This window comes from the organism of the source record quoted next, unplaced genomic scaffold (assembly GCF_019419815.1).
Source record: "Pyrus x bretschneideri cultivar Hongxiangsu unplaced genomic scaffold, Pyrus_bretschneideri_v1 Contig1, whole genome shotgun sequence".
NCBI classification, from domain to species: Eukaryota; Viridiplantae; Streptophyta; class Magnoliopsida; order Rosales; family Rosaceae; genus Pyrus; species Pyrus x bretschneideri.
In genome coordinates this window covers 4,867,527-4,973,546 of record NW_025999390.1, presented here as the reverse complement: position 1 = coordinate 4,973,546, position 106,020 = coordinate 4,867,527, and the positions used below count along the sequence as shown (strand labels likewise).

At 36.5% G+C, this 106,020-nt stretch overlaps 12 protein-coding genes, 1 long non-coding RNA gene and 2 pseudogenes across 28 annotated transcripts; 10 read left to right on the top strand and 5 right to left on the bottom strand.

Moving 5' to 3' along the window:
* Positions 1-6,878: 6,878 nt before the first annotated feature.
* Positions 6,879-9,174, bottom strand: LOC125475773 (patatin-like protein 2). Its single transcript, XM_048581114.1, has 7 exons — positions 8,945-9,174; positions 8,540-8,721; positions 8,249-8,435; positions 7,833-7,994; positions 7,430-7,738; positions 7,095-7,270; positions 6,879-6,975 (listed from the first exon to the last, which is right to left on the bottom strand). The coding sequence occupies exons 1-7, from the start codon at positions 9,068-9,070 to the stop codon at positions 6,879-6,881; spliced, it is 1,239 nt and encodes a 412-aa protein (XP_048437071.1). The 5' UTR covers positions 9,071-9,174.
* Positions 9,175-12,249: 3,075 nt separating this feature from the next.
* LOC103957038 (26S proteasome non-ATPase regulatory subunit 14 homolog) lies at positions 12,250-15,486 on the top strand. Its single transcript, XM_009369101.3, has 6 exons — positions 12,250-12,446; positions 12,721-12,898; positions 13,402-13,483; positions 14,031-14,207; positions 14,285-14,452; positions 15,114-15,486. The coding sequence occupies exons 1-6, from the start codon at positions 12,305-12,307 to the stop codon at positions 15,303-15,305; spliced, it is 939 nt and encodes a 312-aa protein (XP_009367376.1). The 5' UTR covers positions 12,250-12,304; the 3' UTR covers positions 15,306-15,486.
* Positions 15,487-17,603: 2,117 nt separating this feature from the next.
* Positions 17,604-19,186, bottom strand: LOC103957037 (probable carboxylesterase 2). Its single transcript, XM_009369100.3, has one exon. The coding sequence runs from the start codon at positions 18,997-18,999 to the stop codon at positions 18,043-18,045; it is 957 nt and encodes a 318-aa protein (XP_009367375.2). The 5' UTR covers positions 19,000-19,186; the 3' UTR covers positions 17,604-18,042.
* A 2,719-nt stretch (positions 19,187-21,905) lies between these two features.
* On the top strand, positions 21,906-23,649 carry LOC103957030 (succinate dehydrogenase subunit 5, mitochondrial). Its single transcript, XM_009369094.3, has 4 exons — positions 21,906-22,100; positions 22,312-22,625; positions 22,712-22,897; positions 23,363-23,649. Exons 1-4 carry the CDS (start codon positions 21,926-21,928, stop codon positions 23,417-23,419), a joined length of 732 nt encoding a protein of 243 aa, XP_009367369.1. The 5' UTR covers positions 21,906-21,925; the 3' UTR covers positions 23,420-23,649.
* A 3,306-nt stretch (positions 23,650-26,955) lies between these two features.
* LOC103957032 lies at positions 26,956-27,913 on the bottom strand. The gene is made up of 2 exons (XM_009369095.3): positions 27,743-27,913; positions 26,956-27,626 (listed from the first exon to the last, which is right to left on the bottom strand). The coding sequence occupies exons 1-2, from the start codon at positions 27,911-27,913 to the stop codon at positions 27,183-27,185; spliced, it is 615 nt and encodes a 204-aa protein (XP_009367370.1). The 3' UTR covers positions 26,956-27,182.
* Positions 27,914-30,473: 2,560 nt separating this feature from the next.
* LOC103957034 lies at positions 30,474-32,198 on the bottom strand (annotated as a pseudogene).
* Positions 32,199-33,011: 813 nt separating this feature from the next.
* LOC103957035 lies at positions 33,012-37,078 on the bottom strand. Its single transcript, XM_009369099.3, has 7 exons — positions 36,520-37,078; positions 36,207-36,295; positions 35,952-36,087; positions 34,443-34,541; positions 34,181-34,306; positions 33,727-33,989; positions 33,012-33,628 (listed from the first exon to the last, which is right to left on the bottom strand). Exons 1-7 carry the CDS (start codon positions 36,686-36,688, stop codon positions 33,515-33,517), a joined length of 996 nt encoding a protein of 331 aa, XP_009367374.2. The 5' UTR covers positions 36,689-37,078; the 3' UTR covers positions 33,012-33,514.
* Positions 37,079-39,846: 2,768 nt separating this feature from the next.
* LOC103957111 lies at positions 39,847-42,220 on the top strand (annotated as a pseudogene).
* Positions 42,221-43,542: 1,322 nt separating this feature from the next.
* LOC103957036 lies at positions 43,543-48,169 on the top strand. 5 transcript variants are annotated; one of them, XR_007257186.1, is made up of 6 exons: positions 43,544-43,832; positions 46,225-46,502; positions 46,738-47,138; positions 47,252-47,350; positions 47,441-47,517; positions 47,619-48,169. It is a non-coding gene; the product is annotated as an uncharacterized LOC103957036 (long non-coding RNA). The 5 variants fall into 5 exon arrangements; XR_668641.3 differs by having other exon boundaries at positions 46,734-47,138; XR_007257183.1 differs by having other exon boundaries at positions 46,225-46,505.
* A 1,818-nt stretch (positions 48,170-49,987) lies between these two features.
* Positions 49,988-53,410, top strand: LOC103957029. Its single transcript, XM_009369093.3, has 7 exons — positions 49,988-50,483; positions 50,997-51,054; positions 51,177-51,257; positions 51,393-51,428; positions 51,707-51,946; positions 52,032-52,173; positions 52,633-53,410. Exons 1-7 carry the CDS (start codon positions 50,302-50,304, stop codon positions 53,142-53,144), a joined length of 1,251 nt encoding a protein of 416 aa, XP_009367368.2. The 5' UTR covers positions 49,988-50,301; the 3' UTR covers positions 53,145-53,410.
* Positions 53,411-54,206: 796 nt separating this feature from the next.
* LOC103957027 (B3 domain-containing protein At3g19184-like) lies at positions 54,207-56,960 on the top strand. 4 transcript variants are annotated; one of them, XM_048581066.1, is made up of 6 exons: positions 54,244-54,469; positions 54,552-54,650; positions 54,751-54,951; positions 55,489-55,695; positions 55,964-56,052; positions 56,735-56,960. In XM_048581066.1, exons 1-5 carry the CDS (start codon positions 54,332-54,334, stop codon positions 55,994-55,996), a joined length of 678 nt encoding a protein of 225 aa, XP_048437023.1. In that variant the 5' UTR covers positions 54,244-54,331; the 3' UTR covers positions 55,997-56,052; positions 56,735-56,960. The 4 variants fall into 4 exon arrangements, with proteins under 4 accessions (XP_048437017.1, XP_048437023.1, XP_048437016.1 ...); XM_009369090.3 differs by having other exon boundaries at positions 54,266-54,469; positions 54,748-54,951; XM_048581060.1 differs by lacking the exon at positions 55,964-56,052 and having other exon boundaries at positions 54,207-54,469.
* Positions 56,961-57,114: 154 nt separating this feature from the next.
* LOC103957028 (B3 domain-containing protein At5g42700) lies at positions 57,115-60,263 on the top strand. 2 transcript variants are annotated; one of them, XM_009369092.3, is made up of 6 exons: positions 57,115-57,609; positions 57,760-57,858; positions 57,995-58,198; positions 58,614-58,820; positions 58,946-59,002; positions 59,296-60,025. In XM_009369092.3, exons 1-5 carry the CDS (start codon positions 57,466-57,468, stop codon positions 59,000-59,002), a joined length of 711 nt encoding a protein of 236 aa, XP_009367367.1. In that variant the 5' UTR covers positions 57,115-57,465; the 3' UTR covers positions 59,296-60,025. The 2 variants fall into 2 exon arrangements, with proteins under 2 accessions (XP_009367367.1, XP_009367366.1); XM_009369091.3 differs by lacking the exon at positions 59,296-60,025 and adding an exon at positions 60,061-60,263 and having other exon boundaries at positions 57,116-57,609.
* A 2,183-nt stretch (positions 60,264-62,446) lies between these two features.
* LOC103957026 (probable protein phosphatase 2C 12) lies at positions 62,447-67,217 on the top strand. Its single transcript, XM_048581052.1, is given in 11 exon segments — positions 62,447-62,623; positions 62,919-63,214; positions 63,726-63,897; positions 64,597-64,750; positions 64,832-64,895; positions 65,107-65,214; positions 65,483-65,608; positions 65,786-65,996; positions 65,999-66,023; positions 66,237-66,439; positions 66,555-67,217. Coding segments are annotated over 10 exon segments (1,290 nt in total). The 5' UTR covers positions 62,447-62,623; positions 62,919-63,013; the 3' UTR covers positions 66,581-67,217.
* Positions 67,218-72,415: 5,198 nt separating this feature from the next.
* Positions 72,416-73,797, top strand: LOC103949692 (BRI1 kinase inhibitor 1-like). The gene has a single exon (XM_009360801.3). It carries the CDS (start codon positions 72,620-72,622, stop codon positions 73,598-73,600), a length of 981 nt encoding a protein of 326 aa, XP_009359076.2. The 5' UTR covers positions 72,416-72,619; the 3' UTR covers positions 73,601-73,797.
* Positions 73,798-78,161: 4,364 nt separating this feature from the next.
* LOC103949973 (phosphatidate phosphatase PAH2-like) lies at positions 78,162-84,645 on the top strand. 8 transcript variants are annotated; one of them, XR_007257170.1, is made up of 13 exons: positions 78,162-78,330; positions 78,438-80,006; positions 80,194-81,106; positions 81,685-81,992; positions 82,092-82,165; positions 82,387-82,471; positions 82,868-82,954; positions 83,055-83,127; positions 83,467-83,510; positions 83,665-83,793; positions 83,892-83,990; positions 84,135-84,284; positions 84,429-84,645. XR_007257170.1 is itself a non-coding variant. In XM_009361133.3 (12 exons), the coding sequence occupies exons 2-12, from the start codon at positions 78,960-78,962 to the stop codon at positions 84,189-84,191; spliced, it is 2,916 nt and encodes a 971-aa protein (XP_009359408.2). In that variant the 5' UTR covers positions 78,162-78,330; positions 78,799-78,959; the 3' UTR covers positions 84,192-84,645. The 8 variants fall into 8 exon arrangements, 5 of the variants coding, with proteins under 5 accessions (XP_009359408.2, XP_009359391.2, XP_009359384.2 ...); XR_667617.3 differs by having other exon boundaries at positions 84,386-84,645; XR_667618.3 differs by having other exon boundaries at positions 84,381-84,645.
* The last annotated feature ends 21,375 nt before the right edge of the window (positions 84,646-106,020 follow it).

Genomic DNA, 106,020 nt, shown 5'->3' with positions numbered 1-106,020 from the left:
TGATTTGCCATTGCACCAATCCCATAATGTAGGCATTGACTTTACATATGACAGGTCTAGGTAGATTACAAGAATTCGGAATCCTTGCTCTTGTTCATTTCCTTAAGGTGATCTTAGAATTCTAAATTCGAGTGGATGTGAATTACCCACAATAGATATTGTGAATATAAATTGGAATTACCATGTTTATTACTCCTAATCCAAGTGGGGAATTGTATAGAGTTCCTTGGTTAATTCGTGAGATGTTTTGTTATCGCACTGCTTGATTAACGTAATTAAATGCTAAGATTGTGCATCTTGATTCACATATTGATTAATTGACGGGATTGTGGAATGACGTTGGATATGAGTGTTGTTATTATGATTATGTTAGTTGATTAATATTTCTAGAGAATAATAAGGTGCTATGTCAATTCTTTAATATGTTACACGCTATGAATTGTGATTTCATGTGGGAACGTGATGATTTATGTGATGGATGAAGTGGAAATGTTATTCGTCTTATAGGATTATTATGTTGGATATCATTGTTATGGTTATGACTAGACTTGTTGATAAATATGGCGAGAGAATATGATTGTGCTTCGTCGTTTGTTCTTTGAAGGATTGCATGCTATACATTGTGATATTTTGTTGGGACATAACGACTTATGTGATAAATGTTCGAGTATAGTGAAATGGTGAACTACGAAGGGCTTGATCCCTGTTGAGGATACGTAAGCAGTCTAACGAGGAGGTTAGATGCAGCCATAAAATATTTGGAAATTACTATGCAATTTGGACCTTGAATGGTGATTTATTCATATCTCGGAGGCGGGGTATGTTAGATATACGAGTATTTGGTGGCGTCACGTGTTGATCCTGGACGTATGTCGAGATCGGGGCGTGACATAAATATATTTTAATGAATAGTGGCATATAAGAAAATATGCAAAAACATAGGTGTACCGAAAAGTATGTACCTAAATATATTACACTAAATTAGTGTATCGAAATGTCCGTACCTAAATATATTATACCAATCTAGTGTACCGAAATATCCGTACCTAAACATATTATACTAAAACTAATGTACCAAAATGTCCGTACCTAAATATATTGTAATGAATTAATGGCACATAAGAAAATATGCAAAAACATAAGTGTATCGAAAAGTTTGTACCAAAATTATTTCTTTATTATATAAGATACTTACAATAAATTGGTGATGGAAAATGTCAACAAATAAGGCTAATTCATTTTAATTTCAAATGAAATTAAAATTTACAATATTTTACATAAAATGTAATTCATGGACACCATAAAATTATAAATATAAAAAGAAATTGAATGCATATGATGACATTAAATAGAATCTAAGGGACTAAAATCAATATTTAATCTTGTATAAGACATTTTTCTAAACTTCATCTTATTTAAGAATGAAAATTTAGTTTTCTATTTAAATTATAGGCTTATTTATTGTTACGCTCCTGAAATTCAATTTCAATTTCATTTTGCCCCCTGAAACTCAGAAGCTACTACTTTATTCCATGAAACTCGATCTTGATCTCATTTTACTTCTTGAAACTCAAAAAGTGCTACTTTATACCCTGAAATTGATTTTGATCCCATTTTACGCGCTGAAATTCAAAAGTTGTTATTTTACTTATTGAAACTTAATATGCACTCCACTTTTGGTTTTTTTTTAATTACCCCCCCCCCAAAAAAAAAAACACCTTCTTCGTATGTTTTTAATGGCGGTGGCTGGTGAAAGAGATACAATGGTTTTTTTTTTTTTTTTTTGTTCTTTTTTACTATGCATTTATTTCAAGGTGAAATTTGGCATCTTACTAATTATAAATTGTGAAGGGATGAACTTATTTAAAAAAATAAAAACAAGGCAATGTAAAATGAATTTTGAATTTCAGGGAATAAGGTGACGATCTTTGAGTTTCAGAAAGCAAAGTAAGATCAAAATCTAGTTTCAGAGAGTAAATTGACGACTTTTAATTTTCAATGGACAAAGTGGGATCAAAATTAAGTTCCAAAGAGTAAAGTGGTAACTTTTGAGTTTCAAATGGTAAAGTGGGATCGAAATTGAATTACAGGGAGTGTGATAAAAAAATAAGCCTAAATTATACAAGTAAGATAATTACACATACAATGAACAGATCACTAAGCGCGTGAACGTGTTTTGGTGAATGAAGTTGGTGATTTTCAGCATTGTTGATTACATATTATGTTCTCGCATGTATGAATGGGGAAGAAAATTCATTCAAACGAGTAATAATCTTATTAGTGATGATATTTAAACATACAAAATTGAAACTATTGATGATTAACTCTATAAAGTACTTGAGTTCCACATACAATCATGAAAGGTTAACGTTTTTATAGAGTGTTAATAATGATGTCGATCTTGTTTGTCAAAGCGTTATTGTAATAGGCCATGGCATGGGCACATACTTATAAACTTACCCTTTATTATTCTTCATTTAAAAGTTTAAAATACAACCTATGCTATTATGCACGTCAATGTTTCAGAGAGCCCGATTAACGCTCATTCATAACTATATCAACTATTATGCATGTCAATGTTTCAGAGAGCCCGATTAACGCTCATTCATAACTATATCAATAGTATCTCCAACTTGTATCTTAATTATCGGCTGGACAACACAACATGTGTGAACGTTTTAACACAAGAAGTCTTGATAGTAATAAAAGTGCAATCATTATTCATTATATATTATAATTTATTGGCCTTACGTGCAGCCAATTTCACAAGTAGCAAGATATTAAACTTGGTAATTCGGAAAGGGCAAGCTAAAGACACTATTAGGGCCTACATTAAACTCGATGGTGCAAGGTAAGGGCTCAGTCACAAAACTCAGTTTGATATCATGTCAAAATTTGAAGGAGACGGACAACTGTTCAATTCTAATCATATCGATATTGTTTTCGAACTTAGATTTTACTATGTGTATAACACATCAAATGTAAAATTTTATCATGAAAACCCTGCACTAGAACGGAAACCATTTATCATATCTTGTAGTTTATTTCGCTAATTTTTCGATGTTTGATTCTTTTAAATCTTCAACATGACAAACTTTCTTGATTTTAATTATCCTTTAACTGTTCTGAATTGTTGTTCAGCCAAACAAATAGACATACAATCGGGAGCCAAGTCAACTACAAGTCTACGAGAATTGGTCAGACTTTATGTGGCGTCTTAAAAAGTCATTACCTAGACGACTAACTATAATTTTCAAAACACACTACTGGACTTTTATTTCTGAATGATTCAGTTCGAATTCAACACGACAATTCCAATAGAGCACTTGCATCTTAAAATAATTAACTATTAAATACCATGAAAACTTCAAAACTGTGTCGAAACTTTTGACCCATATTCCTCATCCATAGTAGCACGAAAGTGTACAGTAAATAAATAATTCCCTAATTCAATCACCTTGGGTGAGTCTAACCTAACCCTAAGCCTCTCTAGCCGAACCCTTGTTGGTTACGTAAATACATAAGGGCTGCAAAGTGCCGTCTTGACATTAGAATGGTCTACCAAATCCAAATATGCATGTTGTCTCTTTGACGTTACTCTGAATTTATTTTTTTGCATGAACATTTTTTACTAGAAAGAATCTAGTCTGAACAATTTATTAGAGAAGAGGCATTAATCCAAGTCATAAAAAAATCAACAAATACAGAACGCGTTGTCAAATCATGGTGTACCGCGTACTGGTGTTTGGTTTTTCTTTGTGAGATTTCCCAGTTGATTATAATTCATCCTTTTGGCTCATAGAGACTAGTTGGGCATGCTCAAGTACCGTTTCTTGTAGCTCTTTTGACTGGTTCTTGTTTTCTTTTCGACAAATTCTTGTTGCTTGACTACCCTGGCTTGGTGTATGGTTTTTCTAATCTAATTCTTCATTACCTTAGCTGCTGTCGCCAAAAAAAAAAAAAAAAAAGAACAGAAGAAATGTTATCTGTGGTTATAAATTTTCAACTAGCTAGAAGGTAATGAACTATTACATCCGAAAATATCTGCGACTATTAGAGCATGTCTAGCGGTGATCCAAAGGCCATGGCAATTGAATTAAATTGCCCTTGCTTCAAAAATTGTTGGTCTACCGGTGAAAATTTTGCCTGGCGATTGGTGGGCTCCAGCAATCCTGTTAGACTGCCCTTGCAATTCTTGCAAGGGATTTGGATCCTCGGATCCTCTTCCTGAGGATCCTAAGGATCAACGAACATAGACTGTTTATCAAAAATTGTACGGTCACAATTTTTTCCTTTTATATATTTTTTACGCAAAACGATGGTGTTTTACTTTTAAAAATATAAAAAGCATTTAATTAGAACCACACAATTTTTTATTAACAGTCAGTGTCCGGCGAGGATCCAAATCCAATTACAAGGCCTTGCTCCCACTGGCAATGGTGACATCATCCTTGCAACAGGGTGGGGTCCACCCACGTGTTGTACCTGGAGCCAAACGGGTCCAATTTTTGCGCACCACAACTGTTGAATTTTTAACAGTCTGTTGATCAAGATTGTTGAATTTCCAACGGTAAAGAAAAATTGAAAAATATGTTGATGTGCCACATCATGTGACATCATTTGGCTTATTTGATTTATAAAAAAAAAAACATATGAAAATCAACGGCTAGGGTTAGCCTACAGTTAAAAATTCGAAAAAAATACAAAAATATAAAAAACTTACAAAGTTTTTGTACTTAAAACAATCTTACAAAGTTCACAATTAAAGAAACGTTCAATACACTTAAAAAAATTTGAACAAACGATATTATCTACACTAAATGGGTGGAGGAGTAGACTAAGACAACCTAAGATCTCTCACTTACAAATGAAGAGGAAAACCATTAGATAGTAGTACTAAGTGACAATACTTACAAATTAAACATACTATCTAAAGTGAATAGTAATTGCCCTTACCTTTTCTCTTCCTAAACAGGTGGACTTACACAAAGGCAGTTATTGTTTAAAGTGAATAGTAAGGACAATTTCATTGCCCTTGCCCTTGCCTTCTCTTTGTCCTCCTAAAATGAGTGGACTTGCTCTTAACATCAACAATTCAAGCATAAAAGTCTTAAGATGGGGATCGCTCAACAAAAAGAAAAGTCTAAGCCAAAGAAAGTTGAGGTTTAGACTTATAAGCACATGGGACAACTTGATCTAATATCATGAAGAAAGTTAAGGTTCCACCATAAACCAATTGGTAATATAGAGAATAACTCAATTATTTATAAGCACATACAATTTTTTTTTTTTTTCACAATGTGAAATTAATACTCTCAACGTAAGACAGGGATGATTTGAGAAGTATATGTAGATGCTTCTTTTTTTACAAGTTAGTAGTATCTTAAGAAAGTTTTCCTAAAGAAATACAAATGTGAACCACAAATTAGTCAAGGGTGAAATCTGTGGTCATTATTCAGTTTAATTAGTATTTGTATCTAGAAAGAATTTTTACAAACGTATAAGAAAATTTTGCAGCTTGTCTTGCAGGTTTTTACCTCTTAGGTTTATGGAGGCGTTTGGGGCCTATGTCTACCCAATCTTTTTTTTTTTTTTTGTATTTTCTTTTTCAAGAGGGCTAAGGTCTATGCCCCCCCCCCCCCTCTTTTTCTTGTCTTGCAAGTTCTTACCTTTTAGGTTTATGGAGGGGTTTGGGGCCTATGTCTACCCAATCTTTTTTTTGTATTTTCCTTTTCAAGGGTAAGGTCTATGTCCCCCTTCTTTTTCTTGTATTCTTTTTCAAAATGGGTAAGGTGTATGTTCTCCGCCCCCCCCCCCTCTTTTCTTGTATTTTTCATTTTTCTTACTCTATGAGGGGTAAGGTTTATGTCCCCACTAACTAGGTGTAACTTCTTTTTTTATATCAATAAATTTCTCTCTACTGTCAAGGTTTTCCTAAAAGAAAAAATATAAAAAAAAGAAAAAAAAAAGTCACAATGACAAGGTCTTCCATGGATACACGAGGCAGATTTTATTGGATCTCACCTAATCATGAGATGACATTCTATACGGAGGAAAGATTTTTTTGTTTCGGAAGTGATCTTTTACCACAATGGTAGAGATGAGTATTGCTCTAAAACCATAGTGTGGATTCGAACCTCATGAGGTCGTGTATGACAAAAAAAAAAATAGAAGACTTTTTCGTTTCACACAAAAAAATTCAAATGTCCGGAATTCTTTTTCTTGGCTCAAACCGTCAAAGTCCAGAATACTAAATTGGCTACCGATGTGTGAGTATTCTCCGCAAAGTAGAAGTTTCGTTTTCTTTATGAATAACATTTTTGTTTCTTTTTTACGATTAGTTCCTTAATAATTCATGCATGGCTCGGTTACACCATATAGTACCAAAATCCAGTTTTTGCCGTACTGTTCTTTATTTGGCTCAACTCCGATCGAGCTGGTCTGTTTCAATTAATTATTTGGGATATCCATGTTACGTTTCTAATTCATGGGATTACCTTAGAAGGAAAAGGAAAACTTATGCTAAAATAAAATACTTGGGTAGTATATATAACCTTTCAAATAAAGAACAAAGAAACTTAACTTGGGTTAGCTAGAGCTAGCAGTATGCTCTACCTCGATTATCACATGAATAAAAAATGAAGGGCACAATGCTAATATCAGAACCAACATGTATTTATTGAGAGAAAATAAGTTCAGTACTGAATTACAAGACAAATAATTGTTTAGCTATCATTTCATCATGGCTTTATGATAGCTTTTTTGTTTTTCATAGACAAATAACTGAATGAAGGGGATAAATTCAATAGTATATAATCGTATACATGTAGAAGTGTATATACGGTCAGTATTGTATTTTGCCCTGGAATATATAAAGATCAGTTGGATGCTGCGTCCTTTCCATTTGGTGATGATGATTTCAGTTCATGAACTTTGCTCCTTTCAGCCCTCTCCCTTGAGAGAACTCCGGCCACCCTGCACATGGAATCAATTTTTGAAAGAAGAAATAGTCAGTGAAATTTGATATACACATATAGTTCTACAACTTAAAATTAATTTTGGATTTGGTGATGTGCTTATGCAGTATTCAATACCTTATGAGAGCCTCTTGATTTGTAATTTCAGGATGAACAGGCTTTGCTTTTCCAGTATCGAAGTCAACTCTTGAAACTGGTTTGTTTAACAATTTCTCCCCAACTTTTACGAGATCATTTAAGTTTCCCGAAGTAGCAATATCCACAGAAGCCAGAGTTCCACTCAGTGTGTCATCCTGCAGTAATTTTTCACTTTCACGCATTAATTTTTATACATATCTTACTAGCTAGGTTAATTCGCTATGTTAAAATTAATCATTTAGTCTAATAATATTTTCTTCACTTTACTGAATCAAAATGTTATTGGATCGTAAAATGATTGTGTTCACACGTACCTGAATTCGAAGATAATTGTCTGGAGACTCAAGAGCTTGAAAAACGGTAGCAAGGTGGAAATCAACCATGTCACTACTCGCTTGACTGAATATGTCTACCAGAGGAGCTGAAAAATTAGATCCAATCAACCATCCCAAAGCACCCCACTCAGATGCTTCCTTGGCATCGTACTTCTCCTCAGATGTTGTACCGGTACCCAGAGATATAACTAGGAACCGCTCATACAAATTTTCATTTACACCCAAAGGAACGAAATCAGGGTTACCCTTGTGGATTTGTTTTGTAACTTCGCTCATAGCAACCAAAGCCTAAAACAAAAGAACAAAAAATAATTAATACTCAAAATTAATGAACAGACACGTGTGTTCATAGTGAAAATTAATTAAGTTTTCGGATCAATACCGGGTTATTAGCAGCCACGCCACCATCAGTGAGATTGAATTCTCTTGTTTCACCAGTTGGATTAGTCGATTTAAATTGATATGCTGGAAGGTAGTATGGAGCTGCTGAAGTTCCGATACATATATCCGATAGCAAAACATCTAGGCTATTGTTCTTTTTCAACTAAAATCACGACAGAAATGCATATACAAAATCAAGAACCATTGCAAGGAGCAGAATATAAGAACATAAACAAGAAAGTTTTGGCAGTATATGAGATACTCATATTGTCAGAATTTGAACATGAACTTTTGATCAGATTGATTTTTGAGGGTACGAGAGATTCACAGTTTAGCAATACAATAGCAGACTCTCAGTAAGAAAATATTGACCCATATATATGTATATATAATGTTCGAATTAAGAGAGAAACAAACCTGATAGCTGGAGAAGATAACTGGTTGGAGCCGCTTTATATCAAAAGTTGGGATTACAACGTTAGTTAAGGTGCGGCGCAAGTGTTTGTCTCCTAACTTTTCCTTTACTACGGAATGTAAATACTTCCCATCATATTTTGGTCCTCCTAAAACTTTCAAGTTCTTAGCGAGGTTATCAACAATAGAACTGTTGTTAAAAGGAAAATAGCTAGGTTATTTTTCAGTTAATATATAGTCACCGTATAACATAAATTAACAAATTTAAGAGCTAATATATCTGACAATATATACCTGTCTTGGGGAAAAATTTTAGGGCAGTGTTCAAGATAAAAAGCGTTAATATCTTTAGCAGCATACAAGGGACGATTGTTTTCATCTGGGGTGGTAAGCATGGCAGTTACAAGGCCACCTGTGCTAGTCCCTGTAATCACATCAAAATAATCTGCAAGCCTTGCATCCTTGCCATCCAGTTTCTGCATATAGCCAACATAACTTGGTGTTATTATATCAATCTACCAGAATTAAAACACATGTATATACATTTCTTGATACTACAACTCCGAAGTTTTAAATTCGCCGCCCATCACGTGTTACGATATGGTTGAATCGTATTAGTAACAATATAACATGATGTTAGGATAATGAGCCTAAGTAATAGGCATATATATATGAGTTCTCATGCATTAGTCAATTTACCTGAAGCTCAGACTCCAGAAAACTGAGTATAGTTCCAGGAATAATCCCTCTTATTCCACCTCCATCAATGCTAAGAACAGTGATGAGGCTTCCATTAGTGGGAGAGTGAAGACATGATTTTGCCATGAATGGTATTGGAAGAGATCAAGGTGATGCACAGGACTTAATATTTTGAAAGTAAATCTGAGAGAATAAGTAGAGGTTTTAAGAATCTAAAAGGAAGGCGGTTGATCAAGAGGAATGCAGGTATGTCATGAACCTGAAGTTGTAGGCTTTATATAGTGAAAATTTTCAGTCCAATTTTAAAAATTTCCGACAGATATTTTGTTTAGGATTGTATTAAGGAAATTAAAAGTAGACAAATTCTTGTTCTACAAGGATTAGGAAAAAAATTAAGTTTCTTTGTACAAATTAAGAATCCTATAAGCCTAATTGGAAAAGGAAAGAAAGTGTACTTTCTTATTAGAATAGAAAAGTACACTTTCTTTCCTACGATAGAAATTCACAGTGCGAGATATTAAGACCTAGGGTTTGTCGAAGCAAAGGAGGTTTTTCTTGTAAATCAAAGGGGTTTCATACTAGTGAAATATCTCGGTAATCCACGGAGTGGACGTAGGAGTTTTGACAAAACCATTCTTTGTGTTCAATGCGCGTGCGTTTTCTTTTGTGTGGTGTTTTTGTTGTTTGTTTATTCTTTGTGCTTGGTTAATTGTGCGATGATAGTTTGTCAAAAACAAGATCATGGAAAAAGCATGTTTGTACTTCAATACCAACATGTATATATACTAATTCCACGTAAATCTCACGTACTTAGAAATATTATATACTGTTTATCCATAACATGTAAAAAATACCATGTTGGTATATATTTCACATATAGCAACGTACTGATCTCACAAGTAGTCACGTAAAATTTTCGCATGCAAATAATTTTCAAAATAGCAATGTACTTCGAAAAATTCATATGCATTGTTGCCGTGGAAAATTCATGAATCATATCCACAACTAGGAAACATTTTTTTGCTTATCCGAATACATGCGACATGGCATGTGGTTCAGTATCCTAGTGGACAAAGTGATGAGTTTGTACACATGTGTTCCGGGGGTTCGAAACTCTCCCCTCCCTAAATTTTAAAAGAATGGAATTTAAAATAATATGGTTAGAGACTACATATAACTCGTCAAACTTTTTTTTTTTTCAACAAACGATATTATCTACACTATGAGGAGAAGGTGAGCGTAGTCTTACAATGGGATATCAATAATATGGTTCAAAATCGTTTTTTACGAGAATCGAACCTAAAACCTCTTACAAATGAAGATAAATATCACTAGACCGTATACAAAGTGACATAATTTGCCACCTTGAGACTTCTATTGTAGACTGATTCAGAACGTCCACTAATATTCCTAAACGCGTACGTTTTTCAACATGTATTAATATTGGTATCGGAAAATTCCAGTATTTAACGTCTGGAAATTCATTAATTTGTGGCCACTGCTGTCCTTATCATCACCAACTTACAACTTGTTCAGTCTTTCGCCTCCATTAGCATTAGGCATTTTGATTTTGATCGTTTCATTGTACGTTGTGTGCTCATGATAGCTGTAAGTCTGCAACTACAAGCCACACGCTGTTACATTCTTCTAGTATACAAAGAAATTTCAGATATCAAGGAACTTGAACGTCGTGTTTTCTTAGTGGCATTTGGTTCATATGAAACATTTAAGGTGCATTAAATTGTATTGACATTTCGTTGTTACAACTGAAAGACTAATTGGCAATATGAAGAGTAGCCTAATTACTTAAACATGCAATTTTCCTACTTATTGGATGTTGGATTCATACTCTCAACAAAACAATCCTCTTTTCAAAGTAAATTTGAATGAAGTTTCATACCCATTATTCGGATTAATGATTAATTCCAGTCCAACCCTTTGAATTAATAATTGCCAAAAGTGAGAGAAGAATGGTTGGTAATCAACCACTAATCAACCAAGAGATATATTGTGAGTGTTTTAATGATTTTTTTTAAAGCAATAATAATATTATTTAGACACATAGAAATCATTAATAATATTCTCTAATATATGTGAGAGTATTTAGTCGTGTGGTTAATTGTGTAAATCACCATAGCTAAACAATAATTTTAGTTAAAATATATTGTGGGACTCAATTGTGTATAGGAAACTAACATGGTATATATAAGTTTTTTTTTTTATTTTTAAAAATGGGAACAACTGGTGGCAAGCCACGTTTATCCACTCATTTCTAGGGCCGATAAGACTCACAAAGGCATTTCAATCTCCTCCTGGCCACAGTCAAGCAAAGTCACCAACTTGGAGTTTCGAACCCAGAATCTTCTTGTTTTTTTGTATTTTAAGAGCCAGAATATGCGCCCTTAGCACTGGGCCACTTACTATGATTATGGTATATATAAGATATGAATGTCGCTACTATTGTCATATGTTTTGCCACATTTTCAATTGCCACAAGTATTATCCTTAAATTTTTACCTTTAATATGACTTACATCCTTTTTTACTTTACCTTTTAATCCTGTCAAATTTTTATTATACCAGTAGTGTTTGTTTATACTCCACGGTTTTGTAATGAAGCAGCGCACTTAGTTGCATCTTAATTTTTGTAGAAATGGTGGTTGCCATGAATAGGAATGGTTTTATATGCTCTTGCTAAGTTTATAAACGTTTCCATTCGTATCTAATAAAATTATTTTACCTCTTAAGAAAAATGTTTATAATATAAGTAGATGACAGACTTACATTTCAAATTATGGCACTAATTGATAAAATCGTGTTACAAACTGCACTATTAAAACCACAGTGTAGTTTAATAGTTACATTGAAAAACTTCTCATGTGAAAAATGAAATAGCATTGCAAGTGCCCCTCTACCATAGTGGTGGAGAGGAGTATTACCCTTGCACTACGGCGTGTGTTCGAACCCCGTCGGCTCCCTAATCTAACATCTAAATTTAACAAATCCATCATTTGACAAAAAAAAAAAGATGAAATAGCAGTGCCCTCATATTTGTCTCTAGTTTGGGCAGAATCCATCATTTGACCAAAAAAAAAAAAAAAGATGAAATAGCAGTGCCCTCATATTTGTCTCTAGTTTGGGCAGAAAATGTTTGTATTTCATCGTAGGCTCAGCCCACTAGTCATAAGCAGCCCAAACTATTAACTGGACCAATCAAATAACGGCCTATCAGATAAAATTAAACAAATTTTAATATAAAGAGGATTTTTCCGAATATTTATTTATAAACGAGAGCAGAGCTGTCTTGCTAGAAAAGAAAAGCAGAGAGCTCCCCAAACCCAACACACTGAAAGCGAAGAGAATGTCTGGCATGGAGAGGCTTCAGAGGATGTTCGCCGGCGCCGGAGGAGCTTTGGGCCACCCTCCTCCAGATTCCCCCACCCTAGATTCCTCCGAGCAGGTTTACATCTCCTCCCTTGCCCTCCTCAAGATGCTCAAGCACGGTGAAGCTCTCTCCTTCCTCTTTCTATCTTCCAGTAATTTACGTCTTCTCGAATCAGCTTGAATTTCGAATCTCGAAATTGGGGTTTAGGGATTTGATGCTTTCTGGACATTGGATTTGGGATTTGTTTTTTGGATTTCAAAACCCAAAATAGGCTAGTATGTTAGTAAATCATGTCTAAATTATTCATTTGGGATCGTAATTAGGGTTTCTGGAGTTCTTATATGTAGTTAAATTTTTTTCTTACTCGTGCTTTGGGACTTGATAATTAATAGGAAGGGCGGGAGTCCCCATGGAAGTGATGGGATTGATGCTCGGTGAGTTTGTGGATGAGTACACTGTTCGAGTTGTCGATGTCTTTGCGATGCCGCAGAGTGGTACTGGTGTTAGTGTCGAAGCTGTTGACCATGTTTTCCAGACTAACATGCTTGATATGCTGAAGCAGACTGGAAGGTATCCACTTTTCCACTTTGATTAATGAAATTTTGGGTAGTTGTTGAAAATGCTTTCCACAAGTTCCGTTTTCCGAGTTTTAAGTGATAAACATGTCATTGCTTCTTCTGGCTTGCACATATATTACATTCAATCGTTTTTTTTTCTTTTCGGAAAACCACTAAGTTAATAAGAACTGTATGATTCAGTTGGAGAATTTTATTGTAGAAGGCGTTCGTGCATGGATTTCCAATGTAGCTCTGAGTTTTAAATTTTTCATTTCCGTTTGTGAGAAGCTTGATAATCGTGGATTTTCGTGAAGATGAGTGCAACGTGAAGTTTGTGTTAGATGATTAGTTAGAATAGCTTATTAGAACCTGCATTGTTAACTTGTATAATACTTATACAATTGTGTCATGGTTTCACTCTGTGTTCTGCTGCTTCTGCACTTTTCTTGTTATGAATGACTGTCTAGTTATGCTGATTCCCTATCATAATATATGTTCTACTGATTGGCAATGCAGACCGGAGATGGTGGTAGGGTGGTACCACTCGCATCCTGGATTTGGCTGTTGGCTATCTGGTGTGGACATTAATACACAGCAGGTTGGTTTGATTCATACGTAATATTTCATTGAGTTCAATTCATTTTTTTGTTGAGATAACACAAACTTCTAACCATGCGTAGAAATTTTTTTTTCTGTTATATTAGTTTCTCTTAATATTAGATATTATATTTATTTGTGGACATCAATGCATGTTGATGTCTTTGTTATGAAGAAAATAGCTGGTTTTTAGGCTCATTGGCATTGCTCTGTATTGGCTATTAACTTCTGTCTATTTTGTTGTTACAGTCTTCCTCTTTGGACCCCAAATATGAGGATTTCCTCTAGGCTTAAATTTCTCTAGGTTTAATTCTACATATTTATTTTTAGTTGCCACTGACGTTGAATCTTTGATGTGTTTAAATTCCTAATAGTTTACCAAGATCATATGTGTGTTCATGTACAACATGCTTTGCTCCTTTTTTTTCATCAACTAAGATTGAGTAATGGTATACCATTACCGGCAGTGATGCCCTTGATTAGAAACTTGATTGTTGGTTGGTGTAGGAGGGCTGTGGTAAGTAATTGTTATGCTTTTATTCTTGCAGAGCTTTGAAGCTTTGAATCAACGTGCTGTGGCTGTGGTGGTTGATCCCATCCAGAGCGTGAAGGGAAAGGTCGTCATAGATGCCTTCCGCCTCATTAACCCACAAACAATGATGCTCGGCCAAGAACCACGGCAGACAACTTCAAATCTTGGGCATCTGAATAAGCCATCCATTCAAGTAAGTCCTAAACAAGTAATTTTAATCTCCATTCTTTGTGATCACCACTTTTTGACTTAATGCAATTTCCTCTTCAGGCATTGATCCATGGGTTGAACCGGCATTATTACTCTATAGCTATTAATTACAGAAAGAATGAGCTTGAGGAGAAAATGCTGCTTAACCTCCACAAGAAGAAATGGACAGATGGGCTGACACTTAGGCGATTTGATAATCATTCAAAGACAAATGAGCAAACTGTTGAGGTAAGCAAGGTTTTTTGAACCTTAAGTGTGATGGTTTGGGCTATTGAATTTTTATGTTGAATTGGGTGTTTATCGCTCAAGTACATGTTAGTGATATTTACCCATGGAACCAAGTTAGTCTATTAGCATCGTGTGCACTTTGCTTTCTTTATCAGTATGAGGTCATCCGTTGGTTATGGTTTCTATTGAAGGTGAGTAGTAGGTGGTGGATGATAAGGAAAGCAATTTAGGGCCACCGTATGCCTGATAATCTGCCGTAACAACTTTCATGTGGTAGAATGTTCATAGGAGTAGTTTATGTAAGTTTTAAACCATTAAATCTGGTTGTCTGCTAGGCAGGTCAAGATATTTCTTTGACTGTCCAAAAATCTAGGATTGTAGTTTAAGAAAAAACCAATGGAGACCTGTCTCAGTGTTGTGTGCCTGGTTAGGGGTCCTTGTCCTCACAGAATAAAAACTATAAGGACCTGCCAGAATTAATTTTCGAAAAGGTTTGAGGTTACCCTTTGTACTATAGGTCTATCCTCTCTTGCTAGAGGGACTGTTGGAATGTTTTGTTCAGGAAATTCAAAGTGTGAGCTGGTTTGGATTGATTATAGGTCCTCTAAAATTTAATCGCCCAAAGTCACGATGAACTTCTTTTTTCTTTTGGCTTCTGCAGGAGATGAAGAACTTGGCTGTCAAATACAACAAAGCAGTTCAAGAGGAGGATGAGTTACCACCCGAGAAGCTTGCAATTGCCAATGTAGGAAGGCAGGATGCGAAGAAGCATCTCGAAGAACATGTCTCCAACCTGATGTCCTCCAACATCGTTCAGACCCTGGGAACAATGCTCGACACTGTCGTGTTCTAGAGAGTTGTGAGTGTGAAACGAGTCTTCACTGTTTCAGAAGGCATTGAATGGTTTCCATTGCTTTGAACAATGGGCGTATGTAAGACTAGTTTCATAAAACTTGCTGCATCTAGATGCGTCTGTTATATTTGGAGAATTTTCTACTTTCAATTAAAACCGTTACCATGTTGGTTTAAATTTACTGATGGATTGTGTTCATAGTACATGAAAAGGGTGTTCCATCAGTCTCCTTTGCTTCTTACCTTCCTATTTAATTTTGTGAAACACATCGCCTTTTACATACTACATCGAAAAGCGCCACTCCTATCGTGGTGTCCCGTTTCAATGAAGTAATAATATGTTTGAATTTCAATCCTCATGGTGTTACGTTATTGGATCGGAATATCCGGTGACATTGAACTTATTTCATATAGGCCACTCTCCGTGAACAATGCCATCCCAAAGAAACGTCTTTTAAACTGTCCACGTTACGCACATCTTTTTGTCGGGAACAGGTTGTCCTCTATATAAACAAAGCCAAGGTTTAATTTGATATATTTACTTTTTGGCTGAGCATATCCAATAAAGATTAAGTGAGTAGTCAAATCTTATTTGCACAAGTCACGCAGGCAAATATAAAAGTAAAGGTTAAAGATGAAAGAAAATAATAATTTGTTTAGAAAATTGAACATACAGCATGACACCTTAGTTTTTATAGTACAGTTTTACTTATTTTGTTTGCCTACCCCATTAGAGACGCCTAAAGCTAAGGTTTGATTTAGACTTAATTCTAGGATTATTCAATAACACAAGAAAATTTATAACTCAGTTGATAATTCACCTTTATACTTAAAAGGGTTATTATACAAAATGGTCTTTGAGATTTGCATGATCAATAGAAATGGTTTTTGAGATTGAAAATCAATAGAAATGGTCCCTGAGATTGTCCACCGTCCATGATTTTGGTCCTTCTGTTATAAACGATTTTGGGCAATTTTCAAAGCTTTGTAACTTAATCATTTCTTTACCAAATTCGACCCATAATATATCAAAATGAAGATAGGAAAGTGTAGAATAAGATTATATCTATTTGGAAGCACAATGGTTGCCGAAGATGGCCGAAAAATAGCTTGAAAGGTGACTGGTCCGCAGAAAAATTGGAAAACTTGCTAGAAATTGGATAAAATTTAAACGTTCATAACTTTTTCAATACTCAACCAAATCAAGTGATTCAAAAACGAAAATAATACTTCTTGACGAGACGAAGAGAATGGTACCTTTTTCGAAGGCTAACTCACCGTAGTTTGGTCAGACAACGGCTCGAAAGTGCCTAACCATTTTCGAGTTAGCCACTTTCGAGCAGTTTTTCGGGCAAACCACGGCGATTTAGCAGTAAAGAAAGATATCATTCTCTTCGTCTTATTGAGAAGTATGATTTTTGTTTTTGAATTACTCGATTTGATTGAGTGTTGAAGAAGTTATGAAGATTTAAAATTTACCCAGTTTCCGAAGAGTTTTCCAGTTTTCCAATGGACTAGTCACATTTCAGGCTATTTTCCGGCTATCTCCGGCAATCATTGGGCTTCTAAATAGGTATAATATTGTTCTACACTTTCTTATCTACATTTTGATATATTATGAGTCGAATTTGGTTAAAAATCGATTGATTTACGAAGTTTTGAAAATTGCTCAAAGAGTTTTTAACGGAATGACAAAAATCATGAATAGTGGACAATCTCATGGACCATTTCTATAGATTTTCAATCTCATTAACCATTTCTATTGATCATGCAAATCTGATGGACTATTTTGTATAATAACCCTACTTAAAAATTCTTTGTTTGATCTCCTATTTCTCTTTCGATGAGATTCCGAGTTCTTTTCTCCTCATTCTATGAGATTCCGCGTTCGTTTCTCCCTTTCCAATTATTATGTTGCTCCCAACCCCGTTAATAGATCACACTAGTACAATCCTTTTTTTCTTTTTTCTTTTTTTTTTTTTGAACGAGAAGTACAATCCTGTTGCAAGTAGCTTTTATTTATTTCATTGCATCTATCCGAAAGGGATCTTTTTCATCAAATCCATCAAATTCATCAATTCGGACCTTTAAAATTTAATCCAACGACTAAAGTTATTATAATTTTTAAAATGAACCCTTATTTTTAACCGTTGAATCAAATTTAAAGACCCATATTGGTTAATTAAGTGGATTTGATTAAAGGGATCCAGAGATGACCCCTTTCGGCATTTATCAACAAGGCGAATCACCTTACAAATGAAACAAAGACAACTGCAACAACAACAATGAATGACAAACATTGACAAAAGTACAATCCTATTGAAAGTAGCTTTTATTTATTTCATTGCAAATGGATCTACTTCGGATTCCTTTCATCAAATTCATTAAATTCATCAATTTGAACCCTTAAATTTTGATCCAACGGTTAAAGTTATTATAATTTTTAAAGTGAATTCCTGTTTTTAACCATTTGATCAAATTTTAAAGATCTGAATTGATTAGATGAATTTAATGAAAGGATCCAGAGACGATCCCACTATTGAAAATGGCCTTCACATCTGTCAACAAGGCAAATCACCTTACAAAAAAAACAAAGACAACTGCAGCAACAATAACAATGAATGACAAACATTGACAAAGGAATCCCACTATTGAAAATGGCCTTCACTTTGTCATTTTCCCACGTAACAAGACTTCCCACAAACTAAAACAAATGCTTCCAATCCATTCAACCTCCACTAATCTTGATTAACGAACTTACCCAAATCCCTAATCAAGATCTTAGCCTTGTCGCAATTGGGATTAAAGATATGAAAATCATGATCCTCCCCTTGTGTTTCAATCAACTCCTTCCTCCCTCCCCATTTGCTCTTCACCAATTCCTCATAGTAAAGCCTCCCTCTATCCCTCAATATATCTTTTTCTGCCACCATAACAAGCACTTTCCCACAAGCCAACCCCTCCAACCCCGGCGCTCCGTCCAGAAACGGGTTGATAAGCGGGTCATCGCTGCCTTTCTCCGACGGACAAACGAAATTCCACCACGTGTCCACCATTGACTTCCTCACCAAATCCCCCACTTCCCCGCCAATTGGCTTCTTCCCCCAAAAGTAAGGATTAACCATACCAATCCCGGCAATTTTCAACTTTGGATCCGGGTCGGAGTCCTTGATCCGTAAGGCCAAGTGGTGTGCAATGTTGGCTCCTGCGCTGTCTCCGACCAAAAACACGCGCCCGAAATCGACGTGGTCCTTGACCCACGAATCACGATCTTCGCCGCCGTTAAAAACCCAGTTGAGGGTGGCCCAGCAGTCTTCATAGGCGGTGGGGAGCGGGTACTCAGGGGCTAATCTGTAATTTACTGAAACTGCGATGGCGTTGGCTTCTGCAACAAGGTTGTTGAGGCTGGTGTGGTAACACGGGTCGGCGGCTGAGGATATGCAGAAGGCGCCACCGTGGAGGTATACGACCAGGGGGAGTTTTGTGCCAGGTTTGGCGGTGTTGGGTCGGTAGAGTCGGGCTGAGACGCCGGTTTGGGGTAAGATGACGATGTCTTTGGATAAAACTCCAGTTTCGGGGTCTAAGCCTGGAGGAGCGACTTGGGTTCCGGCGACTCTGTCGATTGTGCCGTCTTTGAGGACTCGGAGGTATGGAAAGACTTCGAGTAACACTTCTGGTGAGGTGATTGCAGCCATTTGTACGAAAGAGAAATAAGGAGAGAAGGAGGGTGAGGAGGAGGAGGAGGAGGACGAGGAGGAGGAGAGAGAGAGGCTTTGGACTTTGGAGTATGACTTGAATAATAGTGACAGGAGATTGTGAAGGATTTTATGTGATGACACGCATTTTATCTTATGGAGGGGGATGCGATGAGGTGAGGGAATGGAATTGTACATAAATATAGCATTTTAAAGGAAGAAGCTAGATTAGGTTAGATGAATAAGACAGTATTATGTGCGGTTTAGTTTAATTTTTTTGTTTTTTAAACGGGTGCGAGTTACGGTTATCTATCCTTTTTAGGAGTTAAAAAGACTCATATAGTCATTTCAGCCTTATTTAACCACAAATTTAACTTTCACACAAGCAGCGGGTAGAAAATAAAAGCGTTTATAACTACCTTGGTAGAAAATCTTCAATGCTTCTCCTTCTTGCCTTCTTGGTAGTAGAAATGATTTTGGGGAATCACTGCATCAAATGTCTGTCATGTGTTTCTTGATAAGGACAAGGATTGTCTGCCCTCTCACTTTCGGTGCATTTTCATGCTCTCCTGTTTTGTATGGTCACGATTAAGGCATGTCAACATTTTATAATTTTTTTTTTATACAGATAATAAGACAAAATGAATAATAATATAAAATGTTAACGTGGCTTAATCATGACCACACAAACAGGAGGACACGGGAAGACACTGGAAATGAGAAGGCAGACAATCTTTGTCCTCTTCATAAATGCATTTTGACATGTTGTTTAAAAAGCAAGCACTTTAATTTTTGAATAAAATTTAAGTGCAATTCAAATTAAAGCACTTCTTTTTTAATCGAGCGGGATAACGTTAGTAAAATAGATATTAAATTAGTCATTGATAGAGTTTAAATTCATATCATATGCAATGGTACAACATTTTTTTATCACTGTGTTAAAATGCTACTTGCAAATTAAAACATTTCTAGCATAACTGCATAAGTGTTTATAAGCATAAATGATTTTGAGACAAGCTACTCTTATTATAAAATATAAAACATTACTGCAATAATCAAATTTTTAAACTTCTTTTATTAAAAAATTATTAGGGAACCACACTTTTTAAGCCCCACAAAGTTTTTTTTTTTTTTTTTTTTTAACAAACAAATATTATCTATATTAAAGGGGTAGAAAGTAAACTAAACTTTACATTGAACTACCCATAATAATGTAGTTTGAATTCACTTTTGACGAGAATTAAACCTAAGATCTCTTACTTACAAATGAAGGTGAATATCATTAGACCATAATACAAAATGACCACGACGTTCTATTTTAAAAGGTGAGAGAATTGGATTAAGCCCTACCATGTGCTAACTATGTCACAATGTCACACGTTTAAGTTTTGCATTAAAAACGTTATCTACTCTTTAAGCTAAAGTGTATATGTAATATGTATATAGACGTTTTTGTGGGTAGTAACTTACCAGCAATTTGTAAAAATCAGACAAAAAGAAATACGTTTCTGTGTGTAAAAGAATTATAAAATTAAAACAAAATATTAAGAAAAAAAGAATTACAAACAAAACTCCAGCCAATTCCATATGCGAAGCAGCCAGCTTAACCAAAAATATAAGAAGCAACCACCAACAACATTCTTGATTGGACATCAATTAGTTTTCTAAAAGTGGTCAAATTTCGAAATTAAATAAACAAAAGAAAAAGCTAAATAACGAAAGACGTGTTTCTTTCCGGAACATGAAAATGGGACAAAGCAAGGTCTAATAATTTGATCTACAGGCTTCAAGATTTCAGCTATCTTTTTTTATAAAGAGTGCATTTTTATTTAACATCATTTAGTGTGATGTATGTTCATCACCTTATTTATTACAGTTAGATAAGTTTGAATTTTGAGATTTGTGCTTATCTATTACGCGAATCTCGAAATTCAAACTCATTTAACGGTGATAAATAAGATGATGAGCATACACCACACTAAATAGTAATGAGCAAAAATGCTCTCTTTTATAAAATCTTTTATTATTAAGGAAAGTGTAAAATATTATAAACTATTATAATAATGTTAAAAAGTGGAAATTACGAATTCGAGACGTGGATAGAAATACAAACACAAGATTTCAGCTACCTGCGTTGAAAAAAAGCGTGAAAATGTGTGTTTGCGTGGGCAATGAGGACATTAAATGTCCGACAATTTTGACTTCACAGTTTGAAATTTGAAGATTGTTGCATTCACATTATTTTTCTCCTCACTTTGCCATCATACACTTAAAATCAGCATGTCAACATTTCTTTAATTAATCTTATATCAATGTTGGGAAGTGATTCTAGAAGGGATAAAGCATTTTATAACAAATCAATAACGTTAAAAATGTTTGTGGATCGTAAAACCAACCCTAATACTATAAATAGTTGAACAACAAATTTACATCGTATTTTATTTTGTGTTTCTTATGTTGGATTTTTACATGCTTCAACAAACTAAACTCGGAGTTGGACCACGGGAGGTTGCACGAACGAGCTGAACCCTAAAGGAGCCATCTAGCAAAATAAATATGGATGGACTAAAGCAGTCTTGCTCGACCCACTGCTCACCCCAAAGTCGTTAATATTTTGGCTCACCATGCGCAAGTGGTGGTGAGCATCACCACTGAACAAATTTCGTTTTAATGAGTTTAAATTTCGAGAAATATTATTTAACTGCGATCAATGCGATCGTAAGAAAAAATATGCGCTCTCACAAATTCAGGTATCCAGCCCAACACTATAGGCCGAAACCCAACATAAAAGCCCAAAAGTAATTTCCACCTGGGACGCTAACTGTTGTTGTCCAAACGTGTCAACAAATCCACTTGCCGTTCTGCGACCCGTCTCTCCTTTCCCAGTTTTCCCTGCCCATTGATTTTCTGGTAAACGTCCGTAATAATGGCGAAGATGATAGCTTTGAGATCGCTCTACCGCTCAGTCTCTTCCAGATCTTATCGAGTAGCCGCCGCTAACCAGCAACTACTACGCCACTCTCAGCTTCTCCACTCTTCCGCCGCTGCTGCGCGAACCCTCTTCAATGCCTCATCCCCCGTCGCCAAGGACCTCTCTTCCGGTACCTTCCCCTTCTTTATTCGACTTCAATTTCTTGTTTCAATGAAATTTTTTTAAAGATATGAAGCAAATTTGAATTGGGTTATTGTTGCAATCTGATTTTCTGCATAAAAACTGCGTATTTGAGATTCGTGTGATGCAAAATGATCTGGGTTTTGTAAATTTTTTTATTTTCTGCTGAAATTCCATGTGGGTATGTTGCAAATTCGCAGATGATTACAAGTCCCCGTTTTCGAGGGGGTTGGGAAGTAGGAAATTTTATAGTGATGATGTGAGTCACTTGCCTGCCATTAAAGACCCTGCGCTGCTCAATGTTTTCAAGGATTTGCTGGCTGCAAGTTGGGATGAATTGCCCAATAGTGTCGTCCATGAAGCGAAGGCGGCGTTGTCTCAGAATACTGATGACCAGACTGGCAAAGAGGTTGTCACAAATGTTTTCCGGGCAGCGGAGGCTGTTGAGGAGTTTGGCGGGATGATTACTAATTTGAAGATGGAACTTGATGACAGTGTTGGTATGAGCGGAGAGGTATTATAATCATTAGGGACTTTGTGGTTTCACTGTCGTCTGTCTATGCAATTCTTTTGATTTTTGTGTTTTCGTATTGTCTGTAGAATGTCAAGCCATTGTCAGATGAGTATGTGAATGCACTGAAGACCATTTTCAGTCGCTACATTACCTATTTGGATGCATTCGGGCCTGAGGAGACCTATTTGAGGAAGAAGGTTGAGACAGAGTTGGGAACTAAGCTGATATACTTGAAGATGAGATGCAGTGGCTTCGGTTCTGAGTGGGGAAAGGTATTAATATAAAGATGATTAAAGTTATAGCTAGATAAGATTTTCGGTCAATAACTTTTATAATTCATGATTATTACCTTTTGAGAAAGCCATATCAAATCATAGGTGCAGTTATTTGGTACTTTTCTTATCCATATGAGCAGCATTGAAGCAAAATTATCGTACTCATTTAGCTCACTTAGGAGAATAGAAGATCAAAATTGACATGTTTGAGGATATATATTTTAGGTCTGGTAATGATACTCGGCCCCTTATTTTCTATCGCTCTTCCCGTGGGAACTGGAAAGGGGTCTTTCAATATAAACAATGCTTAGGCATCAAGCTTTTCATTTCGGCATTTGTGGTACATGGTTTGTTATTATCCCGCAGTGCAGGGACTCCGGTTTGGCACATCCACTTGTAGTGTACAAATCAATGCGAATCTATTTGTAGACTTGCTCATATGATTTTGTATTCTGTTTGCAGATCTCTGTTCTGGGAACTTCTGGACTTTCCGGATCATATATTGAGCAAAGAGCTTAATCCCAGAATTTCAGAGAATGTTACCGTAGTTGGAAGCTTTCCGGTTTTTGGAATCGCGTTTGTTGGATATTTGGAAACAGGCCAGATGTTCAGCTTCTGATGACAGTTAATAAAGAGAATATCTTTCTTGATCTATTAATGGAATACTGTTGCATCCTGTTCTTTCATTTGCGATGGTGTATAACGTTGTAAGTTTGTTTCGTCAAGTAATTTCCGTTTGATTTGTTTCATTTGCTTCTGTTGAGTTGATAATATTGTTGATGGAACAATTGCCAACAATATGCAACGATAACACGTCATTACGTTTTATCGGAAATCATGGTGTCACATTATTAATGACATATTGACGGTCCATTTTTTACGCATTCGTTTCATAGACACGGACCACACAAAAGAACGTTCAATTTATTTGGTTAAATATGGAACTGCAATAGTACTCTAAGGGGGCGTTTGTTTGCCCTCACTAAGTTGGACTGGATTGGACTGGATTAGCTATTAGTCCAATACTGTGTTTGTTCCATGCTGGGACTAACATTAATGAGACTAAAGGGGACTAGCATGGACAAAACCCTTCACTAAGAGGTCTTAGCGAGACCCCCCAATAACCATGGGACTAGCTAAGGCTATCCTCTCTTTCTCGTCCTCGTCATGCTCAACGACCACTCCCGACAGACTCCTCGTCATCTCCGGTCACCTAGATCAATCATTAACTTTCCGACTCTCTTTCAGATCTATTTCACAATCAACTTTCATATAAAATATACCAAATTGAAGCTGGGAGTGACAAGATTACGATTTTACCTGAATCGAGGCTAAAATGTGGTCGAATGTGGCCGGAAAATGGCCTGGAAGTCTTGGCCTGTTTGGGCTTCTTCAAATCCATGACAGATTCGAGCATTCAAAGCTAGGATCTCGGTCTAGGGATGGTGATGAATTTTTTGGCAGTGCTAACTTCATCCAATTTAATGAGGGTTGGCCGGAAAACACATCGGGAAACCTGCAACTCGTCGGGAAAATTGAAGCCGTGAGGTTCTGTTCGAACAACGCATAGCTAGAGAGGGAGGGAGGACAGAGAAATAGAGACTTGAATCAATAAGGAGTTTGACAAGGAATGAGAAAGAGACATGAATTGAGAGGTCTAAGAGGAAAAAAAGAGGGAGAGGGTGGGACGATGAGAGAACAGGAAAAGAGTGGGAAGGAAATGGTAGGAAAAGATGGAGAAAAAGATAAGATCATAATAAAATATTAATAATTTATATATTAAATAATATAATATTAGAATTTGTTATTATCCAGCTTCTTAGTCCAATACTGCACCAAACGCTTCACTAAGTTAGTCCAGTTTAGTCTAGTCTAAGCCAGTCTAGCTTAGTCCTTGAAGCTAATCCAGTCCGAGATAGTCCGGCGCAACAAACGTCCCCTAAAATGTTATCGTGTACTCAACAGACATCGTTATGTTTCGGACTGGACACATGTGAAAGCAAGTAAATATAGGGTCTAGTCACGAATTAGTTCGAGCTGGTTTTGGATATGGGAATCCACGTTGGCCGAAATAAACTACCCAAATTCGAGTTACATCTCCGATCAAATGTATTGAATTAGTCGTCCTAGATTTTCTTCCACTGCAAGACTATATACACATTTGAATGGTGAACGATGCACGAGTTGAAAATAAAGGGTTTAAGATAAATTTAGAATTATCTACAATCTCATAGTCATTCATAACAACTTCAATTTAGAATTCATCTCCGATCAAATGTATTAAATTAGTCGTCCTCGATTTTATCACTTCACTTGGTACTGTGATAATCTCAGACGACGTTAATCTCTGTATGTGTGTTACAAGTGTAACACAAACCGCCTCCAGTCTAATTGTTGCCTTTCTCCGCATACTTCCGTGGCAAGTTAAGTTCTACCATATGTTTTTCAAGCAATCATAACCTCGTGATTGTTGTCCCTCGATCCTTCTCTCTTTTCACCGGAACTATTTTGTTTGTCCGATGGCCAACTCTTCTACCTCTGCTTCTGTCGCCCGGTCTGTTCTTCCCAACGTCTCTCACGTCATCACCGTCAAGCTCGATTCCAGTAATTACCCTATTTGGTTGTCCCAAATTGTTCCTTTGCTTAAGAGTCATAACCTCATGTGTTTTGTGGATGGTTCTTCTCCCTGCCCTCCTTAGTTTCTCTCCGACGATGCTGGAAACAAAACCGACAGTGTCAACCTTGATTTTAAAGATTTGGCTGAAAAGGACCAGCTTGTTCTCTCCTGTATCAATGCCTCCATAAGCCATTATGCGCTTGGTGACACCGCTCACCGGTAACATACCGCTCGCGAAACTTGGCAAGCTTTGGAGAAACGATTTGCCTCTTCGCATCAGAAATATATCTCAGAGCTCCGTAGTCGTCTTCATCGCACTACTCGCGGTTTCTCATCGATTACTAAATTTCTTCAACGCGTCGACACTATTACGCATAAGCTAACGTTAGCTGGTTCTCCAGTTCCTGAGACCGAGGTCATTGAAGTCGTCATCAACAATGTCGGCTCTCGTTTTGACAATGTCACTTCTAAGGTTCGCGGAAAACCAATTACTTACGACGAATTAAAGGCTCTCCTCCTCAAATCTGAACATGGTAAGGATGACGTTGACGCATGCTTTTACAAGGGGGTTCTCGCGGTGACATTGCTAATGCTGTTTTCCATGTTGTTTGCCGTGACTTGAGCGATAACAAGAAGCACAAAGGTCGAAGCTAAAAGGTTTCGTCTACTCGATCGTCGTCTCCAAGCTTTCTGTGCTCGTCGCTTGAACGCCCTGCTCGAATCTGAAAGACTCGCCGTCTAGTTCTAGTTTCTTGTGTAGGGGTGTTCGTCTCGTGCTCCGGGTTTAGCTTCTGGGGTTCTTTCGATTTCTGTGTGGCTTGTACTTTTTAATTGTTTTTGTTTTTTCTCTCTTCTGTTTAAGGTTGTTTTGTTTCTCACAAATAAACTTTATTCTAGCTGTCCATTTTATTCAATATATTCAATCATCTAGACTCAATCTCATTAAAGCTGCAAACTGCGGAACAAAATGATCTATATCTTAATTTATCATAGATTACGTTTACAAGAAATTAGACAAATTTAAAACCGTCAAAACGTCTGATTGTAGAGAAGAAATAGAAATGGTAAATAACTGGTATAAGAAACATTAAAATGACCAAACGCACTCTGTTAAAGGTATGTATTCAATGGCAGTTTTTTGTATTTTTTTTGTCTTTTTTTTTTTTAATTGTAATTTCATGGGTATTAACAATTTATTGTAAGTAACTTGTATCAATAATTTACGTATTTTCATTTAAGTGTCCAATAATTTTCATTTATTTGTTTACATTTTGTATCAACAATTTATTGTAAGTCACTTGTATAAGAAATTTTTAGATATGAAATTTTTTGTACACTTATGTATTTTGCATAATTTCTTATGTGTTACCAATATATTTAAGTATAGACGTTTCGTTACACTAAATCATTATAATATGTCAAGGTAAGAACATTTAAGTATACTAATTCGTTATAACACATTTAAATAGAGACATTTCGGTCCAGTTATGCATTTGCATATACGATAGCTTTACTTATCATAAAGTATAACATTACCATTTCAACTAAAACTTTATTCTAATTGAATTATATTCCATCCATTTAATCATCTAGACACGAAATAACTTTGAATAACTTGAACTTTGAACCTCCTTTGTTGGTGGTGGGGGTGGAGGAGCTCCGACTTTAAACCATCTTAACAAACTTAGTGCCTTTTTTCCACAACCACGACTCAGAGGGCGACTTTGGCAGCGGTGGAAGCAACACAGCCTTCCGGCAAAGCCCAAACGGCCAGCCATCACAATGACGGAACTGCTGAATTATGGACTGCCTTGGAAAATCTCTAAACTCGATCCCATTAAGGCTCGAACAGCGCGACAAGCTTGTCTTGACAGAAAGAAACACGTCTCTACTTGCAGCGTCGCTTGAGCAGCAAGAAAGGCAGCTTGCAACCGATAAAAAATCTGCTTTCTCATCGTCTTCATGATCCTCCTGCTTTTCCACTCCTTTCTGTGTTATGAATAAATCACCCGATTTTGAAGAGTAGACGAAAGAAAAGCTATCTGAGAAGCTGCGCGGCTTGCGCCTCAGCTTTTCCATAGCACGGCTTCGAATCGCAGACACAATAACCTGATAGAGAAAAAAACAAGTAACAAAAAATGATAAAACAACCTGTAAAACACTCATAGATTAATAAAAACATGAAAACTTTGTATGGAAAATCTTTGTTCGGGTACATAGCTTACTTCCTGTTCCTCATCAAAGTCGCTTGTCAAGCACTCCTCCGCACGGCTCGAAACCGAAAGCTTTCTGCCGGTATGGCAATTCGCAAACGCATCGGTGAGACAAGCAGCAAGAAATTTGCATCTTTTGGAAGGATTTGGTGATTGTTCATCTTCGTGATAAAAGATGCTCATGTTGGAGTGAAAAAAAAAAAAAAAGTGCTTTGGGTTTGTAAGCTGTAAGCCAGAGGTGCTTTGAGATACCTACAAAACTAGTGCTTTGGGTGTGTGTCATTCTTACTCGACATGATGTTCGGATTAGACCTTCACCTGCTTTTTTTGACAGCGGCTTCTCAGCTTATTGGAAAATGGAGAAGATTGGTTTCTATTCTTTGGGTTAAAGACAAAGCTAAAAAAGCATATTAGACGTTTTAACAAAAGCTAAAACTCCTCCCTTTGAGGTTGAAAATGCTTTTGCTTATCTCACGGCCATTAATATTATTCCCATTGAAGAAGACCTGTAACTTCAATCCGTTTCTTCGGTTTTTTTTTTCCTTTATTTAGTGCTGCTCCTGTAGTCTTCATGTTCATGCTTTAAGTTGAAGTCATGGGAATTAGGACATGATACCAAACCTAATCTTGACATATTTGTTTTTTTTTTACAAGACTGTATTCTAAATTACTTTAAATTATAAGAAGAGCAACTCGAACTTGAGTGCTAAAAGCAGACACACTGGGCCTAACTGGCCTAACCCACGCTTACGAAGCTATTTGTTGAATTTTCTAAAGTGAGAGTGCCCTCAAAATGTTGTCTCAACTAAAGAAAATCTTGACACAAGTTAACACATAAATTTGGCATCTTTCCCCAATTTCATTTTCATTGAAGACAATGGAAACTAGTTGAAATTAATGTGGTGTGCCAACAGAAAGGTAAACTAATTAGAAATTTCTTGGCCGTTAAATTCTAGTAAACATCATAACAAAGAAAGATCATGAGTCTGAGATCTCTTGAGCAATATCTTTGATTTTATTTTCTCTAGTCTCCCTTGACACTGCGTTCATATAAAACCCTAGATGTGAAAATGGATTGAGACTTAACTACACCACGTATGCCTGTGCGACGGGTCCCAACCCAATAACGAGTTGCTAAGTAGGAAAAATAAACACATAACAATGTGTGTCACTTGTTTTGGTATACTGTTAGGTTGAAAGTATTAGACAAGTCTTTCTCGACGACTAAATATACAGTTGTATACAATCGGTAATAAGTCAGATTTGCCGACACCAATCATATCTAAATTAATAGAAAAAACAAACCAAAATTTAGAAAAGAAGAGAGGAAATTATGTACTAATGATTAACCATGGTTAAATACATCATTCATATCTCAACTGATCAAACAATCAACCAAGTGTTTAGACCTTTAGGCAAGAACAAAGGAAAATCCTCTACCTATACAACTATACAAGTACTCAAACCTTATCTTTATCTGTAAGGCTTTAAAGCATCATCTCCATCACCAACCACCCTCGTGAAATCTGCTCCGGACACTAACGTCTACATCTCCCCTGTTCCCCAATTGATTGATCATTAAATAGCTCCAAATTATTGTTGACGACCTCCAAATCCGCATGAACAGAGCATGGAAAGTTGGAATCAAAGATCCCAAATTTTGACGTCATAATAAACTCCGCTGCACTCGAGATCCTGAGTTCGATTCCTCCTTCCCCACCATCGCTTGCATTAATTATAAAGGGCAAGATAAACTCAGCTGGTGGACTTATGGAGCTGCCGAGATGTGAGAGAGATCAAAGAGTGGAGCTTGGTCACGGCAGAGGTCTGATCAGGCGGGCACATAGAGAGAGAAGTGTTCAGAGAGAGAAGGGCCTCGTCGAGTTTCCCAGCTGCCAAGGCTGCGCAGCCTGCCTTGTAGGCTTGGTCCTGCCATTCGTGCACTGTATTCCGGTTGATCAGGGATCTCCGTTTTCCCCGTCGAAGACGAAGAAGACGGAGAGTCGACAAGAGCGGTGGCGCGTGCGTACTCGAGATTGCAGATTGCTGTGTTGATCTCCGCCATTAGAGCTTCCGGCATTGCTTTGATGGTCTTCAGCTTCACGCCGTCGAACACGCTCCGCCACTGGGAGCTTTTTTCTGCAGAACCCATCTCCTGTTTCCGATTTATGAGAAACCCAATTGGGAATTTTAGTTTAAAATACCCAAAAACACAATCTTTGATGAAAATCAAATTTCTTTCATTTCACAGGAAGAACAGTGCCCTAATTTATCTAATTTTTTGTAAAATTACCAAAAAGGAGGAAAATATCGTACCTGCGAATAGAGAATTAGGATTTCAACCTTATTGGATCGATTGGAAAATCAGCAACTGATCGGATCGCTGAGAATCGTAGACCCAATTTTGATTTTGTTTCTTCAAGACGTGATTTTTATTTTTATTTTTTTGTTATTGAGAAAAATAAAATAAAATAACAGAGCAATGGGTTCCTGATGCAACCAAACTCATACAACGGCCCATACAAGGGTTGGCCCGCTATTCCGTTCCAAAAATTCCACTTCGATTTTCAAGTTTCAATTGTCGCGATTTAAGTTATGTAATTTGTTAATCGTACCCATTTAAAGAATAAGAACTCATTTCGTCAAAATTTTCGGATTAAAAATATATATAAACAGCGCAAATGCTTATCCATTGAAAATTCCGTGTATCAAAAACAAAAAATTACAAATTCTATAAAAAAAATCACGAAATTAGGACGTCCTTATATTGAACCAACTAGTAAACTACAAAACAAAAATCGCGACAACCGAAACTACAGGACCGAAGTACAGCTTGTCCCATTTTCTACCGTCCAACTTGTCCCATTTTCTATGAAATTTCAACATGAAACGCACAAGGCTCCCGTCATTTTAAGCTGTTGAAACTAAAATCTTGAAACGAAAGCCTTCGTCTCCCATTCAATGGTTATCAACAATCGTAATAAAATCATCTGAATTGATCAATATCCGAACTTTCAAAGAACAAGACCCGCAGGGGATGACAAGCGATGCTGGCAATGCGTTTTGTGCCTCGAAAGATATTTTCCTTCCATCTCTTAACAAACCATATCCCATCTTCTCCAACTCCAAAGAATCAACGAAGAAATAGTCACCACACCGGCACTGGTAAAAGAGCTGAATGGCCTCTCCCGCATCTTCAGCCATCACATCTTTTAAGCTGATATCTTCTGCAACCATAGCATCATGACTAGAAGCTCGCAGTGCACTATCATAAAGTGTGCGAGACCTTGAATCGCCAAGGATTTCCCAAGCCTTTTGCACCTTCAGGAATCTATCTCCCGATCCAGAGGTACTTTGTGATTTATCAGGATGACTATCAAGTATGGCAGATCGGTAGCTTGCTCGGATATCTCATAGCTTGCATCTTGTTTCACGGAAAGTATTTCATAGTGAGTTTCCTGAATGGAGTTGTTGCAAAGAACCATACTCGTAGCTACTTGCTATCGATTAGCTTCACTGCATATGAAATGAAAAAAATTCTGTAATTTCTTTATAGGCAAATCTAAAGAACCATCAAATGCGATTCGTGATTTCAAATTGCAAACACCCCTACGCGCCACAAAGTTAAGGTTTTCGATATGTTCTAAAAAAATAATCGGACCAAACACAGTAAGACATCTAGATCGAGCATTCAAGCTTCTATCGCTAATAAGATTGCTAGTGCAAACAAGGAAATTAACATCAAGCACGAAAATACAACGGCATTCAAGTATTGTACTAATTATCTCTGCAGCTCAATAAACCCTAACCCTTGTCCATCGTTCTCGATGTCCACCTGAATGCAGTCCCTCTTTTGGGTTCCTCTGGTCAAGCACATAAACCAAAACATAAAAGAAAAAGGTTTAAGCTTGATTCATTAATTTTCTAATAAAATCTGTGACAGGAGACAGCAAGAGCTTGAACACATCTGGGAATCGAAAACCCAAATTGAAATTCAACTAAACCAGATAGGTATATAATCTGCAGATCAAGTATAGAACACAAACTAAATTTTCAATTTCAAAGAAGCACAGCTTGAAATCAGAGGTAAAACTGGAGCTACAGACTGACAGGAATTTCAGAATTCTTAACAAGAACAATGATTTCAAAGTGCAAAAGAAAAAATTAGAGAATTAAATCCAACTGGATTGTTGGTTTTTCTGAACCAAGTAAAGATCGGATCATGCACAAATTCAACCAGAATACGAAGAACAAAGAGAAACGTAGAGATTAAGTTACCTTCGCGGGCCGAGCCAGCTCCAATCTCTCGCGCGATGACATCAATAATGGCGGGCGGCGAAGAGCGGGGCTTGGAATCGCTTAAACTCTCACAGTTTGTAGCGGCGATGAGAGGCAGCGGCTCTTAAAGGCTGGTATAGCTGGTAGAGCACGGACAAAACACAAAATACATTTTATATGACTCCATCCCATTATTAGGGACGCAAAGATGAAAATCTTAACGTTACATCTACTATCACGTGCTTTTATGATTGCATTTAATAATAAAAAAATTACGGCTAGTTTAAATGCTTTCAAAATGATTTGAAAGCACTTTTAGTTCACAAAAGCACGTATTTTCAAATAAGTATTAATTATATGCTTCTTACAAAAAATACTTCGAATATTTTTTTCAAGATTCATTTATATTTTACTAAAAATTAGTTCAAAAACCACCTTTATGAAAAATGCTTTTACTTATTTTAAAAACACTTTCTAAAAGTACTTATAGATACATAAAAGTACTTTCTAAAAAAAGCACATGTCAACTTATTCTTTGACGAAACACTATTAAATACTTTACCGTTTTATGATAAAACCCCTGCTAACATAAACCCTTTTTTTTTCTTATGAACATAACATAAACCCTTATTAGCAAAAGCGTTTGTTTAGTAGGGTGGTCCCAATTTACTCAAACTATCCTCACTAATCATCCACCCACCTTCACTATAAACACCCAATTCCCCACCCTAAAGTCACTTTGTTGGTAGAAGTAAGTTTTGTTCTCTAATTAATAAAATTGTTCAGCCTCCTTCGTATCGTCGAGGTTTTCTCAAAAGATAATCCGTACCTCCCCCGTACCGTCAAGGTTCTCTCAAAAGATAATTCATACCGTTGCGGTTCTCTCAATTCGGAACAGTACTTTATCCTTTATACAGCCGATGAGCATTAGAAAAACATAAATGTTGAATGCTTACAAATCACTTCTTAAAGGTACAAGCTAAACGATACTTGTGCAACAAGAAACTGAAAATTTCGTACTCTGTCTCCTTTTAAAGATAGAGAGCATTATGTAGTTATCCAAAGAATTAGAGAGTAATACACAATGTTCAGAGACAGAAATTCATATTCCCCATTCGTTACCGATGCACGGGGAGAGTTTCAACGTCTAACAACAAAGCTCCCTATGCCTCCGACCAGGACTTCTTTATCTTGAATCATCGGCGCCAAACACCATGACAGACCGTAATACAAAAAATGACTCGTGAACAAACAAGCAGCATGGAGCGCACCCTGAACCTTACAGTCACTCCATCTCCCTCTCTTCGAAAACTCTTCCTATTTTCCTCTATTTTTCACAGAACAATTTAACGGAACAAAAGTATATAAACCCAGGGAGACCATGATTACATATTCCAGTGAAAGGTACCTTCGTGTGTTTTGTGATGTTTCCAGAATATGGTAAGCCTTTGCAGGTCAAGTTACAATGACAAGGGTTTGTCCTTTTCTGCTGGGAGTGGCGAAATCCTATCGTGCGCCAACAATGCCAGAGGCCCAAGGAACAACGAATGGTGCAGACGGATGGCGGTTTCTATATGATTCAGGATACTTGTCCTTGAAATTAAGTTTAGGCGTTTCTGCCTGCATTTTGATGATTGAAGACAAGAAATATTAGGCTCAACTGGATCAACATAATCACGAATATATAAATTATAACGAAACGGTTATTTAGTTCTTACGTATTTAAGCCAGCACTCTCCAAGTTTATGCTCATAGATATCTGGAGAATGGCAACCAGTTTCCGACGGGCAATAAACCCATATATTACATCTCTTTTCATTAGGCTTAGCACGTTTAGCTTGATCCAAGCAAGCCTGACAACAGTCAGCTGCACTATCTTTGTGGTGGTTAAGCCCCCATCTTACAGCAGCACCATCATAATCTGTATGAACTTCTGCATGGCATTCAGGAGGAAGCGGCCTGCCAGGCAAAATTTGATCGTCTACAGAAAAACAAAGGAATACGTACATCAACACATGGAAAAAGTTTCTAGTATCTAAATGAGTAAACTTCTCAAAACTACCAGACAAGGATCGTGACGTTTTCTTTTTATTTTGTAAAGGAAAATAAAAGATGATTTTTTTTTAATGATAGAAAGAAGAGAAGGGCATGGAGCCGAAATTGATGAAGTACCTAACTCCTCTTCTTCACCCTCAGGTTTATCATGATGTTCCGTGTTACGAATTTCAGGAGGAATCCAAAGGCCCAAATCTTCCAACAGCCAAGTGGAATCAGATTCCAAAGCTTTTACTAGCATTTCTATAGAAAACAAAATCAGAACAGTAAACACCAGAGTTTGTCAAAACAATTATACTACCATTCATAGACTGCTGCATCATATAAGCTATTGAATCCTAAAAAGAAACCACACATAGTTCACAAATAATGACCATACCTGCTTCCTCATGAAGGACTGTTGAATTTGAAGTCTCGGTCTCAATTGCCAACTGCTTAGCTTCTTTTAGTTTTTCCTTGCACCATCTTTCAACTACTTCTGTTTATTTAAGCAACCACCATCGACATGATAACTTAATTACTACAAGTAATGAGAAATAATAAACTGAATTATATAACACATATTTTGTATCCTTTAGCTCATCACACTAATCATAGTTGGTCAGTTTAATTATTAGCAGCTGATAAGTGTTTGTAAAGAACTTAGTGTAGCCATGGGAATTTAAACAAATTCAAATTTATATATCCAAATGGGTCAAATTGATTAATGGGAACAACACTTTACAAAGGTTGGTGGTTTACATGCAATTGAATTCTGGTATATGCTGGGGTAACCTTTTGGCGAATATGTTGTAAACTTGTAATGTACGAGTGAAAGAAGCACTCAAAACTTGAACAAGGTGAAAGCACTTTACACTTAACTGGAACATATCTAGGTACTAAAACACACAAGGTACTCACATATCTAAACTATGGCCACTCTTACTAAAAAGACAATCAGTATTGACCCCACTTAAGTCACATGATAAATTGAGAATTCCATAGTTAACTGAAACAGCAATTATCCAGGAAAAAAAAAACAACAATTATCCAGGTCATCATGCACCACCTACCCAAAGAGACAAAAACAGCACGGAAAACAGAAAAAGCTACGTTAGACTATAAGTTTTTGAGTGGTTACAGAAATACAGAGAAATGCCTAAAGCAATCCCTTCCTTACAAAGATCTGGTTTGTCATAAAATCAAGAGAAAATTTACATGCTACCAGAATATCAGGAAGCAATTTGTTCCTCAAGACAAAACAGCCAATCTTCTATATCCTTTCACGTGAAACCTACCTAAACTTCCCTTTAACGTGTGTTCTCGCCTTCACTCCTAAATATGCTATTTCTGAATATGTAACGGATAATTTCCTTCAGAAAGCTGAACAAGTAGTTGGAATATTGAAAGCAGAAAATCTACCATACGATGATACAATATCATAAAGAAATAGATAACGGGAAAGCATGCACAAACAGAAAATAAACTTATAGAAAAACATAAAAAGCCTAATGATTAGGGACTCAAACTAAAGCTACGAAATCTTTGGATTGTCTCCCTTACCAAAACTTGTACAGTTGCTCAAGAAAACGACACTTCATTCAACCTTAATGTGACAGTATCAAAGAACCACTCAATGGTTATTAGAATTTGTTATCAATGTCGATAATTTTAATTTCAGATACAAAAACTGAAATCAACAAAGATAAAGCATAAATTCGTAATCATATCTATTTCAAGATAGAGTTGAAAATCACGGAATGATGAATTATGTTTTAAACCATTTATACAAGATTTGAGATTTGATATTGCATGGCTATTAATTATTCTAGTCCAACATAAAGATTTGCTTGAAATGCAGATAACAAAAAGAGATAAGCTAAAGAAAATAAAATTGAGCTGCACTGACCTCTCTGCTCAGTAATATTTGCTTTGGGCCTCAAGGTTTTCAACCTATCAATTATCTCATTAGTCATCTTCAGTTTCAAAGGCTGCGGCAATTCAACCGCTACCTCTCTGTAAAGCTCCTTCTTCAGTGCCTTTACCTTTTGCGCACAACAGAATAGTCCTCCATTAAATTAAAAGGACTCGCAGCATATCGCTCTACCGATTCAATCAAACGGATCTACCTACCACCACAGAAAACTCAAAATGCATATCTTACCAATCTAATTAGCTCAACCGGTTCAGCTGCTTTTCGAATCCGAACTGATTCCTCCATCTTCCTAATCTGATCCGGAGTGTACTCAAACGCTGAACCAATTCACAAACAAAACATTTCCTCACAATTCCCAACTGGGTTCTCTGAAAAATACCTCAAACAGCTAGTGGATAATCCAAAGCAACAAAATTTAAAGAAAACTCATCACACAAGAAGCTAAATTCCCAACTGGGTTTTACCAGAAACACCTCAAACAGCTAGTGGATCATTCAAATAACCAAGATTTACAGAAGCTAGGAGAGAGAGAGAAACGTACTGGGGCGTGTATCTCTATCGGAGTAGATGTAGAGAGAACCGTACAGAGAGCGAAGAACATAGAGAGCAACAACGATGTTAATGGAGCAAACGAGGAGAGTGGTCTTCTTGTATGAAAAACCCCAAATCCCTCTACCTTTAAATCCCCATTCTCCTCCTACCCGAGCCATGCCTTCGTCTCTTCTCCTTCATCCCACCATATCTGCCGACCTCACAGATCGATCAGACCCAGACCCAGATCAAAAACCCAAAAGCCCACAACTTTCGAAGCCTCACCTCTTACGACGACAGACCCAGCTTGTCCTTTGCTCCAGCGCAGCAGTGGAATGAGTGCTTTTGCTTTGGCTTCTGGCTTCTGGGTATTTTCTGTCTTGCCTTATTCGCTACGATTTTGTGAGATACACGCAAAGCCGTCGTCGTAATTACGATAGAGAAAGGGATTAAAAGATAATGATTAAGATTAATGAAGAATGAGTAGCCTGGTCTGCGCAGGGGGGATTAATGAAGAATGATTATGGTGTTTTCTCGGATGATTCCGTGATTGTTGGTGTTTGCTCGGTAGTGGTGAAACAGCTTAATCAACCTATTTGCCTTGTCTCCTCTGCCTTGCGCTAACATACGCCGTGCGTGGATCACGTCCTAATCCTATGTTTTATTTTGGGAGAACTAATTTTTATTTTGTTTTATTTTTGCAATACTAATTTGCCTCCATTTCTTCCTTTAGATTTGTTTGTTCCAATATCTATAATCATACAAAAATTAGTTTGAGAACATTTAAAAAAAAAATTAGTACTGGCACCAAACGCATTTTGACAAGTACAATCATATTTGAATATGACATTAACAAAATTTTAATGTTTTTAGATGCTACTGACGTAACTTGAAATAGTATACATCGATTGTGAGTAAGTAAATGTCACTCAACTAAATTTAATTTGAGGCTAGGAACCTCAAAATTTTGACACCATAGCAAAATAATCATTTTTGTTGTTTGAACCAAACCTAATTTTACCTAGTTGATTTGACAATTTTTTAACTAATTGATTTAGACTTTAATCATGTAAAATTTCAAGTTAAACTTTTCACCATCCAACACAAATTTGGTAGAAAATGCCTTAAGTTTGAATGTTACATCCCACATCGACCAATGAAGAGGGGTGATGTGTCTTATATGTACATGCCTACTTCCATATAACACGAGGCCATTTGGGAGTTCACTGGCTTCGAGTTCCATAGGAACTCCGAAGTTAAGCGAGTTCAGACGAGAGCATTCCCATGATGGGTGATCTATTGGGAAGTTCTCGTGTGAGTTCCCATGAAGAAAACCGTGAGAGCATGGTCGGGCCCCAAAGCGGACAATATCGTGCTATGGTGGAGTCGAGCCGAGATGTGGTTGGGGCTCGGATCAAGATGTGACAATTTGGTATCAGAGCCAATCACTGGTGCGGAAGTGTGCCGATGAGAATGTCAGGGCCCTAAGGAGGGTGGATGGTTATATCCCACATCGACCAACGGAAAGAGGGTGATGTGCCTTATATGTACATACCTACCTCCATATAGCACGAAGCATTTTGAGAGCTTACTGGTTTCAAGTTCCATAGGAACTTCGAAGTTAAGTGAGTTCGGGCGAGAGCATTTCCATGATGGGTGACCCATTGGGAAGTTCTCGTGTGAGTTCCGAGAAACAAAACAGTGAGGACGTGATCGGAGCCCAAAGCGGACAATATCTGCTGTTAATAACAAATATTTAACGATTAAACTCACTTATCAAGGTATATCAAAAATTTAGTGAACAAATATATATTACTTAAATTGTGATCAGTATCCAATTAAATAATAATAATTTTTTTTTTTTAATTTGTGATATATACCTATCAAGCTACTAATACGTGCATATATTTCATTTTATACAACAATGGAATGATGTGATGTGCCATAGTTTTATTTTTATAATTTATTAGGAGGATTTGACACGTATAATTGTCGGCACACTAAACATAATTTATTTCTTCTCCTAGTTGCCACGTGTCGAGAATTGAGGACAATTTATTTAATTCGATTATCTTAATTAACTTTGGATTAATTATAGTATTGCTCGTATGAAAGGGATATCTCCAGATCCCTTCCATCAATCTGAACTTTTGAAATTTGATCCAATGACTAAAAATAGGGGGGACTCTTTAAAAATTATAATAACTTTAGCGGTTTGATCAAATTTCAAGGATCCGAATTTGTTGATTGACAAGATTTGGTGGAAGTAATTCGGAGATGATCCATTTCCTTACTTGTAAACTCTCGGTTCACTTGGAAATTATAGCATATACTATTTGTTGGGACGGTTGTGTGTCACTATGATTTTACACAATTTTCAACACGCATTTTTATGAGATCCATTTCATAATGTATTTCAACGATCTAAGCTGTCTATTATTCAGATCTTCTCTAAAAGATCATCTCTACCCAAAATCACTCAAATATGAACTATTAAGGGTTTAAGGTTTCTTTGTAGAATCGCATGTGTTCATTTTCTTCACTACATATATTTTAAAATGTAGACGGTTCATATCGTTAAAATACATTACAAATTGGTATTTACAGGAACATTGTTAAAAGTTGTGTAAAACAATTGAACCACACCTCTGCCCCCAATATTAAATAATGTGAAACTATGAAATTGGTAAGACCACAACAAACGAATTTGTTTTTTTTTTTTTTTTATTTGGTTTTTTTTTGGAGAACACGAATTTGTTTCACTTAAGGTAAACTTTCCTTTGTAAGAAGTCAACTATCACAACTACATAAAAGAAGAAGTCAACTATCACATTCTAATTAAGGATTTGATTTAATTACGTGTTATCTAAATTTATTTTTTGTTCATAAGATATTTCTGGTTACCGTGTTTTGCTCAATTTTAATGTGGTTATTTTGCTTAATTTGTTAGCAATAGTACGGATTGTTTGAGATAACTTTTGAATTACAAAGTAACGTTGCCTAACTACGTGTTGCACCAAAATTGTAAAATGTTTACGAGGCATACAAATACTTTCCAATAAAAACTTGAAGTTTTAATTAAAAAATTACCGTGCTTATAGTAAAATCACTTATTGCAAAAACGCCATAAATGCTTTTTAAAAAGTAGTTTTAAACAAGCCGTTAGACAAGTGACTGAAAAAGAATAGGGCTTACAAGAGGAAACAGTAAAAGTGGGCCAATAGTCCAGACTCGGCCCATGTCCAGTTACTCAAAGAAAAAGAGAAAAATCGCGGGAAAATAAAAAACTGCAGAAAGCAGCTTTACTAGGGCACACGTCCTCTGAGACTTGGAGTGATTTGGGGGCTGCAATCAAGTCGAAATCAAAGCCAAGGAGATGAACGACGGCGAGAACGAAGGGTTTGGGTTCTCCAGAAACTACTTTCTGGCAAAGGAGCTCCGCGGTTCCGGCAAGAAATCGCAGCCGAAGATCTCAGATATCGATATCGTCGACGAACAGGTAATGCTGGGTCGCCTTCAATTCCTTCAAAATTTCCAAATTTTTTTGTTAATTTTGTTAAAGCTTGAAACTTTGGCCGGAACTGGTTGCGGCGGCGGCTCAAATCGAACCCAAACACGAGAAAGAGGGGAAGGATGTGATGAACAGTTATAAGAGTTCGTACCCAGAATGGGCTTTTGAGCTGTGGTATTCCTCTAGCTTGTAGATTGATTAGAAATGTTTGAAATGCTGTTATTGCAATTGGGTTTTTAGATTTCTTTGTTTCTATTTCGGCATTCAGGTTTCGTTTGTGTCTAGGATTGGATAACTCGTATGGTTAGGTGTACAACGAAATGAGAAATGAAAATAGAGGTGAAGGAATTTTCATTTTCTAGGGATTAGAAGGGATAAGTTACGAGGCCTCGATATCCCACTAGTTTATTGCGATTGCAAGTGATAAGTTTTCATCATGACTTGTCCATGAACATGCCTTGAACATAGTGAGTTATTCAATTCATGCCAATCCTGGGCACCAAACGAGCCCGTAATGTTCTCATCCAGATGGACTTGCAAATTGTTTGCCAAAAGAGAACGTATTGATCATTCTGGCTGCATATGCCACAAATTATAGTGCTTTTTTGTACTTGAGTATATAATTGACCACAACTGCTTTGATGCATTCATTCTATTGGCAATATCTACTAATATTTTCTTACAACAAGGAGTTGCGTTATATTCTTTTAACAAATGATTTAGTTGTGGACTTGATGCCTTCTATTTCGAATCAGTTTTTCCGTAGATTATAGTTGAAAGGTTCTGCTAATGTTTGTTCTTATTTACCCTTTTTTAATGTGTAGATGTGGTCTTGGCCTTCTTATGTATGGATTTGGATCTAAGAAGGCCTTGCTTGAAGATTTTGCTTCAACATTGTTAACCGAGTATTCTGTGGTTGTTGTCAATGGATATCTGCAGGGAACAAATATAAAACAGGTAATATATTTTGGATACGGTTCCAAAGCATTTTGTTATCGTTCTACATTTGCCAATTGTATGGCTTTACCGGGCTACCAAATGTTTGCAATGTAGGTTGTGGTAGCCTTAGCTGAACTTCTGTGGGATCAATTGAAAACCAAAAGGAGTCCTTCCAGGAGCTCGTCCAAAGCGCAACAGCCATTTAATTCCAGATCCATGGATGATCTTCTTGCATTTTTGGATGGATCGGAAGATACCACAAACGAATGTGTAGTATGTGTCGTCATTCACAACATTGATGGACCTGGATTAAGGGACTTGGAAAACCAACAGTGTCTTGCACAAGTTGCTTCTTGTTCTCATATTCGCATTGTGGCCTCTATTGATCATGTGAATGCACCTCTTTGTAAGTCTATTCTTGTTATAACTTGTTAAATAGGTTTACTTAGGACCTCTGAATTCTGAGTCTCTGACTCATGTTGGTTCCTGAAACTTTGCGTCTCTGTCTTCATAAACATAGAACTAAAGAAACCGTTTTTTGTTACTCTGCAAAACAACAATATCATATGCCATCAACTTAATCACACCTTCTTTTCATTTAATAGTGTGGGACAAGAAGATGGTTCACACACAGTTCAACTGGTGCTGGCATCACGTTCCTACCTTTGCACCATACAAGGTCGAAGGAATGCTCATTCCGCTGATCCTTGCACATGGAAATACCACCCAAAGTGCCAAAGGTGCTACAATAGTTTTGCAGAGTTTCACATCCAATGCTCAGAGCGTGTTCAAAGTTCTTTCAGAATATCAACTATCCCGCTCGAACGAAGAAGGTAAGTAGCTATAAAGCCTATATTAACTCTTGGAGCTTTAACCTCTATAATCCATTCCATCCATTATCTGATAACTTCCGTATTGTTCAGGGATGCCGATTGATAATCTGTACGCAAACCTGTCGAGAGCGGTTCCTTGTGAGCAGCCAGCTTGCCCTTAACTCCCATATGACAGAATTCAAAGATCATGAGTTGGTGAAGACCGAAGGAATTCTGACGGCCAGGATTGCTTGCACATCCCTCTCACGAATGAGGCACTTGAAAAACTGCTAGCGGATCTGAGTCAATGACTTGTAATTAAACTACTCAGTCCTTCAAAATTATGTAGATTTTATGTCCTGATACAAGTGGCAATAATCCAAAATTTTCACTCCCGGCTTAAAAACTGACGATGTATTGAAATGTGCACTAATCTCCTTATGCTTCAATCATGTAGAAAAATTGACAAATTTGAATGTAGGGGGTTAAATTTGGACGTTTAAAAAAATAAATGGCTCAACTTCAAATTAAGAATTGAGAAAGCAAAAAAAAAAAAATTGACTAGTATTTAAACGGTTTATTTATGCAAATGCAGTCAGGGCAATGGTTTATCTCAGACGCCGGTGCGTTGAACACGTAGTTGAAATGAAAAGGACAAATTAGATGGGTTAGGATTTAAGTCAATAAAATAGCAGCCAAACCGAATGGAGGTGGAAACAGTGCAAGAAAACGACAAAGTTATCAAACAACGTTACAACACGACTAATCTTCCCCCAAAAAATCAAACATAAAAAAGGGCGATAAAAAAATAACTCACAAAATTAGCAACTCTTTGGCGTACGGGTCAATCCAGCGTGCTTACACCTCCATTCAATAAAACACCACCACGTGTGAAGTAAGCGTACTTTCCATGATTGAAGGCTCAAACTTACAGGACTTGCTGTGGCACGCTTTTGGTGGCGAACTGTGGAGAGAATTTTTGGTGTGCTGCAACGGTTTAGTATAATAAATATCATGAGAAGTTTTGAATACTTTCAATGCACCGAAAAATATGTCAGTTTGGACAAATCAGAGCAAAGTTATCTGTCCCACCCCAACTCCCTCCCTCCCACCCTCTCAAAATCTTTATACATATGTCGTGCAAGGTTTTTTTTTTATATATACTTTACTAACATTTGAAGTTTATTTATACTTTCAGTAAGTATAACATAAGATTTTATGATATCCACTTGTGTAAATATTTTAAATTGACGATCGAATTAGTTCTTGTATTCATATAGGATCCGAGAGTGTAGCTATAAAAAATCATTAAAATCGGAGTTAAAACTACTGTTAAATGGAGATTTTTCATTTATAACCGTTGAAAAGATTTGTCTCATTACTTGCGTATGTGATCTCGAAGCATATACAAACAAGTTTGACGGTTGGATCTTTGAAACTAATTTCGTACAATGTGTTTCCCATCAAGTTCAATGGTATATATATTTACTAAGTAGATTTTAATTTATTTATTTTGTACTTATAACACTTAAGAAATTGAATGATATATATGTAAAAAAAATTATTGTGGGTTTTTGTTCGAAAAATATATTATTGTAGGGTTTATGTAAACAAAAAAAAAATGAATTGGAAAGGAGGAAAGTCATTTTCAGTAGTTTTTATAATTTTTTTTTTAAAATAATACCTTGCGAGACGCCTTAATGTGATCATCACACAAAACCACTTTGCGTGGCGTCAAGTTGTATACTTAAGTCACGCCACTTGTGATAATTTTGGTGGTGCAATACTGAAAAATAGGCGCTTTTTTTTTCAAGTTTCCAAGGACCCCAACTCTTTCTTTCCCGTAGACCTCACTCTTCCCTCTCGCCCATTTCTCCCCCTCTCTCTTTCCCGTAGACCTCTCTCTCCTCTTCTTCGCAAGCTTCAACCCAAATCTTGAACCCATACATGTCTTTCCTCTTCACAATCTCAAATCCAACCACCACCACTACTTTGTCGGTTGTCTCTCTCCCTCTCGTTCTAAACAACGGCCCCACCACGCAATCAAGTCCCAAAATCAAGGTAAGGGTTTATGATTTTTTATGGGTTTTTGTTATTTAGGGCTTAGGCTCAAATTGCATGTTGATTTCTGAGTACTTTGTCGAAATCTCCAAATAAAATTGGATGTTGGTTCTGGTTTAGGGTCAGATTGCTTTTTTCGTGATGTGATTCGAGTTGATTGTCTGAAGTTTTTGCAATTTTGTTGATTCTATATGTGTGTTTTATGTATGAATATGGAGGTGTTCTTGGTGGAATAGGGAGGAAGGAAGGTTTAGGTGATTGAGGAAATTGGATATGATTAAAGTGAATCTTGTCTACAGGTTATTTGCTTAAATCGTATATTTTTTTTGTTTGAGGAAATTGGATATTTGGATGTGAATTGAGCATTGGATAGTGATTTGATATTGGTAGGGACGATAAGAGTAATGAAGTCCAACATGTGTTTTTGTACATTTGGTTTTCCTGTGTCTTTACTTCATGGCGCAAGAATATATTCACTTTTATCGTTTCAAAACCCTAGCTAATGTGATTATAGATCCGGACCCATTTGCCCTCTTGGCATTTTTTCATCTCACCTAGTTTAAGTGATACGTTAGAAATGTAAATGCTTGCAGATGGAAGGATAGTATGGTAAGAGTGATTGGCCGGCTGTCGAATATTAGGTTGTATGTTGATAATTTGTTCATGGTTAATGTCGTTGTCTGTTGGCAATTCATGTTAGGAAAAAGAAAAACACAGAGGTCTATCATTTCAATATCTCTTCCAGGAGTGCATAAGCTTATTCCATCATTAATTCCGTGAGCGTGAGATGAAGGATTTAGCTTGCAAATAGCAAATTTAACTTTTTTTCCTTAAGGGTAAACGATCAAATTTAGCAAAAGCTATTACTTCATAATGCTGCAATTATTTCTTTGTAATGGCTCATAGATATGCAAAAGTAACTTTAATTTCCTCATGTCAGTTTTATTTTATTATTATTTTTATATTTATGATTTTTTTTTTTTTAAGTATTGTATTGAAAGGGTTTACCTTTCCTACTTAACCCCCTTAGGGGCCCGACGTCCTCGTCGGCACACACGCAGCCAGGGTTAGGCTCTGATACCAAATTGTCACATCCCGGCCCGGGGGGAATCACTTCCTGGGCCCGCTCCACCACCGTAGCACGATATTGTTCGCTTTGGGCTTACCATTCCCTCACGGTTTTGTTTTTGGGAACTCACGAGCAACTTCCCAATGGGTCACCCATCATGGGATTGCTCTCGCACGCTACTCGCTTGGATTGTGACATCCCACATCGCCCAGGGGTGAACCTTATATGTATATTCTCATCCCTACCTAGCACGAGGCCTTTTGGGAGCTCACTGGCTTCGGAGTTCATCAGAACTCCGAAGTTAAGCGAGAAGGGGGCTAGAGCAATCCCATGATAGGTGACCCACTGGGAAGTTGCTCGTGAGTTCCCAAAAACAAAACCGTGAGGGAATGGTAAGCCCAAAGCGGACAATATCGTGCTATGGTGGTGGAGCGGGCCCGGGAAGTGATCCGCCTACACTCTCCAATTATAATGGGAAATGGGAAAATTCATTTCTACTTATATGTCAATCACAATTGTGGTATTTTTTCACGGCAGTTTGATTAGATGCTAACAATTTAATCTCACCATAGACCAGAAGGAAAATGCTTTCCTTTCATCCCCAAAGGTCAACTGCTGCATGTTACTGCATGCAGTGTGTACTTTTTGTTTTTCCCAAAATTCCAAAGTTGGTTTATTTGTTCAGTTTTCTTTACTTTTTTTTATCTAGTTTCAAACACAAGGAAGGATTAGTTTTCTTTGTTTAAATTGTATATATTTTTTTTGTTTGAGGAAATTGGATATTTGGATGTGAATTGAGCATTGGATAGTGATCTGATATTGTCTTAAGTCGATCTTCGTGTGTGCATAGAATTGAGTTCTTGATAAGTAGAGGTACTAACTTTGACTAGCTCTGTTTGCAAAGGATTATGGATTTGGTAATTTGTTTTCTTTAGTCGTTTTCATTAGTAATTTTTGTGATTAAACACACTAAGCTTGGGAGATCAAATTATACGTAGTAAAAAAAAAAAAACAGTCCATCGTGCTGCCTTCGATTAGTAATTGTTATGATTAAACACACTAAGCCTAGGAGATCAAATTATAGAAAGTTGGGTTGGGGGTTTGACAGATTAGGATAGGTCTCTTGGTTTAGGTTTGACTTTTTTTAATCAATCGTGCTGCCTTGGATTCATTACACTTTTTAATCTTCGGTTAATGTTTTGTTCAGTTTTCTTTGCTTTCTTCACACATGGTTTATTTGTTCAGTTTTCTTTGCTTTTTTCTTCTAATTTCAAATGCAAGAAATGATTAGTTTCTAATGTTATATTTTTATGGTTCAAAAAGTGTATAGATGTCGCAGTTGATCACTCGTCGTCAGAGTGTGACCAATGTGCCTCCCGCATTATTAGCACTGCTCCAGGCGTGAGTGCTCCATTGATTGGGGAGCCTACACCCCCTTAATGAGGCTACTCCTACGATGTCTCAGGTGCCCGTCTCATCGACGTCATTAGTGTTGGTTTAGCTACTCAGTGCACGGCGGCCTCACCGGCGCCGCTGCGAGCAGGAGCCTTCTAATCACACTTCCTCAACCTCCAGAGTCGAGGGTGAAGCTTCCCAGCTAGGTAGTTTTTTCTAATTCTCACTACGTTGTATTTTTTTTTTTTCATTTTAAAACTATTATTTTTATGATGGTGAAAATTTGTTGGATTGTGAAAATGTGTTGTGGGTTGTGAATTACTGTTATTTTAATGTTTTAAGGTTTTGGGAAATGCTATACTATTAGGAGAAGTTGTGTCGAATTTTTTGTACAAATTTAAGCTTAGGGTTTTCACCATTTAAGTATTTTTGGTCAGCTAGAAAAAAAAACCAGGGGGCCTAGTCGAATGCTGAAGCAGGCACAGAGCGTACGTCAGGCCACCTCTAAGATCAAGATTGCAGTATAACCCGCAACATCGTGAAGCGGCTACCTCACAGCAACATAGTAGCGTCGTTAGTAGATGTGGTGTTGTTATTCGACAAAATTGTCCTTTTCATATTCGTAGGTCATTTATGATCTTCAGGACATATGCCCTGAGGCCATGGCCTACTTAGAGGAGTCTTTAGCAACCCAGTACAAACAGTGTAAGAACAGTTTTCACACGTATTTTAAGTGATGGAATGATCCGAAGATTGCTCGCCTACATGTTCCAATTGAGTTACAAGACTGACTGGAGGATTGGGAATGGCTCTGCAAACATTTTACGGACCCAAAATTTGTGGTATGTACATAATATTTTAATAATAATTTATTATTATTTTAGTTATTTTTTAAGCCTTTTTTATTATTTTATTTCAAATAGTTGCACTAACATGTATATTGTGTGTTTAACAGAAGAAATCTATTGCTAGCAAGAAAGCTCGGGAATCAAAGACACTTCTCCACCATTTCGATTCGAAGCCCTTTTCGTATAGGCTTGAGGCACGACATCAGGTAAAAGTATATTAACTTTGAAATTTTATACAATTTATTTATTATTATTGATTAATAAAATTTTCTTAATGTTTTTTTTTCTTCAAGAAGGTTATAAGTTTCTAGAGATCGACCTGTTCAAGGAGGTTTACGTTCGACCTGGTGATAAGACCACGGATCATCATCATGTAAGTATATGTAATTCTTATTCTTCTTATATGTATGAATCGTTCAAATATTATTTATATTTTGTTATTAAACATTATATGTTTTTTCTTTATCATTACAGGCTGCTGTGGTGGAAAAGAGCACTGCTGTTCTCCAAGAAACAACATCGCAGCTTCCCCGAGAGACCCCGATCGAGGATGTCACGGTTCTCAAGGATGCAGGTTTTCAGATCCTGACTGGTGTCTTAGATCAAAGCTTCAATCGTCATCATGGCAAGGTTGTTCGGTGTATGGGTAAAACGCGGGTTCGCGAGACATGTGCCTCTTCTTCTATATTGAACGCAGCAGAGATCAATGCATTGAAGGAGGAAGTGACAACCCTAAAAGGTTAGCTTGCGGTCCAGGGTGAGGAGATGAGGGCCCAGGGCGGGGAGATGAGGACCTATGCCTGGACGGTGAGAGACCTTGTACGAGCCATACAGATGTCTGGCCTCTAAATCTCACTACCAGCACTTGATCTTACTCCACCTTTGACCTCAGAGCCACCTCACCTGCTGATACCCAATAGCTTGATGTATCAAACCTAGAAGACTAATTATAGTTTTTCTTTTGTTCGGACATCTTGTATGTACAATTTCATATATTTTATAACTAAATACTTTTGCTTGGTTAATTAATTATTGTTTAGAATGTAATTACAATATTTATTAAAAAAATTTTAAAAAAATATTTTTGACATAAACAAAAAAAAGGGTTTTGCGCGATGCATGCCTACGTCGCTCAAAGCCACTAAGCCACTTTACGCGACATATGTCCTACGTCGCGCAAAGCCACCTAAATCACTTTGTGCGACGCACTCCCTGTGTCGCGCAAAGTGTCATTGAGTGACGAGTGTTTCCTCATCGTTGCGCAAACCCTACTATCACTGCCTTTACACGACGAAGGTTTTGTTGTGCCTATTTTTCAGGCAACGATTTTTGACTTTGCACGACGAAGGTACCTACGTCGCTCAAAGTGATTTTTCTACTAGTGGATTAAGGCTCAAACTTACAGAATTTGGCACGCTTTTGGTGGCGAAGTGTGGAGAGAATTTTTAGTGTGCTACGACACGGTTTAATATAATAAATGTTATGAGAAAGTGGTTCAATATTTGAAAAAAAAATTATAATTATTTATATTATGATTCTTGATGTACTCAATTGTGTTCCATGTATTACAAGTATAACTTTGTACAAATCAGACCAAATGTCCTAATACGTCGAGCATAAAAAAGAATTTTTTTTCAATGTGCTCACACGACAAGTACATCAAATATAATAATACAATTAAAAACTTAAAAAATAACAATTATATTATGACCCTTCATATATCTATATAGGGATAAGATTCAGGGACAAATATTTTTACAAATGCTTTTACACTCTTTTTAAGCCTTTTGATTACATGACATCTAAGAGTTCTTATTTATTCATTAAATGACATGGATGCTTATGTGGATTTTAATTACTATTAAAGATAAAAAAAAAACATAAAATCTGGAAAATTAAAAATATAATTAAAAAAGAAAAATAATTTAAGTGAAATTGGTTCTCTCATTCCTATTTCGATCAAGACTTGGATTCAGACTTTGAACCCTAATAAAAATATCATGAAACTTCTTCTTTAAATTCATATGCTTGTGCAATCAAACACATGCCTGATTTCACCCATGTATTGAAAGGTTCTCGCAAACAGACCTGATATTATCAGAGAAGATTATATGAACGAACTCTGCATTCTTCAAGATGACGTTCCTCCCTTCCCCAATAAGGTAGAATCTCAATTTACCAAAAAGTTATTGGTTCCAGTTGCTTGCATTTGTGATGAGACACTTCTACTTTGTGGGGTTTGCTTAATTTATTATAGCATATGGCATGCATTGATTCAGGCTGCCTTCGAGATAACACAAGAAGAAATGGGGCGACCCCTCGAAGCTGTTTTCAGTAAAGTTTCATGATTTTTTAGGAAAATGTTATTGGTACTTTAAAAATCTCATTCTACACTCTTTATAAGTGTTTTTTTTTTCTAAATATAGAGAGTTTGAAGTGTAGAATGAGATTTTTGGAGTGCTAATAGCAATTCCTTTTTTTTATTAGAGTTCAAAGTCTGAATCCAAGTTTTGATCGAAATAGGAACGAGAGAACCAATTTTAGTTAAATTACCTTCCTTTTTTAATTATATTTTTAATTTATCAGATTTTATGCTTTTTTCAGTTTTATTTTATGTTTAATACTAGTTAAAATCAACATAAGCATCTATGTCATTTAATAAATTAATAAGAATCATTGGATGTCATATAATCAAAAGGCTTAAAAAAAATGTAAAAGTATTTGTAAAAATATTTATTCTTGATCCTATTTCATATATATATATATATAGTATATATATATATTCAGTGCACGATAAATATGACAGTTGCCGAACAAATCAGAGCAAAGTTATCTGTTCGCCCCCCTCCCATCCCACCCTCTCCTCTCTCTCTCTCTCTCTCTCTCTCTCTCTCTCTTAAAATTAGCAGTGAGTCCAAAAAGTCCAAAGCTGGCAAAACGCCCATTCCCCTGCCCGAAAGATGCAAGCTTTTTACTTGGGATGGAAACCAGATAATCACACCCTCCATTTCTTCATCCGTTCGATCGAATTGAACTCCAACCCAATAATTATCTGCAGTTCCTAGAGAAACCCAATTCGAAAAGTCAGCGTTTTGCAGCTCGAGTTCTGAGAATTCTGCAGAAAGAAAGAGTTGGGTTGCTGGGAGCGGCTGAGGAGATGTGGGGGTTCGGGGGTCGGTGTTATTGGGGAAGGAAGGAGCGGCGGAGCGATGGGGTTGAAGGGATAGTGGTGTTGTTTGCGTGGATGTCGAGCCAGGAGAGGCAGCTGAAGAGCTTCGTGGAGCTCTACTCGTCTTTGGGTTGGAACTCTTTGGTCTGCCACTCTCAATTTCTCAATATGTAAGTTGTTGTTCGGATATTTTCGCTGAATTGGTGATGTTTTCCTATCAAGTTTCTGCTTTTACTTTCGTTCCCAATCGGGTTTGACTTGTTTTGATGAATACGTAAATTTGTGGAGGAGAAATATTATTTCGATGGCTTGCAACTTATTTATACTAGTTGGCGGCATTTAGGGAAACATTCCTGGCAGTAGGCACGTTACAGAGAAAGGAAGGACTGCCTTTAATTGACGGAATTATTCTTTTGTACATGAATGTTTCAAGAAGATTACTAAGTACATCGTTGTTTATATTCTTCCTCCCAGTGATGATATAATTCGCCTTAAAATTCAATCTTTAAATGTTTCAAAGCTCAAAATAACTTGCAGAACTTGAGCTACTATGTTTGGATCTGTCTGTTTTTGTGGCTGCAATCAATCATTTATGTATAATTGCTACTTGTAGAATGACATGGGGCGGTTTGCACGGATCATTTTGATTTTGGACTATCGTTTGATATGCATGATTTCTGCAGGTTCTTCCCTGAGAAGGCTACAACTATAGCAACGGATATTCTAAATGAACTTGTTGAGGTCAGTTATAACTTATACCACAGTGATATATTAATAGGTTCAGAGATACTAAAGAACCTGTTTAATTGATTTTCCTGAGTAAAGTTGACCAATTACCGCTTTCCTTTTTATATGAAATACAGGAGTTGAAGATTAAGCCTTGCCCAGTGGTCTTCGCTTCTTTTTCTGGTGGTCCAAAAGCCTGTATGCTCAAAGTTCTTCAGGTAAACTCCTTGCAGTTCTGAATGCTCCATATTTTTTCGTACTTTCAATGTCAAAAGGATTTCACTGGTCATGTAAAGTAGCAAGCATCCAATTGATTGAGGATAAGTATTGACTGCATCTTTCATTTTGTGCAGATAATTGAGGGAACTTGTGAAGAAAAACTGAATCTGGTATACTCTTTTATTCCTTTGAATTTCATTAGTGACTGACTTGACTTATAAAAAATAATGTAATTTTTGTATTTAAAAGACGTTGAGGCGTCACATAAGGGGACCAATGAAGAAAACGACTGCCAATCTCATTTATCACTGAAATATTTTAGGTGATCATTGGTATTTTTTATGTTAGGGGCAGTATGGGGTGGAACGTTCCATTTGGACTGATTCTTACAGTTTTGAGAGTTCTATTATCCGTAATCTTATTAATCTTCATCTTTTTGACCGTGAAGGATGATTGCCGACTGGTTAAAGACTGTATTTCTGGCCACATCTTTGATTCCTGTCCAGTGGACTTTACTAGTGATCTGGGTGCTAAATTCGTTCTTCACCCAAGTGTCCTGAAAATATCTAAGCCACCAAGATTTGCATCCTGGATGGCGCAGAGCATTGCATCTGGGCTCGATGCGCTCTTTCTTAACAGGTTTGAGTCACAACGTGCTGAGTATTGGCAGACTCTCTACTCCACAATTGTGAGTAACTAAGTATACTCCAGGCTGTCCTTTATCTAAAATGTCATTTTGTTCTCTTCATTTATTCTTTATGATTCTTATGCAGGGCATGCAGGCGCCGTATCTCATCTTATGCTCGGAGAATGACGATCTTGCCCCCTATCAAGTTATCTATAATTTTTCGCAACGCTTACGAGAACTTGGGGCTGATGTTAAACTAGTAAAATGGAATGGCTCTCCTCACGTAGGTATGCTTCGAAACTTAAACTCAAAGGCTATTTATTGAGAAAGTTGAGGTTCTCCCATAAAACTAATTGACAATATGGGGAGTAGCCCAACTTATAAGCCGATGCAAGGTTCCTCCTTCCATCAATATGAGATTTATTCTCAACACACCCCCTCACGTGTGATGGTGGAGCATGTGTGGCTGTTGGGCATCATATGTCGGACAACTGCTCTAATAATAGGAAGAAGTTGGGGTTTCACCATATTGCCATTGATTTTATAGTAGAACCTCAACTTTCTTCATGGTATAAGAGCAGGTTAGCCTGCATGTGAAGTCCAATGACCACATGTGCTCCACGTCAGCCAGTTCTTATTTGTTTCCTTTCTTTCCAAATTCTTATTTATTTACTTTCTTCTCTCTTATCGATAGCATATGTGAATATACTAAAATCCTACAACTTGATTCATTGTTTCACTCACAGGTCATTACAAGCATTATCCAGTTGACTACAAGGCTGCCATAACCGAACTCCTTGGTAAAGCAACCAGAGTTTATTCCCAAAGAATTAGACGGCTGGAAGGGGAAACAATTGGCATGCAGGCAACACAAGATGAGATCGTTGACAATGAACCAATGAATAGCCTTAGAAAAGCTGCAGGAGGCTCAAATGGGTTTCGAGGAGTCACTCTAGCCTCAAGTGATCACTTCTTCATGCCCGGCTCAATGGAGTACGAGGGAGGTAGAGATGTTGGGTCCATGCAGGACGAGCGCAAGGAAGGGATAATTCACCTGCCTAACCCGCCAACTCCAAGCATGAATGCCCATGGGGTTCTTGGTCAGATCCTTTTCGACGTCTGTGTTCCAAAGACTGTTGAGGATTGGGACATAAAGTCGTCATCAGGTTCTTTGAACGGGAAAGGCAGCTCAATCGCTTCAAGAAGACGACATGCCCCCTTTAATCCAATCAAGTGCATACGTCGCTCAAGATTATAATTTGGCACAAGACAAGAGAGATGAAGTTTGTTATCTTTACTTTTTCATTTCTTGCTTTGTTTCCGGAATAAGGAGGATAAGGTTCATTCGGAGGCGGTAAGCCGACGATGATCTCATTCTCCGGCATAAAACATGTACTGGCACTGAAGAAACTTTAGATGGGTGATGAGAATCGTTGTAATGAATATTAGAGGAAGCTGTAAATGTAGAAAAGAAATGAATCGTATGAGTTTGGCAAAATATTAATGTTATTTTATTTTTTTAAATTTTATTTATTTATTTAACAAACGATATTATCTATATATAGGTAAAGTCTCACGATAGGTTAGTCTTAAAGTTTCTTATACCAAAATAAATCTTAAGAAAATATGAGTTTGGTCATACTTTGTCCAACGAAAGTCAATTTATGTCATTTTGAACTTGAAACTCAATTTCGTCTTACTTTGTTTCTTTTTGTGAAAAATCAATCAAATCATTCATGTGTACAAAATAACACCAAAAATATTTAATATTTTCAAAATAGTAATGAATATACAATCATGTATCTCATTTAGAGTTTAAACAATGAAATCTTGATAAACATTAATCAAATGATAAATTTAATTTTTTTCATTTCTAATGTTAGGTAGATTGAATTTATAATTAAATGATGTGACACTAACAAAAAATAAGTACGGTAATCAACATTAAATTAATAATCCAATAATAATGCTAGGAAGACTAAAGTTGTAGATAAAATTTACAAACTAAATGATATGTCACCAATACATATGAGCATGTTTATCAATACTTAAATCATAATCCAATTACAAATTTTCACGTTATTTAATATACAAAATTTAATTTACCCACTTGGTCTCTATTACCATTACCCTTATTCCGTTTATCTCAAGTAAACACGCCCTTAAGAACCATTGGGTAACTACTAACTAGGATTGCAAGTGGTAAATTTAGAAAATTCGAATCTCAACCGTTGGATCGATTTGACGCTAATTGGTTGAGAAAGGAATAGACTATTCAGCTTAAATTCAAAGCTGAGTGCTGACCAATCAGCTTTACCTGTGACGCATCAATTACTCAACGTAGTGGGGAACTTAGCAGTCCACTACCACTGGGTTTTCAAATTTACAATTTCCCACGAGGGAGAGAGCCCAAGAAAATTTTCTGTTTGTTTCTCGGGAAAAAAAATGGCGGCGCCTAAGTTATCGTACGAGGAGTCTCGCCGGCAGCGAATGGAGGAAAACAAGAAGAGAATGGAAGCTCTGAATCTGCCTATGCTTGCTCAATCTCTTAAAAAAAACTCAAATTCTCCAAAACCCTCCCCTGTAATCCCTAAAACCCTCGACCCCTCCTTCTCTCACACAAAAAAAAAAAGGCTCTCATTCTTAATTTCTCTTTTATTCGCAGATGAAGCGCGCGAAGGCCCGCACGGTGGAGAAGCAGTTGGTGGAGGTGAGGAGGTCCTCCCGGGTGGCAAATCTTCCGACCCCAGTCTACAAAGAAGTGGTGGGTATTTTGATTTTTCCTCTGATTGATCATATGCTTCTTTCTTTTTGTTTTCGAATTGGAAAGTTGAAATCTTTAATGATTTTATGGTTTGTAGAAGGTTGTGGTGGATCGGGAGATGAGGCCCAGAAGGTATTCTACTAATAGACATAGGGATTTGTCGAACCGGGTTTATGCTTCGGATGAGGCCAGAGATGACGCCACTGCGAGAGCTGAGGCATTAGAGTCCGGTTTGGGATCCAGTTACCCGACCATGGTGAAACCGATGCTGCAATCCCATGTCACCGGTGGATTCTGGCTGGTAAATTAGTCTGCTTCATATGATATATATTTCACATTTTCATTGTATGTTTCTTCTGTATTCTATATACTGTTGGTTGGTTGTTAAAAAGCTTGCGAACTTTGTACATTATCTCAACTGATTCAAGAACTGAGACATTGTTCGATTGACGTTCTGTTTGATGTGAAATTTGGCTCTAGGATTGGATTGAAATGGATAACCCACTATATTCAAGGTATATTGAAGGCAAGGCAGTCGATTTTTTATTTTGAGGGAATTAGACATGAAAAGAACTTATCCCTTCTAATCCTACCATTTTAGGGTATCCGCGGATAAGTTTCCTTAATGAGTAATCTATCTTCCACCTGCAAGTTGGACACAATTTTGCATTCCTTCTTTCAGTATACCTTGAATATAGTGGGTTATCCATTTCAGTCTAATCCTAGACACTAAACGAGGCCTATGTGTGTTATCAATTATCTTCAGTATCCTACTTCATAATGTGTAAGTATAGGCGTACTTGCACTCATTCTGTTTAATGTCTGCAAACTGCAACAGGGTCTTCCAAAATATTTCTGCAGCAAGAACCTCCCGAAACGTGATGATATTGTGACTTTGATAGATGAGGATGAGGATGAGTGCGAGGTTATATACTTGGCTGAGAAAAGAGGACTCAGTGGTGGATGGAGAGGGTTCGCAATTGATCATGGTTTGGTGGATGGGGATGCATTGGTCTTTCAACGAATTCGGCCTAAAACACTCAAGGTTTGGTTACAGGTTTCTTGACAAAGTTGAACTGAAATTACAACAGTTTAGTTCACAAGCTGCATAAAAGTTTTAGTATTTTACACTTGGTTTGGTTAAATGAGGCTGATTCTTTGTTAAGCTCCAGAATAAGTATATTACCTTTAATAGATACCATTAATTAAACTAGATAAGTTCCCTACATATGTCCATTTGCTGTATGAGACCACCCTATCATCCTGGTTTCAGTGTGTGTTTTTTGTTTCATGTACTCGTATTGTCATTTCAGGTGTACATTATAAGGGTGGAAAGAGCTGAATAAGGCTACAAGCTTTAACTATTGTCAATGTTGGGTTTTTTGTGGTCATTGTTGCTGAGGTAAAGTTTTAAGTATTTTTCTCTTGCCCTTTCAGCTATGCATTGACAAATGGTTGAACAATATGTCATCTGATTTCTACCGCTTCCTCGTCATCTAAGACTGCTAGTGATGTTTTCTACGATTTGTAAATGCACATTTCATATGTAGCCTCTTGACCAAGTCAGACATTTACTCATTTGCTTATGGTTTCCCAAGTTCTTCAACATATCAAGCCCAATGTTTGTTCTGCTGCGAGAAAACCTACACAGCTGTGATTTAATGAACTTTAAGCTAGTTTCAGAGTTGATTCTTCATATGCAAACACTACGCAAGGCAGTTGTTTGCATTTATTTAGTTAGAATAAAGACTTCTCGAAAGTTCAAGACTCGTAAAATTTATCACATTATTGAAGTTACATAAGCTTGCATGATGCATCTGTTTGTGTTATACGTAGAAACGATGTATCTTCTAAATTCTAATGCCTCAAGTTGCTTGGATGGCATACTAGGATGCATGTACCCGAAGTTGCCTTCAGTTTTCCCGTAACTGAACGAATGGCGTTCTTCCTTGTTTGCCTCTTGGACTTGGTTGCTTTCTGAATAATGCTGTTGGCAGTTTTTACCTCATTAGCGTTCAAGCGATTTTGTTCGTCTTAATTCTCCTGTCTTCTCCCTCACGCAGCTCTTTTACTTATTATTGCAGATAAAAAGGATTTTGGACAGACTCTGTTCAGCGACGAGCTTTATTTGTTTCGAGAAAATTACATGTTTTTTTGTGTGTAATAGAAACTACCAAGGGAGCCTTGTAGGGTTAGCGATGAAGCAATCGTCTGCAATCATATTTTTGAATGTTCTCCGGTGTCCCTTTAAGACCTGTATGAAGAACTCATGAAACGAACAAATATGAATGAACATCCGAGTTACTCTTATCTTTCACGTTTCTCTGCTTCTATATTTCACTCAAGATTTTTTTTAACATGGACATGCGACAAGCGATGACTAAACTAAAACCTCCAGTTGTTTGATTGTTGCATCGGGATAAACTTAGTTAGATTTAAATATCATTGTGTTAGTATCTCAATCTAATCGTATGTGACCCAACATGTGACAAAAATGCTGCTGCATTTCATCAGATTTACAGTCACTAGACCGATGGTAAATTTGAAAGTTTGAATTCACCACTTTAATATTAATTTTAATGGAGGTAAAAACAAAATATTTACGAACTCGAAAAAAAGAAAAAAAAGAATAAATATTTACTGCTGGGTGCAGACCATTTCTCAAGGCAGTGCGAACCCAACGGTCGACTAGCAACGACTCTTTTAAATATTCACACTGTTGCCACCATTTCGCTTCATCCTTCCACCCAAAAACCAAAAAAACCAGAGAGAGACAGAGAAAGTCCGAGAAAAATTTCTGTTTGGTTCTCGGAAAATGGTGATGGCAAAGTCTAAATTGTCGTACGAGGAGTCTCGCCAGCAGCGATTGGAGGAAAACAAAAAGAGAATGGAAGCTCTCAATCTGCCTATGCTTGCTCAAGCTCTTAACAAAACCCCAAATTCTCCCAAACCCTCCCCTGTAATCCCTACAACTCTCTCTCTCTCTCTCTCTCTCTCTCTCTCTCTCTCTTTATCTCTCTCTCTCCACACACACACACACACACACATATATATATATATTTCTCTGTAAACACACTTCACATTCTGCCTATTCTTCCTGTATTTTCAGATGAAGCGCGCTGGGAAGCCTCGCACGTATGAGGTGCAGATGGTGGAGGTGAGGAGGTCCACCCGGGTTGCAAATCGACCTGCACCCGATTACAAAGAAGTGGGTCATTAAATTTTCCATCTACTTGCTCAAAGCTTCAGTCTTTGGCTTTTGAATGTGTATTTTTGAGTAGGGTTCTTCTGGGCCTCTGGCATTGTATGTAAGTTTCAATTTTTTATGTCATGGTTTGTGACAGGTTGTGGCGGAGCGAGTAATGATTCCGAGAAGGAGCTACGCTACTAATCGGCATAGGGATGTGGCGAACCGGGTGTATGCTTCCGATGAAGCCAGAGCCGCCGCGATGGTGAAAGCCGACGAATTAGAGGCCAGTTTGGGATCCGATCACCCGACACTTGTGAAAACAATGCTCCAATCACATGTCACCGGTGGATTCTGGCTGGTAAACATTATTCTCATCCTTTCACTGTATGCTGTTTGTCTGGTATGGAATTGTTTGTTAAGAAAGAAACCAACTGTTTTGAACAACATTTTCAGTTTATTTGTGTTTTATATGTTAGAAGAATGTAAAGTCTCATATCGAAAACCTGAAAAAGTAAAATACTATATAGAATGAATGGTTTCACTACCAGTCGCACCGAGTTTTTTTGTATAAAACCCCACACCCGTTGCACTGTAATTAAGTTGGTGTGACCCGTAGTGAAACGTATATCCCTCTCCGAAATCTTAAATATTGGAGCAGTCGCTGGACAATGTAGCAATGTGCTGTCGATGAAGAAAGTTGTATTTGCTCAGTATATGTCCGAAGTGCTGCTTCATATTGTGGATGCAATCGTATCTTGTGTAATTGGCAACAGGGTCTTCAAGTCAGCTTCTGCAAGAACCACCTCCCAAAGGGTGATGAAGTTATGACACTGATCGATGAAGATGGCGACGAGTACCCGACCATATACTTGGCCCGAAAAACAGGACTCAGCGGCGGATGGAAAGGATTTGCAGTTGCTCATGATCTGGTGGATGGTGATGCATTGGTTTTTCAATTGATCCGGCCTACGACGTTCAAGGTAATTGACAAAGCTGCATAAAAACCTTCCGTATTTTGCACTTGAACTTCCGATAAGTCAAGTAATCTTCTTTGTTTTCAGACCAGTTTTGTTTAATGTCTAATGCACTTGTATAATCTTCTCAGGTGTACATTATACGGGTGGAAAGACCCGGACAGGCAAGCTCAGAAGGATCAACTTAGGTAATTTAATTCTGATCATTCTTGTTGCCGTCAAATTTACTTATTCACGTGTTATAATATACTAATCTACGAGTTATAGCATGATTAGACAATATAGTTGATATTTCATCTGCTAATGGTATACATGATGTATACTTGCAAATGTGCGACTCTATTCCTTTTGTCAAGTTGATCAGTAAAATCGTTAATTTGAATGACGTGAACTGATGTAGTGTAAGAATATTAGCTTAACAAATAGATACACGTGTTATAAAATCTACATATTCCTTAGTTCATTTGTGATGTCTTTATAGGAACACCAGATGGAGGGGGCAGTTAGTACATATAAATGAAACAAGTTGCATATGCGAAAGGACCACAAATGTGATGCAACTGTCGGTGTTTATATAGAAACCATGTGACCTTCACGCAAGTTATTCAATTTATTATGGTTTAAATTGTCTCTTTCAAACATTCATATATGTATCCTATTTTTGTCTTCCAATGGCTTTCCTTGCAGAGATTTTACTCATCTTAATCCTCTTTATCTTCGAGAAATTTGTAACTATCTATGGTTGCATATATGTATTGTTTATCTCTCTTATTTAGTAATGAGAGATTGGTAAAAATAGATATACAACCGGTTACAAGATAGATTCTCTATTTGTACTCACGATTTCTAGTCCCATTAGTTAAACAAAAACGAATATACAATCAGTTGCAAAACGAATATACGCAAGTTATTCAATTTATTATGGTTTAAATTGTCTCTTTCAAACATCCATATATGTATCCTATTTTTGTCTTCCAATGGCTTTCCTTGTAGAGATTTTACTCATCTTAATCCTCTTATATTCGAGAGATTTGTAACTATCGTTGGTTGTATATGTATTGTTTATCTCTCTTATTTAGTAATGCGAGATTGGTAAAAATAGATATACAACCGGTTACAAGATAGATTCTCTATTTGTACTCGCAATTTCTAGTCCTATTAGTTAAACAAAAACGAATATACAATCATTACAAAACAAATTCTCTTCGCTTTTCATTTTCTCACTCTACCCTTTTACTTTTTGCAGGTAAAAGAGTTAGGGGATTGGAATGTAGAGAGTTTTATATGTAAAATTTGCAATGAGCTCCGTTTGTTGTTTTTGTGTAGCAGAGAGAGTTGTAGTTTCTGCAGATGAGTCAATCATATCTGCTGTTCATCGAGAGATACATATGAACCCCATGATCATGATGACCCAAATATGAATGGACAGGAGCATTTTCTTATCTTTAATTCCCTTCTTTCTCCATATACATACACACTTGATAAAGAAAGACAGCTATATTGCATGTTATGGGCACGTGGGGGTTCAGAGCCTATGAAAACTTTTCCATGGCAATTGGCAATCAATTGAAGCTGTTGACTTCATTGCCAATCACACCACAACCCCAACAAAACTTTTCCATGGCAAATGGCAATCAATTACTTTAGAGAACTTTAAAGTAGAAGGATTTTCACACGTCTTTTTCTTCTTCTAGTTACTATGTACTCACGAGAGTATACGTACGGAAATAAAATCATTCTTCTTGATTGATTGAATCAGTAATAAACATTATACAATCAAATTACAAGAAAAATCGCTCATCTAAAATTTAACGGTAGATAAATGCAATAACGATTTGGATTCAGAGTTTTTCCTTCAAAACGAGACTATTTGGCATAAAACCAAGTTATTTTCATTTAATTGTTTTGCAATTTCTTCAACATGGGCAAGCAAGCAAAAGACCATATTTAATTTAATTTAATTTGCTAGGCCGAAAAGCTTTGGGCATTTCCAGCTTGCAAAAAAAAAAAAAAGCAAATAAATCGAACATGCCTCTGCGTCCGCGTAACATGTGTGAATGATGGAGCTGTGATCGTGTACAGCCGGATTCACTGAACGAAGCCGAATGAGCCACTGGAATCCCAAGCTCCTCAAGCTTTTGAGCCGATCATTATTCATTATTAATGTAAAAAATAATATTATGTATTGGCGTGCCTGATTAATTGACTTGCCTTTACGCGGAGTTGGTTGTTAACTGGCGCCGAGAATTCCGGACCCTCCGGTGGAGGGCGGGACAAGCGGTTAGGTTTTTTCCAAGCGAAAAATAAATGTTCCTGTGGGGTCCCCTAAGGCCCCATGGGTCCCACACTTGATCACAATCTTTGAACTACGTGACATCAACGTTGTGTTATGATAATCATTAACATTAATCTGAAACAAAAAAATGTTTATCATTATGTCTCAACTTTGTGGATGCTTAAAAGTGAAAAAAAAAAAAAGAAGACAAAATTTGCCTAGTCAAATTGACACCTAGCCGTCCTGTGAGGCCAAACTAGCCTCAGTGCTAGTCCTGAGAGGGCGGGACCCATTATAACAAAAAAAAAAAAAATCAATAAGTATATAATCGTTTTGAGTGGCTAGATTTTGCATCTAGCCTCCAGCACTTGCTTGACACGTTAACTCGAAATTTGTATTATTTTAGGATGACGTCTGGTTTGATTGGAGGCTTGAGAAGAAGTTTGTGATAATTCTACTTACAGTTTTTTTTTTCTTTGAGTGATATGAAGACATAAATTTAAACTTAGATATTAGGTTTACAACACCTTGCATTATCTATGTGGTTGGTAAACACATTTTTAAGATGTGACTTGTTACATGATTATCAACTCATCGTGAAAGAATAGTTTAATGGTCTTTCGTCTAGTTAAGAAATGCTTTCAGCTACTTACGTAAGCATTTACGCATATCTTATCTACTTTACCATTATTGGAAATTTAATGAATCTCATGCAAGTATAATACACTGGAAAATGAACCACATTACTTCCTAAACCAAGTATCGGCATAAGACAAGATAATGATTGATGATTTCATTTTTAGATGACTTCTTCAATGAATCAAATACCACTTAAATCCAAAACTAGTAACATGTAAATGAAAAAACATTAATTATAGTAACCGGCTAAAACGGTCATTGTGTAAGAATTTGATATTGTGATTAGTGTTTTGTGAGGGTTTACTTTTCTTGACCGAGTCCTTGTCGAGTTTTTGAGTCTTCTTTGCTAAAAAAATAAAATAAAATAAAAAACAAATCACATAGTTTGTCTTAATTGGTCGACTTCAGATTCCTCACACTCAAGGGCCCCACCGGAGCCCACCCTCCCCGTGGGTCCACACAGAACTATAGAGCGAGAGACAGATAGATCCACGAAGAAGTCGCGAAGCAAATCCTTTTCGCTCTTGACTCTAGCGCGGCACACAAGTCAAACGGCGCGTCAGAGACGCGGCTCGGAGCGCCGAATTTAAGAAACAGCGCCATTTCCTGCCACGTCAGCGCCAGTAAATATTTATTAATTAATATTTTCTCCCTAATCTTATTTTTATTTCATTTAATTTTGTTTTTGTTAAAAGAAGAAAGGAAAGGAGAAGAACATGTTCATTTCATTTGTGCTTTTTCCATCTCATTATTCGCTCTCTCGAAAGAGAATGGAATTTCCGCAGTGCGCCGGGATCCGCGTTTCTCGATCACACCAACCCGCCACCGTCGTCGCTTCCGCCACGCCTCGCTCTCGTCTCCTTCGCGCGTAATCGTCATTGCTGTTTGCTGATCGGTCCTTCTCTTCCTGTAATTTTTCTCCTCATTTTCTCGGATTCGTGTTCATATCCGCATTGCGGTTTCTTTGCATTTGTTCATAAAATTTACAGCTTTTGAGACGGTGAAAATCGTCCGATTCGTTTTTGTGAGTGCCCTTTCGTTTGAAGATCTCGGTGATTTGTTGCCGTTTTAGCTGCTGATATTGACGATTTTTTTTGGAAAGGATTTAGATTTGTGATTAGATTTGAGAATGCTCGAAACAGTGCGTTTGATTGACGCGCGTATGTGCTGGTTTTTGTTTTGTTTTGCAGGATTTGGATTGAGAATCGGCGATGGAGGAATAGAGGTAGGAGGAGGGGAGAGAGAGAGAGAAGCTGTGTGTGGAGGTGTTTGAATTTGGGGAACAATGTCCACTAAGAGCGAAAATCATCAAACTGTTCCGCTTTCGGTGCTGCTCAAGCGTGAATTGGCCAATGAGAAGATTGAGAGACCGGAGATTATACACGGTCAGGCGAGTCAGAGCAAGAAAGGAGAGGATTTCACGTTGGTAAAGACGGAATGTCAAAGAATTGTGGGAGATGGAGTTTCTACGTATTCAGTTTTCGGGGTATTATTCTTTCATTGTTTGTTTCCTTTTGTTTTCCGATTGTCTACCATTTGTATTGACAAAAATGTAGAAATAGCTAACTTTGATGTTCATCAAACTGGTAAACTTTTTGACCAAATGGTATGCTTAAAAATGTTGATCACCTAGTTGAGGTGTGTGGTTGTTCATGATTTCCTTCTTTGTGTTTTGATATGTGATCTTTTGGTGTTTACGATGCACAATATTTACATAAACTAGATGTATCTGAGTATGTAGTTGATTGCTGTGATGGTTTGACCAGCCATGTGCGATGTGGTGGTTGTGCTGGGAATTTCAAACTTGTGCCCATGTTTGATAAACAACCAAGTTCTTTTAAGCCATTTTAAGGATTATGTAGATTATAAACATTGTCGGTCCTTTTTGCTCCTACCTAATCTAGGGAACTCGGTTTTATTTGTTTTTCAAATTTTATCAAGACTGGAAAACCCATTATTGAAGCCTGGATATATTCTTACTGGACTATGTCTTGCAGCTATTTGATGGGCATAATGGGTCAGCAGCCGCTATTTACTCCAAGGAGAATCTTCTAACTAATGTTTTGGCTGCTATCCCTTCAGATCTAAACAGAGATGAATGGGTAGCAGCATTGCCAAGGGCTTTTGTAGCAGGCTTTGTCAAAACAGACAAAGAATTCCAAGAGAGAGGTATGGATGATTTTAATCTGTTTTTAATTTTAGCTCTTGCTCTACCTTAATATCGACCAACACTGAATGGTATTTCCTTCAGTAAAATTCCTATCATAAATATTGATATGTGGGTATTTTTGTATAGTTTGAAACTGGATTACCTTTGTAACCTGTGCATGCTATGGAAAATAGAGTTAATAAGTAGCTGGTTCGGCGGTGCCTTGGTCATAAGGGGAGATGCATAATATTATCCCATGTTAGAGAAAGCATCTCAAATCCACACCGTTTATGAAATTGCTCATATATCCAACTTATACTGCATGTTAATCATACTTTGGTTTATATAAGATTATAAGTTAACTGTATGCCTATTGCTACTTTTTTCCAGTTATAGAGCCACTCAATCCCCATGTATATTTTTCACTTTCTTAGCTTAACTTACCCTAACTTAAACTCCCAAAACATGCACATGCAATGTACATGAGATCCTTAAAAAATGTGTGTATATATTTTTCTTCTTGTTTATGTGTTATCAAAATGTTTTCGTCCATTTTGGAGAGCATGCATGCTTAAGGATATCAGCGAATAAGTTAATTGTTGTATTTGAGGGTTACCAGTTGTACATTTGATTTTGTAATTTTTATGAGTTTTAGTATAATAGTTAATTTCTTGTTTTGTTGTGTGCATGATTTCATGCATTTTATTGCCATCTTTCAGCTCAAACGTCAGGAACAACTGTCACGTTTGTGATTATTGAAGGATGGGTCATATCTGTTGCATCTGTCGGCGATTCTCGTTGCATAGTTGAACCTGCTGAAGGTGGAGTTTACTATTTATCAGCAGATCATAGGCTTGAAATCAATGAAGAGGAGTAAGTTCTCTGTATAATATACTTCTATGACTCACTTAACTATCTGTAACCTTTATTAACCCTTCAACTAAATTTTAATAGGAGACAGCGTATCACCTCAAGTGGGGGCGAGGTTGGTCGGCTTAATACTGGTGGGGGGGCAGAGGTAACTTTTCTTCATGCCTTACTTAAGCGTATTGTTCATGAAGTTTTCTGTACAAACACAAATTAAGATCTTAAGAAAGGCATATTAATTCCTGGTGGATGAGATAAGTGTGCCTAAGGATAGGTTGAATATATGTAGGACGCTGATGTTGATAAGATTAATCTTGAAAATGCACAGACAAACTAATTTAGATATTTTTTTTTCCTTGTAGATCGGTCCTTTGAGGTGTTGGCCTGGTGGCTTGTGTCTGTCACGATCCATTGGTGATATGGACGTGGGGGAGTTCATTGTTCCTGTTCCTTATGTAAGGCAAATCAAGGTTTGTTTCTAGTCTTGTTATATTTTAGTGCCCTTGTTTTGATTTCCATGTGCATGATTCCCTCTTGTATTGTGATGCCAAAAGATTCAGCAGACATTCATAGAAGCAACTATTGTATTACTTTGAACCTTTGAAATAATTGCCCTTATATTATTGTGATTGGTTGAAATAATCACCTGTTACTTTTCATTGTTGAAACTACAGTATTCTTTCGGGCTTCATTTGATATGATTGTCTTACACAAAATGTTGTACTTTTTCCCCAGTAGTTGTCAACCGCAGGTGGCAGACTTATCGTATCAAGTGATGGTGTCTGGGATGCTTTGTCTGCAGAAGAAGCTCTTGATTGTTGCCGTGGGATGCCACCGGACGCTGCAGCTGCACAAATTGTAAAGGTATGATAGCAGCTATATGTCTCAGTTTTCTGTATAATGGTAGATTTTTTATATATTCCATAGCTTTGGCGCCTTGACCCATGCTTTAGATGCTTTGCCAGAACTATTATGCTGGCTGGGAGGAATTTTGCTTTCTTACTTCAATACTATGTTTTAAACTTTTTGTTCTATTTCCAGGATGCTGTAGGGCATAAGGGACTTCGGGATGATACAACCTGCATTGTGATCGATATTTTACCACAAGAGAAGCGACAAGCTTCATTACCCCAACCAAAGAGGCAGGGAAAAGGAGTGTTGTTTAAATCCATGTTTAAGAAAAAATCCTCTGAATCATCTTCTAGTGTTGAAAAAGAATATATTGAGCCAGACGAGGTGGAGGAGTTATTTGAGGAGGTTCTGCTTCGCTTTCCGAAAGGTTTGTGCTTAAGAAACATCTTCATAAGAGTGTAGACTAAACTTTATTTTGATCTTCGCGTCAGGCGTCATGTGAAGTGTTGTATTTTTGGTTGGAAGTTTTGTTAACACTTGAACTTTCTATCGTGGAGTTGTTTCATTTCAGTATGACTTTGTCTGGTGGGGGTTTATGTCGATATACTGGCTTCTGATAGGATTATTGTGTGGAATGCAGGTTAGATACAAAATACCCGCTCTGCAACATGTTCAAATTGTTTATGTGTGCAGTTTGTCAAGTAGAAATTAAACCAGGAGAGGGTATTTCGATACACACTGGATCATCGAACCCAGGAAAATTGCGACCTTGGGATGGCCCCTTCCTCTGCTCGAGTTGCCAAGGGAAAAAAGAGGCTATGGAGGGGAAAAGACCATCAGGAAGTACGACAAACTTTCCCCCGTCTCTTTCAATTTTTATTATATTTTATTCATTTATTTTTGTTGTTTTTCAAATTTATGGCACATCCTCTAATTTATTTCGGTTTGTTTCTTTCAGGAAGACATGATAGCGATAGTGATTAGCCAACCTTCCTCAGCATTATTTTCATTCGAGAGCACTAACAAAATTACTTTGAGGTTGTTGATGAATGGGAAGGTGGTGCATCTATTGATGCTATTTCCCTTCAATATCTCACAGGGATTTACAAGAACAAGATCCGTTTTGGCACTCAACTTAGAAACCCTATCTGAATCTATCTCATGTTCTTATGTTTCAAGTCGGAAGATCCCAGATAGAGCTGCATGCTTTCCTTAAGATCCCTTTTTTTGACTTCAGAGCCACGTAAACAGCCGTGCTAAAGCTGGAAGGGCAAGCATAAATATGCATCGGAGGTACTTTCTCTCTGGATCCATACCCTTCTATTTTACAGAGCTAACTTTGAATCAAAACACTCTTCGGTGTAATATTATTATATAGGTGAACTTGATGAGACCTCAGACAGATTCCTTACACAGTAGGGGAAAATTGATGATGAATTTTTATTTTTCCTTGCCTTACGAAAGATGTCTTTTCATTCTTTTCTACTGATGTCTCTCCTTTCCCTCTTTGTAAATTCCCTGGTTTCCATGCCATTGTTCTCAAATGGTCAAAAGGGTTGCTGTAATTGTAATTTATAAATGAACCAAAAAGGGAATCATTTGATTGGTTTTTTTTCATGGATTCGCAATGTGCACTTGAATCTACTGAATTATTTTGTTCATCAATTTCATTTGCTGTCAAGTTCGGTTGTTTGGAGTCGTCGTCGTCATTTGGTAGTGTAGTGACCTTGAGCGCGGCTGTGCTTGTCATTAATCCGCTTTACAAGTGTTTCGTACCGAGGGTCTCAATCCCTCTCCTTCGTGTTGTTTTGAGGTTAAGGCTGGCAGCAAGTAGCAGGGACCATTTGGCATGTTGGTTTAAAGGAGCCACATTACATGTGAGCTTTGCTAGTTTGCTGATTGGAGTTTCGATTTTCATGTCTTGTTTTGATTTGTTAATATATGTTATGCGAGGATGATTTTTTTATTTTTATTTTTTGTTTAAATGCACAACTAACTTTCAGTACAGATTCTAATATATAACTGGTTGTAAATCCCCGTATTAGTATTTCTTTCCATACGTAAAATGTGATGCAACTGGTTGCACCTCACAAAGATGTATCCTTTTTGTGTGTGAGATAGAACTATAGTCCAGCCCTATTTTGGATACGTTAGGGTATTAAACTCTTCGAAATAAATGGTTGGTCTGTATTTTAGCAGAAAATCTTAAGCGTAATTGTTTGTATATAATTAGTAGTAAAGAAAATTTTCTTCGGCCTTCAACTTATTAGTTGTATGTGCAAATAGTGCCCAAAGAAATAATTTAACAATTTATCACTCACTCTACTTTTGGCGTGAACGTACCATCTTCATTAATTTTCTTTAAAGAAAAAACATTACATGTTCCACACAAGGGACCTTTTTGTGACAACTTGAGGGAGAGATTTTTCAATGTGACGAGTACACGGGATGGTACATCACGTGTCACTATACAAATGGTGGGATATGTGTGTTAAAAAGTTAATAACTTTAAAATAAAAAATTCCCACCACTCCTATTAAAACACGTGGTATATCACTTGTATTCCCGTAACAACTAAAAATTTCTCCAACCTAAGGTAAGAAATGGAAGCTCGTCGGCACAATAGAATTGGTTGACTTTATTTGACTGTTGTTGTGCTAACGATCCTTGAAACTTCTGAGATTGAACCTGCTTTAGCGGGTTTGGTTTGGCTCGAAAAATCGAACCAAACCGGACCATTTGGTAGGGTCTGCCAGCTCACCGTTTAATTTGCGCCCTAATGTACAAAACCTCACACGCTGGCGTTTGTTTGGTAGTTGTCACCTTTTGCTTCTCGATGGCTTTAGGGTTTCCTTTGACCTGGTAATCCTCTGAAAAAAGTAGAAAGAATAAGAATATGAGTGGCTACTGGCTTATTATTCAACTCAAATTGTAATAGGCAGACATGTTTATTTATAAGGAATGAGAATTAAAATCATTTCTATTCTTTAGTTCCCTAATTTTACTAAAATAGAGGAATGAAAACCAATTCAGTTCCAAACTTTCCCTTATGTTTACTAACACGAAGGGAATCAAAATCAGATCAACTAGCACTGATTTTCTTTCCATACTTTTCCTATTTCTAAGTTCTCTCATTGCTTTCTTATTCCATTTCTGTTAAATAAACATGTTATAGATTTGTCTTTTAATAGTATACTAAAATCAGAACATATATGTGAACTACATCGTTCACACTTACTATAAAACGTGAAATAATAAACCATGTTGCTTGTATTCTCGGGGGAAAATTCCTCCATTTAAGTAAGTATAATCTTATCCTTTAGAGAAATGAGAAATTAGAATATAGAATTTGAATGGTGTAAGAAGTGGCCAAGATGGGTTGAGTTAGTCGACCACATCCACAATAATTGGTACATGATTGAGATGTTAAGCTTAACCATACGAACAAAATTCCTCTACTGTGGATGATGCCTCATGGACCACTGCGTGCACGTGTGTTTGGGTCTACCATCACTCACACACCTAACTTTACAATTTTGTTTTTCACCCGCAAAATTTGCCACCCCATTATTTAGTTGTATATTCATCACCCCTCTCATGTATTAGGGTTGCTCACATCATCATATGATAAAGGACATACTTTTTGTCTCCTTTTACATACATTTATTTGTTATTTGTATTGGTTGAAATTGATTTAATCTAAAGCGGTTTGCGTAAATTACTTTTTATTTTGTAAAAAAATAAAACCTTCTTACAAAGAAGTTCTTGTTGTATACGACTAATCAACTATCATTCACACTGTGTGCATTTGATCATATACAGTCACGTGATTCATAATGTGCGCTATCGATAAGTCACGTGAATCTATTCATTGTATGACATGTCATGAGAGACTGGTTGTATACAACCAATAAAATAACACACAATGTGAGATTTTAAACAATCATATATTTATTTCTTTCGTTATGTAACTTTACAATATGAGTTTGTCTCATCATTTGACACGTGACAAGAGAAAAAAGCTATTGTTTATACAATTAGTGATAAAGAAATTAAGACCGTTCTAATTGGCTTCTCACACGTTCATGTGGGAAAACCTTACTCCAAAAACAATTCTTATACACAAACATCTTATATAATCATCATTTTGATAAAACAAAATTGGACTCAAATATGCAACTAGTTGTATGCAATTAAACTTTTATCTCTTATCACGTGATCGAGCAATGACTGCAAAAATTTTTCTCCACCCTTCACGTGTGATTCACGTGATCTTTTGTTGTGGTAAGGTGACTGGACACAATAATTTTTCTTCCCCAGGACCTCCTCCGATGTCATGCATCAAATGTTTCAAAACTGTTTGATGGGTGAACCATATGAATCCAATCTTGGTCTTCATGGTTAATCTTATGACAAAATATCATGATATGGGCCCTTCTCTCTCCGACGTTGAATCATCAATCATTTGCATTTAATTATTTTAGGCAGTATACACAGATGTATATATTATATACAAAGACCACGGACCACGGTTGTGTTCTGTCTCCCTACGCAACTTGTGTTAGACAATGGGATCGTTTTACAGAGATTAGGATATGAAGATATCTCAGTGTCAACTGGAAGTAGACAACTTTGACATATTAGATGATCAAGATATGAGCCCGTGAGGTTTAAGATTTGAGAATCACAATCGTCGAGAAAATGGTTTGAAACTTTAATCCAAGCTTCACGTTGCTCAATAGAAAATGAGAGGTGTTCTTAGTTTTTTATTTTTTTTTATTTTTAATTTTTTTATTTTAATAATACAAAGGAATATATTGCACAAGGAGAAAGTTGTAACAAATTTACTTATTTGAAAAGAGAAAATTGTGGACCAAGAAAGTGAGGAATACGAAAGAAAATAAGAGAGAAAGAGAATTGGATTAACCTTTTTCCCCTAATCAATTTAAGTCATGAATTTTCACGTATAGATTACAAATTATAATGTGAGAGTTATTGCCACATCATTTTTAACTTCGTACATGAGAAGTAAAAAATCAAAATAAGTTTCTGCATTTTTAACTGCAAATTATGCGACTTAATTTAACGGAAAATTGTATAGAATAATTTCAAATCTAATACTAGGGATGTAATTGTTAGATTTTAATTAGTTTAAGAACTGATTTTTAAAATTAAAAATAAAATATTTAAGGACCTAACTTTCACTTAGGTAATAATTCAGAAACTAAATTTGCACATTGATCTAATTTTAATACGCAAATGTTAGTAAACGCACAATAGCTTTCCTTCATGCATGGTGGAACAGTGATGCTTTAGGATTCCAATGTATTGCGTCCAAGGACATAATGAACTTGATAAACCACTGTCATCTCATTCTTGAGTGAGCCTTGTACTAACATGTTTATACCAAGATTCTAGAGTTGTACATTACAAATAAGCGAGGTTGCATTAGGTTACATTTTGCCTCGTCCTCAAGTTCATTCCAAAGAACGCCTTAAAAAACTTGAGAGAGGGTAAAAAAGGAAAGCATCCGTGGAGAATTTATGATGTGCCCCTCAAATATTTTTGCGTTTAATTGAAGCTTGCTAGTGGAGTCATACATTGTGACTCATTGTCCCTTCACACGCCGATATTGTTCTAATGTAAATACCTGCACAGTCTAATAAATACTAAAATTCCAGAATTGTATTCTTAAACGAGTTAGTTATTTAAAATTTAACATTAGGGTTACTCTGATTTATAACTTTCCTTACTTATTTTGTATATGAAGTCGACAAATGATGAGTTAAGTTCATGTTACAGCATGTAATCCAAATTATCTTTAATTCATGACTTCCCAATCTCATTTCTAAAATAAATAAATAATCATGCCATACGTGTATCCGGTGTTTTGCTTGGTTTGAAATCTTATCTTCTCGATCAAAAGGCCTTCAACTCCCACGAGTGCCATCTGACATCACACACAACATACATAGATTATAGATATACTAGACATCTGAAACAGTACAAACACCTTCCCCAACGTTGTTGTAGTGGTGCATATAGTAAAAGCGAAAGGTAGGAGCAAATAAGTGCCTTTGGTTTATAAAACTTGAAGATTCTCTTGATAATACGGGGCAGTAATAAACCCTAGCCAGCTAGGGTTTTGCATTTTTACCGTGTACGGTGTACGTGAGAGAGAAAACATGAGAGGACGAGGGAGGACCAGTCCTCAGTGGCAAAACAGTTAAATACAAAGACTTACACCGGAAACAAAGTGTTGTCTCGCCATTCTCCTCTCCCTTTTTAGAGCAAGTTTGGATGTTTCTGACCCTCATTTCGCAAATCCTTCTCAGTAGCTGTTAGATTTCGACAAGGACCCACCAACCTATAGAAATACAGCTAAATTTATCATCTCATCCCATTCTACTATGTATAATGAAAAATGCTTGGTTACTTCTCAGAAAGGAATCGTTGCTCGTTTCAACGAATCACTGTTTAATAATAATATTAAACGAAAAATTTATACACAGATGTTAGACTGTGACAGGATTATAGAAATTCTTAGTGAAGTATTTTCCGGATTTGGATCCTCTCCGGAGCCCAAGGAGAGGATCCTCCTGACCAACATATGTAGGCCGTTAGATTTTTATTCAATAGATACAAATAGGGGGTCCCTTTAAAGTTATAATAATTATAGCAGTTGGATGAAAATCTAACGGTCCACGTGTGTTGATCAGGAGGATCCTCTCCTTGGGCTCCGGAGAGGATCCAAATCCGTATTTCCATCTATAAAGCCATTATTCATAAAAAAGAATTAATAATGCATGGAAATATGGATTATTCTGCATAAAAGACAATGGAAGCCCAACTATTTCTCTCTCCTGTCTCCTCTCTCTCCACTGCTTCCTGATCTTCTTATCTCTCCCCCGAAAGGTTTGGTACTATTCAAAGAACCAAAATCTTTTAGAGAAAAAAAAAAAAAAAAATCAGAAATTGGGGTTTTGATCCTTGTTTCAAATTTTCAACAAAATCATTTGAGTTATGGCCACGCATCAGCTGGAAAAAACCAGAGAAATGGCTCTGGACACCTTCAGCAGGCATGAAGAAGAAAGGTTAAAACCGTTGCCAAAAACTGCCCCTGCCTCACCACCTTCATCTTCCTCCTCCCCCTCCCATGAATTCTCCTTCACTCTCTCGCTCCACACTTCTTCTTCCACATCAAACCCTAATCACCAATCCAAATCCAAAACCATCACCCCACCTTCTTTCGCCATTGATTTGTCCCCCGCAGACGAAATATTCTTCCACGGCCACCTCCTTCCTCTCCAGTTTCTCTCTCACCTGCCCGTCTCTCCTCGCTCCTCCACCAACTCCCTCGACAGCTTCACCCTCCCCATCAAAGAGCCGCTAGAAGATCAAAAACCAGCCAGGGAAACCGCTACCACCTATGCCGAAAACTGCATTCGAAACCGAAACATCCTAAACAACAAGAACAACAGCTGCAGCAGCATTGACAAGAGAATCCCACGTCAGGGAAGCAAACACGAGACCAGGGGAGGAACAAAGTCCAAGTCCTTTTCAATTTTCGGGCTTCCCAGATGGCGAAAAAATTGTGAAAATGATGAACAGGAGGAGAACAAGGAGATGAAGAACAAGAGGAAGGTGAAGTTTGATATTAGTCAAATACTGAAGAGGTACGTGAGAATGGTGAGGCCGCTGTTGTTGTTTAGAGGGAGGAGAGAGAAGGGGCAGTTACGACGGCAACCCTATTCGTTTTCAGGGAATTTGAGTATGTTAAACAAGCATGAGTTGAGAGGTGGGAGGGGTGAGTTTTCGGCTCCGGCATCGATAAGGACGTCTCCAACGAATAGCGGGCATCTTGTTGCAACTGCTGCCACTAATGTTCCTTGTTCTACAAGTGACAGCACCATGGAAGAGTTGCAGGCTGCAATTCAAGCTGCAATTGCTCACTGCAAGAACTCCAATGCCACAGAAGAGAAGACAAATGTTGAAGCAAATTAGATAGCTAGAGCCTAGGAAGGTAAAAATCAGGGGAAATTTTATATTCGTATTTTATTTGTTATTTGCATATATAGGGGATTTTCATATATATATATATATATAATAGCATATATGATGATGGTGTATGTATTAAATGAGTTAAACAATTTTGTTCAGTAGATTACTCCATCTGCATTCAAATGGGTTCAGGATCCAAACATGGCCAATTCATGAAAGTAGATGCATTTTTTTTTATTGTTACACAAGTAGCTAGACTCGTTTTTCAGGGCACACTGATTTTGAAGCCCTTATTTTTGTCTCTTGATTCTTTTTTTTTTTTTTAATTATTATTTAATTCAATCTAAAGGTTAAAAAAAATAAATATAGAGAGAGAAAAAGGGATTTTAAAAATCATTTCCCTCTTTAGTATTTATCTCTAGGAAGTTTCTTGTGACCAACTGATTTTTTCATGTAACGTACATAGTTAATTGCGGTCTAAAGTTTCCATCAAGATCTCCATTTTCCAAAGTTTTAGAAAAACTATAAACTATGAGAGTATAAAATCATCACACAAAGAATACGCCACATGATAATGAAATTTTTTCATGTTTTCAGTTGTGTAAAATTAGATATCTATATATCTCTATTATCACATGATGAAAGAGACATATACAAAGTTGTATACAATCGGTGGCACTAAATTTACCCACACAAGCATGTCATGAAAAGAAACAATTGAACTTTAATGAGTTCCTAGTCCCTACAAAACGAGGTACTGAGAAAAAACTAGAACCTTTACCTATCAAAAGCGTAAGGGGCTGTAAAAAGAGAAGGTGGTACCAACAGAACACAATGTGATTGTGGGTCAAATGGGGTTGACAGCCGCAGGATTTTGAAAAAGAAAGCAAATTCACAAGTACAATTATCATTCGAGTTAACAATAATGCACAAGGTAATACAAATCAAAACACATATGAGCAAATCAGATGGCTCTAATTGAATCATACTTTGTGATTAAAGATGTGGTGCAGAAGTGATTGAATGACTCATTACTTTTTGTGGTGTCATCTTCTATGTTTGTTATAGTGTCACATAGCATTCACAATCCCACCAAACCGAAAAAAAAACCACCCAATTCCTTGAATGTGCATGTCTTTTGTTCCTTTTAATCATTTAAGGGTACAAAAAGAGAAAGGGGGCTCCCAACAAAAACCCTTTTTCTTCCAATTGGACTTTACACTCCTAAAACACTAGGGATAGTGCCTTGTGTGTCGGTGCTCACTATGACTGGAGCTCGTTGGCCTTAGCTACGAGAGAAACTTCCATAAAACATGTTGCTCATCTTCTCTCTATATCTCTCTTTTTCACACGACCTGTGATAAGAGATATAAAGAAAATGAGTATATACAATGTGTGATAGTAAGCTTTTCTCCTCACCTGTAGCTGCATATATATATATATATATATATATGCATATATATATATGTGACAGTTTTCCAAAGCATTAGATGGTGACCAACATAATAAAAGTTTGTTGCTGCTTGGCTCAAGGACATCTTACAACTCATGATTAAGTTTGCATATTTTCCCAAAGAACTTTTTATCAAGCCAATAAAATCTCAAAGCCTATTAAGGGTTGGGACTGAAAAATGATATCTCAGATGCATTTTACCCTACCTAATATAAGAATACAACTAAATTGGAAAACTAGCATTTTTACTAACACATTAAACACTTTCAGGCTTCATTCTTAAAAATCTAGAAATATATCCACCCGAGGCCCCTCAAACAGTTCTGGATCCCCTCGAGTTGTGCTTGAACCTCCATTGGCTATGCTCGTGACCCTTAAGAGTGGTTAAACGTCCAAACGTCTAATAAATTAGGCTGAACTGAACGTATTAAACATATCCAAAATTTAGCTCCGTTAACGAATTTCTCATTGCTCCCTTGTAATTCTAAGAAGACCACCCAACAAAAAAGGGAGGAGAATCGGTTTTTCATTAGAAATGGACATGAAGCCTGTTTGTTGGCAAGCTCATTATTCGAGTCACGCCCATGGGCATGGTGAAAGCTCAACACGACTCAGCCCAATGTGTATGCCCTTGATCTACCAACCCAAAGCCCAAGTCGCCCACATGAACCAAATATGAGCAAGCAAAGGTTTTCAATTCATTTTGCTCTTGTCATTGATAATGTTGGGTAGTGTTATTTACACAATCATTTTTATTTTCTACTTTCTCGTGTTAATTTTTATCTACTAATTTTCTTCAATTCATTCAATCAAATGGCCGAAAATTGAAAATGATATGTGAAAAGGTAAAAATTTTGTGTGAATTAAGCAAAAAGTTTTAGGTTCGATTAAATTGGATTTTGAATAATTATTTATGATGGCCTTAGTAAGTGATTAACTGAGATGCCCCAATCTCTTAAAATAGAGTACCGTTTGTATCCAAAAAATTATTTGTTGATATTGGCTCAGGATTGTTTTACAACATCAAATACTCTTGGTACATTTTGTTTATATCCACAATTTTAGTGATTATGGTGCATAAATCATGATTGAAAGCAAGAGACGTATAACTTCATCTATTTACCTCATTACGACGGTTGCATACTTTTTATAATTGAAAACTGGAAAGAAATATCCTATAAATGTATGCGGATATTTCATATGATATGGCCCACTTGCTTGCATGTTGTGCAACTCTATGAGTCCGAATCCTCGCTATATCTTCTTTGTGAAGTTTCAGAAATTCGTGAATTGTGTCCATTTATCGTATATCGTGCGGTCAGAAATCATTTTAAATATTTTTATTTAAAAATAAACATAAACATTACTTAAAAACTGACAGCATGATGTACGATAAAAGAACATAATTCACGAATTCTTAGAATCCTCGTCAAAAAAATTAAAAGAGGATCTTGTTGGCAACTCCATGGTCAACACCCAACTACCAGCCGTTAATGAATTCCATCGTAGTTTTAAATAACTGACTAGGACACTAACTCATAATCTCATATGATCATATCTATGTATATAGAACAGTACTTAGCTTTACAAAATTTGTCAATTTTTTATTTCAAAACAATTTTATGGTCGATTCACAGGATTTCATACTAATGATTCAATCTATTAATATTATATATGCGAGATCAATTAGTCATCTGACATAAAAATATTTTGTCGAAATTGATAAATTAGCTCAAATCGCAGATGGCGAGTTACTGTAATGGCAAAAAATAATAGTGTTTATACACTATAATACCGGTTTGATCCTCATTCATATTTTCTCTCACTAACAACTAACAATTTAACACAACACTAACTATCGCTTGACAAGTTTAACTGCTTATCTCGAGTGTTGATGGCGCAAACTCGAAGCTGCTTTGATTCCATATCTATATCCTTATTTGATGAGTAGAGCAAATGGGCATCAAAGTATAGGCAATTTTGTACCATTTGATTTAATATGCGGTCAAATTGCTGAATCAGGTTGATGACCAACTTGAATTGTGTCACAGCAGTCATTGCAGTTGTATCCCTATGCGCGTACGTGATGTGGAACAGATAACGAAGTAGACAAACAACAATTTAAAAAGCACAGAATCGACAATAAAACCATTTCAAATCTGGGTTATGAGCTTCCGTGCTAGAGTCAAATCCACTGCAAAAAGATGTGATCTATGGATCTTCTAAGCCAAATTCTATTGTTTATAATGTCCAATTCGATTTTAAGTTTTGAAGATATTTTTCAAAGTTCGCTATTTCTTAGATTTTGTTTCTGATTTTGATTCCAATATTACTAATATTTCAAATTATCTTTTAATTTTGTTCCTTGTCGCATTGCGTCACAATCAACACAACAACGTAAAATAAATCATAATGAAAATCATCGTGCTAAGAATGATCCAATCACGGATGGTACTTTTGTTGGTTGAAGCTTAAAAATTGGAGATTTCAAAGTTTTTGAGTTTTTTTTTTTTTTTTTTTTTCCAAAAAAGTTTTTGAGTTAAATAGATTAGCATTCATATTTTGATTAGGTGATATATAGGTAGATTTCACTGGCGATATGGTTGTCAACTTTATTTTATTTTGGTACAACAAAGAAAAAGTTGGACATATTTCCACATGGCGGCAAAAGGTTACTTGGACCCCACTTAATCAAATCTCTACCTAACTCAAGTCAATGCCACCCCACCTATAAACCCATGCGTCTCCTAGATAACAGATTTTTTTCTAGGAAAATCGGACCACTAAACACAAAATCATGCCGTTTGAGTTCAGTATTTTATTTTATTTTTTGGTATTCAATAAGTTTTTTTATTATTAATTGTTAGTTACAGATATAATTGAAGTCTCGTGATACTCATATATAATTTTTTATTTTTTCTTAGGTTTATACCCTATTATATAAGAAAATGTAAGAGAAAGTAGTATTCAAGCAAAAAAAATATAAGAGCACAATCGAAGAATAGAATTCATGTTTCACTTAATTATAATAAGTGATGAATCACCACGAGATTTCTTAATAATTTTTTATAAATTTCAAGTTCGTATTTTATATGGCACGTCTTAACTGGTCTTTTTTTTTGAAAAAAATAATTATAACAAGCGGTGTTCGTAGACATATAAAATCCCTCCACTTGAATGATCTCTCATATGCTTACGTGCAATAACTCGAGATTGCCAAGAAAACAACACTCTCTCTTTCCGTAGAGATAGCACTCTTTCTTTCTCATCCTCGTTTCAGGTCAGTTTCATTTCTCCAACCCTTTTATTTATTTAGTTTAGATTAATTCCTCTTCTTTTTTTCTGGGTTTTTTTTTTCTTATTTATTTAATCCATCATCGCTGCTAGTCAGAAGAATAAGGGGAAGAAGAAAAAAAGAAAAGAAAAATGCGGTGCCTTTATATATTTGTTGGAATTTGAACGATGATTGAAGGCTCGGCACATTGGAATAACTAAGACGGAATATGCTTTCATCACCATAACTTCCTTTGGCGGTTCCACAGAGCTGGTCTTCCATTGAATTTGATGCTCTTTCTTGTTTGTTTCTTGATTTCGAGCTGTTTGTGGGGGATTCTGAGTAAAAAAAGGGACCCTTGAGAGGGATTTTGTTCTTTTTTCTGATGCATGCAGTAACTGATTTGGAGCTAAAACTGTGGGAAGTTGTTAAATTTTGGGTTTTGATCAATTGGGTTGTTATATTGTAATGCAGTCTTGGTAAATTGGTCGTCTGGGTTGTCTCAGAATTCAATTTTTGGATTAAAAGTTGGTTGCTTTGAAGGTTTTTCCTGAGGAAATCGACCGGGTGTGTGTAAATTATGATTGAGTTTTGAGATTTTGGTGTCCTGAGAAATTTGATAGGGGAGGAATAGGATGTATGCGGTTGGGAGGCTAGGGAGTTATATATCCCGAGGCGTTGTACAGGCCTCCGGCCCGTTCCACCCGTTTGGTGGAGCTGTGGATATAATTGTAGTTGAACAACAAGATGGGAGCTTCAAATCGTCGGCGTGGAATGTGAAATTTGGGAAGTTTCAAGGGGTTTTGAAGACAAAGGAGAAGGTGGTAAACATTAATGTCAATGGGGAGGATGCTAGTTGCCATATGTATTTGGATCATAAAGGGGAAGCTTATTTTCTTAGGGAGGTTGATGCAGAGGAAGGGGAAGCTGTGTTGTATCCTTCGTCTTCAAGTGATGAGACGGATGAGCAATGTCGAGAAAACGGGCAGCCATTGAAGTCCATGAGTTGCAGTTATGATGCTGAGAATTTGACACCAGTTGGTCAGATTGAAACGCCTAATGGGAAGATTTTGTCCAGGACTAACTCCCGGAGGTCAAGAATTTTAGGGTTATTTGGGAGCAGGTCGACGAAGGAGCGCAAGAGTAAGGAGGAAGAGGGGGTTGATAGCGGGGTGAGTAGGGTGGATTCGTTGGAGCGGGCGGAGTTTGCAGCAAACCTTTTGGAAGTGAACTGGTCCACTAGTCTTGCCATTAAGAAAACCGGGAAGGACAATGCTTCCCGTTTTTCATCTCCTAATATGTTGGTTAATGAAGATATGCAGATTGATGCCAAGCAAAGCCAGTTGAGCTCGTCTCTGCCTGTGTCTAGAGTATCTAGCGACGTTGATGAATCTATTATTGCGGCAACTGAACATGATGGGAATGCAATGGCTGTCATATCCAATGCCACATGTAATGATCCGGAAATTCAAAGTTTGGTTGAGCTAGAAGCTTGCCCTGGAAAGCATTTGGATGAGAAAGATGTTGTATTACCTGGCTGTGGAATTTCTCATACAGCTGGTGGGATAGATCAAGTCCAACCCTTTATTTGTTGTGAAACATTGTACATTGCCAGAGAAGGAAGTGGGCAAGTTCATGTTCATGCTGAAACAGTGCATGCCAGAACTGAGCTGCTGTCTAAGGTAATCTTTCTATCAAATCTGTTGCAATAGAAACCAAAATTTTTAAGTTATTTAGGAATTTTCAGATGCAGTGTTTTCTATGACTTATTTACCAACTCAAATACGCTCAGTTAGGAAACAGAATTTGGTTATAAATGATCAATTAGCTAACATTATTCTTAATTATGTATACACCTGGATGCTTCAGACTGAGGTATTTAGTGTTCTTCATCAGGATTCAGTTACTGAGCAACATGCTGATAATACTTCCGTCAAGGTACAATCAGTGGAGGCTCCTGAAATTTGTTTACAAGAGACAGATACACATTCATGCACAGACCGTATTGCGGGCCCTGAAGGGCCAGCAATAGTTCAACCATGCAATAGTCAAACAGTCCAGCAAAATTCATTACCTGATTCAGTTCAAAAAGTTGAGTCACAGAGCATGTCTAGTTTAAGCACCTCTTGTGATCGAGTTCAAGAGGAGGAAAATATAGAAGAGGAATATGTCGCATCGTGTGATTTACAAACCCCTTATAAGCCCGTTAATGGCCATGTTGTGACAGAAGCAGCAAGTGTGTTGCCAGTGAGACTAGAGGAAGAACAATTCCTCTTCAGTGATGATGAAATCAGAGTCACTGAGGTTCAGTGCACGGAGTCACATTTTCCATCATGTGTAGGCGGAGAAAATAGTCTCTCGTGCAGTCCAAAGGACGGTACAAATTATGAATCATATTTATCTCTGGAAAAGTTTGTTCCAGAAGATCCCTCTATTGATTTTCAGAAATCAACTGGAAAACTGAAGGCAGCATCAGCTGCAGTTGGTATTCCGAGAAATCATACGGCTGCTGCTGGCAAGGAAGTTGGGAGGCTGGTCGAATCATTGCCTATTATGTGGCCTCAGACTGACAAGTTGACTGCACTTGATCTTCATTATCCATTAAGCCATTCTCTGGACTCAAATGTCCATCCCTTGAAGTCGATATGGCAATGTAAAGATGATTTGAGCTTTAGAAAGTTTGACAGAGAAGAAGAGCAACAATTAGCACTGGAAACACCAGATAGCAATAATGCTTCAGGTTCAGCGGAGCTCAAAGATGGTCCTGCCTGTTCTGCAGTTGGTGAGAAACTTGGATATTTGCTTGTATGATATTTTACAATCAAGGATTTCCCGCACTGAATGTTGAAAAAATTCTATTTGCTTTCTTGTCTGTAGTGTGTACATAATTACATTACACTATTAAGAATTGATATATTCCAAGTCAGTGAAATATGACTAATATGACCATTCCTTTTTCACTTTATTTTTTGTTTGACTTATTGCCAGAATTTTCTTACCATTCTTTTTTCACTTTATGTTTTGTTCGACTTATTTGCCAGAATTTTCTGTGATGAAAATTGGAAGGGCCTCATTTTTTTTTCGGGAACAAAATAATCTGTAAGTGGTAAAATGTAGAAAGTGACGTAAATTTTGCTTTATGCAAAGCTCTCGTTGCAAACACTTCTTATATGTACTGCTTGTCAAACATTTTCTGAAAAATTGGATCTTGATATATGTACTAATTGATAGACTTATTACCTGAATTCTTAGTTGTTTTCATGGGATATAGCTGCTTTAGGATGATTTTACTTGGGAAAGTGCAAATATTTGATCTCAAGGGCATATTAGCTGTCCACTGAGTTGAGAAAACTATTACAGGAGATCCATCCAAAGCAAATGTTGCCGCCAGTGGAAGTTGGACACTCTGGCCCTTCGGTTTTAGGGGATCAAATTCCAGGACAGCAATGCAGCCAGATGTGAATGGCAGTAAAAGTCCTGAAGCTGAGAATGCTTCAGAGAGCACCGTTGGCACAGATGGAGATAAGAATATGCTTACACCCAAGGGGATGAAGAAAATGGAAAGGGCACTCGCTCCAACGTCTGAGCAGCTGGCTTCCTTGAAACTGAAGGAAGGGAAGAATACAGTAACCTTCACGTTCTTTACTGCAATGCTGGGGAAGCAGCAGGTTGTTTATTGTTGTGATTTTTATTTTGGTTCTCATTCTGGCTGTTTGTTTTTCAGATATAGTTACTGTCCTTTTCTTATAGTTCTTGTTGCTCAACAGGTTGATGCCAGAATTTATTTGTGGAAATGGAACACACGCATAGTGATCTCAGATGTGGATGGGACAATCACAAAGTATGTCTGTTCTTAAAAAAAAAAAAAATCTTTGGTACATTGTATTTTGACAAATTTTTTCTGGATAAATAATGAACTACAGTGATTTTTTAGATATATTTATCAAATATGAGTAACAGTAGGTTTTCTATAACGGTTCAGTTGTTCTTTATGCATTCACTTGTTGATTACTGGGGATTCTCTTGGTCTGATCCCGCTTGATTTACAACTTTGTTTTACAGGTCAGATGTTCTAGGTCAATTCATGCCCTTGGTTGGGGTAGATTGGTCACATGTAGGTGTTACACATTTGTTTTCAGCCATTAAGGTTTGTTTGTCTTGTCCTTTAATATTCTAGTGCTCATGATGATTATTGTTTTGAAATCATGTTTATTTAGTGATGGCAATTTTCACATTGCATTCATCACTCCTTACCATGTATTTTGGGCACTCTGGTGGGTTGGCCTGTAGCCAACATATGTAGACGAAAACACATTGGGTCTCACAAACCTGATATGTCGGCCCGTCTGTGACCCACTTATTCAGTCATATGATGTCATCACCTTACAAATTATAGTCTTGATTACCTTTATAATGTGCCGTCTCTCATCTCATGTTGGCCCGTCTGTGACCCACTTATTCATACGTTTTATGTATGAATTACTTATATAACTACACTGAAATTGCATCTTAAAAGGAACTGGTTATTATTTCTATGGTGCAGGAAAATGGATATCAATTGCTTTTTTTGAGTGCACGTGCCATTTCTCAAGCCTCTGTCACCAGACATTTTTTATTCAACCTTAAGCAGGTGTCATATGCTTAATTCATGCTAAATTCGTGATTTGCATTTTCAAATAAAAGTGACCAAAATAGCATGGTTATTTATTTCTTTGCTTTGAAATATGCAGGATGGGAAGGCTTTGCCAGATGGTCCCGTTGTTATTTCCCCAGATGGACTTTTTCCTTCTCTCTTTCGCGAAGGTAAGTGATGTGGGTGCACTTCTTTTTCTAGAACTTCAACAGGTGTTTAATTTAAATTGCTAAAGTGTCCCATTTAGTGTTTCAGGCATTTTATAAGTTCGGTTCATTGCCCTTTTTTTGCACTTATCCTGATAAAACTGAAATGGTAAACTGCGTTGCATAGAGAGGAAGAGCATCATTTCCTTGCTGAATAATGCATTTGTTGAGAAAAAGATTTTAGTGGCTAAGAGAGCGGAATGTAAAATTACCTTTACTTTGATCACTAGACATCACATGCAATTTCCCTTTTACTAAGTTGTATGTAGTTTCTAATGCATAGACCGACACTGTTTTCCTCAGTTATCAGGAGAGCTCCTCATGAATTCAAGATCGCATGCTTAGAGGTTAGTATATAGGGTTTATCTTGACCTATTCACTATTTTTACTGCGTGTTTTATCATGTTCCTGATGTTAAATAATTTGTTTCATAGGATACGTCCAAACAATAATATGGGTTCAAATATTCTTTTAAATATCTTACATTTTCCTATTTTTCAGGATATCAAATCATTGTTCCCTTCTGATTGCAATCCATTCTATGCTGGCTTTGGAAACAGAGATACCGATGAGTTCAGCTACCTTAAGGTTGGAATCCCGAAAGGAAAAATATTCATTATTAATCCCAAGGTAATTATGATGTTTATGATAATTTAGCAGCAATCCATATATCTGTAATTGAGTGATGTCAAATGCCTACTTTTCCTTTTAATGATTTGGGTATGCAGGGTGAGGTTGCTGTGAACCGCCGAGTTGACACAAAGTCATATAGCTCCCTTCATGCTCTAGTGAATGGCATGTTTCCATCCACGAACTCATCTGAGCAGGTTTTGATTTTTCAACTTTAAATATTCATAGAGGCCTTATTTTGAAAAAAAAAAGGCCTTTTTCTTTCCCCACCGTCCTCTCTTTCCTTTGTGGTCACTAACCATTTGAGCATGCTTTTTGTTTTTTTTCCCTGTTGATTACAGGAGGACTTTAATACGTGGAATTTCTGGAAACTCCCCCTGCCCGATATCAATGTCTGAGGTGTTGAAGGGAGTTCATTGCTTTCTGTAGCTAGCCTCCTCTAGATATGGAGACAGATAAATTTCGCCATGCCTGTGTTTATAACCGCTGAGGTAAATCCCAATTTCTCATTCGCTTAATCTGTCAGAAGCTGTGCATGGAATTTTTGGTTGTAAAATGACAATGCTAACTTTATCAAGACATTTTAGGACAGTATGTAGCTAGGAATTATTGTCTAAATGTCGACATTTACCCGGCTGGCTGATTTATTGGCGACCTGAAACAATATATTGAAGATAGGCGCACGTAGAAGAGTTGGATCAGTCCCACCTCCATGCTGCTGCTTCATTTTTTTTTTTTTACCTCTTTTTCTGTTCAATCTAATTTTGTATAGTCTGTTCATGTATATTCCGTGACCACTTCAAGTTGTAACTATTCTTTAGAAGTCAAATGGGCATATAGGCATTCACATGTGGATTCAAGTATGTAGTTTTGGTCCTTCTGTGGAACCCCTGTTGTTTTTCCCGTACTCACATTTTGCGAGATGTTAAAATGAGTACGTTAAAGATTTTCTAGGCCGGACTTGCATGTCTTCATGAAAACATCTAACCTTATTTCAGCCTCGGCCTAGAAAATCTTTAGCGTATCCTTTTTTGTGGTCTTCGGTGATGTTTTTGGCGTTTCTTCCGCGGCGTAGAGGGGTATAGAGACTAGTTGAGGTGTATAGGTTTTTGCATTTACCTCCCTTAGTAATTAATATTAGGAACTTGTATAAAATTGGGTGTATCCCTGTGTGTGCTCACGTAATGTAGGAATAGTTAATCAAATAATACATGATTTGCGGACTTTTATTTGGTACAAATGTATTAAGAAAATTTTACGTAACTCATCAGTTTGGTCTTTTAAGTTTCAAAGTTACCAATTTGTTTCTTGTCTATTACCAGGTCTTCAATGTAGTCATTGCCGTTTATGTTAAAAATATGTTTCAAAGTTATCAGGTGATGACACCTAGATGAACGCAATTCTGTTTAATTAATTTAATCTTTTTAGGCCTATTTTTGGCAATGACTCTATTCTCTTCAACAGGTCTCAATTTACCCTTACACTCTATTGTGTCTCATTTTACCACGTGTGTTCTTGTTTTGTGTTTCAGTTTGACAAGTTCCGTTAATTCCGTCAATAAAATCGTTAAGTAGCTGGTGTAGCATGAACATTTAATAAATTTCTTAACTAAAAAGAAAATTAGAAGAAAATAATCAACCCACACGTGTCTCCTCCCTTCAGTCCCTTTTTCTTTCTCTTTCTCTTCCATTTCTTCAGGCATCTTTTGTATCTTTGTCTCAAAAAGTAGAAGGAAAAAATATCTGTGCGAAGATATACGAAAATGGAAGGGACAAAACGGGCATTCACGCTTGCCGAGTCACCTGTACACAAACCAATAGCTACAACAAATGTCACCATCAACACAACACCCCCAACTAGAAAGATGAAGGAAATTGTAATTCTTAAAAACAAGATGAACAGATGGCTGAGGAAGCAGAAGGGATTGGAGATTGGAGGGAGGAGAAACGGCTGGGGTTTTTATTTTTATTTTTTTTCTTTTAATTTTCTTTTCAATTTCATAAACGGTATTTGATTAACCTTCACGAGATAGCTCAATGGTTGAGGACGAATATCAGATTTCTATTTCACACGGCATATCTTAGGTTCAATTTTTAGTGTTAGTGAATTACATGATAGTAACTAAGAGAAGAATGAAATACCACCAGCTGGTTCCCTTTGCCAGAAAAAGAATAAGCTGTATTTCACTTTAATTGATAAATTTATCATATGTCTATGCCACGTCAGCTACTAAACAGTTTTGTTGACGGAATCAATGGATAGGGCAAATTGGAACCCGAAATAAGAGCACAGGTGGTAATTTAGATCTTCGTACAGTCAAAATTCACAATAGCGACAATTTAGATGTTCGTTTTTCTCCTGCTACTTAGATTTCAGAAGAATATTTTACCTCTACCTTGCCTTCCCCGTTGCTGCCATATGCATGAATGCTACGTGTGTATAGAGAATTATTATTAGCATTCTAAAAATCTAATTCTACACTTTAAACTTTTTATATTAGGAAAGAAAAATACACTTATGAGAAGTGTAGAATAAGATTTTTGAAGTGCCAATAATACTTATATATATATATATTTATATTTATAGCTACAGCTACTCATCCGTAATTAAAGACTACGTACTATACATACACACAGATGCATACACACGAGGAGACATAAATTACATTATCAGACTCCTTAATACTATAAGTACACAGATATATATATATATATAGAGAGAGAGAGAGAGAGAGAGAGAGAGAGAGAGAGAGCAACAGCTACTCATATGTAATTAAAGACTACGTACCATACACACACACAGATGCATACATACGAGGAGACATATATTACATTATCAGAGACTCCTTAATACTATAAGTACACAGATAGAACTAGAACAAACCCTGTACTTCAGCTTAATTTACAGTGTATACCCACATTTTAGAGCATAACTGGTAAGTTCTCCGATCTCGTCGCCAATAGAAATGAAGCCGTCCTTGTTGGCATCTGCATGCCATAGTGCTCTCCAAGCTCTGAAGGAGCTCCAACGCGACCCAAATTTCTTGAAGGCTGCCTTCAGCTCTTCCTTTGAAAGCCTGCCGTCTCCATCCTTGTCAAAACTTTTAAACACTTCCATAATCTGCTCCTTCGTCCACGGAATTATTTGGACCTTCTTATCGACAACCGTAGGCTCCTTGGTATTCCAGCACGGAACCCAGATCTCTCTAACCATATTAATCTTCAAATTCTAAGCCTCTGACTGATTTGCTCACTTTCTACATGAAGTACAAGAAAGGACATATATATATATGTATGTAAGTAGAGGGTTTGTGGCTTTTATGTAAAGCACTATGTGCTTGTGGGGGTACCCTAAACCCTAGCCTTATGTTCGAGAATTAAATAGTATTTAATTCCCATCAATTAAACTGAAATATTATGCTTCAACCAAATCTTCCCAAACAATAGCATCTAAATAATTGGTATATGTAATATTTTTTTGGTTTGTTTTTGTGCGTGTACGTAAAGCATGGAACTTTGCAAAGTGATGGATAATTTATATATATAGGTTATTCTTGTTGATTAGGTCACATGGTTTGCGATGAGCTAGCTTTGATTTTTCCAGCAGTTTCATTTTGATCTCTACAAGTGAGTGATGAAGTGCCGAAAGCTACAATGGATCACAACAAAATTATTCATATCTGTCAACAGTTCACAGAGATTGAAAATAACAAATCAACTTTTTAAGGTTTGGGAAGCATCTGTTCTCATTTTCTTTCTTTGGACACGTAGAGACAATTATTTAAATTAGTTAGACATATAGATAGTTGCAGAACGCATGATATGAAAGAACTAAATCAAATTATTAATACTTCATTGTTGCATTCATCAAACAGTTGACCTATTATCTGGGGTTGGAGAGAATCAGAATACACCACGGTGATAGAATTGATGAGATTATGAGTGCATAGGATTATGACAAGTGTCTATGTGTTATTAGTAGTGGTCTTAGTTAGTAAAAATGTGTCTCACTAATGTATAAATATCAATAGTTGTAATTATTCTAAACAAGTTGAATGAAAGAAAATATTCAGTTTTAACAAACTTTCATTCTTTTCTTTCTCTCTCTAGTTTACTTAGTTCTTAAGCTTTTACATTGTTGACATGGTATCATTGCCGGGAGTGGCTCACACCTCTCGTTCACGATCCTTTGTGCTTCCGCTACTTTTCTCCAGTTGTGATCAGTGTTAGGTGACATCTCCGATCATCAGTTTTTTGTCTTCTCTTATTGTGAATCGGTGTTTTGTGTTCGCACTGTGTTGTCTGTGATTTGTTGATCGATGTTTCAGTCGGTTGAATTGCCGGTTTCTTGATCGTCGTTGTACATCAGGTTCTGTTGATTCTTTCGTTTCTTTCAGCCCAGCCGTGTTTGATCTGTGAATTGTTTAAAACTTTCTAATAATTTGTAACCCTAAGACTTGGGGGTTTCTTGTTTTGTATTCACAAGATTGTTGATTTCTGCAATTACTGGCTTGTTGTTGTTGTTGTGGGTTCAATTGAGTTTGTGTGCTGTTCTTGAGTATTAAAATTGTCTTAAGATTGTTGAAGTATGACACACAAATTGATGAAAGTTATGGTGAATTCTATTCAATTAGCGCTTACACAATCTCTTATTTCGTTATTAATTCCGAGTGTTAGGAATATTGTAACTGTGAAACTCTATGATTCCAACTATGTTACATGGAACTTTCAAATAGATCTATTGTTGGAAGGAAATGGAATTGTTTGTCTTGTGAATCGTTATATTCCATGTCCTTCTAAATTTGAGGATTTTGATTCTGAGGAAGATACTGTTGATAACAATCACCATGTCTCTGATGTGTACAAAGTATGGAAGATTCATGACAAAGCTTTGATGACTTTGATTTTTGCTACATTGTCTCCTTCTGCTTTGTCCTGTATTATTGGCTATTAGAGTTCCAAAGAGATGTGGATGAATCTTGGAGAATGGTTTTGTAGTGTTACTAGAACAAGTATTGTTCAAGTCAAGATTGACATGCAGAAAATCAAGAAATGACCTGAATCTGTTGATGCATATCTTCAGAGGATCAAGGAGTCTAGAGATCAGCTAGCTGCTGCTGGTGTAACCATTTCCGATAAGGACATTGTAATTGTTGCACTGAAAGGTCTGCCAAGTGAGTATAATACAATTAAATCAGTTATACGTGGAATGGAGAACCTTGTTTCACTCAAAGAATTACGATCTCAATTGAAGGCAGAAGAAAACTCTGGATGAAGCTACTAAACAGATTCATTTGATGTCTACCATGTTCACTTAAACATCTAGATCTGGTTTTGATCATGATGGTTCATCAGGAATAAAGTCTGCATCAACAATGAATCAAGATTTTGTTGCTACTCTTAATGCTTCACTGCCATTAATGCCAATGTCACCCATGCCACTCCAAGGTTTTCAGCAGGTGCCTCAAGGTTTTTAGCAATTGCCTATGCCATATATGACTAATGTTCCTATGGCTTTTGTCACTCAACATGGTTTTGGTTCATACAACAAGTTTAGGGGCAATAATTACAAAGGTAAAGGAAAATGAAGAAATTTTATGGGAATAATTCTGGAGGACATCATAATGGTTCTATTACTCAGTTCTATCCTCATGGAGGTTATACTCAGTCTCAGTTCTATGATGTATCCAACACTTCTCAGAATAATGGAACACAACAGTCAATGTCTCAGCCTTATAATCCAAATAAAACATGCCAAATCTATGATCGTAAAGGCCACTCTGCATTGAACTGTTTTCAACATAGGGTGTCAAATATGTCACAGAGTTGGTTATGTTGCTGCTACATGCTTTGATAGGAATAAGACTTCTCCAGGATTTCCAGGACATTCTTCTCAGGGTTTTTCTTCATCTATGCTTGCTCAAATGACTAATGGACAATACGGTCCAGCTCATGTGTGGAATCTATTTGGATTTTCTCAAGGCATGTTCCTACAGTCCCAAGGTTCACTATTCAACCTTCTGTCATACCACATATGTATCACCCCAATATGACTCAGTCACATACTCCTCTTGCTATGTAAGCACAAACTACCTCAGTAACTTCACAAGATTTCTGGCTACTTGACTCTGGAGCAACCACTCATATATGACTTCAAACTTATCAAACTTGCACATGGCAACAACTTATCCATCCAATGATATTGTGACTAGTGCTATTGGTGAATGTTTATAGCTATCAAATATATTGGTTCATCTTCTCTTTCCACTAAGTCACATAAGTTTAAGTTGAATTTTGTGTTTCATGTCCCAAAATTGTCTCAACACTTACTATCCATGAATTAGTTGTGCAAAGATAATAAGTGTTGATGTATAGTTGATGATGTTTTTCTCTGTATACATGACAAGTTCACTGGGAGAATGCTATTCTAAGAGCTGAGTAATAATGTTATTTATCCTCTTCCCATACTTAAGCTACAGAGGTTTATATCCGACTTTTCTTCTCTAGTAGCTTATGTGGGTCAAAGGGTTTCTTCTGCATTATGGCATTGCAGATTAGGACATCCTACACATTCAGTAGTTGCTTGCATCACGTAGTAAATCTCGTATATCTTTTCCTTGTAACTCTCAGTTTCATACATGTAAAGCTTGCTTACAAGGCAAGTTTACAAATTACCTTTTCCTGTAATTGCTTCAAAGTCTAATACACCTTTTGAAGTAATTCACACTAATGTTTGGGTTCCCTCACCTAGTATGTCTATAGAAGGTTACAAGTATTATGTTTCCTTTATAGATGAATGTACAAGATATACCTGGATTTTTTCACTGAATAATAAAGCTTCAATGTCCACTGTTTTTGTCAACTTTCTTACCTTTGTTTCAAATTACTTTGTTGCTCATGTGAAAATATTGCAAAGTGATGGTGATGGGAATACATTAGTACTCAGTTTAAGCAATTTCTTCTTACCAAAGGCATTGCCCTTCAAAAATCCTGTTCTTATACCCCATAACAAAATGGGTTGGCTGAGACAAAAAATAGACATGTTGTAGAGACAACTATTACATTTTTACAACAAGCCTCATTACCTTCACAGTTCTGGTTTCATGCCTGTGCTATTGCTACTTTTCTAATAAACAGAAGGCCTACACCTGTCCTACATATGAAGTCTTCCTTTGAAATGTTACATCATTCTCTACCTAAGCTTGAACATTTGAGAATATTTGGGTGTCTGTGTTATCTTTCTATGAAACCCTACAGAACCAATAAACTTGACCTTAAAACTACTGAATGTATTTTTCTAAGGTATGCTACATAATACAAAGGGTATATATGTTTCTCTCTCAAAGATCATAAGTTGTTGATGTCTAGACATGTTATTTTTTATGAATCATATATTCCCTCATGTCTTGTCTTACACTTCTAAAGTTGATTCTGGTCAGTCTTCTTCCCCAAGACCTATTGTGTATACATATACATTCATACATACAACTTGTGTTTCCCCAACATTTCCCTTTATTGGTTCACCACACCCCACTACTCTTACCTCTAGACCTTAACATGTTACTCAGTCCACATCTTCTCAACACAATAGTTCTGGTGATCTTGTTCATTCATCCACAAGTGCTGGTTCTTCTTCAGAAATCATACCTTCTGTGTACTCAAAAGCTCATCCAAATGATGTAGTGTTTCAGGTTGATAATCTGCAACCAGTGTGTATTACTTCACATAACTGTCATCTAATGCAAACCAGGTCTAAGTCTGGGATTGTTAGAAAGAAAGTGTTCTCTGTTCAAGTAGATAAAAGAGTCTGTATTAAAAAGAACCTCAATATTTTAATATTGCAATTAAGTGTATTCAGTGGAAAACTGCCATGAAAGAATAGATGGATGCTCTAGTTCAACAACAAACTTGGAAACTTGTACCTTTACCACCTAACAAAAATCTTGTAGGTTGCAAATGGATTTATAAGATTAAGAAAAATCCAGATGGTTCAGTGGCTAGGTACAAAGCTAGACTTGTAGCTAAGGGGTACTCTCAAAAGGCTGGTCTTGATTACTATGAAACCTTTAGTCTTGTGGTTAAACCAACCACAGTTAGATTGGTTCTATCCTTAGCTGCATCTCATAACTGGAAGCTTAAACAGCTAGATGTCAAGAATGCTTTGTTGCATAGCTTTCTTGAGGAAGAAGTTTACATGTCTCAGCCTCAAGGGTTTGTGGATCCTAGTTGTCCAGATTATGTGTGCAAATTGTAGAGATCTTTATATAGTCTTAAGCAAGCTCCCAGAGCCTAGAATGACAAGTTTTCAAGTTTTTTACTTGAGCTAGGGTTCAATTTCTCATATGCAGATCCCTCTCTATTTGTCAAGTGTGATAGTTCTTCAATCATTATGCTATTACTCTATGTTGATGATATCATTCTGCATCCTGACGCCGCATTAATTCTCTTCAACTGATTAATTAGTGTGATCTTAATTTGCAAAATACTACAAGAACTTAAGGCTGAAGTGACTTACTTGCACTATGAAATTAAGGGCAGATTTGTGCATATATATAGGGCTCTGCTCAATCAAAAGCCCAGTCTTCTGCATGCATGGCCACATTCCTGACTAGGGGCAGGCAAATGGGTATAGGAACTGTGGATCAGGGCGGGTAATCAAGGTTTGGGGTGGGTACTGGTCGGTTCCAATTTTTTAATAAGAGAAATGGACGGGGCAGTGCAATGAAATTTTAGGGGCGGGCCGGTTCTAAATCTATAGAAAAAGAGGGTCTCGGACTGGCCCGTTTGTAACATTTTCCCATTCCTTTCCTATTTTCTCACACCTTCTCGAAGAGAGTCTTCTCCTCAGTCCTCCCATTCGAATTTGTCAATTCTCAATCTCTCTCTCCCCCAGTCTCTCTTTCTCTCTTCGGACACCTCTGTCACAAAATCTATAATTTAATCTCGGCGATGAGAGAATAAGCCGACTCGGAGCTTTGTTGACTCATTAAGCAAGCCGACTCAAAGACTCGCTGACTCACTGTGCATTTCCCCGAACCTTCTTCTTCTTTGTCTCTCTCGCTATCATTAATTGAATATCGAGCACAAAAAACTATCTGGGTCTTCTTCTTCTTCTTCTTATTTGATTGAATATCGAACACAAAAAGCTATCTAGTTCTCCTCATCCTCATTGTTCTTCTTCTTCTTCTTCTTCTTTTTTTTCTCTGATTGAATAGCGAGCACAAAAAGCTATCTAGTTCTCCTTCTCCTCCTCCTCCTCCTCTTTTTCCTTCTTTTTCTTTTTCTTCTTCTTCTTCTTCTTCTTCTTCTTCTTCTCTGATTGAATATCGAGCACAAAAAGCTATCTGGTTCTCATTCTCCTCCTCCTCCTCCTCTTTCTTCTTCTTCTTCTTCTTCTTCATCTTTCTCGCTATCACTGATTGAATATCGAGCACAAAAAGCTATATGGGTCTTGGAGATAATCACTTCTTCTTCTCTAGTCTATCTCGCTATCACTAATTGAATATTGAGCACAAAAAGCTATCTGGGTCTTGGAGATAATCACAAGGAGAAGTTTTAGGTTCGGTTCTTCCGCTATGGATAATCTCTTCTCTAATCGCTCTCGAATTCTTCTCTAGTCTCTCTTGCTATCACTGATTGAATATCAAGCACAAAAAACTATCTGGGTCTTGTAGATAATCACTTATTCTTCTTCTTCTCTAGTCTTTCTCGCTATCACTGATTGAATATCGAGCACAACAAGCTATCTAGGTCTTGGAGATAATCGCAAGGAGAAGTTTTAGTTTCAGTTCTTCTGCCATGGATAATCTCTTCTCTAGTTGCTCTCGGATTTTATTGCTTGGTGAGTTATTATATTTCATCTGATTTTGTTGTTGGGTTTTCTTCAATTTGATATTTTTCGTCATTTTTTTTTCTTCAGTTTTTCTTTGGTTTCAGTGACATGGCTTTTCCCCAAAGATTGGATTTTTTGTTTTTGAATTTTACGTTTTGATCTTTACTTGAAAGGATATGAAATTGAAAATCCAAAATATCTAATTTGTTGGAATTATTTGGCTTTTGGTTCAAAAATTTAAATGGAAGAGGTTCCGTTGGTCCATTTTTGACCAAATTTTTATGTTTTGATTAAGTTTTGTTGTTATCAATGAATTTATGGATGAAGATGGCTTGTTGCAGAACAGATAAGATGAAGATGGCTTGTTGCAAATTAGAGAAAATGAAGATGGCTTGTTGCATATCAGAGAAGACGATGGGCGCGAGGCTTCAACTCGGCTGGTGACCGCCCAATTTGGTGCCACTCGGCCGATTCTAAGCGCTCTTGACTTGATCAATGACCTCAACGAGGTCGTCCCATGGCTCTCATTTGTGTTTGCTGGCAAAAACCTGTGAAACCAGGTGGAATTGACCAGTTTGAAACGGGTCAGGTTAGGTTTGATTCCAAATTTAGAAATCTCAGAACCCGGCTCGGCCTGCCTCGTTTCATTTTTAACCGGTTCCAATCTGGTTCCTTCAAATTTGGACCCGGCCCGGCCTTTGCCCAACCCTACTCCGGACCATAAGAATTATTCTAATTCTTGGACCTCAGGGGTCCACATGTAGAAATATACAATTAGTCAATTTTTCTTTGAGTAATGCTAGGAAAATTAAAATTTTAAACTAAATTTTGTAAACCAAATAATGTGACTGTTGATTATTGGATTATTATTTAAATGTTAATTAACGTGCTTAGAGCATCTCCAATTGAGAAGTTAAATTCAAAACGTCAAATTTAAATTTGATGGCTGACTTGACAATTTCACATATTGTTAATACTTTTCATCCACCTGGTATGCCAAAATTTATGCTTCATTTATGTTTTTTCAAACAAAAATAATAAAAGTTGGATTGTTGGTTTAAAAATAATAAAATAATACTTAAATATGCTAACATTTAAGGTAAGGCAAGTGGAATGCCTTTGGACATAACAAAAATCAAATTTGAAGGCAGATTCAAATTTAACATATCTTTATCCATGTCAGCTTAGCCGTATTTTCCTTGTCAACTTTATCATCTTGGTTGGAGTAAATTGTATGTCATTTGTTACCGTTATATATCTATGTGGCATTTTTTACATCTCCTTTGGAGATAATCTTATTTCCTATTAGTGACACATTATTTGGTTTGCAAAGTTAATTAAAAAATTTGATCTCCTTAACATTTATCCTTCTTTTTTTTATATATATAACTACCAACCTAAAGTATTTTGGTCAGCATTTGGTTGATCCTAGGTTGATACACATTTGGGACTTTAAGAAAGAATAATTTTATTTAACTACAGTTCTTGGCTACTCATCTCTCTCATGAATTTCACTTATGTACATGCTATCCACATATCTAAAAGCATAGGTAAGTAAAATGATTAATATAGCATTTAGTAATAGGAAAGTGTTATTGGTACTTTAAAAATCTCATTCTACACTTCTCACAAATGTATTTTTCTTTCTCAATATAAAAAATTTGGAGTATAAAATGAGAATTTTTTAATGCTAATAACAATTCTCTAGTAATATTGGCAATGTACCAAGTTCTATATTTTTGCCTATTATACCACGCTACCAGTGGATTATTCTAATTTTCTTATATATAGGTGGGCTAGATTTTTGCGTGCACATACATCATCGAACTTTGCAGTAGTAACAGACTAATGGAAACTAATAGTTTGTTCAACTTTTGGTACTAGATTCTTGTACATATGTGGACTAGTCTATATGTTGACTAGATTCTCATCTGCCAATGTTTGCTACGGACAGTGATGGAAACGAATAGTTTGTTCAACCTCTGGGTTTATCTTTATGGGAGTAGGATTCTCTTCTTTATTTTTTTTCTCTTCCTTTCTCTTTTTTTCTATTTGAATAGTTACAGTTAAGTCACGTCAATATCTTATATTAATTTTTTATAGAAGAAGAAAGAAAAAATAGAGAATGTGAGATGAAGGGATGAAAGAGTGATGAAAAGAGGAGGAGAGATAATCTTAGTCCATCTTTATGAGGCCTAAGAGCAACTCCAATAGAAGTCTTTATTTAGGAACTATCATCATTATTTTTGAGTACTCATTTAAAGAGAATCTTTATGTCCCTAAAAGAATATTGCATTCAATGGGAATAGTTGTGACAACCTATTCCAAATTTTACGTTTTTATTTTATTTTTAAAAACGTGAATTTACGAAATTGCCTAGAGGCAAGGACCTTGACTTCCGTTGACCATTGACTTGAGAGATGTGGGACTTATTCTTTTAGCATATCCTCGTAGTACTCGTTGGTACGAACGTATAGGCGAAAGCCGTTTGCGAGTCCGGATTATAACGGTATAGTTACGAACATTCGAAATTGGTTATTCAAGGTTTAGCGTTAATTAAATTAAATCCCCAATCAGAAATTGGTTATTCAAGGTGAAGCGCAATTAGAAATGGAGGAAAGAAAGAAAGAAAGAAAGAAAGAAAGAAAAAAAAAAAAAAAAAAAAAAAGAGATTGGGCGAGTTGCCCAATCGGGAAAGAGGAGAGAAGAGAGATGAGGACACTAACCAAACCAGAGGAGAGAACAGGAGGGAAAGGAGGGAGAAGGAGAAGGAGGGGAAGTCGGGTTCTTGACCAGTAACCCGTTTTCAACCCGGTCGGCAACACCCCCCTTTTCGACGATTTTCACCCATTTTTCCGACGAATTGCTTTCATAAACCTCTTGAGAACTCTTCCATAACCTTCCCTCTATCCATTCCATCTCAAATTTGGAAAGATTTGGCCTTGAAAATAGAGAAATTCGCAAGAAGGGGAGCGGCGGCTTTGGCTTCGAATCACCCAATCCCGAAGCAATTTCTTTCAATTTCCACCACCCATAGCATCCTCTTGAGGCCTAGAACAAAGCCCAAACAATGGTTTGGACGACGGAGTTGTTTTGGAGTCGGATTGAACACACCGACGACCTAGGGTTCCGCACGGTTTTGGTGAAATTGAGGTACTTCCAAGCCAATTTGGCCTTGGCCACAGGGACCGATCATTCAGGACGCCTCGATGCGTACGTTAGAGAAGCATAGCGTGGACTCCAGGTGAGTGGATCTTTTCCTTTTTATTGTGCATATTATTGAGAGTTCTATCGACACTTTTAAATTGATTAGATATATTACCTTCATATAATTATTGTGAATGCTTGAAGTACCTATATGAACTACGAATGGCGTGATCTCTGTTTAGGGTACATAGGCAATCTAACGAGACGTTAGATGCAGCCATAAAATATTTGAGACAAAAGCCTTGCTTGGGAAATTGAGTAATGCGAAGGAAATTGGTAAATGCAAGTTTTAGTTTTATGAATTAGTTAGTTAAATTAGTGTTAATTGGGTTGTCATGGATTATTATCCCTGAAAATAAGTAGTTTGGGAGTAAGGCGTTATTGATTGTACACTTCACACCATATTGTTTATAATTGAAAATGCTACGACATGGTTGAGTATTAGATTGCATCATGTTATATCAATATGTATATTACTTGCATATAATTATTGGGAATGCTTTCAAGTGCAAAGGTGAACGCAGGACACACAGGTAAGTTCAGGTGAGTTTATGGTATTAGTTGAATCGATTGCGTTATAGCATGACTACAGTTATGTGTTAGGCAACTTCGATACTGTCGTACTGGTTGCCATGAGTTGCACATGTTATGTTGAGATATAGTATAGCTCATAAACCTGCACCCCGGTGTTAGTGCTCTCGCCCGTGGCCAGGGCACAGTCCTTCACGTGATGTTTACCTTTTGCACCTTATGCTCACCTTGGATCCAAGGTAGGTGCACAGTCCTGTCGTACATACCACTTTAGGTGGTTCCGACTCGTAGGTGACCCGCGATTATTCGTCCAGTCTTCACGTGATCGTAGCACTTGAGCATATTTATTTACACCCAGTCCTGTCGTACAGACCACTTTAGGTGGTTCCGACTCGTGTGCAGGTATACTTATTGAGCTATTGGCTAGCCAGGATTGATGAGATATGGATAAGTCGTACATGTCACTATAGGTGACTCCGACTTATATGCTAGCCAGGATTGATAAGATATGGATAAGTCGTACAGGTCACTATAGGTGACTCCGACTTATATGCTAGCCACGATTGATGAGATACGGATAAGTTGTACATGTCATTTTAGATGACTCTGACTGATATATCACTTTGTATTGATTTAGTTCATTTGGCCTACTTATTAATGTATGGTGGAGTTGATGGCAAATCGTGGTTTGGTCAGTTCTGAGTATGGTTTGGATATATGTATATATGTTGTACTGTTTTATGGAAAACGATACGGGTTTTACATTTAGGGGCATTACTTTTAGAAAGGTAATAACTTTGGGAAGCTTGATTTTATTGCTTACTCACACCTTCTGTTTGGTGCCCTCCAGGTTTTAGCTGCTGAGTTTGTATCGACAAGAATCTGTGGCGAATCTTAGTATTGATGGATATTTCTGAGGGTATGATTCTTACCCACATTACTGTACCTTACTTATGCTCTGACATTGCGTGTGAAATGGGTTCGCTCCCACTCGTAGCGCACTCTGGTATTAATAATTTTTAGGTTCAAATTTATTCACTTTTTATACACTATCACGAATTATGGCTTCGTCACCTTCCAGGTGTCGGCCAGCACAGCTCGATTCAGGGTCCAAGTGGACTTTCTGGGTCGGGGTGTGTCAATAGTAGATCCCAAAATTTGAAGTTTAAAATTTGAATTTTTTTTTATTTTATGTGATAATTTGATTAGATGCACATTTTTTGTTTATATTAATCTTTTTTAATTAATTAAAACCATTAAAATTAAAAGCATTAAAATCATTAATCAAGATTGTGAGCCCATTTTTCATCCAAGATGCACATTTTTTTAAGAAAACTAATGAAAATGATTTGAAAATTTTGAGTTTTAACGATAAGGATAAAATAAAAGGTAAATTGAGTAGTATCAAGATTTACATTTTAGTGTAAAAATATGGTTTTTCATTAAAGTGAATAATACCTGGAGCTTTTCGTTAAAGTTCCCCATTTTTTTTTTGTTTATGTTAACTTTTTTTTAATTAATTAAAAGTATTAAAAGCTTCAATCAAGATTGTGGCCTCTGTTTTTCACTTACGATTGTCCATGTATAGTCCTTATATGTGAGGCCATACACTATGTATCCGGTGAGTTCCTATACTTTAGGGACTCACTTTCCGATCCATTGAAGATCCATTTTGTCCCTATATTTGTTTAATACTTATTTTATACGATGGTTATCCCTATTTAGGAACTCCACTGGAAATGCTTTTAGGATTTGGAAAACCTCTTGGAAAGTGCCCAACATGTATTTATATGCAAGGTTTCTTAATTCTATATAGGGATAGGATTGAAGGATACATATACGCATTTTGACATAAGGCCAGCTTTGGCCCAAGACTAGTAGGGCAAGAGTTCATGGCCTAGACCACTATGACGTAAAAAAAGAGGTAAATTACATTTTACTCGCTCAAATTTGGATGCAATTACAATCTCATATACTATCTTTAAAACATTTCAATTTTCTACACAAACTTGTATTTTGTTGCAATTTCATACATCTGTTAATTAAACCGACAATTTTCTTGTTAAGTAATGACGTGATAAATGAATGACTCACATATTTGATGACATAGCATATAAAAAATAATTAATTATAAAAAAATTAAATAAAAAACTAAAGTAAGACAAAATAAAATGGGGCCCACCCCTCTTCTCCCACCCGAGCATCCTATCTTCATCTCTTTCTCCATCACCACCAGCCATCTCGTATAACCACTGTGTCAATCCTCATATAACCGTCAAACAAAATAAAATATATTACCTCAATTCGAAGCAATATGACCATCAGACAAAAATGGCAATCATTTTAGTATTTCTTTGTAGAATCATATATTCATCTATTTTCTTCACTACAAATAAATGTTCTAATGATTTTGGATATGTTTAATTTCTTGCGAAGATGACTTATGAATGATGAATTGAAATATAGAATATTCATATCCTTGAAAAAGGTTACATAACGATAACCATAAAAAAAATATGTTAAAATGTTTGTCAAAAATGTACGTCACAGAATCTAACCCATATATCAAAGCTATATTTCTTGTAGAAAATAAAGCCAAATTAATTTGACTTGGATAAATAAGAATAAAACTATAGTCACATACAAGGTGAAATTCTCCATAACATCTTCGGATTCAGAAGGAATGGATAAACGTAGTTTGCCACCAGTTATTTCCCATTTAAAGAAAAAAAAACAAGAATAAAACTATAGCACATGTGTTGTCTTTATAAGAATAAAATTTAAGGATGGTACATCTCAAAATATTTCACATCGCGTAAAAGAGGAGGATGGCACAGGTTTTAGTATATCCTCCACAAGTTGTATTTATAGTGTTGTAAGGACAAATTCTACATAAGATGCCTAGTGACACCCAATTTTCAAATATGTTTTGTTTTGTGCGTGTACTTAAAGTATGGAACTTTGCAAAGTGATGGATAATATATAGGTTATTCTTGTTGACTAGTCATATGGGTTTGCGACGAGCTAGTTTTGATTCTTCCAGCAGTTTTTCATATATATATATGTTTGTCAATAATTAACGGAGACAGAAAGGAATAATTCAACTTTTTTAGGTCTAGGAAGCCTCTGTTTTCCTTTTCTTTCTTTGGACACGTAGAGACAGATAGTTGCAGAATGCCTAATATGAACGAACTAAATCAAATTATCCGTATTTGATTGCATTCATCAAACAGTCGACCTAATATGTGGGATTGGAGAGAATCAGAATACATCACGGGCCATCAATCAAAAAAGATAATCATCTTTTATGGATTCTTTTCGCCGCCCTCTTATCTGAGGACCCATGGAATCCACAACCTTATCTCAAAGGTGGTTTGGTAAACTAGCATATCAGTCAAGGTGTTTGTGCAAGAAAAATTTCCTACAAAAAAACACAAAGGGTTAATCAACATTTGCCCCCTAAACTCTTGGAGTTTTCCACTTTAACTCTTCTAACTGTTTTTGGTCTCAAGTTGGTCCTTAAACTTTGAAAATGTGAAATATAAGGACATCAGTGACCCAACTACAAAGGTTGATAGAACCACTAGTGGACTCAATTCAATGCGTGGCTGGTTGGAATGTACCACATTGTAAACTTCAACCCGACATCAGCTTCTGTAAATTTCAAAGAGAGATGAGAGGCAAAGCAATGCAACACTGAAATAACTAATTAAATTATTGCACGTGTAAAAAAAAATTATTAAATCACATCATTTGTTCAAGTCGGTTATAATCATGTCCCTAAGGTAAAACTAGCTTCTTCAATTGGATTCATTTCTGTCATATTTGAAACAAAAATATTCGAATTGGATCAACTTATTCATTTTTTATGGTTTTGTTCATTTTTTTCACAATAAATGTATATTATAGACAAACATATTCATGCTCTGATAAATCAAGGGCATTTTGGTCATTGTAAATGAATATTTAAATGCCCTTAAAAAAGTGGTGGCATATTTGTCACCTTTGTAACAAAAATTACTTTCTTTCATTGCATTATTTAACACACTTTCAAAAATTTAGGGACCAACTATAGATGAAAAAGTTGAAGGACGAAAGTAGAAAACTGTAAAAGAAAATGGGGGCCAAGTACAAATTTAACCCCCCGCCAAAAAAAAAAAAAAAAGGGAAGGAAAACAAAGTATCTCATATTATTGCATATAGTTATAGTAGACACACCAACCACTTTTCCTTTTTCCAACTATCTGATATGATAATATTGTTTTCGAGCCATGGATATTGATATAAGGATTCTGATTTGTGTGTGTACCAAAAGTGGGAAGAAATTATCGAAAGGAAACTTTTAAAGAAATTGAAAATTTTAAAATACGTCCCCGGTGCTATGGCTCATGTGCTGCTATGGTTCTTCTTAGGCACGTGTGGTACAAGTCTCTCAAAGACTCATGTTTTCATCTGGCTTCTATATATGGAGTATTGTCCATATCTTGTATGTGCTCTTTGTTTGTGCAAGGTATATTGATTTTAGATCAAATCTTTCTATTTCACAAACCCTCCTCTGTTGGGTTATGAACTTGAGACTACTATTTAATGTAAACTTTATTTATTTAATTTTTTTTTATTTCTTTAAAGAGTATTCATTCTTCTTTTTTGTACACATCTCTTTTTTGAGTTACTTGTTCCACACCAAAAAAGGAAGGAGTGCAAGAGAGAATAATGAAATGCGGAAATCATTTCTAAAAATAAAAGCTTTACATTGGCTTGTTGATTTTCTTACGAGTACTCCTACATGGTTTCACAAAACTGACATTATTGGCTTGGCTGAAATGTATGTAAGTCTTTCTGGTCCTCGAAATAGTTCCAACTTCCAAATAATCCAAAATGATAAAATTATGGGATTATTCATTACTATATATTTGGATTTCAAAACGTGGACATGATATGAACCTAATGGAGATCATGATTATTCATGGGTTTATGAGATTTCAGGTTTGCGAATATGATTATATGGAGAACAAAAGTAGAATAGTTGCGAAAGAGAACATACGTGAAGGAGAGATGAAATACGGTGCAAACAGTGTAATACAACATATAATTTTGACGTGGATTGATACAAACTCCTAGATTAACCCAATAGTTAAGTTTTAACTATTCACAGATGCTAAATGTAGAGACTCAAGATCCCAAATACATTATACCCTGTCCAACGAGGGGCTGCGAAAGGTCACCTCCTTTATTCGTTACAGAATACATGTACACACATACAACAATATATATATAGAAATACCAGACACGACTAGTAAGATCTTTAATATATACGGCACATAAGTGATATTAAACTGATTATACTAATTTACGGTATACCCAAGATTCACGGCGTGGTCGACAACCTTGTCCAGCTCCTTGTCTATAGAAATTAAGCCGTCGCCGTTGTCATTTGCATGCCTAAGACCTTCCCAAGCTCTAAAGGCAGGCCATTTCGCTCCAAGTTCAGCGAAAGCTGCCTTGAGCTCGGTCTTGGAAAGTTGCATGGGCGTCTCCGTCCTTATCGAATCTTTTGAAAATCTTCATTATCTGCACCTTTGTGTCATCTTTGTTTGTGAGGCGAACACGGGGCATTATACTCTTTAAATTGATCAACTAGCTAGCGTGATCTCAATTTGGAAAATACTACAAGAAATTAAGGCTGAGGTGACCTGCTTGCACTATGAAATTAAGGGCAGATTTATACATACATACATACATACATATATACATACATACATACATACATACATATATATATATACATACATACATATATATATATATATATATATAGGGCTCTGCCTGGTCCAGAGTCCGGTCCGCTGCATGCATGGTTGAATGAGAATCATCTCTAGATTTTCTTTGTGAGGATTCTGGGAATCCTCAAATCATGTCCGTTTATTGTATATCATGCGGTCAATTTTCGTCAGGTACTATTTATGTTTAATTTTAAATAAAAATATTTAAAATAATTTATGACCATACGATGTACAATGAATGAACATGATTTGAAGATTTCCAGGATCGTCACAAAGAGGATCCTAAGATGATTCATTCTGCATGAGCACTCTCCAGTCTCTACCGTAGGAATTATTTTAATTCTTGGACCTCTGGGGTCCACGTGTAGATATATATAAGTAGTCAATTTTTCTTTTTATATAACTACCAATATGAAGTATTTTGGTCAGCATTTGGTTTATACTAAGTTGATATACATTTGGGACAGTAATAAAGAATAATGTTACTCAACTATAGCTCTTGACTACTATCTCTCTCATGAATCTCACTTATGTACAATTGTACATGCGATCCACATATATAAGAAAATAGGTGTATTATGATTAATATATTAATGTGAGTAGAATAGCAGCACTCATTTAATAATATCGGCCATGTACTAAGTCCTATAGTTTTGTATATTATGCCACGCTACCAGCCCATCACTCTCCCTCTAAACAAAAATTGATTCCCATGGATGGAAATTGGAATTAAAAGGTGTTCAATCTTCTTTTGTTGAGTCATTTTTTTTCTTGGTCTAGCTAACTTCTAAGAGCTGCATGTTATAGTTCAATTTCTAGCGAATTATTTATAATTTTCTTGTATATATGTGGACTGGATTTTTGCGTGCACATAAAGCATGGAACTTTGCAGTAGTAACGGACAGTGATGTTAACGAATAGTTTGTTCAACTTTTGGTTCTAGATTCTGCATATATGTGGACTCGTATATATGTTGACTAGATTCTCATCTGCCAATGTTTGTTGTGGACAGTTATGGAATAATTTGTTCAACTTTTGGGTTCATCATTTTGAGGCCTTAGGATTTTTTATTTTGTTTGGTTGCATTTGTGAAACCTCTGGGAAAGTGCCCAACATCAACAAGTTTTAATAAGCAAGGTCCCTTAATTCTATAGATGATTAGAATTGACGGATGCATAGTTTGATACACATGTTGAGGCAAAGCCGGTTCTAGCCCTTTCCAGTACCAAACAGCAACATGTTTTAATATGCAAGGTCCCTTAATTCTATATATGATTAAAATTGACGGATGCATAGTTTAATATACATTTTGAGACAGAGCCGACTCTAGCTCAGGACTACTAGGGCAAGAGTCTAGGGCTCAAACCAAGGAGGGTGCCAAAATAATTTTAAGTCCATTTAGATATAATGTAAAAAGATTACAATAATTAAAAAATGGTTTTCATGCCACGATAAGAAAGAATTGCGTTGCTCCTTGCGCCTAAGAAAGAGAACAAGCACATGAAAAAACAAAAAACAAAAAAAAAGGAGGAAAAACCCTTTTCCCTTCCCGTCTCCCCCCAACTTCTAAATTCCTAATTTCAAAGAGCCGAGAGTAAATTAAATTATCTACCTATTTCAAGAAGTGAGATGCTATTCACAACCCTACTTTGTTTTACCTCCCATACATTCATATTAATTTATGTTTTTTTGATATTCTTCAATTTATTTGATCAGATGATAAAAAATTAAAAGGGAATGTGAAAATGAAAAATAAGTGTGTGAATAGCACATCCCTTTCAAGAATTCACAATTATGATTTTTTTTTCTTCCACATCTTCTCCTCTTTCCTCTTTTCTCACAATTATGCAAAAAAAATTACAATCCAAGCGGAAAATTCAAGTCTGCGGACTACAATACATGCAATTGTATTCAACTATACAAGGTATTTGATTTCTACTCATTCAAATTCTGTTTTTCATTTTACGCTGCTAGCATTTTTCTTTGTTTGATTGTTTGGTTTTTTTTTTTTTTTCGTTGTTTTTGCATTCAATTATAGTAGTAATTACTTGCATATGTAATTTCCATACAACATAGAATTAGGAAAAGATACTGTCCATCGAATTTGAAATCCTTCCCTAATACAAATAGCCATAGGAATAGGAATATATATTCAAGTTGGTAAACAAATATCGAATAAGGTACAAATACACAATCTTTCATTTATCTTTTTTATTTTTGCAAACCATAGAATATCCATCAAACTACAGGGACGAAATTTAAATACGAGGCGCTAAGTGGTTTCAAGCCACTTGAATACTTCATTCATCTATTGCTTTCAATAAATTTTGTGTCAGGGTTAACTCTATTTCCCAATTACAATTTTTTATTTAAGGATCGTAACCATATAAAAATAACTAATTGGGTTTTCTTGGTTCGGGTCATAAGAGGACGGGGCATTCTAATGGGGTTGGGTTCTTCCCATTGCTATGAGGGATAGGTTGCATTTACGCTTAATCTCTTATGGCATAAGCTAAACTTTCTTTCATCAGATTGCCATTTTTTTGTTGTGTTAAACTTAACATCTATTATTACCTAATCCACTATTTAAATGTTAAGAGGATGGAGATGGTTCGTAATTATTAAAATAATTTAGAAGAGGAGGCAGTTTCGGACTCGAACGCATAGCTGGAAACCAAACACTCAATTCATTAAGATATTGGACCACAAGTAAAAAATAAAAAATAAAATAAAAATAAAAAACTCTTAATAATGTGAATGAAATTAATTAATCTTTTGTAAAAGAAAATTTTCAACTAATTTGTCTATAAAAAGGGCATCATTTGAGTTTTCGTCCTGGGCCTCCGAAAACTTTAGACCGGCACTGTTTTGAGGT

Bases quoted from the DNA above. Each gene is read 5' to 3' on its own strand.
- LOC125475773 (XM_048581114.1), bottom strand. From the start codon at position 9,070: ATGGCAAAATCATGTCTTCACTCTCCCACTAATGGAAGCCTCATCACT. The intron at 7,995-8,248 runs GTTTGTTTCTCT...TCGTGATTTTAG, and splicing joins TTATCTTCTCCAGCTATCAG to TTGAAAAAGAACAATAGCCT. The intron at 6,976-7,094 runs GTATTGAATACT...TTCCATGTGCAG, and splicing joins AATCAAGAGGCTCTCATAAG to GGTGGCCGGAGTTCTCTCAA.
- LOC103957038 (XM_009369101.3), top strand. From the start codon at position 12,305: ATGTCTGGCATGGAGAGGCTTCAGAGGATGTTCGCCGGCGCCGGAGGA. The intron at 12,447-12,720 runs GTGAAGCTCTCT...GATAATTAATAG, and splicing joins CCTCAAGATGCTCAAGCACG to GAAGGGCGGGAGTCCCCATG. The intron at 13,484-14,030 runs GTTGGTTTGATT...TTATTCTTGCAG, and splicing joins TGGACATTAATACACAGCAG to AGCTTTGAAGCTTTGAATCA.
- LOC103957037 (XM_009369100.3), bottom strand. From the start codon at position 18,999: ATGGCTGCAATCACCTCACCAGAAGTGTTACTCGAAGTCTTTCCATAC.
- LOC103957030 (XM_009369094.3), top strand. From the start codon at position 21,926: ATGGCGAAGATGATAGCTTTGAGATCGCTCTACCGCTCAGTCTCTTCC. The intron at 22,626-22,711 runs GTATTATAATCA...TATTGTCTGTAG, and splicing joins GTGTTGGTATGAGCGGAGAG to AATGTCAAGCCATTGTCAGA. The intron at 22,898-23,362 runs GTATTAATATAA...TTCTGTTTGCAG, and splicing joins TCGGTTCTGAGTGGGGAAAG to ATCTCTGTTCTGGGAACTTC.
- LOC103957032 (XM_009369095.3), bottom strand. From the start codon at position 27,913: ATGAGCATCTTTTATCACGAAGATGAACAATCACCAAATCCTTCCAAA. The intron at 27,627-27,742 runs GTAAGCTATGTA...TTTCTCTATCAG, and splicing joins ACTTTGATGAGGAACAGGAA to GTTATTGTGTCTGCGATTCG.
- LOC103957035 (XM_009369099.3), bottom strand. From the start codon at position 36,688: ATGGCTCGGGTAGGAGGAGAATGGGGATTTAAAGGTAGAGGGATTTGG. The intron at 36,088-36,206 runs GTAAGATATGCA...TGTGCGCAAAAG, and splicing joins CGGTTGAGCTAATTAGATTG to GTAAAGGCACTGAAGAAGGA. The intron at 34,542-35,951 runs GTCAGTGCAGCT...TTAAATAAACAG, and splicing joins AAATATTACTGAGCAGAGAG to AAGTAGTTGAAAGATGGTGC.
- LOC103957029 (XM_009369093.3), top strand. From the start codon at position 50,302: ATGTGGGGGTTCGGGGGTCGGTGTTATTGGGGAAGGAAGGAGCGGCGG. The intron at 51,429-51,706 runs GTATACTCTTTT...TTGACCGTGAAG, and splicing joins GTGAAGAAAAACTGAATCTG to GATGATTGCCGACTGGTTAA. The intron at 52,174-52,632 runs GTATGCTTCGAA...TTTCACTCACAG, and splicing joins GAATGGCTCTCCTCACGTAG to GTCATTACAAGCATTATCCA.
- LOC103957027 (XM_048581059.1), top strand. From the start codon at position 54,332: ATGGCGGCGCCTAAGTTATCGTACGAGGAGTCTCGCCGGCAGCGAATG. The intron at 54,470-54,551 runs GTAATCCCTAAA...TTTTATTCGCAG, and splicing joins ATTCTCCAAAACCCTCCCCT to ATGAAGCGCGCGAAGGCCCG. The intron at 55,696-56,734 runs GTTTGGTTACAG...TTATTATTGCAG, and splicing joins TTCGGCCTAAAACACTCAAG to ATAAAAAGGATTTTGGACAG.
- LOC103957028 (XM_009369091.3), top strand. From the start codon at position 57,466: ATGGTGATGGCAAAGTCTAAATTGTCGTACGAGGAGTCTCGCCAGCAG. The intron at 57,610-57,759 runs GTAATCCCTACA...CTGTATTTTCAG, and splicing joins ATTCTCCCAAACCCTCCCCT to ATGAAGCGCGCTGGGAAGCC. The intron at 58,821-58,945 runs GTAATTGACAAA...TAATCTTCTCAG, and splicing joins TCCGGCCTACGACGTTCAAG to GTGTACATTATACGGGTGGA.
- LOC103949692 (XM_009360801.3), top strand. From the start codon at position 72,620: ATGGCCACGCATCAGCTGGAAAAAACCAGAGAAATGGCTCTGGACACC.
- LOC103949973 (XM_009361133.3), top strand. From the start codon at position 78,960: ATGTATGCGGTTGGGAGGCTAGGGAGTTATATATCCCGAGGCGTTGTA. The intron at 82,472-82,867 runs GTTTGTTTGTCT...TCTATGGTGCAG, and splicing joins ATTTGTTTTCAGCCATTAAG to GAAAATGGATATCAATTGCT. The intron at 83,991-84,134 runs GTTTTGATTTTT...TGTTGATTACAG, and splicing joins CCACGAACTCATCTGAGCAG to GAGGACTTTAATACGTGGAA.